The sequence below is a fragment of the Piliocolobus tephrosceles genome, chromosome 21 (assembly GCF_002776525.5).
Source record: "Piliocolobus tephrosceles isolate RC106 chromosome 21, ASM277652v3, whole genome shotgun sequence".
In the NCBI taxonomy this organism is placed as follows: domain Eukaryota; kingdom Metazoa; phylum Chordata; class Mammalia; order Primates; family Cercopithecidae; genus Piliocolobus; species Piliocolobus tephrosceles.
Window position 1 is genome coordinate 7063815 of NC_045454.1, and position 117635 is coordinate 7181449.

The 117635-nt window shown below is 49.2% G+C and overlaps 8 protein-coding genes across 26 annotated transcripts in view; all 8 read left to right on the plus strand.

The window, feature by feature from the left end:
• The first annotated feature begins 13000 nt into the window (after positions 1 to 13000).
• KLK13 (kallikrein related peptidase 13) lies at positions 13001 to 22238 on the plus strand. Of its 3 annotated transcripts, none has more exons than XM_023182707.1 (5): positions 13001 to 13084; positions 18157 to 18343; positions 18682 to 18950; positions 20092 to 20228; positions 22030 to 22230. In XM_023182707.1, the coding sequence occupies exons 1-5, from the start codon at positions 13033 to 13035 to the stop codon at positions 22216 to 22218; spliced, it is 834 nt and encodes a 277-aa protein (XP_023038475.1). In that variant the 5' UTR covers positions 13001 to 13032; the 3' UTR covers positions 22219 to 22230. The 3 variants fall into 3 exon arrangements, with proteins under 3 accessions (XP_023038475.1, XP_023038476.1, XP_023038477.1); XM_023182708.1 differs by having other exon boundaries at positions 13033 to 13084; positions 18682 to 18731; positions 22030 to 22238; XM_023182709.1 differs by lacking the exons at positions 18157 to 18343; positions 18682 to 18950 and having other exon boundaries at positions 13033 to 13084; positions 22030 to 22238.
• A 23198-nt stretch (positions 22239 to 45436) lies between these two features.
• Positions 45437 to 51100, plus strand: KLK12 (kallikrein related peptidase 12). 6 transcript variants are annotated; one of them, XM_023182233.1, is made up of 6 exons: positions 46044 to 46080; positions 46488 to 46647; positions 48064 to 48320; positions 49302 to 49435; positions 50742 to 50857; positions 50981 to 51038. In XM_023182233.1, exons 1-6 carry the CDS (start codon positions 46044 to 46046, stop codon positions 51036 to 51038), a joined length of 762 nt encoding a protein of 253 aa, XP_023038001.1. The 6 variants fall into 6 exon arrangements, with proteins under 6 accessions (XP_031790729.1, XP_031790730.1, XP_031790728.1 ...); XM_031934869.1 differs by lacking the exon at positions 48064 to 48320 and adding an exon at positions 45437 to 45858 and having other exon boundaries at positions 46025 to 46252; positions 50742 to 51100; XM_031934870.1 differs by lacking the exon at positions 48064 to 48320 and adding an exon at positions 45662 to 45869 and having other exon boundaries at positions 46025 to 46080; positions 50742 to 51100.
• Positions 51101 to 52366: 1266 nt separating this feature from the next.
• KLK11 (kallikrein related peptidase 11) lies at positions 52367 to 58079 on the plus strand. Of its 4 annotated transcripts, none has more exons than XM_023182594.1 (6): positions 52367 to 52452; positions 54654 to 54728; positions 55514 to 55670; positions 55996 to 56261; positions 57081 to 57217; positions 57612 to 58079. In XM_023182594.1, exons 2-6 carry the CDS (start codon positions 54689 to 54691, stop codon positions 57762 to 57764), a joined length of 753 nt encoding a protein of 250 aa, XP_023038362.1. In that variant the 5' UTR covers positions 52367 to 52452; positions 54654 to 54688; the 3' UTR covers positions 57765 to 58079. The 4 variants fall into 4 exon arrangements, with proteins under 4 accessions (XP_023038362.1, XP_023038360.1, XP_023038359.1 ...); XM_023182592.2 differs by having other exon boundaries at positions 52411 to 52452; positions 55514 to 55674; positions 55925 to 56261; XM_023182591.1 differs by lacking the exon at positions 52367 to 52452 and adding an exon at positions 52693 to 52939.
• Positions 58080 to 60704: 2625 nt separating this feature from the next.
• KLK10 (kallikrein related peptidase 10) lies at positions 60705 to 67179 on the plus strand. Of its 2 annotated transcripts, none has more exons than XM_023182562.1 (6): positions 60705 to 60844; positions 61336 to 61432; positions 62823 to 63003; positions 63930 to 64204; positions 64536 to 64669; positions 65054 to 67179. In XM_023182562.1, exons 2-6 carry the CDS (start codon positions 61345 to 61347, stop codon positions 65204 to 65206), a joined length of 831 nt encoding a protein of 276 aa, XP_023038330.1. In that variant the 5' UTR covers positions 60705 to 60844; positions 61336 to 61344; the 3' UTR covers positions 65207 to 67179. The 2 variants fall into 2 exon arrangements, with proteins under 2 accessions (XP_023038330.1, XP_023038331.1); XM_023182563.2 differs by having other exon boundaries at positions 60773 to 60844; positions 61333 to 61432.
• Positions 67180 to 70335: 3156 nt separating this feature from the next.
• Positions 70336 to 77151, plus strand: KLK9 (kallikrein related peptidase 9). Its single transcript, XM_023182288.2, has 5 exons — positions 70336 to 70417; positions 70582 to 70738; positions 73181 to 73446; positions 75827 to 75963; positions 76403 to 77151. Exons 1-5 carry the CDS (start codon positions 70375 to 70377, stop codon positions 76550 to 76552), a joined length of 753 nt encoding a protein of 250 aa, XP_023038056.1. The 5' UTR covers positions 70336 to 70374; the 3' UTR covers positions 76553 to 77151.
• Positions 77152 to 77989: 838 nt separating this feature from the next.
• KLK8 (kallikrein related peptidase 8) lies at positions 77990 to 83989 on the plus strand. Of its 4 annotated transcripts, XM_023182640.2 has the most exons (6): positions 77990 to 78162; positions 78523 to 78600; positions 79090 to 79249; positions 79416 to 79678; positions 81805 to 81938; positions 83781 to 83986. In XM_023182640.2, exons 2-6 carry the CDS (start codon positions 78531 to 78533, stop codon positions 83934 to 83936), a joined length of 783 nt encoding a protein of 260 aa, XP_023038408.1. In that variant the 5' UTR covers positions 77990 to 78162; positions 78523 to 78530; the 3' UTR covers positions 83937 to 83986. The 4 variants fall into 4 exon arrangements, with proteins under 4 accessions (XP_023038408.1, XP_023038409.1, XP_023038412.1 ...); XM_023182641.1 differs by lacking the exon at positions 79090 to 79249 and having other exon boundaries at positions 83781 to 83989; XM_023182642.2 differs by lacking the exons at positions 79090 to 79249; positions 79416 to 79678 and having other exon boundaries at positions 78106 to 78162; positions 83781 to 83989.
• A 12162-nt stretch (positions 83990 to 96151) lies between these two features.
• On the plus strand, positions 96152 to 101737 carry KLK7 (kallikrein related peptidase 7). Of its 3 annotated transcripts, XM_023182550.2 has the most exons (6): positions 96173 to 96360; positions 96877 to 97007; positions 97419 to 97566; positions 97810 to 98057; positions 98353 to 98489; positions 100513 to 101737. In XM_023182550.2, exons 2-6 carry the CDS (start codon positions 96935 to 96937, stop codon positions 100666 to 100668), a joined length of 762 nt encoding a protein of 253 aa, XP_023038318.1. In that variant the 5' UTR covers positions 96173 to 96360; positions 96877 to 96934; the 3' UTR covers positions 100669 to 101737. The 3 variants fall into 3 exon arrangements, with proteins under 3 accessions (XP_023038320.1, XP_023038318.1, XP_023038319.1); XM_023182552.1 differs by lacking the exon at positions 97419 to 97566 and having other exon boundaries at positions 96152 to 96360; XM_023182551.2 differs by lacking the exon at positions 96877 to 97007 and having other exon boundaries at positions 96179 to 96360; positions 100513 to 101149.
• Positions 101738 to 107990: 6253 nt separating this feature from the next.
• Positions 107991 to 117635, plus strand: part of KLK6 (kallikrein related peptidase 6) — a 15678-nt gene continuing 6033 nt past the window's right edge. Inside the window, exons 1-6 of one of the 3 annotated variants that reach the window (XM_026448379.1) lie at positions 107991 to 108162; positions 109130 to 109181; positions 109607 to 109654; positions 110410 to 110566; positions 114482 to 114729; positions 116068 to 116204. In XM_026448379.1, the coding sequence (XP_026304164.1) occupies positions 109615 to 109654; positions 110410 to 110566; positions 114482 to 114729; positions 116068 to 116204 (582 nt within the window). In that variant the 5' untranslated portion in view covers positions 107991 to 108162; positions 109130 to 109181; positions 109607 to 109614. Of the gene's footprint in view, positions 108163 to 109129; positions 109182 to 109606; positions 109655 to 110409; positions 110567 to 114481; positions 114730 to 116067; positions 116205 to 117635 lie in introns of those variants that run through there. The other 2 variants (XM_026448380.1, XM_026448381.1) reach the window with 2 other exon arrangements.

Consider the following 117635-nt stretch of genomic DNA (forward strand, 5'->3'; position numbering starts at 1 on the left):
CCTCCTCCCTCAGACCCAGGAGTCCAGGCCACAGCTCCTCCTCCCTCAGACCCAGGAGTCCAGGCCACAGCTCCTCCTTCCTCAGATCCAGCAGCCCACGCCCCAGCCCCTCCTCCCTCAAACCCAGGAGCCCCAGTCCCCAGTCCCTCCTCCCTCAGACCCAGGAGGACAGGCCCAGCTACTCCTGCCTCAGACCCAGAAGCCCCAGTCCCCAGCATCCTGATCTTTACTCCGGCTCTGATCTCTCCTTTCCCAGATCAATTGCTTCAAGCGTTTTCTCCCCACCATGCCCCCACCCTTGCTGTGTCACCATCACTACTCAAGACCAGAGGCACACAGGGCAGGAGCACAGACACCTTAAACCGGCATTGCATTCCAAAGAAGACAATTTTTAACACGCTTAGTGTCTCTAAAAACCGAATAAATAATGACAATACAAATGGAATCATCCGAAGTTGTATTAATTCATCCATTTATTTATTTTTTATATTTTGAGACAAGGTCTTGCTCAGTCTCCGGCTGGAATGCCGTGACACAATCATGGCTCGCTGTAACCTCGACCTCCTGGGCTGCAGTGATTGTCTTACCTCAGCCTCCCGAGTAGCTGGGACCACAGGTGCCCGTCACCATACCCGGATACTTTTTAAATTTTTTGTAGAGACGAGGTTTCCCTGTGTTGCTCAGGTTGGTCTCGAACACCTGACCTCAAGCGATCCACCTCCCTCAGTTTCCCAAAGTGCCGGGATTGCAGGTGTGAGCTGTCGCGCCCAGCCTCATCAATGAAAAGTAATTTCATTTAATTACTTCAAGAAACAGGTACACAGTGGCCCCACCATGCCCAGCCGGGAGCTGTGTACTGACAAGTGGCTGCCTCCGTCTTTGCGTGTTTTTCCTTGGGAGTCCCCCGTCCACCCCACTGTATCAGGTTTCTAGACGGAAACACCTCAGCCCCTGCAGAGTGACCTTGAGCATGACTGCCTTCTACCAGCCTCCTCCCTGGAGCCCCTGTGGTCCAGGGCAGGGAACTAACTGCCTTGTTTCCTGGAAAATTCTATGCAAATGAAGATGTCCTCTTTTTCCTAATCAGATCTCAGGTGAGGAGAGTTGAGTTAATCACAGGCTTCAGTTCCTGTCCAGGCAAAGCCTTTCTCTCGTTTTATTAATTTATTTCCACTCTTCATCTCTGGCTGTGCTCCCCTCCCTTCCCACAGGCACAGACACAAATGACTTTGAATGCCCTGCATCCTTGGAAAACAACGCAGTGTCACAGTGTTGTTTCTAATTTACATGAAACCATTGTGTTAGGAATCTCATTCTCTTTCTTACTTTCACTCATCAACAGCTATTGAGTACCTACTACGTGCCAGGCATTGGTCTATTTATTGGGCACCTGCTATGCACCTGGTATTGTTCTGGGTGCTGGAGGAAGTGCTGTGAGCAAGCCAGTTAGAATCCCTGCCCTCACAGAGCTTATATTCTAGCAGGAGATGACAGACAAGAAGCCATAAACATAATTTTAAAATAAAGCAGAGTCCCTATGAGTAACGAGGTCAATAAACGTGGGCTGGGCGGCAGGCCCAGTGTGTGCCAGGGCCAGCTCATACATGCTCGCAGGAGTCTACCGGCAAATTTTCAGGAATTTCGAGAGCTGGTTGCTAAATGCAGCCATTATTAAAAATTAAATTACATAAGCTTATAATTATATAATTGATTTAAAAAATTGTCAGTAAATACTCAAAACTCAACTGTTGCTAATTATTTCAATGAATACCTATGCTTGGGAGTGAGGTATGTCTCTTGTACTACGTCTGTAACAATGAGCTTCTGTACATCTCTTTCTAGCTCCCCAACTCTGTATGCACCAGTAGCTTGACAATAGCCAAAGTAGAAGTATTTACTGCACTGAAATTGAAAAACACTAGAGATAGGGCTTTGCCGGACAGTCATTGCTAAACCTTTACCAGGCACCCTTGGATGGGTCTGCCTGGGAATGACCTAATGATCTCAGTGTCTGTCTTCTCAAAGTTCTGTGCTTGGACACTACAGAGTACAGATAAAATAGAATGTTGTACTCACCTTATGTTCTACGGGGACAGCACAGTATTGGGGAACCCGAAGGTGGCAGGTTTGGGACATGCACGAAAGATTGGTGGGAAGTAGAGGCTGCCTCCTTTTTCCTCATCCCCCCACCCCTTCCTCCAGCTTCTGGTAACCACCATTCTACTCTCTTCTTCTAAGAGTTTGAGTTTTTTAGATTTCACATATAATTGTGAAATTATATGTGATTTCACATATAAGTGAAAATATAATTATATATGATTTCACATATAAGTGACATCATGCAGTATTTGTCGTTCTGTGTCTGACCTATTTCACTTAACACAGTGTCCTTCTGGTCCATCCATGTTGTCACAAATGACAGGATTTCTTTCTTTTATAAGGTAGAATAATATTAAATTATACTGATATTAATATACTACATTTCCTTTATCCATTCATCCATCAACAGACATGTAGGTTGTTTTCATATCCTGATCATTATGAATAATGCCACCACGAACATGGGTGTGCAGATATTACTTTGAGATACCAATTTCATTTCCTTGCACCAACTTTTACATTCCTACCAACAGGGTACAAGGATTCACTTTTTTTCCCCCACATCCTTGCCAAGGTTGTTATTGTTTGCCTTTTCTATACTAGTCATTCCAAAATGTGGGAGGCGATATCTTACTGTGATTTTAATTTGTGTTTCCCTGATGATTAGTGATAGTGAGCACCTTTTCATATACTTGGTCCCTTATATGTCTTCTTTGGAGAAATGTCTATTCAGGTCCTTTGCCCCCCCCTTTTTTTTTTTTTGTGGAAACAGAGTCTCTCCCTTTTGCCTAGGCTGGAGTGCAGTGGTGCGATCTCAGTTCACTGCAACATCCACCTCCTGGGTTCAAGCGATTCTCCTGCCTCAGCCTCCCAAGCAGCTGGGATTACAGGCATCTGCCACCACGCCCAGCTAACTTTTGTATTTTTAGTAGAGACAGGGTATCATCATGTTGGCCAGGCTGGTCTTAAATTCCTGACCTCAGGTGATCCAGCCACCTCAGCCTGCCAAAGTGCTGGGATTTCAGGCATGAGCCACTGCACCCAGCCCTTTGTCCATTTTTTAATTGAGTTATTTGTTTTCTTGCTGTTGAGTTTTTGCATTCCTTATATATCTTGGATATTGACCCTTTATCAGATACATCATTTGCAAATATTTCCTCCCATTCGGTAGGTTGTCTTTTCACTCTGTTGATCATTATCTGTTGGCTGTTTCCTTTGGTGCACAGAAACTTTTACATTTGATACAATCCCATTTGTTTATTTTTACTTTTGTTGTCTGTGCTTTGATATATTTTATTATTTAGATATTTTAAATATTAGATATTTAGATATTTTATATCTAAAATATCATTGCCCAGACAAATGTCAAGAAGTTTTTTCTCCAGGTCTTCTTCTTGTCATTTTACAGTTTCAGGTCTTATGTTTAAATCCTTAACCCATTTTGAGTTGATTTTTATACACGGCATGAGATAGGAGTCGAATTTGGTTCTTCTCTTTGTAGGTATCCAGTTTTTCCAACAGCTTTTGTTAAAGAGAATATCCTTTTCCTTTGGGTTAAAGATCAGTTGGTGGTAAATGTGTGGATTTATTTCTGAGCTCTCTGTTCTGTTCCATTGATTAGATGCCTGTTTTTGTGCCAGTACCATGCTGTTTTGGTTACCATAGCTTTGTAGTATGTTTTGAAATCAGACAGTATGATGTCTCCGGCTTTGTTCTTTTTGCTCAAGATTGCAGAGTCTTTCATGGTTCCATATTTATGATTATTTTTTCTACTTCTGTGGGAAAAAATGCCATTGGAATTTTGATAGGGATTGCAATGAAACTGTAGATACCTTTGGTTAGTATTGACATTTTAACAATATTAATTCTTCCAATTCACAAATATGGGATATCTTTCCATTTCTTTATGTTGTCTTCAATTTTTTTCATCAATGTTTTATAGTTTTCAGTGTACAGATTATTTACTTCCTTGGTTAAGTTTATTTTTAAGCATTTTATTGTTTCTGATGCCATTGTAAATTGAGTTGCTTTCTCAATTTTTTTCTGATAATTCATTGTTAGGATGTAGAAACACAACCACATTTTGTATCTTGCAACTTTACTGAATTCATTTATTAGTTCTAACAGATTTTGGTGGACTCTTCAGGGTTTTCTACATTTAAGATGTGTCATCTGCAAACAGAGATAATTTTACTCTTTCCTTCTGATCTGAATACCTTTTATTCTTTTTCATGCCTAATTACTATGGCTAGAACTTCTAGTGCTAATGTTAAATACAAATGGCTAGAGTGGGCATCCTTGTCTTGTTCCTGATCTTAGAGGAAAAGCTTTCAAATTTTCACCCTTGGGTATGATGTTAGCTATGGACTTGTCATATATGGCCTCTATTGTGTGAGGTACATTCTCTCTATACCTAATTTGTTGACTGTCTTTATCATGAAATGATGTGGTATTTTGCCAAATGATTTTTCTGTGCCTATTAAGATGATCATATAATTTTTATCCTTCATTCTGTTGAGGTATATCACACTTAGTGATTTGTGCATGTTGAACCATCCTTATATCTATCCCAGGGATAAATCCCACTTGATCATGGTGTATGATGTTTTTAATATGCTACTGAATTTAGTTTGCTAGTGTTTTGTTGAGGATTTTTGCATCTATATTCATCAGAGATACTGGCCTATAGTTTTCTTTTCTTATAGTGTCCTTGTCTGAGTTTGTGGAGGTTGCACCTTCTGTGTCAAGGCGATAAACACACACTGTGGGTTTAATACATAGCAGTCATACAAGCCCTATAGGAAAAAGGAGACAAAAGAAGCTGTGTACTTGAGTAGATTTGGGCCCCCAGTGACATGATATAACTCACACTGTAATTCTCACCCTGCATCCTTCTATAAAGCTAAGTAAAAATAGTTGAAAGATTACTTTAATCTTATTTGCAACTCAAAGTTCCAGTTGTGATGGTGGAGCACCATATTTCATTGATTTAAAGACACATTCTTTTCATATTTTTAACATCTCTGAAATTAGGAGGCATCTTACATCTTAATTCAGTGTGATGTCTTACATGTCATAATTTAATTGACAACTTCTTTTTCTTTCTGAGTGGTCCACAAAATAACAGTGCAAATATAATCAACAGTATTTTACATTCAATTAAATAGTGTGTGAAGGAAGGCAAGTGTAGGTGAGGAGTCAGGTTGTATTATTAAATAGGTCATCTGATTTTGTCAAATAATCTTGTAACCATCTATCTGCGTCATTGTTTGCTCATCTAGTTCATTGCTTCTAACTGCCCCAGAGTCTTCTAGACATAGGTTGTCCAATATGGTTGCCATTAGCCACAAATGGTGTGGCCATTTAATTTTTGATTAAAATTAATTAAAATTAGATACACCTTAAAATTCCATTCCTTAGTCATACTCACAACATTTCAATAACTATATGTGGCTAGTGGCTGCCATATCAGACAGCATAGATATATTATAGATAGAATTATTTCCATCATCACTGAAAGTCCCATTGAACAGCACTCCTCTAGTTTTCACCCTTGTTTCACCTAGCGTGGTGCAGAAAATAGCAGCTTCTGAATCACCTGGAGCTTATTAGCACAGGAGTCTTAGATCTCACCCAGACCAACTGAATCAGAATCTGCATTATATATAACAAGATTGCCAGGGCATTCAGTGCATGTTAGGATATGAGAAGCGCCACTGCATAGTATACATCCACCATGTTTAGTAGCACAGTCCCCTGATGATGAACACCTAGGTTCCCTTCACTTTGAATGTGCCACTTATACATCTATATAAGACTCCTCTTGACCATTCACACAGGAGTGGGACCAAGGGGCCTAAAGGCCTATTATTAATCAATTTCACCGAATACTGGCAAGTTTTTGTCTAAAAATGAAGTGTTCGACCAGGTGCGGTGGCTCATGCTTGTAATCCCAGCACTTTGGGAGGCCAAGGCGGGCGGATCACGAGGTCAGGAGATCGAGACCATCCTGGCTAACACAGTGAAACCCCATCTGCACTAAAAATACAAAAAATTACCGGGCGTGGTGGCGGGCGCCTGTAGTCCCAGTTACTCAGGAGGCTGAGGCAGGAGAATTGCTTGAACCCGAGAGGCTAAGGTTACAGTGAGCCGAGATTGGGCCACTGCACTCCAGCCTGGGCAACAGAGAGAGACCCCATCTCAAAGCAAAACAAAACAGAGCAAAACAAAACAAAAATTAGGGTTCTTCCCTCTCCATGCCTTCAACAATATCCACATTTATTCATTCAGTAAAGAAGGGTTTTTTCCCTTTCCACACCTTCAACAATATCCATATTTGCCATTGACGGTTCCTACGGAAGTGAACAAAGCGGGACGAACGCAGAAATAAAGACAAAGACAAGATATCTGTTTTGAAAGAAGGGGTCAGAGGGCTCCTTGCTTCTGGTGAGCAAAGGCAGCCTTGAGCTTCTATAGCCCTTCATTTATATTAGGTAGAAAGAGCAGGGAGGGAGCGGTAACGGTTGGTCAGCTGCTTGATTTATCACAGGTACATATAATTGCTTTCTTTGTACAACAGGCTTCAGATGTTCCTTCGGATAATCACGAGGAACAGTGTGCTTGAGACATGACTGCCCTCAGCACCTTTTCTGGTGGCAGATGCAGTTGTCAGTTTTCCAACATCCTGCTTTCATGAGAACAGTTTTCTGTTTGCTCATATAGCCTCCAGTGGTAAACTGAGTTGGTCACGACCCCCATTTTCTCTGCCTGTACCACATATTTATTCATCCAGTAAATATTTAATTCCTATAGTTCATTTATTTATTCAGCAAATATTCATTAAATCTGATTGTGTACCAGGTATTGTTCTAGGAGCAAAATATTTAAACATTTCTTCACTCAGGGAGTTCGCATTCTAGAGGGGAGGCAGACAGAAACAAATGAATAAGTAAAACATAACGTCTGATGGATGGGAGTAAATGCCATAGAGGAAAATAAAGCAGAGTAACAGGATAAAGAATATCAGAGGAGAGTTGCAATTTTATGTTGGGTGGTTGTTCAACCCAGCAGGCTTGGACTGTCCAAATCCTGCACACTACAACGAATCCTGCACACTCCACAAACTCAGACAAGGACACTATAAGAAAAGAAATGAAACTTTTGTCCCTTGCCTGGCTTCTGGGAGATAGCTTCTATGGTCTTGCAATATCCTGCCGAGTAACAGAATCTTTGTCTATCTGGGGCCTGAGCCATGCCAGATAATCTATGATAACAATGTGACTTATGGTAGGGACCTAGGGACATGTTGTGTCAATTTGACCTCTAGAGGATCTGGAGCTAAGGTCAGCCACACAAGTGGGCAGTCATGTTGATATGACTAACCCCCAATATAAACCCTGGATACCAAGGCTTGGGTGAGCTTCCCTGGCTGGTGATGCTCCAGCATGTTGTCATACATTATTGCTGGGGGAATTATGCACAGTCCACAAACTCCACTGGGAGAAGACAGGTGGAGGTTAATGCCTGGTCTCTCCTGGACTCTGCCCGATGCACCTTTTTTCTTTGCTCATTTTAATCTGTATCTTTTCACTGTAAGAAACCAAAACTATAACAACTTTTCTGAGTTTTATGAGTCCTTCTAGTGAATCACTGAACCTGTCCTGCAGACTCCCAAGTACAGTGTTCAAGAAGGCCTTCATGAAGAAGACGACGAGAATACAGGGGACCATGCAGACATCTGGGGGAAGAGGGTTTCAGGTACAAAAGCCGTGAGATGGAAGCATGCCTGGCATTAGAGGGACAAGAGAAGAGAAGATGGTAGAAGATGACATCAGAGGTGGATCAGAGGCCAATTGGTCTTGGGTCTTGTATGCCAACCATAAGGAAATGCTACTTTCACTTGGAGTGCAGTGGACGCTACTGCAGGGTTTTGAGAAAAGTGACCTGCTCTGACTTACATTCTAAAAGGTCATTCTGGTAGCTGCATTAAAATTAGAGTGTAGGAGGACAGGGACAGAAGCAAAGAGATCAGATAGGAAACTTGCAGTAATCCAGGTGAGAGATGATGCAGGCTGGGTGGGACCAGGGTAGCAAGGATGGAAGGTGGTAAGAAACGGTCAGATTCTGGATCCACCCTGAAGGTAGAACTGATGGAATTTGGTAACAAAATGTATGTATGGTGTGAGAAAAGGGATTCAAGGGCGAGACTGAAGTATTGACCAGGTAATGAAAAGGATGGTGTGAACATCCACTGAGAAACCCAAGACCACAAGAGAAGTATGTTTGGAACATGGGAAGGGCAGAGAACAGGAGTTGGTTTTGAACATGGCAGCTGGATGTTAAGTGGAGAGTTTGAGAGTCAGACCTGGCTGGAGACATCAATTTGGGAGTCGTCAGCATGTAGATGGTATTTAAAGCCACGAGACCAGATGAGATCACCAAGGGAGTGAATATAGACAGAGGAGAGAAGAAGGCCAAGGACCGAAGCCTGAGGTGCTCCACCATGTAGAGATTGGGGAGACAGGAAGAAACCATCTCCAGACACAGATGAGAATCAACCAGTGAGTGATGAGGAAAACCAGGAGAGCATAGTGTCCCAGAAGCCAAGAAAAGAAACAGGGGGTAGTCCACTTGTTAAATGCTGCTGATAACTCAAGTAAGATAAACCCTGAAGAGATGGCCCTTGGATTCAGCACCATGGAGGTCACTGTTGTCCTAAAAAGGGGCATGGTTGGTGCAGCAACGGGAGAGAAAGCCTTCATAGTGTGGGCTCCAGGGAGGATGGGAGGACAAGAATTGCAGGCAGTGAGCTTAGCCAGATTTTTAGGGAAGGACTGCAGTTGTACGGAGCAGAAAACGGACCAGGAGCTGAAGGAGAACATGAGAGTAGGGAGAAAGTTTTTGTTGGTTGGTTTTCAAATTTTAATGAGAGATGGGAGAAACTGTAGTATATTTGCATGCTAGTGGGGCTGCTCCTTGGAGAAGAAGAAAAACATGTTGCAGGAAAGAGAACAGAGAACTGCTAGCTGAAGCAATGCCCTCCAGAAGGCAAGAAGGGAACAGGATACCAGTACCAGTGGAGGCGTCTATCTTAGTTGCAGGTGCAGACTGTTCACCTAGAGAAATGGGAGAGGAGACAGAGGATGTGGGCACTCAGGTAGGTGGCAAGACTGACCTTTCTAATTTTTGCTATTCTGATGGATGAAAGTGATGTGTTGTTGATGCATGGGATGCATGATGACTGGAGCCACATCCTGAATAACACAGATCCAGCTCTAAAGAAGAATCCATGTTTCTCAACTCTCTATGCCTCTTTCTCACCAAGATTCTGCTTCTCACTGGGCATCTCTCTCTTTCTACCTCTGTGCCTCTGTCCTTCTCTGCATTTTCTCTCTGTTCTCTCCCACCTGCCCCATCTTTCTGTCTCTGTATTTAGCCCTTTGTGTCTCTCAGTCTTCCCCTCCCTTCATGTTTGCGTTGGGGCCCCTCCTCTGGGCCTGGGTGTGGGGCCTACTTTCTCATCCCAGCTAGCACTTCCAACCAGAAGTTCCAGTTCCTGCTTGACAAAGAATCCCATTTTGAAGCCAAGTTAGGGAGGGGCCTCCCGGAACCGTGGGATGCCTCCATCTTAAGCTTTACTTATTTAACAAGAGCATTGTGGCCCTTGGTCCATGCCACACTCTCTTCGAAGCATTTTCATGTATTAATCCATTTAACCCCTCTCCATAAGGCAGGTGCTATTGATTGTGTCATTTTACAATTGGGGATGCTGAGGCACAGAGCGGTCACATCACCTGAACTCACGAAGTCTAGCTCCAGAGTCTGAGGTCAGAACCACTAGGAACACCATATCTTTTTCAGATCCTTTCTTCATTCTCCAGCCCAACTCTCTGTGGTGGAGGAAAGACCTGCACCTGTGACAGAAGTGCACTTGGATTTGGTCCAGTTTGTGTGTGACTTTCAGCCGTGGGTTTGTTCATCAAGTGAGGGGGTGGAAGGTGCCCAGCCCTTGGTGGGCCCATGACCTCACTTCAACCAGAGCTACCCATCCCATGTTCAGCCAGTCATAACCCCTAACATCAATTTGACCTGGCACTCACCCCTCAGCAAATGACAAGGCCAACCACCCTCACTCCAGGCTCCAGCCCTTCTCAAGTGAGAGAGGCTTCCCTGGAAGCATGGACCCAGGTCACAAGAGGGCACAGGTACCCCGATTTCCCACACAAGCTGGTTGCCTCATTTAACCTGGCCTCCTCCCTCCAGCCACACCACCTGAACACAACTCCACTCAAAAAGTGAACTCAGACTCCACCCTGTGAGGTGGGAGAAGTCCAGGGTGGAGAAAGACGATGACTTTTCTTTCACCTTGAGAGGTGGGGTATGACCAGCTCACCCCCCAAAACTTACTGCATCATAGACACTCAACCTCATGGCTAGTCCTCAACACCAATGTCAACCCACAACCCCAGCTCAACCACATCTCAACATTTCCCCATCCAAAACCTCAATCTTGGTTCCATCTTCAGCCCCAACCCAACAGTACCCCATCACCAAATTATCCCTAGATACCTCCCATCTTACAATCTAATCCTATCCCAAAACCAACACAACTACCACATCCAACTCTATACCCATCCTCATCCAATGTTCATTCACCTCCCCAAACTCATGGCATTCCCAATGCTGTCATCAGGCCCATCCTTAAGCTAACCACAAACTCTACTCATTTCCTATATTAAGCCATATTTTTCTTCTCAGCAAAAGACTTTGAAATGGACCCAACATTGGACATTGAGGTGTCCCCAATGCAAAGTTAAATGGGTTATCTGATTTTATGAGGTCTCTGTACCCTTTACTGTCTTTAAACTACTTTATGGCTCTAAATTGTAGATATCTGAGAGCAGTGCAAATAATTCTTGTCCGTAACTGTTTAAATGAATTTTGCCAGGTGGAAGTACAATGGAGTTCCCTCCTCCTCCCACTGTGAAATAGCCAGTTTTGCATCTATTTGTAAATGCATTTCAGCATTCCTTGTTGTCTGTGTGCATACGGCTCTCTTACTGGCTCTGCCATTTATTAATGAGTCAAGATACAATCTTTGACATATGCTTATTTCATATATGTCAGAGAGTCATGGTAAGACCATGTTTTAAAAGTTACCCTTTGACACTAGATTTGATCTCCACATCCAAACCTGAACTCCATCAATAAGGACTGTATGAGTTTCCATGTGAGCCCTTGCCCCAGCCATCTCTATTCCTTATCCTCATTGTGACACCTCCACTCTCTCACTCTTTGTAGACTTCATCTGGTCCACATCCCTGGCTTTCTTCCAAACTCTGACCCCACCTCAGTCCTTCTTAATCCCTAATCCTGTGCCCTCCACCCCCTAGGCTTAACTCAGGGCTCCACCCAGTCATAGTTCCTGGAGACACCTACTCATTCCCAAAACACCACCGCTTCCTCCTTCCTCTCCCCCACCCCCAATCTACATCTTCAGAGTTTTCCCACTCCTGCTTTTTCTTCTCCACCTACATCCTGACTCCTGCTTTTTCCTCTCCACGTACATCCCGTGACTCCCTCACCCCTTCCGGCCCTGTTCCTAAAAGGCCATTTCTGGAAAATGTTGTTTTCTCAGGTCCTATCTCTGCCCCCATCTAAATCCAAGGGCAGTTGACTTTCTATCCACCCAGCTGATGATTTTCTTCTTGTGTCCGATGGTTGGCAGGAGCAGGGAGGAAAGGATGATGGGATAATTGTGGGTGTCCTGTGTCTTTCAAAAGAGAAAGGGTTGAGATGAGACTGGGAATTGGAACCTAGATGTGTTGAGAGCTAAACCTGAGATGAAGTCGGAGATGGGACTGGGGTTGAGGAACAGGCTGGAGTACCGGGTATGGTTAGGGATGTATAGAGAAGTGGGAATCCGGTAGAACATGGCCATCTGGGGGCTGACTGCGTGTTAAGAATTATGAATGGGGTTGGAGAAGAGGTTAGAAAACCGGGTGCAGAATGGGTTGAAGTTAGGGATGGGCATGGAACTCGGTGGGGCAGGGGGAAGGAAATGGGCTTTCCCCTTACCCTTGTTGGGTCCTGATGCCTGAAAGTTCACAGTGGGTTCAACTCCGGCTTGGGCGGGGTCAGATCTAGGTCCCAGCACGTCCTGGAAGCTCCGCCCCAAGCAGAGGGCCAAGCCCAGGCTGGGGGGTGCCTGGAGACAGCCCGCTGAGCCACTGGGGGTGGAGAGGGGGAGGCCAGGGACCAGGAAATGCTGAGTGAGCTGGGGGAGGGAGTTCAGGGGTTAAAAGCCATGGGTCGGGGCTGAAGTTCTAGGCAGCTGACGGCTGACACTCTGGCGGGCCCCTCACTCAGGTAGGGTCTGCCTGGGGCGGGGCGGGGAGCGGAGGAGGGCGGGAAGGGGAGAGAGGAGGGGATAGAAGGGATGGGGAAAGCAGAAGGGCAGCTGAGTCAGGGAGAGGGAGAGTGAAGCTAGAATCTCGGATCTAGAGAGAAACCTGCAGAGACGGAGAGAGGCGAAGGGAGAGGACAGATAAGAACTTGGGCTAATACCAAGCGTGGGGACAGACCTAGAGGGGTAGAGTGGAAGGCTGACTCTGGAGGAAAAGGGCGAGAGTGCACCGACCACCCAGCTCGCCAGAGGGCAGGGGGGAAGGGACGGCTTCTCGGGGTGAGGGGCTGCACGCCGGAGCCCCAGGGGGTTGCACACTGCTCCTCCCACCTCCCTACTGCACCCCTTCCAAGGATGGAATTGGGGGTGGGGGGCAGATTCCAGGGTCAGAGCTGTCAAGAATGAATGAGGGGAGGAGAGATTTAGGAGCCGAAAGGTTTCAGACGCGGAGGTTCCGGGCACGCCCTCAACACCCCCTGCACCTTCTCCTCAGGCCCTGCCCACCCTGCCCTCCCGATCCCGGAGCCATGTGGCCCCTGGCCCTAGTGATCGCCTCCCTGACCGTGGCTTTGTCAGGAGGTAAGAATGCGCGGGGGCGGAGGCGCGGCGGCCACTCGGGACAATGGTAGGAGGGGTCAGGCCGAAGGGAGAGGGGGCGTGGAAGCCGCAAGCTCCGCCCCCCACCCACCCGGACTCGGGTCCCGTGGGGACAGCCCAGAGCTCTTCCTGCCTGTCCCTGGGTGACCTGGTTTCCCGGCTGAGGTCGGCCCTCTGACCCCAGACCCCTCACCTCCCAAAATACCCTCTCAGCAGCCTCTTCCCCTGTTCAAGGCTTCCTGTCCTCTCTGGAAAGCTGAAGGACACAGGTTCGTGTCCTGACGCTGCCGCTTTGAGCCAGTATAGCAGCTGCTTTGTGCCTAAATTATCTTCATCTGGAAAATGGGCTCAATCTATAAGTGCTTACCACAGAAGGTCACTGTGAATATTGAAACGAGGTAATGTGTTGAACATGCAATATGTCACAGATAGAAGGGACTTGAAAGTTAGCCACTTAGCCGTTATTACCTTAGTAGTAGTAGTCTCTTTTTTTTTTCTTTTCTTTCTTTCTTTTTTTTTTTTTTTTTTTTTTTTTTTTTTTTTTTTTGAGCCTTTTCCTTGCTCTATCGCCCAGGCTGGAATGCAGTAGCACGATCTCGGCTTACTGAAACCTCCACCTCCCGGGTTGAAGCGATTCTCCTGCCTCAGCTTCCTGAGTAGCTGGATTACAGGCGCCCGCCACCATGCCCAACTAATTTTTGTATTTTCAGCCGAGACGGGGTTTCGCCCTGTTGGTTAGGCTGGTCTCGCACTTCTGACCTCAAGTGGCCCGCCTCAGCCTCCCAAAGTGCTGGGATGACAGGCATGAGCCACCGAGCCCGGCCTCTAGTATTCTGTCTTCATACTCAGTCCCTTCCAGAACCTTCCAGATTGTTCTTCTTTTCATCCTTGGATTGACCCCAAACCTATGTGACTTCGCCCTAAATTGGTAGTCCTTAAGATCCCTATGCATCTTTCCCATCTTTCCCTGCCATTGTACGCAGTTTCTCTGGAAACCCCATTCATGCATAATTTAGTCATTCGACAAACAGCTGTTAAACACCGGCCACTGTGCTGGGTGCTGTACAAGCAGAAACACAGTCCCTGCTCTCAGCACCTGGAGTCTAGCGGGGACAGACGCAGATGTTATTCAAACAATTATCCAAATAATTAGTTAATAATTATCTTGACATGAGGTGAAGACTTCAAGGAGCCAAGCCAGGGGCCTAGAGATGTAATGGCGGCTCCCCGACCAGAGGCCTTCCCAAAGGGCTTGACCGTTGAGCCAAGACCTGAAAAAGGAGGGGTCTGTGGGTGCCTGGCACCTGGCACCATCCTTGGCCTGAAGGTGGGGTGGCTTTTCTCCTCTGGCGACACTCCCTGGATTCATGCCCGTGCCTCTCCTGAGTGCCACACCCTAGGCTAGGAGATCCACATGCTACGCCTTGTGGAGTCCTCAACAACCTGGCGAGGTAGGTGCACTGTAATTACTCCAATTTCACGGTAGAGAAACCTAGGACTCAAAGACAGAAGGCTCCTGCTCCAATGACACCAGCAATGCCTGAGTCAGAATCCTAATCAAGGTTGTCCGCCCTGTCCTCCATATCCTGGACTTGAGGCTCTGAAAACCATTTGTATAACTTTTGACCTAATAATTTGCTTAAAGTTAGCTTTTTTCTTTTTTCTTTTTTTTTTTTTTACTCACACAAAAGCGTGTTCAAGTTTATACTACTGTCCTGAATAGAGAACAGAATTCTTTGTCATAAATAAAAGGTGAGGAAGGAAATAAATCCTGCACAATGAAAAGAAAATAATGTGTTTATTGGGTTGGACCACCTGAAATTGCTGATACTTGATCATTTTTGATCTTCCTAAAACAGCTTTTGCAGATGTTTCAACATGATAAATGTTAGGTGGCCTGATGAGGCTTCTGTGTCCTCCTGGCTTTAAAAAGTGAGCTCAGTGAGGATTAGGGAGGTGTGAAAACTGTATTAGCACCATCCTGAGACTTTATCCTTGACAAAATCAGGATTAAAAGAGAACTGGATGCTGACTCAGCATCTGAGTGTGCGATTTAATGTTACTTATATCTCATCTCTCTACCACCTAAAATGATCCTGTGCTCACCAATAACTTCTGTCCCGAACTGAAAACCACTGGGCTAATCCGACTGCTTGCACTGTAGTTGGGGAAACTAGCTAGGGAGGCGTAGGGACCTCCTGCTGTAGCTAATAATGAATAATAACATTGCCCACCGACTGAGTGCTCTCTGTGCTACCTGCCGTGCTGTATGGTTTGAAATGCAGGATCCTCTTGAATTCTTCAACTGTGCAATCAGAGATGAACTGTTACTTTTTCTACTTGACATCTGGGGAAACTGAGGCGGGTAATTTGTACAAGGTCACACAGTCACAAAATGGCATGCATGTTCAGGATTGGATTCTCCCTGTCCCACGGACCCCTGCTGTGCTTCCAATACCAGACGCAGTACCTGGTACACACAGCATTTATTTATTGAGCTCCCACTGTGTGCCAGGCACTGTGTTAGGTCCTGGGAATATGGTACTGAATAAAGCAGTTAAGGTGCCTGTTGTCAATGGAGCTTACAGTCAAAGTGGAGAGATTTTAAAAAACGAATGTATACAAATGTGAAGAGAAACGAATAGCAATCATTGTTCTGATGAAAACCAACCAGAAGAATGTAATGGGGAATGAGTGGGGACCAGGAGAGTCAACATTAGACCAGGTGGGCAGGGAAGGCCTCTCTGAAAAGAAGACATTTACCTGACTTCTCAGAATTAAGAAGGACCCAGACATACAATCTCTAGATTCTGAGGGTCATCCAGTAGAATATTCCATATATATGAAATATCCTATATCTGTGCTGTCCAATTATCCACTAGCCACTTTAGGCTATTGAACGTTTGAAATATGGCTGGTGTGACTTAAGAACTGAATTTTTAATTGACTTTTACTTCATTTTAATTAGTTTAAATTTGAATAGCCACATGTAGGTAGTGGCTACCATATTAAACAACACAGATCTGGAGAAAGGACTGTCCAGAGCGAGGAAATAGTAAGTATAAAATGTCTAGTATGGGGGCATCCAAGATGATTTAAATTCTTTTTTTTTTTAAATGCCTGGTGTGTTTGAAGAACAGGTCCATGAGGCTGGACCAGAGGAAGTCAGAAGAAAGAGGTTGGAGATGGGGTCAAAGATGCTGGCAAGGGCCAGACGGCAAAGAGTCCTGCACCCCTTGGGAAGGCTTTATGGATTTATTTTCTTTTTTTGTTTTTTTTTTTGAGACGGAGTCTCGCTCTGTCGCCCAGGCTGGAGTGCAGTGGCCGGATCTCAGCTCACTGCAAGCTCCGCCTCCCGGGGTTACGCCATTCTCCTGCCTCAGCCTCCCGAGTAGCTGGGACTACAGGCGCCTGCCATCTTGCCCGGCTAGTTTTTTGTATTTTTTAGTAGAGACGGGGTTTCACCATGTTAGCCAGGATGGTCTCGATCTCCTGACCTTGTGATCCGCCCATCTCGGCCTCCCAAAGTGCTGGGATTACAGGCTTGAGCCACTGCGCCCGGCCTATGGATTTATTTTAAAGGAAGTCAAGCCTGGGAACAACATCTGACTTTCTTTGTTTGAAGAGTCCTCAGCCTGCTTTGAGAAGACTGGATTGGAGGACGTAAAAGTGGAAGGATTTAGGATGATGTAGTCATTTGGGCTAGAGAAGATGGGGCATGGACCAAGATGGTGGCATAAGTGTGGAGATAACTGGGTATTTGGGAGATAAAACCAATAGGAATTGGTTGTGAGTGATGAAGGAAAGAGGAGAAGCAAGGATGACTCCCAGTTTTGGAGCTGAGCACTGAGGTGGGAAACACTGGAAGGAACAGTTTTGATTGAGAAGGATCAAACTGGGAATACAAAGCTTAAGATGCCTGTAAAGCATTCAAATCAACAGTGTTAGAGATTTGAGCTTAAAGAAGAGTTCAGGGCTGGAGATGGTTAGCCTGTAGCTGGTATTTAAAGCCATGGAGGCAACCAGTATATATGCAGTGAAAGCATAGAGAGGTGGGTGGAAAGATAGTTGGATGGATACATGGATGGATATATGGATGGATGGATGGATGGATGGATGAATGGATAGATGGTTGGATTGGATGGATGAATGGATAGATGGATGAGTGGATAGATGGATGAATGGATGGATGGATGGATGAATAAATGGACCAGTGGATGGAGGGACAGATGAGTGGATGGATGGATAAATGGATGAGTGGGTGGATGGATGCATGGATAAATGGATGAGTGGATGGAGATGAATGAGGAGATTGATGGATGGATGGATGGATGGATGAATGGATGGATGGATGAGTGGATAAATGGATGAATGGATGGATGGATGAGTGGATAGATGGATGAGTGGATGGATAGATGGATGAGTGGATGGATAGATGAGTGGATGGATGGATGGATGGATGGATAGATGGATGGATGGATGAATTGGTGGATAAATGGATGAGTGGATGGATGGACGGACGGACGGATGGATGGATGGATGGATGGATGGATGGATGGATGGTTGGTTAGATGACTACCTAAATGGATGAATGGATAGATGGATGAGTAGATGGATGGACAAATCAATAGGATGAATTGGGGATGGATGATTGGATAGATTGATGGATGGATATTGCCTAGGTGGATGTGTAGGTCAGTCTCACTTCTACCTCCTGAAATCCATCCTCTGGTAGAATGATATAAAAAGTGCATGTGGAGAGGAAGTCAATCTCCTGCTTACATATCAGTAACATCCTCATTTTGTGAACTCTTCTGTTAACCCCCAGTGGGGTTAACAGATTTGGTACTTCTTTGGAAAAGAATGTCACCTCCTTGCCTTAACTCATCTCCACTTGGTCAAGAATAGCAACTGCCAGAGGTCGGCAAATTCGTCTTCAGTTCCTGGTCACCCAGGGCAATAGTCTGACCCTTTCCCTAAGCCCAGGAACCACAACTCCAGGGCTCCTCTGCCCCCTGGATCCCAGTTTTCAAACAATCTCTCTTCTTTACCAGGTATCTCCCAGGAATCTTCCAAGGTTCTCAACACCAATGGGACCAGTGGGTTTCTCCCAGGTGGCTACACCTGCTTTCCCCACTCTCAGCCCTGGCAGGCAGCCCTACTAGTGCAAGGGCGGCTACTCTGTGGGGGAGTCCTGGTCCACCCCAAATGGGTCCTCACTGCCGCACACTGTCTGAAGGAGTATGTAGGGGCCAGGGGAACATGGGGTAGGGATGAGAATGGGACTGGGATTATGGATGGGATGGAGTTGGATTTGAGGATGGAGTTGGAGTTAGGGTTGGGGATGGATATGGGGATGAGAATGAGGTTTGGGGTTGAGATATGGGGATTGGGTATGGGAATAGAATCAAAGTAGGGGATTTGGATGGGATTGAAGTTGAGATGGGGGAGATATGTTTGGAGATGAGGAAGGTAGGATGGAGAAGAGGTCAGGTTGGGGATGGGAAGAGGTTGGGGCTGGGATGGGGATGGAAATGGGCTCCTCTTCTTTTCTAACCACCCTCTTCCTGCACCCACAGGGGGCTCAAAGTTTACCTAGGCAAGCATGCCCTAGGGCGTGTGGAAGCTGGTGAGCAGGTGAGGGAAGTTGTCTACTCTATCCCCCACCCTGAATACCGGAGAAGCCCCACCCACCTGAACCACGACCATGACATCATGCTTCTGGAGCTGCAGTCCCCGGTCCAGCTCACAGGCTACATCCAAACCCTGTCCCTTTCCCACAACAACCGCCTAACCCCTGGCACCACCTGTCGGGTGTCTGGCTGGGGCACCACCACCAGCCCCCAGGGTATGCACCCACACAGGTGGCCTGAGGCCCCACAGGAGTGGCTGGGGAAACAGGGGCAAAGATGGGAGGGAACGTCTGAGGTAGATTCTTTTATATATAAAAATATAAATTAGTAAATAAGCATATTTACTATTTATATAATAATTTATATACAGTTAGCTGTATCCTTTATATAAATGTATATAAATTCATGAATATATAAAAATATAAATAGATCTAATATATATGAATATATTATATGATGTATATTATGTATTATATAGTAATATATTTATATATTATACAAAAATTATGCAAATTGAATGTATTTTATAAATTATAAAATTTATCAACTATGTACTTTAAATATGTATTTCTCCATAGTGTATATATTATAAATATATCATCTATATTTAAATTATATATTATGAATGTATTTTATAAATGTATACATTTATATATTTATATACTATAAATGAATTTTATCATTTATAATATATAAATCATACATATAAAATTTTTATATTTCTATAATTTATAAAATGTTTAATATGTTAAATATGCTTATTAATGAAATTTCTAATAATTCAATTTAATAATTATATATCATTACTTATTAAGTATAATACATTGTGTATGTGAATATAAAGTTGATGTATATACCAACAAGAGCCCTTTGCATCTCCTTAGCAATCCCTGACTCTCTCCCAGACTCATGTTTGTATCTTTCTCCTCAACATGCCTCGTCTGTCTTTCTACCATTCTATCCAACTCTTCCATAACTCTTCCCATCCCTGTTCCTGCCTTTCCCATCTTTAGTTCTCTATCTGACCATCTCCCTGCTCCAACTCCCTCTCTCCAACTTTCTGTCCCCACCACTGGCTCCACCACTCTCCTTATCAACCTCCCATTCTCTTGTCCCTTCTCTCCCTGTCCTTCCTTCCACTTTTCTCCTCATCTCTCCCTTCGCCTCTCTCCCATGTCCCTCCATATTTCTGTCACTTCCGTTGCTTTACCCAGATAGATGCTCATCTCTTCTCCCATCTTTCTCTTCCCATCTCAATTTTCTACCTACTCTTTACCCATTCAACTCGCCTATTTAACCTTCATCCCATATCCTATCCAGGTCGGATACCTTAGACCTTCTCTTTCTTCTCCCCAGTGAATTACCCCAAAACTCTACAATGTGCCAACATCCAGCTTCGCTCAGATGAGGAGTGTCGTCAAGTCTACCCAGGAAAGATCACTGACAACATGTTGTGTGCCGGCACCAAAGAGGGTGGCAAAGACTCCTGTGAGGTGAGGCCAGGAGGCTGGTGGGTGCCTAGGACAGGATAGAAAGCCAGAATGGAAGTGACAGATGCTGGGGAAAAAGCTTTGTTTCCAGCATTAGGGGGAACCAGTCTTTATAAGGTACAATGTCCCCTCACATAGGAGGTCAAGACAAAAAGAGGCACCCAGGGATGGCAGGAATAATTCATCATAAGCCCCAGCTTTGACTGAGTGGCTGCCCAGATCCCTGTGTTGAGATGCATAAAAGTTGGTATTCTTTCAATTGTGAGTGACAGACAACCAACTCAAACTGGCTTAAACAAAATGCTGGCTTTTGTAACTGAAAATCCAGGGTGTCTGACTTTAGGCACAGATGGATCCAGGTATGCAAATTGTGTGTTTGGAATTCCGTCTTTCTTTTAACTCTCAGCTCTTCTTTATTCTCTTTTGGCTTCATTCTCAGTTAGGTTCTTCCCATGACAAGATGGCCCCAGCAGCTTTGAGCTTACATCCTACCCCCTAGGCAACCCTATTAGAAAGAGAATCTCTCTTTTCCAATAGTTCACATAAAAGTTTTGAGCATGATTCTCACTAGGCTGACCTAAGTCATGTATCCTGAGCCATAAGTCCATCACAGCTGTGGGATTCTCTGACGGGCCAAGCCTGAGTCACATAGTTAACTGTGGGTGCTGGAGAGGGGCAGGGACAAATAGCATGGACTGGGAGTGGAGAAGGGCAGCTCCCCACATGAAAAAATCAGGAGTGGCTGTTACCAAAATAAGGGGAAGTGGCCAAGTACAGTAGTTCATGCCTGTAATCCCAGCACTTTGGGAGGCTGAGGTGGGAGGATTACTTGAGCCCAGGAGTTTGAGACCAGCCTGGGCAACATAGTGAGACTCTGTCTCTACAAAAAGAAAAAAAAAAAATTTTAATTAGCCGGGTGTGGTGGTATATACCTGTAGTCCTAGCTACTTGGGAGGCTGAGGCAGAAGGACTACTTGAACCCAGTAGCTCAAGGCTGCAGTGAGGTAAGATCATGCCACTGCACTCCAGCCTGGGTGATCAAGCAAGCCTCTGTCTCAAAAACAAAAAGAAATAAATAGAGCAAGACACTGCCTCAAATAAATAAATAAATAAATAAATAAATAGTTAAAAATGAATGTTTAATTTTTTTTAAATAAGAGGAAATGGATATTACATGAGCAAAAAAAAAAAAAAAAAAACCTGCATCCAGTAAAGAAGTTGAGATTTGATTCAGTGAGAAAGAGTATGATATTATATTAATGATATGTGCCTTGATCCGCTAGTGATATCTGCCTTGGGCTCAGGAAGAGAAATAAATGTACACGTGTATTGCATACCCTGCCCAGATGTGGATGGGTTCCCTCAATAGTGAGAGGCACAAAGGAGTCTTAAAGTAGGAACAGGGTCAGCAGGTGTGGGGCAGGGGATGCAAGGTGGGATTTAGTACCAGGGAAACAAAAATGGGTATGAAGTAAGTTGTTACCATTTTAATGAAACTGTGGAACAGAGAAAGACACAGAAATTTCTCTGTGTCTCTCTTTCTCTGGGCCTATCTCTGTCTTTCTGTCCCTATTTCTGTCTCTTGCTGTCTGTCCCTCTGTGTTTGTCTTCTTGTCTGTTTCTCACTGTCTTCATTGCTTTCTCTCACACTGTGTGTGTCTGACTCTGCCTCTCTGAGTCTCCTTCTCTGTGTGTGTCTCTCTCCGTCTTTCACTCTCTCCCCACATCTCCCTGTCCCTGCTTTGTTTAGCCCCAGCAAGGACCCAGCAAGGACTCTCTCTCTCTCTTTCTTTCCCCAACTCAGGGTGACTCTGGGGGCCCCCTGGTCTGTAACAGAACACTGTATGGCATCATCTCCTGGGGAGACTTCCCATGTGGGCAGCCTGACCGGCCTGGTGTCTACACCCGTGTCTCAAGATACGTCCTGTGGATCCGTGAAACAATCCGAAAATATGAAACCCAGCAGCAAAAATGGTTGAAGGGCCCACAATAAAAGTTGTGAAATATACCGGCTTCTATCCTTTCACCATGACTTCCTCATATTGTCTGCTTAGCCCTTCTCTGCTCCTTATTCCCAGTGTTCCATTTGAACCAGTGATCCATGTCCTGAAAAATGCTCAATCCCAGTTGACATTCCATGTTTCAGAAGCATTCAGGCACTGCCAGGCTTGCAGTCTTCCAGATGTTGCATCCCAGAAACATCTCAACGACCTGAATGTCCCAACCCAGACAATGGCCCAGGTCTCTCAACTGCATCAGCATGGCTTCTATGAGCCCACATCACCACCTGAATGTTCTGTCTGTGGCACATTCTTAAATATGTCCGTCAGCCCATCTCAACAATATATGTCCTATAAATGGACCATCCTTGACAACATCCTCTAACTCTTCAAGTATTTATTCAATGCCAGTATCCTAGACCTTCTATTTTTTGCACTCCAGAAGGCTCTCAACTCCCACGATAGTTCATCCTGAAAATATTATCTTATGCCCACAATCTTCTGCCCTGACAACATTCTATGTACCTCTGTGACTCACCACAGCTAACACTGGATCCTCAGAATGGTTCATTCTCACACTGTTATGGTTGTCTCAGATGTCCCAACCCAACCTACATCCCACATTCTTCCAATACCCCACCTCTGCCCACATTCTCTCTCTCTGAATCAATGGCACCCTAAGTCTCTAGAGTTATAGGGTTCAATATACCAAAGGGTCTCCTTGCCTGAGCTATATTGCCTACCAAATATTCTGTCCTGTATCCCCGCCACGAACATCCTTGTTCAGTGTCCCCTGCTGTTACATCTTTGTCCATGACCCTAAAATGTAGTGCAAATCCTTGCTTTGGACAAGTTATTTATTTATTTATTTATTTTTGAGACGGAGTCTCGCTCTGTCACCCAGGCTGGAGTGCTGTGGCCGGATCTCAGCTCACTGCAAGCTCCGCCTCCCGGGTTCACGCCATTCTCCTGCCTCAGCCTCCCGGGTAGCTGGGACTACAGGCGCCGCCACCTCGCCCGGCTAGTTTTTTGTAGTTTTTAGTTGAGACGGGGTTTCACCGTGTTAGCCAGAGTGGTCTCGATCTCCTGACCTCGTGATCCGCCCGTCTCGGCCTCCCAAAGTGCTGGGATTACAGGCTTGAGCCACCGCGCCCGGCCTGGACAAGTTATAAAACTCACAGTCTCTGTGCTTTCTCATCTATAAAATGGGTTCATGATTTTTTGTAATTGTAGCATTATTACAAGGATAAATGTCAAGCATTTATCATTATTATTATTTGCATGATTCCCATAAAATACTACCTTAGAATGTTAATAACAGCCCTTCGAATTTGCAAAATGTCCAAAAACGGTGTCACACTCATTTATTTTCCTCAGGAGACATTTATTTAGTATTGACTATGTGCAAGCATTCTCCTGGGTGTTGGTATATATAGTTTATTTATTCAACAAACATTTGTACCTATCATGAGCCAGACACTGTTGCAGACACAAGTGATAACCAATGAGTTAAACAGATAAAAATTTCTGCCCTTGTAGAACTTACATTCTTTTCAGGAAGTCTCCATAACAAAAATGTATACAGAAATAGGCTGTCAGGTGGTGCCACAAGCCATGGCAAGAAATGAAACAAGGGCCATGTGTGGTGGCTCATGGCTGTAATGCCAACACTGGGAGGCCAAGGTGGGAGGATCGCTTGACACCAGGAGTTCAAGACCAGCCTGGACAACACAGCAAGATCCCATCTCTACAAGAAAGTTTAAAAAATTAGCTGGACATGGTGGCACGAGTCTGTAGTCCCAGCTATTCAGAAGGCTGAGGCGGGAGAATTGCATGAGCCCAGGAGTTTGAGGTTGCAGTGAGCTGTGATTGTGCCACTACACTCAAGCCTGGATGACAGAGCAAGACCCTGTCAAGAAGGAGAAGGAGAGAAACAGGAAGAGGAGGAGGAGGAGGAGGAGGAGGAAGGAGGAGGAGGAGGAGGAGGAGGAAGAAGAAGAGGAAGAGGAAGAAGAAGAGGAAGAAGAGGAAAAAGAACAAGAACAAGAAGAAGAGGAGAAGAAGAAAGGATTAAGAACTGGGAATGTAGGGTTGTATATGTGGAAGGGATGGCATTACAATTTAAACAGCATGGCCAGGGAAGAGGACCTAATTGAGATGGTAACATTTAAAGAAAGACCAAAAGGAAGAAGGGAAGAAGCAAAGCGCATATCTGAGGAGCAGCCGCTGGAGCAGGGGATACAGCTGTGCAAAGGCCCCGAGGCAGGAGCCTGTTTGGTGTGTCTGAAGATCAGTGAAGAGGTTGGTGTGGCTGGAGCTGAGTGAGTGAGGAGGAGAGGGTGGGAGGTGAGGGCAGAGAATGAACGGAGCAGCCTGCATTGGGTCCTGTGGGACACAATGAAGATTTTGTTTTCCTCTGAGGGAGCCAGGAGGTATGAGAGGGCTCCGAGCAGAGGAGGCACTTTATTTGATTTGAATGTGCACAGGATTCTTCTGGCTACTCCATGGGGAACAGACTCAGGGAGGCCAGAGAGAAAGGGACTACATTAGCCCAGGCAAAAGGTGATGGTTCCTGGAGCAAGGTGATGGCCTTAGAGAAGGCGAGAGGTCAGATTCTGGATCTGTTTGATGGGACTGTTGGACCATATCTGCCGACATCAGATGGGGAAGTGTGAGAAAAAGAGAAGTCGAAGATGACTCCAGAGATTTGGCCTGAGCAACAGGAAGGATGGAGCTTTCATTTACAAAAATGTAGCAAACTGAGAGGAGCATGTTTTAGGGCAGAGATTCGGAAATATTGTCTTGAACTGTTTATTAGACACTCAAGTGGAAATAAACTGTTCTCTGAGGATTTATAGAAAATAAACAACTACGGCCAGGCACGGAGGCTCACACCTGTAATCCCAGCATTTTGGGAAGCTGAGGCAGGCAGATCACTTGAGGTCAGGAGTTCAAGACCAGCCTGGCCAACATGGTGAAGCCCCGTCTCTACCAAAAATACAAAAATTAGCTGGTGGTGGCAGGCGCCTGTAATCCCAGTGGCTCAGAAGCTGAAGCAGGAGAATCGCTTGAACCCGGGAGGTGGAGGCTGCAGTGAGCCAAGATTGTGCCACTGCATTCTAGCCTGGGCAACAAAGTGAAACCCTGTCTCAAAAAGAAAAAAACACCTACACAAACTAAATAACTGCAGATTGTGATGATTTCTGTGTGATGATAGTAACAAATGCAAACATTTCCATGAAGGATACAAGCAAGGATTTGTGTTAGAGAATCAAGAAGGAGGCTGTTTTGAACAGGGTGATCAAGAAGGGCTTCTTAGAGGAGGTGGCATGTGGCCAAAAGGTAAAAGGGAGCCAGTTTAGCAAAGAATGGGGGAAATACCTCTGAAAAAAGGAGCCACTGGGCCAAAGTCCTTGAGTTTAGCCTATTCCAGGATCTGAGGGAAAGCCAGCATGACTGTACAGTAATGATGAAGGGGTAATTGGGTAGGGAATGAGATTGGAGGATTCTGCTGGAGCCAAATATGTGGAATCTTTTCTGCTGTAGTCAGGGAGGTGGTCTTTCTCCCATTGCAGTGGGGGAGCTCCTGGAGAGTGTCAACAGGGGAGGAATCATATCTGAAATCAGATTATCACTCTGGTTGCTGGGTTACTGGTGGAGACAAGGTGCCAGGAGGGAATATTGGAAGCCAGGAGATGAACCTGAAGCCTCCTGCAGTAATCAGTGGGTAAGATCATGGCTCAGCCAACAGAGATGAAGATGGATTAGAATGAGAGTTTTGCAGTCACATTGAGGAAACTTAGCATACAATCAATCCTATTTCTCATAGTAGTTACGTTCTATAAAGTCACCTCTAACACTGAATTAGCAACTACTAAAGCATTGCTTCTGGGGGAAACATAGGGTTTAAGTTCCTTCAAGTCTCTGGTCACAATGCTTTTGTCACCTGATCAATATATAACCTTGTTTTAGGTGTGTTTCTCTTTAAAGACAACTTAATATATATGCATTGAACTCACAGCTGATGGTGATGTAACTCATGCCTGAATGAAGCTTCTCTAACATGTATTTTCTTTTTAAATTTTTCAAAATTTATTTTATTCATTGTATTTTTTTGAGATAGGATCTTGCTTATTGCCCAGGCTGGAGTACAGTGTGCAATCGTAGCTCAGTGCAGCTTTGAACTCCTAGGCTCAAGTGATCCTCCCACCTCAGCCTCCTGAGTTGCTGGGACTACAGGCATGCACCACCATGCCCAGCTAATTTTTTTTTTTTGAGACGGAGTCTCGTCCTGTTGCCCAGGCTGGAGTGCAGTGGCCCGATCTCAGCTCACTGCAAGCTCCGCCTCCCAGGTTCACGCCATTCTCCTGCCTCAGCCTCCCAAGTAACTGGGACTACCGGTGCCCGCCACCACACCTGGCTAGTTTTTTGTATTTTTTTAGTGGAGACAGGGTTTCACCATGTTAGCCAGGATGGTCTCGATCTCCTGACCTCGTGATCCACTCGTCTCGGCCTCCCAAAGTGCTGGGATTACAGGCTTGAGCCACTGGGCCCGGCCAGCTAATTTTTTTTTTTTTTTAATTTTTGTAGAGATGGGGTCTCACTCTCCTGCCCAGGCTGGTCTCAAACTCCTGGACTCAAGTGATCCCCCGACCTTGGCCTCTCAGTGTATTGGGATTGCAGGCATGAGCCACCACACCTAAACTTGTGTGTTTTCCTATAAGGCACACCACAGCCTTCTTGCACTTAGGACGCTAGATGGGACATTTTAAACAGCGAAATCAACGAAAACGTGCAAAACATGGCACTAAGTAGACCACAAAAGGACGCTTCTTTACAGAATGAGAGCTGAAATAAGGGACAGCATCGCCTTAATCGACCTCACCTGGGAGCGCGCACCTCAAGCAACTCAAATTGTTCACCGCTCTGTGCATATTTGCAAACAGCTGCAAAAGTCCCAAGAGTATTGATTTGGGGTTACCCACAGATTTCATCAAGCAGGTAAATTTGAAAATACAAATTCCATGAATAATGAGGATCCACTGCGTCCGTAGGGGTGAGGGTGAGTGTTGAGGATAATTCCTGCATGATTCCTGTTTTTTTCAGGGGAGACTATAGTTTAGTGTTCAAAAACACAAAGGGTGGAGTCTGAAAGATCTGGTTTTGCCACTTTATCTCTTGGGAACCTCAGTTCCTTAATCTGGTAATAACAGGCCCTACTGCTCAGGGCTGTTGGGAGGACAGAGTGAAAGATAGGTATTTAAAGGCTCTGCATACAGCAACTTCTGAATCACCGATCCTCGTCAATGGAGAACCAGCATGACATAGTAGCTATGGAACACAGTTTCGGGGGCCACGCTGCCTGGGTTTGAATGCTAGTTCTGTCACTTGTTGAACTGTATACTCTTCAAGTTATTCACCTTCTGTGTGCCTCAGTTTTCCTATTACTCAAGTACGTGTAACAATGGCGCTTAACACCAAATGGCTTTAAGACCTCAAAGCAAAAGGTCAAACTACAAAGTTAATAGAAGATAATGGCAGAGGCCAGGTGCCGTGGCTCATGCCTGTCATCCCAGCACTTTGGGAGGCCGAGGCGGGCAGATCACGAGGTCAGGAGATTGAGACCATCCTGGCTAACATGGTGAAACCCTGTCTCTACTAAAAATACAAAAAATTAGCGCGGCACGGTGGCTGGCGCCTGTAGTCCTAGCTACTCTGGAAGCTGAGGCAGGAGAACGGTGTGAACCTGGGAGGCAGGGCTTGCAATGAGCGAAGATTGCGCCACTGCACTCCATCCTGGGGTACAGAGCGAGACTCCGTCAAAAAAAAAAAAAGATAATGGCAGATAACATTTTTGTGATTTGGGAATGAGGAAGGACTTTCCTTCCTCCTCCTCCTCCTCCTGTTCCTCCTCCTCCTCTTCTTTGTCTTCTTCTTCTTTTTTTCTTTTTTTTTTTTTTTGAGACAGGGTCTCACTCTATCGCCCAGGCTGGAGTACAGTGATGCAATCACAGCTTACTGCAGCCTCAACTTCCTGGGCTCAAGCAATCCTCTCATCTCTCAGCCTGCCAAGTAGCTGGGACTACAGGTGCATGCCACCACGCCCGCCTAATTTTTGTATTTTTTGTAGAGACAGAGTCTTGCCATGTTGCCCAGTCTGGTCTCAAACTCCTGGGCTCAAGCGATCTGCCCACCTCAGCCTCCCAAAGTGCTGAGACTGCAGATGTGAGCCACTGTGCCTGGCCTGAGGAAGGATGTTTTTAAAACTTCAGAAAGACAAATCTAAAGGCAAAATAATGTTTAATTTCATTACATCAAAGTTAAAGATTTCTGTTCATCAAAAGACACAACGGACAAGGTAAATCAACATGTAACAGCTTGAGAAGGTGACATTTGCAGTCTGTACTATTGACTTAAGATTGGCATATTGACCCAAATATGCAAGGAAGTCCTGCAAAAATAAATGAGAATAATAAGCAAAGGGTATGAACGGATTTATAAAGAAGGAAACCCAAAACACTCATACAAAATATGCTCAGACTCATTAGGTATCCAAGAAACACAAATACAAATAACAAATTGCTTTACATTTGTTAGATGGATTTAAGAAAATTTCAAAGTTAAGTAATCCCAAGTATTAGCAGAGATGTGAAAGCACAGGAACCCTTGTGGACAGCAGGTGTGAATGTACATTGGTGTGGTTATTTCAGAAACTAATACGGCATTGCTTGGTTGAATTAAGTATATGTACATCCTAAGACCCAGTAGTTCCACTTCTGGGTGTCTACACAAAGGTAATAATTATGCACATCACCAAGGGGCAGATATAAGCTCTCTGTCACAGAGTTTTTTGCTGTGGTGGAAATTAGAAGAAACCCGGTTACCTATTAACGGGGGAGTGGATGATAGAATGTGGTGGATCCCTCATGGAGGACTTTGCAGCAGTTAAAAGCAACAAACTAGAGACAGCAATAGGAATCAAATCTTAAAGGTTATAGTGCTACCAACTACAATGGTGAAAATTTAAAAGACGGACAATACTAAGTGTTGACAAAGATATGGGCCAACTTGAACTGGAACCACACTACTGGTGGCAACACACAATTTGTACGGACTTATATTAATAAAAAGATCTATAACGTTGTGATTATACTAAACACCACTGAACTGTCCACTTTAAATGGCCAATTTTATGATTTGTGAATTTCAACTTAATAAAAGGCTATGCAATAATAAATGCAACAGCAAAAGACACAGGATAATAAGGATACACAATAATAAAAACAACAGCAAAGGATACACATTAACAAAGATAATGGCAAAAGGTACAGAATGATAAAGACAATAGCAGAAGTGAAAGGAAATAAAAGGGAAAAAAATAAATAAGGAAAACAAAAGAGCGATCCTCTCTAAATCACGAATGAAAATGTGTCACCAACTAATTCAACTCTTTCCACCCATATGTATCCATAAACTTTTTAAAATAAAACAGAACAGCACTGACTGTAGAATGCTTTTGGGAGGATTAACTGAGCTCCTGTGAAAAGCTCAGAAGAACACCACGAACAGAGTGAGAACTCAATAAGTGGTAGCTGTCATTATTTTCATTATTGTTGTTGCTCTTATTATTAGTGTAATTACGAGGCTGTCTCCAAGGTCCCAGTGCCAGGGGAGCTACCTTGAGTGACAGCTGTGGATTTTGGAGAGTAGGAGGCAGCCACCCAAATCCTTCCTATGGAACAGAAAATAATGACATAGCTGGGCTGGAGATTCTGACTATCAACAACACCTCGACTCAGGAAGGCTGGCCAGGTGGTGAGCTACTCAGCGTTCCCTCCCTCCTCCCTCTTCTGGGATTTCTCAGCCACCTGCCCTCCTCTTCCTGTTTTTTTGCCCAGGGGAATTTTAATAACAATGGAAGCCTGCACTGGAAAGAATTTGGAGAGAACTGGTGGAGCCAGGAAATGGAGAAGGCTTGAAAAAGGGGGAGAAGCCCAGAACGGTGGCTCACGCCTGTAATCCCAGCACTTTGGGAGGCCAAGGCCGTTGGACTGCCTGAGCTCAGGAGTTCGAGACCACCTAGGGCAACACGGTAAAACCCTGTCTCTACTAAAAATACAAAAAATTAACCGAGTGTGGTGGCATATGCCTCTAGTCCCAGCTACTTGGGAGGTGAGACAGGAGAATTGCTTGAGCCCCAGGAGCGAAGCTTGCAGTGAGCCGAGATTGCGCCACCGCACTCCAGATGAGGCTACAGAGTGAGACCCCGTCTCAAAAAAAAAAAAAAGGAAGAGAGAGGGGTGGGGGGTGGGGGCCGGGGGGCGGAGAGAGAGAGAAAGAAAGAAAAAGAAAGAGGAAAGAAAGGAGGAGAAAAGCAAAGTGGGGAATCAAGGGGGATTTTGTCAAAAGACGAACCAGGCTTTCTGGCGTTTGTCCAGGTTGGCACAGCACTGGAAGTCCTTTTATTCCATTCTCCCAAGGCCTCAGCTGGGTGGAGTATCATCTTCTCCATCTTACAGAAGAATGGACCTACATTAAGGAAAATCGCTGGTGATTTAACCCTATCCTGGTTAATGGAACCCCATCTTCGATGGCCCCACGGACTTCACCTTGTTAGCCTAGAAGGTCAGGCCAAGCTCAGCCATTGCCCCAGGGTGAGGCTTTGTACATGGGTCCCCGTGGAACTTTCCAGGCTATTGAGGGCAGTGGGGAATATAAGCCTGTGGTAAAAGAAAAACTTCTGCCGAATTAAATGTAAAGGAGTTTAATTGAGCAACGCACATTTCCCGAATCGAGCAGGCCCCAGAATCACAGCAGATTCACAGAGACTCCAGCTTTGCCACGTGGTGGAAGATATGTAGACCAAAAAAAAAAAAAAAAGAGAGAGAGAGAAATGATGTACAGAAATTGGTAGTGAGGTACAGAATGGCTGGATTGGTTACAGCTCAGCGTATGTCTTATTTGTTTTTATTATTATTATTGTTGTTGTTGTTGTTATTATTATTATTATTTGAGATGGAGTTTCGCTCTTAGTGCCCAGGCTGAAGTACAATGGCGCGCTCTCAGCTCACGGCAACCTCCGCCTCCCGGGTTCAAGCAATTCTCCTGCCTCAGCCTCCCAAGCAGCTGGGATTACAGGCATGTGCCACCACGCCCAGCTAATTTTGTATTTTTAGTAGAGGCGGGGTTCGGGGTTTCTCCATGTTGATCAGACTCCTCTCTTACTCCCGACCTCAGATGATCCACTCACCTGGGCCTTCCCAAGTGCTGGGATTACAGGCCTGAGCCACCGCGCCCGTCCTCGACATATGTCTTACTTGAACACAGTTTGAATGCTCAGCCGTGTATGAATGGTTGAAGTACGGCCGCTAGGTTGGCCAAGACTTAGCCGATGTAACAGGTGCATACTACTAAGTTAGGTTTTCGTTTCTGCCTGCCTATTAAGCTAGGTTACAGTTCATCCACAAGGACTTAAATATAGAAGTACAGAGTCCTTCTCAGGCCATATTTAGTTTGTGTTAACAACTGTAAACTAAAAATCAAAACCTAGGCCAGACATGGTGTCTCACCCCTGTAATCCCAGCACTGTGTTTGGGAGGCTGAGACAGGGAGAATCACTTGAGCTCAGGAGTCTGGGACCACCCTGGGCAATAATTTCCAAAGGGAAAGTGGAGGCCTCATGCTGGAGCAGGTTGAAAGCCACTGAGTTGAGCTCAGTCATTCCCCTTCCGCGGAGGAGAATCATGCAGCCTGAGCTCAAGTTCCAGCTCTTCCCTGGCTGGTTAGAGGATCTTGAGGGCGGTCCCTTGTGATTTGAGAGGCTTTGGTTTCCTCATTCTGGAGTAGAGAGTATGAAACTTATTTAGCAGGATTGTGAAGACAACTAAATGAGATAATGGGCCAGGCACGGTTGCTCACACCTGTAATCACAGCACTTTGGGAGGCTTAGGTGAGTGGATCACTTGAGCCCAGGTGTTTGAGACCAGCCTGGGCAACATAGGAAGACCTTGTCTCTACAAAAAATAAAAAATATTTTCCGGGCATGATGGCGAGTGTTTTTAGTCCCAGTGACTCGGGAGGCTGAGGCAGGAGTATCGCTCGAGCCTAGGAAGTTGAGGCTGCAGTAAGCTGTGTTCACGCCGTTGCACTGCAGTCTGGGAGACAGAGCAAGACCTTGTCTCAATCAATCAATCAATCAATCAGTCAATATTCTAAGCCCCTCCCCAACTGAAAGGACCCCCTCTTGGCCAACGGGACCCCAGAAAAAACTTTAAGACTTAATTCCCGGCCATGATGGAAAGGGAGGTCAGACAAGCCTCATTGTACCCTCTGCCTTTTGGGGTTTAGGCACAACTGACCAGCATTATTGTTAAAATTGAGATTACGGCTGAGGAAATAAACTCTTTGTGACCTCAGGATACCAAGTTATACACAGGACCTGACGTCATGCACTGTGCAGGTCGCTCTGACCTGGTGGTTTAGTTAACAGATTTCCTTATGTCCTGGTGGTTTAGTTAACAGATTTCCTTATGTTAACTAAAAACACTCCTTTCTGCTGCCTCCGAATTTTTAGACACAACTTTACTCCCTTAACCAACTGCAAATTAAAGAATGTCTGAGGCCGGGCGCGGTGGCTCACGCCTGTAATCCCAGCACTTTGGGAGGCCGAGGCGGGTGGATCACAAGCTCAGGAGATCGAGACCAGCCTGGCCAACATGGTAAAACCCTGTCTCTACTAAAAATACAAAAATTAGTGGGGGCCTGTAGTCTCAGCTACTCGGAGGCTGAGGCAGGAGAATCACTTGAACCCAGGAGGCCGAGGTTGCAGTGAGCCAAGATTGCGCCCCTGCACTCCAGCCTGGGCAACAGAGTGAGACTCCATCTAAAAAAAGAAAGAAAAAAAAGAATCTCTGAACCCACCTATAACCTGTAAGTCCATGTTTCAAGATCTCCTGCCTTTTCAGGACAAACCAATCTATGCCTTCCATGTATTGATCTATGACTTTGCCAGTAACTCCTGCCTCTAAAATGCATAAAACCAAACTGTAATCCAACTCCTCAGTGTGCACTTGCTCGGGACCTTTTGAGACTGTGTTCCTCAGGCCGTGACCACTCCTATTAGCTCAGAATAAACCTCTCTAAAATATTTTACAGTCTGGCTTTTCCACGAGCAAGCCCAAATTTCCATTCTAAGAAGTTAAGTGATAAAAAGAGAGAAGCAGACAGGTTGTAGGAGCAATGAGGAGGCAAGAAACCCAGGTCAGGCTTTCTGGAGGAGGGGATTTTGGAGTTGAATCTTGAAGGCTGATGCTGTGGCCATCTGCAAAAATGGGATGGGTCTCCCCATCCGAAATTTGGTTCGGATGTCAAGACCGATGATGCCACACACTCACCGAAGGGTCCTGTTCTGCCTCTGTGGGGCGGCGGCATCGTCGGTGCTGTGAGCAGGGATCTAGGTGATGACCACCACCAGCGCCAGCACCAGCACCAGGGTCTTTCTCCTCTTGCCTTGCTGCTCACTGCACTGCTGCCAGCTGGGAGGCATGCTCTTTGAGCTGGCTGCTGCATTTGCTGAGACCTACTGAACCCTCTGCTATAATTTAACCGGCCTGACTCAGAAGTTTCAAAAGCTGGTGTTTAGGAACTGGAGTAAGAAGCTGCAACCCTGTTTCCAGAGGCCCTGGTTCATGCATCTGGGCCCAGACCTCTCTCTGCGTCTTGAATTGAATTGAGTCTTGAAATCAGCTCTCAGAGGAAGGATCTCATCCTCTGACTGTTGCTTGGTCTCAAGCAGGCATTAGCTCCCTGTTCCAGGGAGCACTCTGGGACCAGCAGGATTTTTAGTTTGGGGGTAGTTTTTTGATACAGGATCTCCCTCTAAGCTGGAGTGCAATGGCTCAGTCACGTCTCACTGCAGCCTCAATCTCCTGGGCTCAAGTGATCCTCCTACCTCAGCTTCCCGAGTAGCTGGGACTACAGGTGCACACCACCATGACTGGCTGATTTTTCAAATTTTTTGTGGAGATGGGGTCTCACTATGCTGCCCAGAGTGGTCTCACACTCCTGGGCTCAAGCGATCCTCCCACCTTGGCCTCCTAAAGTGCCAGGATGATAGATGTGAGAGCCACTGTGCCCAGCCAGCACTTCTTATCAAGTTAAACGTATGCTTATCATACAATCCAGCAATCCCACTCCAAGGTGGCTTCCTAAGAGAAAGAAAAACATGTCCACACGATGATTTGTACGTGAATGTTCATAGCAGCCTTATTTGCAATTGCCAGAACTGGAAGCGGCCCACATCTACAACCAGTGAATGCATAGACAAGTTGTGGTATTCCGTACTATGCTGAAATCTTTTTATCTTTCTTTTTTGAGGTTTACTGAATATATTTTGGGGTGGGAGTGGGTCCTCTCTACCCTGTTTATATTTATACTCTATTTTTTTTCTCCTCCAGAGAGCCTCAAATCAGTATTATCAACTTCTTATAAAGTTAAACATATGCTTATCGTACAATCCAGCAATCCCACTCTCAGCTGTCTTCCCAAGAGAAAGGAAAGCATGTCCACATGATGATTTGTACATGAATGTTCATAGCAGCCTTATTTATAATTGCCAGGAACTGGAAGCAATCTAAATCTACAACAACCGGTGAATGGATAGACAAGCTGTGGTATACCCATACAATGCTGAAATTTTTTTAATCTTTTTTTTTTTAATACTTACTGGATATATTTTGGAGTGAGATTGGGTCCTCTTTGCCCTGTTTATATTTATACTTGATTTTTTTTTCCTCCAGAGAGAGCCTCAAATCAGTATTGTCATGGTTAGGGGCCTTCCCCATGGCAATGGTGGCTTTATTGGGTTTAAAGACTCCAGGCGTTAAGTCAGGTTTAGATTAACTGCTTGGCAGCCTGGACAACATCATGAGACCTCCATCTCTACGAAAAGTTTATGTTCATTCCTTCCTTTTCTTTCTTTTTCTTTTTCTTTTCTTTTTGTCTTTTCGTTTCTTTCTTTTTTTTTTTTTTTTTTGAGATGGTCTTTTGCTCTTATTGCCCAGGCTGGAGTGCAAAGGTGCAAAATCGGCTCACCACAACCTCCACCTCCTGGATTCAAGCGGTTCTCCTGCCTCAGCCTCCTGAGTAGCTGGGACTACAGGCATGCACCATCATGCCCGTCTAATTTTGTATTTGTAGTAGAGACGGGGTTTCTCCATGTTGGTCAGGCTGGTCTCGAACTCCCGACCTTAGGTGATCCGCCCACCTCGGCCTCCCAAAGTGCTGGGATTATAGGTGTGAGCCATTGCACCCAGTCCTAAGTTCATTCCCTTCTATTGCCGAGGAGTATTCCATAGTATGGAATACCACAACTTGTTTGTCCATTCACCAGTTGTATATTTGGGTTGCTTTCAGTTTCCAGCAATTACAAATAAGGCTACTATGAATATTCATGTACAAATCATTGTGTGGGCATATGTTTTCCTTTCTCTTGGGAAGATACCTTGAAGCAGAATTTCTGAATTGTAAGATAAGCATATGGTTAACTTTTTTTTCTTTTTTTTGAGACAGAGTTTTGCTCCTGTTGCCCAGGCTGGAGTGAAGTGGTGTGATCTAAGCTCACTGCAACCTCTGCCTCCCAGGTTCAAGCGATTCTCCTGCCTCAGCTTCCTGAGTAGCTGGGATTACAGACACATGCCACTATGCCCAGATAATTTTTTGTATTTTTAGTAGAGACAGGATTTCACCATGTTGCCGAGGCTAGTCTTGAACTCCTGACCTCAGGTGATCCACCTGCCTTGGCCTCCCAAAGTGCTGGGATGACAGGCATGAGCCACCATGCCTGGCCAGCATACGTTTAACTTTATAAGAAGTTGATGGCCAGGCGCAGTGGCTCACACCTATCATCCCAGCACTTTAGGAGGCCAAAGTGGGAGGATTGGTTAAGCCCAGGAGTTTGAGACCAGTCTGGGTAACATAGGGAGACCCTCATCTCCACTAAAAATTTGAAAAATTAGCCGGACATGGTGGTGTGCACCTGTAGTGCAGGAGGAATAAGTTTAAGAGATTTACTGTATTAATACAACATGGTAACTCTAGTTAATAACAATGTACCATAGACAGCAGTCCCTCCTTATTTGAGGTTTCCCTTTCTGCAGTGCAGGTACCTGTGGTCAACCGCAGTCCCACAATAGGTGGGTACAATACAGTACAATAAGATATTTTGAGAGAGGGAGACCACATACGTATAATTTTATTACAGTGCATGGTTGTAATTGTTTTATTGTATTATTATTCATTATTGTGGTTCGTCTCTTACTACGCCTAATTTATGAATTAAGTTTTATGATAGGTACTCTCCATGATCTTGGAACATATTTTCCCTGGATAAGCGGGGACTACAGGACTCAAAAATTGCTGAGAGAGTAGATTTTAAGTGTTCTCACCACATGCACACAAAATAAGAATGTGAGGCCGGGCGCGGTGGCTCAAGCATGTAATCCCAGCACTTTGGGAGGCCGAGACGGGCGGATCATGAGGTCAGGAAATCGAGACCATCCTGGCTAACACGGTGAAACCCCGTCTCTACTAAAAAATACAAAAAACTAGCCAGGCGAGGTGGCGGGCACTTGTAGTCCCAGCTACTCGGGAGGCTGAGGCAGGAGAATGGCGGGAACCCAGGAGGCGGAGCTTGCAGTGAGCTGAGATCTGGCCACTGCACTCCAGCCTGGGCGACAGAGCGAGACTCCGTCTCAAAAAAAAAAAAAAAAAAAAACAAAATAAGAATGTGAGGGACGCATATGTTAATTAGCTAGCTCAACTTAGTCATTCCACAATGTATATGTATTTCAGAACATCATGTACCAGCCCTGTGAGGTGGCTCACATATGTAATCCTAGCACTCTAGGAGGCTAAGTGGGAGGATCAAGGATCGCTTGAGCTCAAGAGCTGAAGACCAGCCTGGACAACATAGTGAGACCTCCTCTCTACTAAAAATAAAAATAGAAATAATTAGCTGGGCATAGTAGTGTGCATCTGTGGTCCTGACTACTGGAGAGGCTGAGGCAAGAGGATTGCTTGAGCTCAGATCAAAGCTGCAGTGAGCTATAATTGAACCACTGCACTCCAACCTGAGCAACAAAGCAAGACCCTGCGTCAAAAACAAAACAAAACATCACGTACCCATTAAGGCCCCCACGCCCAGGATGACTTTCCATAGAATCAGCCACTGGCAAATATGTTCCCGTCACTGAATTTGGCTAATATGCTCTGTTCCAAGGCTATTTCCACAGCCTCTCAGCTGCAGCTAGCCTTCACCGTGGAAAGGATACAATACATCTGACCCAGCTGCCCCTGGGGAACCTTGAAGCCTGGCCACTACTGCAGGTGCAGTAGTGAAAAGGTGTTAATACCTTTTTTTTTTCTTTTTTGAGATGGAGTCTTGCTCTGTTGCCCAGGCTGGAGTGCAGTGGTGCAATCTCTACTCACTGCATCATCCACTTCCTGGGTACAAGCAATTCCCCTCCCTCAGCCTCCTGAGTAGCTGGGATTACAGGCATGCGCCACCACGCCCGGCTGATTTTTGTATTCTTAGTAGAGATGGGGTTTCACCATGTTGGCCAGGCTGGTCTCAAACTCCTGACCTCAGGTGATCTGCCTGCCTCAGCCTCCAGAAGTGCTGGGATTACAGACATGAGTCACTGTGCTTGGCCTGCAATACCTTTTTCTTACTCATTTCAAAGTCCATGGCCAGCACCCCTATAACAAAAGACAGGTTAATGAGATTTCTCTCATTAACAAGTAGATTTAAGAGTTTTATGTGACATGAAAGCCTTCAGAAATGAAGACCCAAAAACTCAGGGAAAACTGTGTGATTTTGAGGTTCCATGAAGAAGGCGTTGGCATGTAGACATGTGATATGAAAAAACAGATATGATCTTGGGAGGCCGAGGAGGGCAGATCACAAGGTCAGGAGTTCGAGACCAGCCTGGCCAATATGGTGCAACCCCATCTCTACTAAAAATATAGAAAATTAGTTGGGCATGGTGGCAGGTGCCTGTAATTCCAGCTACTCAGTAGGCTGAGGTAGAAGAATTGCTTGAACCCAGGAGGCAGAGGTTGCGGTGAGCCGAGATCGTGCCACAGCACTCCAACCTGGGCAACAGAGCGAGACTGCCTCAAAATAAATAAATAAAAATAAATAAATAAAAAACAAGCATAAAACAGGTATGATCTCTTGGTCATAAATTGAGAGGGGAACCTACCAGGGCCCGTTCTCGTCATCCCTGTACTGCATTCCTTTCTCTGGGTACAGGCAGGACACCTGTCACATGAGGGTCTTCAAGGGAAAAGGAATTTTAGTGTCTGTGACTGCTTCAAAGGAGAAGTAAGGGGAGGGGAGAGGAAGGCAGGAGGAGGTTGGAGAGAACCTGTTGTTCCTGAGGCCTTTCAATCTCCTTCACCTCAAAGCGCTCAGCATGCCGAAGTTCCGGACTCAGGGATATCACGTTCTGAGATGCAACACAGGCAAGACCCCAGCTCCATCCACGTTTCTCCAAAAGCACAGGCATGATGTCATATGGTGACAAACACCCTTGTCCAAAGGAAGCCATAGGATACGCAGGATATGCTCATTCTAGATTCACAAATACTCTAGAGGAACTCACACAACGGGATGGACCAGTGCCCCACACAGAGTACAAGGCCTCCCACCTCGGTTGAATTTCTTTTTTTTTTTTTTTTTTGAGAGGGAGTCTCGCTCTGTCGCCCAGGCTGGAGTGCAGTGGCTTGATCTCGGCTCACTGCAACCTCCGCCTCCCAGGTTCAAGGGATTCTCCTGCCTCGGCCTCTTGAGTAGCTGGAATTACAGGTTTCCGCCACCACAACTGGCTAATTTTTGCATTTTTAGTAGAGACGGGGTTTCACCTTGTTGACCAGGCTGGTCTCGAACCCCTGGTCTCAAGTGATCTGCCCACCTTGGCCTAGTGCTGGGATTACAGACATAAGCCACCAAGCCTGGCCCCACCTTGGCTAAATTTCTAAACATTATTTGGTAAAGTGAGGACCCCTCCAGCTGAGACACCGCCAGGAAACAGCTGTGAGTTTCTAGGTACCCACAGCCCTCAAACAAACACAAAACATTTTGGGCCTTGTTGAGTTCTGGAGGCAACATATTCCTCATCTACAATTTATTTTATTTTATTTTTTAATAAAAGTTATTATTATTTTTTTAATAGAGAGACAGGGTCTTGCTCTGTGACCCAGGCTAGAGTGCAGTGGTGTGATCATGGTTCACTGCAGCCTCGACCTCCTGGGCTCAAGCGATCCTCCCACCTCAGCCTCCCAAATAGCTGGGACCACAGGTATGCCATTCTGCCAGGCTAACTTTTTTTTTACTTTTTGTAGAGATGGGGTCTCACTATGTTGCCCACGTTGGTCTTTTTTTTTTTTTTTTTTTGGAGACAGAGTGCAGGCTGGAGTGCCCAGGCTGGAGTGCAGTGGTGCGATCTTGGCTCACTGCAAGCTCCGCCTTCTGGATTCACACCATTCTCCTGCCTCAGCCTCCCGAGTAGATGGGACTATAGGCACCCGCCACCATGCCCAGCTAATTTTTTTTTTTTTTTTGTATTTTTAGTAGAGCCAAGATTTCACCATGTTAGCCAGGATGGTCTGTATCTCCTGACCTCATGATCCACCCGACTCGGCCTCCCAGTGGTATGAGCCACCGCACCCAGCCTATGCTGGTCTTAATATCCTGGGCTCAAACGATCCTCCAGCCTCAGCCTCCCAGTGTTGAGAGTACAGGTGTGAGCCACCATGCTTGGCCAGCAAATTTTCCTTAAGCCCATTTATGTTGCTACTTTCAAATCAACCCAGTTTGAATGGGCCCCTCTTCACCCAAAAGCTCTAGAATCTGCCCAAATTGCAACACAACAGGCACCCCCATCTGGGCTTCACCTCCCAACCTCCTATGGACTCCTTTACTGTAGAGGCTTTGGCAACCCCTCTCATGCTTCCTGGAGTCTCTGGATTACCCACAACCATCATAGATTTCCATGAGTTTCCTTTTTCTTTTTTTTTCTGAGACAGAGTCTCACTCTGTCTCCCAGGCTGGAGTGCAGTGGTGTGACCTTGGCTCATGCAAACTCTGCCCCCGGGTTCAAGCAATTCTCCTGCCTCAGCCTCCCTAGTACCTGGGACTACAGGTACACACCACCGTGCCCAGCTAATTTTTGTATTTTTAGTAGAGTCAGGGTTTTGCCATATTGGCCAGGCTGGTCTCGAACTCCTGACCTCAGGTGATCCACCCACCTCGGCTTCCCAAAGTGCTGGGATTACAGGTGTGAACCACTGTGTAATCTGTGCCCAGTGTCCATGAGTTTCTGATGCAAGAGACTGCCCCTCTTGAACCCACACTATATGTCATTAGAAAGGCAATTGCTGGTCCCATATTGGGTTTTCCTGGAAACATAGGAGAGCCCGAGCCTGTGTCCCTGTGTACCCAGCTGCCCGTTACGTCTTGGGTCCTGGAAGCAGCACCCCACATGATCAACATGGCTGTGAGGCCTTCTTAACACAGGAGGCAGCCAGCCTGAGCCTCCCAGTATATCCTGCCTGCAGCAGAGGGCAGTCTCCCCATCCCCAGTTTCTTGCCAGATTCCATGGTGCTGGAGGAGATCACCTCTTTCCTGGCCCTCTTAGCTACCTAGGGAGCCCTGTGGAAGTAACTGAGTGAATAGCAAGGGGAGTTCATACACTTTATGGGTGACGGTGCCCCCATCACACTGGAGGGAGCTTTCTGGAGAGTAGCTGCCTCTCATCCCTTACTTAGGGTGTCCCTGATCAAGAACGGGTCAGCAAAATTAGCTGAGCTTCAGGCAGTCATCTTAGCACTGGATGCCCAGGTCAACAATCGGCCACCTGTACACGTTTCTAAAGATTCTTGAGCCGGCCGGGCACGGTGGCTCAAGCCTGTAATCCCAGCACTTTGGGAGGCCGAGACGGGCGGATCACGAGGTCAGGAGATCGAGACCATCCTGGCTAACACGGTGAAACCCCATCTCTACTAACAATACAAAAAACTAGCCGGGCGAGGTGGCGGGCGCCTGTAGTCCCAGCTACTCGGGAGGCTGAGGCAGGAGAATGACGGGAACCCGGGAGGCGGAGCTTGCAGTGAGCTGAGATCTGGCCACTGCACTCCAGCCTGGGCGACAGAGCGAGACTCCGTCTCAAAAAAAAAAAAAGATTCTTGAGCCATTGCCAATGATCTAGCCATGTGGTTCTGCCAAATGGCAGCACTAATATTTCCTCATTTACGGTAGCCCCCTTTGGGGTAAAGAACTCTGGGAATCTCCTGCCTCACATATACTCCAAATATTAATCAAGTTCACACATGTCTCTGCACATACGAAACACATAATGCAAGGCCTCCTTTTTCCCTGTGGAGTTCCTTACATTACTGATAGTGACCAAGGCACTCATTTCACCTCTTAGGAAGCTCAATGCTGAGCTCTTGAACAAGGCATTCGATGGAATTTTCACCTCCTTCACTGGATCCAGGCTCCAGGCCTCACAGAGCATCTTAATGGCTTGTTGCACATGTCCACAGGCCGGGCATGGTGGCTCACGCCTGTAACCTCAACACTTTGGGAGATCAAGGCAAGAGGATGACTTGAGACCAGGAGTTCAGGGTTGCAATAAGCTGTGATTGCATACTGCAGGTTGCAAAGTCCAACCTATGCAACATCGTGAGACCCCATCTCAGGAGTCAGTAAGGTGAGGGCAGGGGGTGACCGCTAGATTGGAAAACAAGGAGATCTCTGGGCATCCAAACAAGAATGAGTAAATGAATGAATACATGAGACAGAGACACACAGAGAGAGAGAGAGAGAGAGAGAGAAAGGTAGAAAGATGAAGACAGAACAAAGGACAAGGTGTCACTGTTATTCCTTCACACCACAGTGACTCACTCCTGTAATTTCAGCACTTTGGGAGGCTGAGGCAGGAGGATCACTTGAGCCCAGGAGTTTGAGACCAGCCTGGGAAACATGGTGAGACCTCGTCTCTACACATTAAAAAATTAACCAGGCATGGTAGTGCATGCCTGTAGTCCCAGCTACTCAGGAGGCTGAGGCGGGAGGATCACTTGAGCCCAGGAGGTGGAGGCTGCAGTGAGCTGTGATTGCGCCACTGCACTCCAGCCTGAGGGACAGCATGAGACCTTGTCTCTACAAAAAAAGATTCTATCATCTACGTCAGCTTTGCAAATTCCTTCTTTATACAGAAATAAACTGCTAAGAGCCATTTTGGTGATGTCGATATTTGTCTACTTAATATTCCTATCCATCTTTGATTGCCTTGTTTAATGCTCCCAAGAGGAAGCAATGTGCATTTTGCCTCCTCCTGGCCCCATTTTCCAGATGAGTAAAAAACTGAGGTTAGGAAAAGAGAGGGACCCATATCTTCCAGAGAATCATGGGAAGTAAGTTCGGATTTCAACTTAGGTCTGTATGATTCCAAAAGCTATTCTCTTTCTTTTAAACCCGTAGAAACATTGACCCAATGAGAAAATGCGTATATGAATCCATGTGATTTAGCCACTCCATCGTGTTAGAGATTTCAAAATTTTGTGATGTGCATCCTAAATATATACAGTTTTGATGTGTTAATTTAAAAATAAACATATAATTTAAATTTAAATATATGATTCATCTGCTTGTGTCTATACTTACTAATCCAGTTAGTCATTTATTTGTTCATTGATATATTTGGATAATGATAAAGAATACAGGTTCTGGAGTGGTTCAGCCTCCAGTTCTGACACTTTGGGTGACTGACTTCATCTTTTGAGACTCAACTGAACCTGAAGGGTGAAATTTTTCAGGTAAAAATGACGTGTTTGTTTTTAAATCGACACTAAAATTGTATATACTTATGGTGTACAACACAAACATTTGAAATATAGAACATGATGGAATGGTTAAATCAAGCTCATTCACATATGCATTGTCTCATATGCTTACATTTAATCTTTTTTTTTTTGAGACAGAGTCCCACTCTCTTACCCAGGCTGGAGTGGAATGCTGCAATCGTAGCTACTACAGCCTCAAACTCCTGGGCTCAAGTGATCCTGCCACCTCAGCCTCCCACATAGCTGGGACTACAGGCATGTGTCACCATGCCTGGTTCATTTTTTCAGTTTTTGTTTGTAGAAACAAGGTCTCACTGTGTTACCCAGGCTGGTGTCTAACTCCCGGCCTCAAGCCATCCTCCCATCTACACCTCCCAAAGTGCTAGCATTATAGCCATGAGCCACCATGCCTGGTCCCATACTAATATTTACTTGTAGTGAGAACACTTAAACCCTACTCTGTCAGTAATTTTCAAGTACACAGTACGTTGTTACTAACCATATACATGGTAATTTTTAATTTGCATGAATGCTCCTTAAAATCAGGGACCTTGCCTTATTTTTTGTATTCAATTTTATTGGAGATAAATTCCACGTCAGTAAACGTGATTCTCTTAAAAATCCATACACACAAAAAAGAGAGAGGTTGAGTTAGGTCGTTGGTATTTTTGCTTTTGTTTCTTTACTTATTTAGTTGAGGTTTATTGTAAAACTTGATACCAGAAAAAGGAAGAAGTGGCGTTTTGGTGCTGTAAGTGTGTGTGAAGTGTGACGTTTCCAGAGAAAGGACAGTCATGGTGCTTTTTTATCCTCTCTGCCCAAAGAAGGAAAGCTCTTAACAACCAGCAGGAGGCTTTGTGGGGACCAGGGTTATCAACTCCAACCACGCTGACCAATGATGTGTTAAAGCAGTTAGGTTGTTTCTAAGAGCGAATCAAAAGCTCAGGTTCTGTGATTCTGAAAATAAGACATGGACAGAGACTGGAGACCCAGAGAGAAAGTGAAGGACTAAAAGACAGTCGTAGGGTAGGGGTTTGCTCTGCTCTGTTTTGTCCTGGGTTTTTTTTTTTTGTTTGTTTGTGCACTCTGTCTGTCTGACTGCTTTTCTTTTTCTTTTTTTTTTTTTTTTGAGATGGAGTCTCTCTCTGCTGCCCAGGCTGGAGTGCAGTGGCACAATCTCGGCTCACTGCAACCTCTGCCTCCCGGGTTCAAGGGATTCTCCTGCCTCAGCCTCCTGAGCAGCTGGGACCACAGGCGTGTGCCACCACACCCAGCTAGTTTTCGTATTTTTAGTACAGACAGGGTTTCACAATATTGGCCAGGCTGGTCTTGAACTTCTGGCCTCAAGTGACCTGCCCGTCTCGGCCTCCCAAAGTGCGGGGATTACAAGCATGAGCCACTGCGCCTGGCCCTGACAGATTTTCTCTTGGTTTGTTTCTTAATCCCCCTTCCTCTGAGTCTAATTCCCTTTTTGTTCTCATTTTCTCTCTCTGTCCCCTCTCTCTCTCCTTCTTTCTCTCCTCCATTCCTCCTAGATGAAGCAAAAACTCAGATAAACCAGCACAGAGCCCAGGTGTGGTGGCTCACACCTGTAATCCCAGCACTTTGGGAGGCCGAGGCAGGGAGGTTGCTTGAGGCCAAGAATTCAAGAAGAGCCTGGCCCACATGGTGAAACCCTGTCTCTACTAAAAATACAAAAATTAGCTGGACATGGTGGCATGTGCCTGTAATCCCAGGTACTCAGGAGGCTAAGGCACAAGAATAGCTTGAACCCAGGAGGTGGAGGTTGCAGTGAGCAGAGATCGCACCCCTGCACTCCAGCCTGGGTGACAGAGCGAGACTCCATCTCAAAACAAAAAACAAAACACAGCACAAAGTTCCCTTGTCCTATGATTCATTCTCTCTCTCTCTCTCTCTTTCTACCATTTCTCCTTCCCTGTGTCTTTTTTTTTTCTCTGTGGATTTTATTTAAGCAATAGAAGTTCTTATGCAAAGAAAAACTTTATGGAATTAGATTGATCAACTTCATATGTATATATATGAACTCCGTTCAGAAACTCTCTTCTGCACCTGCCTGATCACCTATTCAGAAGTCTGTTCCTTCATCTCTTCTTCTCTTTCTGGGACTCTTTCTAGCTCAGGCTTCCTGCCCCTCCCGTCCACTCTCCTGCTTTCACAGCCTCTCCTTCCCCCTGCCCCTCCCCTGTGTCCAAGGTCTCCCCACCCTCCTGTGTCACTGGAGTCAGGATTAGAATCCAGCTCCATCGTCACCTTGAGTCATCAGTCCCGGGGCTGCTGGCTGACTTGCAGAGGAGAGAGCGAGTGGGGCTGGGTCTTCCCACTCTGGGTCCTTTCCTCCTTCCCCACTCCATTTAGCTGTAAAGCTCAATTAAGTGTGATTAGCTGAGAAGAGTTTCTGCAGAATTAGAGGACGCCCCACCCCTGTCTTCCTGGTCCCCTTCCCTCAACCCGGAAATTGGATGGGCCAAGACAAAGAGAGTTAAGAGCTTTGTCCGTGGTCTGTCTGGAGCGACAGATAGAAGGAAAGGGACCGGTTGAGCAACATGACAGGTGGCTGAGGAGCCAGGTGCAGAGTGGTAGAGTTGGCTGGCGGAGGGGCCAGCAGATGAGATGATAGGCAGGTAGGTCGACGGAGAGATAGCAGCGACGTGGACAGGCCGAACAGTGACAGCCACGTAGAGGATCTGGCAGACGAAGAGACAAGGTGAGAAGGAGGTAGACGACTGCCAATGAGGGAGTGACACGCAGGAGGACAGGTAGAGAGAGGACAAGCAGGTCATCCCCTTGGTGACCTTCAAAGAGAAGCAAAGAGGGCAGAGGTGGAGGGCACGGGGAAAGGGTGACCTCTGAGATTCCCCTTTTCCCCCCAGACTTTGGAGGTGACCCGCCATGGGACCCAGCATCTTTTTGCTCCTGTGTGTTCTTGGTGAGTTCTCCTGGAGCAGGGAGAGGGCAGGACTGGGACTGGGTCCCTCCATCCCCCATGAGGAGGCCCCACCCCCTCCCCCTCCCCCTCCCCATCTCAGCTCTGGCCCCCAGCCTGGTGGTGAGGAGGACAACGGCTTTCTCTCTGCCTCCATTTAGCTGCGGCTCTCAGGGCACTGCTCACCTTGGTCTCCCCTATCCTTCGATCCCTCTTCCCTTCCGTCCCTCTCTGAATCTCTGCCTCTCCGTTTCCCTCCTATGTGTAAGCATCTTTCTCCCTGGGTCTCTTTGGTGTTTCATGGTCTTTTTCTATCACTGGGTCTCTCTCTCTGTCTCTCTCTCTCTCTCTGTGTCTCCATCTCTGTATCTTTATTCCTCTCTCTGACCCAGGCCCCTGTCTGTCCCCAGGGCTCAGCCAGGCAGCCACACCAAAGATTTTCAATGGCACCGAGTGTAGACGTAACTCACAGCCGTGGCAGGTGGGGTTGTTTGAGGGCACCAGCCTGCGCTGCGGGGGCGTCCTTATTGACAGCAGGTGGGTCCTCACAGCGGCTCACTGCAGCGGCAGGTAAGCCCCAGGCTGAGTCCCTTCCTGGGGTGGGCGAAGAGAGGACTACGGGAAGGCAAGTGCTGGGGGTAGGATCACAAGGGAGGGAGGTGCCCACTGGGAAGAAGCTGGTCCTGCAACAAGAGAATCTGAGGTTAGACCAGGAGTGGAACTTCCTTAGCAGTGGGCCTGGGGTGGTGCTGGGCAGGGTGAGGTGTGGTATGTGTGGAGGGCCGGGGAGGGTCCTGGAACCTGCCCTCTTGCCTCTCCATTCCTGCATGTACCCTTTCTTTCCTATATGACATCTGCCACTCCCCCCAGCCATTCCCTGACCCAGTCTGGGCCCAGGGCCCAGGTCTGACCCAAACTCTTTTTTTTTTTTTGAGACAGAGTCTCACTCTGTCACCCAGGCTGCTGTGCAATGGCGCGATCACAGCTCACTGCTGTCTCTGCCTCCCGGGTTCAAGTGATTCTCCTGCCTCAGCCTCCTGAGTAGCTGGGATTATAGGCACCCGCCACCATGCCCAGCTAATTTTTGTATTTTTTGTAGAGACAGAGTTTTGTCATGTTGACCGGGCTGGTCTTGAACTCCTGGCCTCAAACGACCTGCCCACCTTGGCCTCCGAAAGTGCTGGGATTACAGGTGTGAGCCACTGCTCCTGGCCTGGAACTTTTCTGTGAAAGGGGAGCTCAGATGCAAAGAAACAGAGACTCAGGAGAGAGAGAGGGCCAGCAGCAGGATGCAGAGAGGCCATTCATCAACCCACTCGTTCATTCAGTCAGCAGCGTGGACGGCACATACTCCGTGCCAGGCGGTGGGAATAAGGCAGTGAACAAGGCCCACTGATGTCCCCGTCTTCGTGGGCTTCACTGGCTGAGATAATCAGACAGAGAGGCCCGGCGCAGTGGCTCACACCTATAATCCCAGCACTTTGGGAGGCTGAGGTGGGCAGATCACTTGAGGTCAGGAGTTTGAGACCAGCCTGACCCACATGGTGACCCACACACTAAAAATACAAAAATTAGCCGGGCGTGGTGGCGGGCACCTATAATCCCAGCTACTCAGGAGGCTGAGGCAGGGAAATTGTTTGAACCCGGGAGGCGGAGGTTGCAGTGAGCCAAGATGGTGCCACTGCACTCCAGCCTGGGTGACAGAGCAAGACTCCGTCTTGAAAAATAAAAGGGGGAGAGAGAGAGACACAGATGCAGGAACATGGGAGGAGAAACAGTGAACACCCAAGATGGAAGGAGAGTGATGGAGGTCGGGAATAAGAGCCTGCAAGAGAGACTTGGAGAATGAGAGGCGCAGGGGAGAAGACAGACGGTGAGAGGCAGAGCAGCTGGGGAGTGGCAGCAGGGCCTGGGAGTGTCCGTGGAGGGGTGTAAGGTGGGGGACTGCCTGCCTGCCACCCGCTCAGCTGTCGCCACCGGCAACAGGTACTGGGTGCGCCTGGGGGAACACAGCCTGAGCCAGCTTGACTGGACAGAGCAGATCCGGCACAGCGGCTTCTCCGCGACCCACCCCGGCTATCTGGGAGCCTCCACGAGCCATGAGCACGACCTCCGGCTTCTGCGGCTGCGCCTGCCCGTCCGCATAACCAGCAGCGTTCGACCCCTGCCCCTGCCCAGTGACTGTGCAACTGCTGGCACCGAGTGCCACGTCTCAGGCTGGGGCATCACCAACCACCCATGGAGTAAGGGGCCCGGGGCCAGGGGTCAGGGGTCAGGGGTCAGGATGGGTACAAGTCTGGGATGCAGGGCGAGAGGTCACATCATGACACCTTAGAGGAAGGATGGGGAAAGGGTCCGGATGTGGGATGGGACATCAGGATCATAGTTTGGGGTCAGAGATTATGGTGGATTGGGGTCTTGGGAGTCAAAGGGGTTAAGGGACTGGGTATGAAGTCAGGGATCAGAGGTCAGAGACATGGTCAGAGGTCAGTGTGTCAGGGGTCATCACACTGAAGCAAAAGGCATTATATATATATATATATATATATATATATGTAAATAGGATATGGGCCTTGTGGGTCATGGGTCTGGGGTTAGAGGTCACTGTAGAATTAAGGTCATGGGATCCAGAGTTGTACAATCTGGTTAGAATCTGAGGATGGACATTGGGATTCTATCCAAAATCACGTATCTGAGATTGGAGGTCGTAGCGTTTGGGGTGTGAGGTCCAAGGTTTGAGGTCGTGGAGGCTGGGGCCAAATAAACTAGGATCAGGGGTCACTGGCATTGGAAGCAGTGAGGTTTGGAAGATGCGGAGCTGAGGTTGGAGGTTAAGGTAAAGACAGGGACATGGGGTCAGGAGACAAGATATGAGATCAAGCTGGGATCATAAGGTAATAAGATAGAAGGTCAAAGATCACAGTAGCAGGCACTGAAGAGCGTCAGGTCTGGACTTGTTGTCTCTGAGGCTGGAGAGACAAGAAAGGTCTTGAGTTATGCCACTCAAAGTCAAATGTCAAAGACCAAAGAGACTGTCAATCATCTGGGGTCATGATTCATATGAAATTAAGTCATAAATATGTAACTTGGAGGTTTCAGGATTGTAGTACAGGTCGGTGAGGGGCTGGGATATTGACTCAGATGGGCAACATCGAGGGAAGATGGATGTGACCTCAAAGTGGGGAGATTTAGGGGACCCTGCAGCACGCATGTTCCCTCTCCAGACCCATTCCCGGATCTGCTCCAGTGCCTCAACCTCTCCATCGTCTCCCATGCCACCTGCCGTGAGGTGTATCCCGGGAGAATCACGAGCAACATGGTGTGTGCAGGCGGCGTCCCGGGGCAGGATGCCTGCCAGGTGAGCGTGCATGGTCACCAGGACAGAAAGGGAAGGGGAGGGGCTGGAAGCAGGAGAGGAACTGATGGAGGATGAATCAGGGAAAGGGGATGCTGGAGAGAGATGGGGTCAAAAAGGAAGGGAGAGGCTGGGCGCCCTGGCTCACACCTGTAATCTCAGCACTTTGGGAGGCCAAGGCGGGCAGATCACTTGAGGTCAGGAGTTCAAGACAAGTCTGGCCAACATGGTGAAACCCTGAATCTACTAAAAATACCAAACTTAGCTGGGGGTGGTGGTGCAAGTCTGTGGTCCCAGCTACTTGGAAGGCTGAGGCAGAAGAATCGCTTGATGCCGGGAGGCGGAGGTTGCAGTGAACTGAGATCGTGCCACTGCACTCCAGCCTGGGTGACAGAGCCAGACTCTGTCTCTAAACAAAATAATAATAGTAATAATAAGAATAATGGCGGAGAGGCCCAGGATAAGGGAGGGAGAGAGACAGGGAGTATGAGGGAGGACCAGGGAATGGAGGAGGGGGAGGGGCAGGGAGAGAAGAGGGAGGAAGGGAACAGAGAAGGAAAGATGGGGTAGGGGGCAGAGAGAGAGGCAGCAAAACAGACAAGAGAGAACTGGGAGCCCAGACAGGGAATCAGCTGTTTCTGGGGCTCTAAGTCTTTCCCACACCATCCTCCAGTTGGTGCTGTCCCAGACCGAGAGAGATTTGAGGATGGTGGCCTCTCCCCTCATTGGTCAGGGCCCCAGCCATTGTCCTTGAGAGAACTCTGTGCTCCTGATGGAGCCCTGCCCACCTTCCCTGGGATTGGTCATTGGTGATGGCACTCTCTCCCCTCATTGGTCAGAACCCCAGCCATTGTCCTTGAGAGAATCTCTACCCTTTATGGAGTCCCACCCTCCTCCCCTGGGATTGGTCATTGGTAATAGTGTTCTCTCTCCTCATTGGTCAGGGCCCCAGCCATTGTCCTTGAGAGAATGCTCTACTCTTTATGTTGTCTTGACAGCCTTCCCTGGGATTGGTCATTGATGATTGTGCTCTCTCTCCTCGTTGTTCAGGGCCCCAGCCATTGTCCTTGAGAGAACCTCTGTCCTTTATGGAGTTCCACCCTTCTTCCCTGGGATTGGCCCCTAGAGACAGTGGCTCTTCTCTTTTGGTTAGCCATTGCCATTGTCCTCTGGGAAAGTGATTATACTCTTTCATCTTTTGACCAGACTTGGAGCCCTCCCCAAGGCCCAGGACTGGGTTGGAGGGTTGGAGAGGAAAACAGAAATAAGATGTCTCCCTGGTTCAGACAGCACTTCTCTTCCTTTCCAGGGTGATTCCGGGGGCCCCCTGGTGTGTGGGGGAGTCCTTCAAGGTCTGGTGTCCTGGGGGTCTGTGGGGCCTTGTGGACAAGATGGTATCCCTGGAGTCTACACCTATGTTTGCAAGTATGTGGACTGGATCCGGATGATCATGAGGAACAACTAACCTGTTTCCTCCACCTCCACCCCTTAGCTTGGGTACCACTCTGACCCTCAGAGCACCAATACCTCCTCCATCACTTTTCCTGGCTCCACTCTCGTTGGCCTGGGAACTTTTCGGAACTTTAACTCCTGCCAGCCCTTCTAAGACCCATGAGCAGGATGGAGAGAAGTGTGCAATGGTCTGGAATAAATATAAATGAAGGAGGGGCCATGTCTGTTCATTTGAAGTCCCCATGCTGGTTGAGACTGGAAGAAGGACTCAACAGTTTCCCTAGCTCATACAAGTAGAAACAGAGCTCAAATAAGGCCAGGCGCAGTGGCTCACACCTGTAATCCCAGCACTTTGGGAGGCTGAGGCGGGTGGATGACTTGAGGTCAGGAGTTCGAGACCAGCCTGGCCAACATGGTGAAACCCCGTCTCTTCAAAAATACCCCCCCAAAAAAAAATTTAGCTGGGCATGGTGGCACATGCCTGTAATCCCAGCACTTTGGGAGGCCGAGGCGGGTGGATCACCTGAGGTCAAGAGTTCAAGACCAGCCTGGTCAACATGGTGAAACCCCATCTCTACTAAAAATACAAAAATTAGCTGGGCATGGTGGCGCACGCCTATAATCCCAGCTACTCTGGAGGCTGAGACAGGAGAATTGCATGAACCCATGAGGCAGAGGCTGCAGTGAGCCGAGATCAAACCATTGCACTCCAGCCTGGGTGACAGAATGAGACTTCATCTCAAAAAAAAAAAAAGCAAGAAAGCAAGCAAGCAAGCAAGAAAGAAAAACAAACAAACAAAACCCAAAAAACAAGGCTCAAATAGGATGAGGGTCTTCCCTGAGTAGTTGCTCAGAAATGGAATAGAAAAAATTACCTATAATAATACAGGCTGGGTACAGTGGCCCACGCCTGTAATCCCAGCATTTAGGGAGGCTGAGATGGGAGGATGGCTTGAGCTGAGGAGTTCGAGATCAGCCTGGCAACATGGTGAAACCTCGTCACTACAAAAATACAAAAAATTAGCTGGGTGTGGTAGCGCGAACCTGTAGTCCTGGCTACTTGGGAAGCTGAGGTGGGAGGATCACCTGAGCCGGAGAGGTGGAAGCTGCAATGAGCCGAGATCACACCACTGCACTCCAGGCTGGGCAATAAAGTGAGACCTTGTCTCAAAAGCAAAAATCCAACAATATAAATAAGAGCCATGTTTCTTCATCCAGCACAAGAGAAACAGTGCCCAGAGCTTATAAGCTTTTCAAGAGTCCACAAAAGACCCGAGAAGGAAAAAGAAAATTGTTAGCTCCAAAATACCAGACGAAAGCTGCAAAGTCATCATTTATGACCATTTAATCCAATGTCCATAAAGCATAACATTCTTTCCACTACTCAACTGCAGTTTACTTTCTTGTAATCAGCACACATTGTTTCTTTAATGTGGGACGTGGCTTTGTTCTAATATGTATGCAGTGATGCAGGGTGGAGTACAGCCTTGGAAAGCAGGAGGGCTCGGCCTATGTCTTAAAATTCTCCTGCCCACCCCTTGGATTCTGTCTCCACTGGGACTCAGGAGGTGAGGGGAGAACATCTCTCCAAATGCACCGAAGGGGAATTGGAGGAGGGAGGGAGTGTGGGGTGATCATAACAGCGGAGGCATATTTGCTGAGCCCCTCTGCAGTCTGCTCTTTCCAAATGGACCCTCCTGGAGGCCTGATCCCAACCTTCCCTGCAAGCAGGTCTGTCACCCCCATCTCTCAGATGAAGAAACTGAGCCTCGCAGGGGTGGAGTCCCTTGTCCCCACGTCATAAGGGTAGTCATAGTGCTAGGAGGAGGAAGCACCTAGGTTTGAGGCCAGGGCTGGCTGTTGTCAGAACCTAGGCCCTCCCCTGCCTTGCTCCACATCTGGTTAGGGGAGAAAGGGGAGGCAAGCCAAGGGAAGGCACCTAGCTGAAAACAAACAAGCTGGGCGAAGCAGGAATCCGCGCTCGGGTTCTGCAGATGCAGAGGTTGAGGTGGCTGCAGGACTGGAAGTCATCGGGCAGAGGTCTCGCAGCAGCCAGTAAGTGAACCGCTGGAGTCGGGCTGCCTGGGAGGCAGGGAGAAGCGGGCAGGTCCCCTTTCCTGGACTCAGCTTCCACAGGCCCTGACCTGCCTCCCCCACCCTCCGGTCCTGCCCCACCTCTGTGACACCCCAGCACCCCCCTCCTTGCAAAGGAGAAGGGAGCGGCCTAGGGGAGGCCAGGGGCCCACCTGGGCTGGGGCTGTGGAAAGGGAGTGACTGGGACAGGAGGAAAAAGAGAGACGGAGATTAGATGGAAGGAGAGGGATTTCGAGACAAATTGCCAGAGATGCAGTCAGAGAGACTGACTGAGATAGAAAGATAGACTGAGACACAAAGATAGAAGGAATTAGAGAAAGGGCCACACAGAGCCAGATGGAGAGAGAAGACTGGAGATGGAGACGGGGATGAGGACAGAGAAAGGCAGAGAGACACGTAGGGACAGAAAGAGAAAAATCACACAAAGTCAGAATTATTGAATGACAGGGAATGACACAGAGAGCAAGACACAGATTCAGAGACTCGGTAGGGAAAGGAAGGCTGCAGACAGACAGACAGAGGGAGGCTGAGACACAGGGAGAAGAGGCCTCTTGGAGAGGTGGCACAGGCAGGCAGCCAGTGCCTCGGAGGTCTACGGGGAGGGCCCCCCCACACCCCACACCCCACCCTGGGGCATTAAGGCAGGGCTTGGAGGCCAGTCATCCTGGGCCCGCCCGGGGCCGTCCCCCTGCCTGCCCGCCTGCCTGGTGCCTGGCACCTGGCGCTCCAACCCAGCCTACCTGCTGTAGCCGCCGCTGCCGCCTCCGCCGCCACTGGGCCCCCAGAGCCCCAGCCCCGGAGCCCGTGAGTCCAGGAGAAAAGGGAAGCCATCCCTCCCCATCCAGGTCCAGGTGTCAGCCCTCCCCAAGGACACCTGTCCCGCTCGGGCACCCATTTCTCCCTCTGCTCTGTCCTTCTCTGCTTGGGTGGGGGTTCCTGGCCTCTCTCTGCACCTGTCACCTCCAATGGCTGTTCGCCAGCCTCAGTTACCTCTGATTTCCATGGCTTCAGCTGCTGAGCCGGCCCTCTCCTCCCACCCCCGCTGGCCAGGGCAGCTGAGGGCACTGGCCCTCCCCTTGACCAGCCCTGCCCAACTCTGCTTGGCTGTCCTTCAAAAGGGCAGGGGTTTGGCAGGCAGGGGTTCAGCAAGCTGGGTGACGGGGGAGCCCAGATATTTTCTGGGGCTGAGCCCTCACTCCCCCCCAGCAGACCTCAAAGGCTCCATATCGTTCTGCTGTGAAGACAATGAAAAAGGGGTGGCTACGGAACGGGGTCTGGTTCCCCTTGTCCTTCCACTCCAAGCGGCTGGGGCCTGGCCAGCTCTCAAGGCAAGAAGGACAACATCCTCTGACATGTGCCAAGGAGGTCCCATGGCTGACTTGAACGGGGCCGGCCCGTGACTTGCCGGTCAAAGCCCCCTCCCAACAACTTCCACATGGTTCTTGGTATCTCGGAAGCTTCTAGCTGTGACCAGGCCCTCTCCAAGGCCACCCTCGACACCTAAGATATATTTTAAGTGTTTGGAGATCCAAGTGCTGTAAGAAACAGGGGATTTCCCCAACCGTGTTTCTCTCAAGTGGGGAGCAGGAGCAGGTGAGGGAGAGAGGAGAGGGCATGAGCCAGCCCCCGACTTCCCTGTAAAGTGATGCGGCCCCATGTCCCTCCTTGTTCCCAGAGGAACCTGGGGCCCGCCCCTCCCCCCTCCAGGCCATGAGGATTCTGCAGTTAATCATGCTTGCTCTGGCGACAGGTACGGCAGGGGATGGGGGCAGGGCAGGAGCCTCCCTCTCGCATCTCTGGGATCCCCTAACCCTCTGTGTCCCGACAGTGACAGGGCTGATTCCAAATTACGGAACAACCCATAAGGCACCTGACCTGGGAGCAGCCGTCATGAGGGCCTGGATGCCCTTCCCTTTAAATGCCAAAGGAGGAGAGGTCAAGGGGGTCCTAAAGGGTCCCGGAAAGGGGCCAGGGAAGCTGGAGTTGGGGGAGCGGTCACTCAAAGCGCACAGGACAGGGGCTACCAACCAACCAGTATGGAAGTATTTCCTTTTATTTCCCCCAGAGGCAAGGTCTCGCTCTATTGTCCAGGCTGGAGTGCAGTGGTGCCATCATGGCTCACCGCAGTCTTAACTTCCCGGGCTTAAGTGATCCTTAAGCCATCTCAGCCTCCCCGGTAGCTGGGACCACAGGCACCTGCCACCAAGCAAGGCTAATTGTTTGATTTTTTGTAGAGATGGAGGCACGGGGGGTCTCACTATGTTTGCCTAGGTTGGTCTTGAACTCCTGGGCTCAAGCAATCCTCCCACCTTAGCCTCCCAAAGTGCTGGGATTACAGGCGTTTGCACCCTACCCTATGGAAGTATTTTCATCCTTTAATACCCGGCCCCAGCATCCAGTGCAACCCAGAGGGACACCAGACCAGGGCCCAGACCACCCACCCTCTTTCTCTCCTCCCCACCCCCATTTCTGGGAGCCCTCCTGGTCTACCACCTCTCCTTCCTGAGCCCCTCCTTTTGCTCTCACTCCCTCCAGGGCTCGTAGGGGGAGAGACCAGGATCATCAAGGGGTTCGAGTGCAAGCCTCACTCCCAGCCTTGGCAGGCAGCCCTGTTCGAGAAGACGCGGTTGCTCTGTGGGGCGACCCTCATTGCCCCCAGCTGGCTCCTGACAGCAGCCCACTGCCGCAAGCCGTGGGTGCGGGGGCTGGGGCGGGGCCGGGAGGGGGCTGGGAATGGGGAGATGGATGGACAGAAGCTCGGAGATAGGGATGCAGGAAAGGGGATTAGAAATGGGGACGGGTAGTGTCAGCAAGGTTGATGGGCTTGAGTTGGGATTGAAGGTGGGGGGATGAATGGGGTTGCGATGGGGCTATGGCTGGGAAGGGGGCTTCGGTGGGAGACGTGGAAGAGGTTGGAAGCGGAGTGATGTTTCTTCACCCTCAAAGGTGTCACTCACCTCTCCCAACCATGTCTCCCCCGACCTTTCCTCCTCCAACTACTGTCTCTCCCACCTCAGCCGCTACATAGTTCACCTGGGGGAGCACAACCTCCAGAAGCAGGATGGCTGTGAGCAGACCCGGACAGCCACTGAGTCCTTCCCCCACCCCGGCTTCAACAACAGCCTCCCGAACAAAGACCACCGCAATGACATCATGCTGGTGAAGATGGCGTCGCCAGCCTTCATCACCTGGGCTGTGCGACCCCTCACCCTCTCCTCACGCTGTGTCACCGCGGGCACCAGCTGCCTCATTTCCGGCTGGGGCAGCACGTCCAGCCCCCAGTGTAGGAGCTCCAGAGGGGAACCTGGCAAGGGGTGGTGGGGAGGGTGTGGTCATGATTGTGGAAGGGTTCGGGGGATCAGAGATGCGGTTCGCAGTGACGATGGTGGCATAAGTTGAGAGGATGAGTGGAAAACGTCAGGACAGGGGAGGGTGGGTACCGAAGTTGGGGCCTTGGAATCAGATACACGGGATATGCAATCATACATCCGTAATCTCCTGGTTGCAGGACCTTAGGCAAGCGGCTTCACCTCTCTGAATCTTGATTTTCTTCTCTATAAAATGAGAATAATTATACCCACCTGTCAGAATTGGATTAGAGATAATGTATATCAAGCAACTGGCATAAATCATTTATTGGATAGCAGGCTGGGCACAGTGGCTGACGCCTGTAATCCCAGCACTTTGGGAGGCCCAGGTGGGCAGATCACCTGAGGTCGGGACTTTGATACCAGCCTGGCCAACATGGTGAAATCCCGTCTCTACTAAAAATACGAAAATTAGCTGGGTGTGGTTGTGTAACCCCAGCTAATCAGGAGGCTGAGGCAGGAGAATCGCTTAAACCCAGGAGATGGAGGTTGCAGTGAGCCAAGATCACGCCACTGCACTCCAGCCTGGGCGACAGAGCAAGACTCTGTCTCAAAAAAAAAAAAAAAAAAAAAAAAATGCTGGATAGCATTGCTGTTGCTATTGTTACAAGAAGAGAGGTGAGTTGGCTGAGTCTAAGGACAGGGATTCACCCAGGGGCTGGGTCACGGCAAGCACTGCATTAGGGGTAGTGGCAGGGGGCTCATTCCCACAGCCCCTCCCGCTGTTTCCACAGTACGCCTGCCTCACAGCTTGCGATGCGCCAACATCACCATCATTGAGCACCAAAAGTGTGAGAACGCCTACCCCAACAACATCACAGACACCATGGTGTGCGCCAGCGTTCAGGAAGGGGGCAAGGACTCCTGCCAGGTCAGCGGGCAGGGCCTGGGTTTCCAACCACACCCCCATCCCATCCCCAGCTTCGATGACATCTCTACCGACATCCACAATTTCATCCCCAACCTCAACCCGCCTCCCCCTGCAACTCCCAATCCATCTCTTCCCCTGTTCCCATTTCTGACCTCAGCACAAACTTCAGCTCCATCCCTGTTTCCAGCTCCAACTTTCCCCAAACTCATTTTTGAGACTAACCCCATCCTTTATCCCACCCATAATCCCAGCCTTATCGCCAAACCTATCACCATTCCCGGTGCCTCCCCATCCTCAGTCTCGGCCCCACTCCTAAGCACCGTCCCCACCTCCTCCCTGGCGAACACCGTGCTCAACGCCTTCTCTCACCGATGTTCTCTCTCCCCGTGCCCAGGGTGACTCCGGGGGCCCTCTGGTCTGTAACCACTCTCTTCAAGGCATTATTTCCTGGGGCCAGGATCCCTGTGCGATCACCCGAAAGCCTGGTGTCTACACGAAAGTCTGCAAATACGTGGACTGGATCCAGGAGACGATGAAGAACAATTAGACTGGACCCACCCACCACAGCCCAACACCCTCCATTTCCACTTGGTGATTGGTTCCTGTTCACTCTGTTAATAAGAAACCCTAAGCCAAGACCCTCTGTGAACATTCTTTGGGCCTCCTGGACTATAGGAGATACTGTCACTTAATAATCAACCTGGGGTTTGAAATCAGTGAGACCTGGATTCAAATTCTGCCTTGAACTATTGTGACTCTGGGAATGATAACAATCTGGTTTGTTCTCTGTTGTATCCCCAACCCCAAAGACAGCTCCTGGCCATATATCAAGGTTTCAATAAACACTTGCTAAATGAGTGAATCTGCTGAGTGCTTACTATGTGCTAGACCTTGATCCACTGGCTTTTATTTTATTTTATTTTATTTTATCTTAAGACAGAGTCTTGCTCTGTCGCCCAGGTTGGAGTATGGTGGTGCTATCTCTGCTCACTGCAGCCTCCACCTCCTGGGTTCAAGCAATTCTCCTGCCTCAGCCTTCTGAGTAGCTGGGATTACAGGTGCCTACCACCACATCCGTCTAAGTTTTGCATTTTTAAGTAGAGATGGGGCTTTGCCATGTTGGCCAGGCTGGTCTCGAACTCCTGACCTCAGGTGATCTGCCCGCCTTGGCCTCCCAAACTCCTGGGATTACAGACGTGAGCCACCGCGCCCGCCCAGCTTTTATTAATTAAATTAAATTAATTAATCTATTTATAAGACAGTCTTGCTCTGTTGCCCAGGCTGGAGTGCAGTAACAATCACAGCTCATGGCAATCTCAGTTTCCTGGGCTGAAGTGATTGTCCAGCCTCAGTCTCCGGAGTAGCTGGGACTACAAGCACATGCCATGAAGTCCAGCTAATATTTTTATTTTTCGTAGACAGAGGTCTCAGTATGCTGCCCCGGCTAGTCTCAAACTCCCGGGCTCAAGGAATCTGATCTCCTCAGCCTCCGAAAGTGCTGGGATTACAGGCATGAGTCGCTGTGCCTGGCCTCCAAGCACTTTTAAATGTATCAACTAACTTAATCCTCACAAAACCCTATGAGATCGGTACTGTTTTCATACCTATTTTATAGATAAAGAAAGCAAGGTGATCTCTTTTCTTTTCTTTTTTTTTTTTTGAGATGGAGTCTCGCTCTGTCGCCGCTCAGGCTGGAGTGTAGTGGTGCCATCTCGACTTACTGCAAGCTCCGCCTCCCGGGTTCACGCCATTCTCCTGCCTCAGCCTCCTGAGTAGCTGGGACTACAGGCGCCTGCCACTACGCCCGGCTAAGTTTTTGTATTTTTAGTAGAAACGGGGTTTCACCGTGTTAGCCAGGATGGTCTCGATCTCCTGACCTGGTGATCCGCCCGCCTCGGCCTCCCAAAGTGCTGGGACTACAGGCATGAGCCACCACACCCAACCTGAGGTGATCTCTTAACTACCAAGTGATGTGCCTGGAGTAAGGCTCTGTTTGTTTCCTTTCCTGTATAACTGTGCACGCAAAAGTATAACACGGTAAGTAAAGAAGTCAGTCAGCTTGCACATATTAAGACCTAACCAAAGGAGTTTATCATTGTTTTTCTCCAACTTCCGTGATAGGTAATTAGGTAGTGGAGACCTCTGCTGGCCAATATGGTAGCCACTAACCGCACATGGCTCTTCCAATTAAAATTACATAAAGCCAGAAATGTAACTCCTCTGTCTCACTTGTGATATTTCCAAGGCTGATATTTCCACACGTGGCTGGTGGTGTCTGGATTAGCTAGTGCATATAAAACATCACTGCAGAAAGTTCAGCTGGGCAACACTGAGTTAGATGGCCTCTGAAGAGGATGTCCCACAGAGAGAATCCAGAACTCACGATCTTTTCTTTTTCTTTGAGACGGAGTCTTGCTGTGTCATGCAGGCTGGAGTGCAGTGGCGCGATCTCGGCTCACTACAACTTCGCCTTTCAGGTTCAAGCGATTCTCCTGCCTCAGCCTCCCTAGTAGCTGGGACTGCAGGCCTGCGCCAACATCCCCAGCTCGAGCCCGCCTCAGCCTCTCAAAGCACTGGGATTATAGGCGTGAGCCACCGCGCCTGGCCAACTCAGGATCTTTTGGGACGGTCGGCTCACCTCGCAGGAGAGGTGGCTGGCATGAGCAGTAGGAGCCCAGAGTGGAACCAGGGCCTTCTGGTTGTTAAGTGGATTTGCTGTGTGACCTCGTGTGAGTCTCTGCCCTCTCTGAGCCTCTCACTCCTCACCTGAGATGAGAGAGTTGGCTGAGGTGATCCTGATGCCCCTCGCAGCTTTGACGTCCTGTGATTCAGGGGCCTATGTGGCACCTGGTGGCACACAGATGGCAGGGAGGATGTGAGATGGCCACACACGGGTATGAGGCAAAGCCACAGCCCCCCAACACACACACACGGGCTAGTCACGGGGACACACACAGAGCTCACGGCCACAGGGCGGGCGTGGGTTTCCCTCTTTCCTTGTTTCTGTTTTTCTCAGCCTGGGCGCCTCCCTCCTTCTCTCTCTCTCTCTGGCTCCTTTAGCCTTGGTTTGTTACAATCTCCCTTTCCAAGCCAACCTCTGTCCCTCCTACTCAACCTGCTTTATCTCTGGGCCTTCCTCCTTCCTCGTCCACAGTCTGGCTTCTCACATTGTCACTCTAGGTATGCACTTCCCGTTGATTTCCTCTTTCTCAGTGGCCTCTCATCCCGCCACCCCCAGCCTTCCTGGGGACATGAACCCTCTCCCCGCACCTGGGAAGCCTTCTTGGAACGCGGATCCGGGGAATCCCCACGGAAGCCAGTTCCAAAAGGGATGAAAAGGGGCTGTTTCGGGCACTGGGAAAAGCCTGTATTCCAGGGCCCCTCCCAGAGCAGGAATCTGGGACCCAGGAGTGCCAGCCTCACCCACGGTATAATTAGACAGAGGGAAAGGGAGGGAGGGAGCCCGGGGGTGGGGGTAGGGGAGGGCGGAGAAGCTTCCGGACTCCCCAGGGTTAAAAGGGAAGGTCCGGCCAGGGGTCCCCGGGCAGAGGATACCAGCGGCGGACCACAGGCAGGGCAGAGAGGCACGTCTGGGTCCCCTCCCTCCTTCCTATCGGCGACTCCCAGGTAAAGCTAGTTGCACCTCACCCGGGTTGGGGTGGATTGCGAGAGGATGGGTGGGGACCCCCGGGCCACAGGCAGCAGCCTGCTTGGAGCCTCGGTTTCTCCACCTGCGGGACGCGGAAGTCCCCCCGCTGTAAGGTTGAGAAAGAGGCTCCCACTGGCTCCGAGCCTTGGATACCCACCCCTCGCGTGCAGGAGGGGGAAACCCCGGGCGCGGCGTGGCTGCAGCTGGGGCAGCTCGGGCGCGGAGAGCGCTCCCCTCCGGCACAGGGAGGACGGGGAGATGCTGCGAGGGGCGTCATTAGGGTAACTGCGCTCATTACCGCTGTTCCAGCCCGAATCTCCCATCTGTCCGCCCCTGGGGTTATCGGCTGCAGGTCAAAAGGGTGCTCGCGGGCTGGGGTGGCCCAGGCTGGGCGAATGAGCACGGCGAGGTGGGGGTCTCTAACGGAGCATCTATTATAACCCGTCTCCCCCCACACACACCCTAGCAGATCCTGGCCATGAGACCCCCGCACCTCCACCTCTCCGCCGCCTCTGGCGCCCGGGCTCTGGCGAAGCTGCTGCCGCTGCTGATGGCGCAACTCTGGGGTGAGGCGGGGGACAGAGGGCCGCGAGAGGCGCGGGTGGGAGGCGCGGGCGGGAGGAGAGTGTGCTCCTGTCATCAAGCCCCGCGCACCTCTCCTCCCCCGGGACCGCAGCACCCACCCAGCGCTCCGGAACAGGGCCCGCCCCCAAGTCAGCTGGGCCCTTCTGGCTTGGCCACTGGCTGTCCCGCCCCACTCAGGCCCCGTCCGATTTCTGCCACCCGGATCCTCGCTCTTCCGTGGACTCTTCGCCGAGTTCTTTCTCCTCCTCTTACACCGCCCCATTCCGGCCCCGCCCCATTTTGCACCACTGTGTTTTATCCTGAGTCTTGCCTTACCGCTTTTTTGCCCTCTCTCCTCACTTTTTTCCTTGTTTCTTTTTTCTTTTCTTTCTTCCTTTTTTCTCTTCCGTTCGTTCGTTCTTCCCTTCCTTTTCTTTCTTCTTTCTTGTTTTACTTTCTCTTCTTTCTTTCTCTTTCTTTCTTTCTCTCTCTTTTTTTTTTTTTTTTTTTTTTTTTGAGACAGGCGTGCTATGTTTCCACGGCTGCAGTACAGTGGCCCAACCAGAGTTCACTGCAGCCTCGACCTCCTGGGCTCAAGCATACTCAGCCTCCCAAGCAGATGGTACCACAGGCATGCACCACCACACCTGGGGGTGTTTTTGTTTGTTTTTGTTTTTTGAGACGGGGTCTCACTCTGTCGCCCAGATTGGAGTGCAGTGGCCCAATCTCGGCTCATTGCAACCTCCACCTCCTGGGCTCAAGCGATTCTCCCACCTCAGCCTCCCAGGTAGCTGTGACTACAGGCGCATGCGTCCGCGACTGACTTGTGTGTGTGTGTGTGTGTGTGTGTGTGTGTGTGTGTAGAGACTGGGTCTCACTGTGTTGCCCAGGCTGGTCTTGAACTCCCGGGCTCAAGCGGTCCAACTGCCTCGATTTCCCAAAGTGCTGGTGTTATAGGTGTAAACCACTGCGCCCCACCCCTCTCCCGGTTTTCAATCCCATTTTGTTATTCCCACCCCTTCTCCTCCCCGCTCCCCGAGTTCTGTCCCCTCTCCCTTACCTCCCCGCCGCGTTCAATCCCCGCCCCTCTATCTAGAACCTGCGGCGTTCTAGCCAGCTCTCTAGCACGCTGCGTTCATTCCCTGCCCTCCAGACCCACCCTATTCTGTCTCATTACTCCACGCTACCCCATCCCGGCTTCCTTCCGCTTTCACGCACTTCTTCTCCTCCCATTCCCTTCGGTGCACGCGAAATCCCCAGTATTTCCCTACCACCCTCCCGTTCTGGCTGCGTCCCCCGTCCCCGAATGCAGTCCAGTCCCACAGCGCAGCTCCGACCCCAAATCCAGCCCTTGCCCTCCGTGCTCTGATCCCATCTCTTTTCTTTCTCCAGCCGCGGAGGCGGTGCTGCTTCCCGAAAACGACACGCGCTCGGACCCCGCAGCCTACGGCGCCCCGTGCGCGCGAGGCTCGCAGCCCTGGCAGGTCTCGCTCTTCAACGGCCTCTCTTTCCACTGCGCGGGTGTCCTGGTGGACCAGAGTTGGGTGCTGACGGCCGCGCACTGCGGGAACAAGTAGGAAGAGATCCATCCCCGAGGACGCCACGGGGGGCTGTGGAGGCGGCCTCCAGGGAGGAGCGGGCAGGGCCGGGGCACTTGGAACTCCCACAGCTGGAGGTGCGGTCCCTGGTGTCCTTCCAGCAGGAGGAGAGACAGGGCTTGCGCTGTGGCCGCCAGGAGGCGCTGTGGTCCTCCGCATTTCTGGGCCCGGCACTCCTGTCCCGCTGATTCTCCTTGAGCTTTAGGAGGAGGCGATTGCCTGCAACACATTGAAGCCAGGGTCCGGTGTGGTCAGGTATTTAGAACTAAAGGAAAAGGTTCACTTCGTGAGTCCCCGATGAAGGAGGAAGGGTTGGGTATTATCACAGAGAAAATATGGAGTAGGTCCGAACTCCGTGGCTCACGCCTGTAATCCCAGCATTTTGGGAAGCCGAGGCGGGTGGATCACCTGAGGTCAGGAGTTCAAGACCAGCCTGGCCAACATGGTGAAACCCCGTCTCAACTAAAAATACAGAAAACAACACCACCAAAAAAATAGCTGGGCGTGGTGGCGGGCGCCTGTAATCCCAGATATTCAGGAGGCTGAGGCAGGAGAATCGCTTGAACCTGAGAGGCGGAGGTTGCAGTGAGCTGAGATCAAGCCATTGCATTCTAGCCTGGGTGACAAGAGCAAAACTCTGTCTCAACAAATAAAAGAAAATGTGGAAGGCTTACCTAGGTGTCCAGGCCCCCAGCCCTCCTCAATTCCTGCAGATCCTCGGAGCTCAAATACCTGATTTCTCCTCCCCATGTCCACTGAGGTCCGATTCTCCCCCAAGACCCTCTTCCCTCAGACCCCTCCTATCTCCGGGCCCTGGTATCTGCCCTCACCCCACTGCCCGCGCCCGCTTTCCCAGTCCCTATGAAAGGTTTGCCTTCACATGCCTCTTCCTCCCCTCCAGGCCACTGTGGGCTCGAGTCGGGGATGACCACCTGCTGCTTCTTCAGGGCGAGCAGCTCCGCCGGACCACTCGCTCTGTTGTCCATCCCAAGTACCACCAGGGCTCAGGCCCCATCCTGCCAAGGCGAACGGATGAGCACGACCTCATGTTGCTGAAGCTGGCCAGGCCCGTAGTGCTGGGGCCCCGCGTCCGGGCCCTGCAGCTTCCCTACCACTGTGCCCAGCCTGGAGACCAGTGCCAGGTCGCTGGCTGGGGCACCACGGCCGCCCGGAGAGGCAAGAGCTGGAGCCCTGAGGCTGGAATCTCAGGAGGAGGGGGCTGGGGGCCTGAACCCCTGGGTCTGAGGAGGGACGGGCTGGGGACTAGACTCCTGGGTCTGAGGGAGGAGGGACTGGGGTCCTGGATGCCTGGGTCTGTGGGTCTGAGGGAAGGAGGGGCTGGGGACCTGGACTCCTGGGTCTAGGTGGGGAGGGGCTGGGGCCAGGATTCTTGAGTCTGAAGGAGGAGGAGCTGGGGCCTGGAATAGACACAGTCTTGTATCTGGATTCCTGGCTCCCCAAGGATCGGGGGCTGGACCCAGGGATTACTGGCATATTCTCCCTTTAGTGAAGTACAACAAAGGCCTGACCTGCTCCAGCGTCACTATCCTGAGCCCTAAAGAGTGTGAGTTCTTCTACCCTGGCGTGGTCACCAACAATATGATATGTGCCGGCCTGGACCGGGGCCAGGACCCTTGCCAGGTAGGGTCTGAACAAGGAGCGTCTCTGACTCCTGGGAGGGGAGGACAGGGAGGTTATGGGAAAAGAGCAGATCCTGTCCCCGCTCCCCAACTCCATTCCCAAACCCATCCTTGACCCCAACTCTTTCCCAGTCCTAACCCCCTCCTCATCCCTATCCTCAATCCTATTTCCATCCTAACCCCACCCCATCCCCATTTCCAAGCCCGTCTCCATCCCCTCACCTTCCATGAACTACAACTCCAGCCTCATACCTAATTCCAACCCCATCCCAACCTCGTCTTTATCCCAACCCAACCCCTTCCTTCCCCACCACTGCCCCAGATCCCAAAGTGACAGTTCTCACGTTGGCACATTTATTTGATCTCTCCTTCCTGCCACCCCCAGAGTGACTCAGGAGGCCCCCTGGTCTGTGACGAGACCCTCCAAGGTATCCTGTCATGGGGTGTTTACCCGTGTGGCTCTGCCCAGCATCCAGCTGTCTATACCCAGATCTGCAAATATATGTCCTGGATCAATAAAGTCATACGCTCCAACTGATCCAGACGCCCAGAGGCTCCATCGTCCATCCTCTTCCTCCCCAGTCGGCTGAACTCTCCCCTCGTCTGCGCTGCTCAAACCTCTGCCACCCTCCACACCTCTAAACATCTCTCCTCTCGCCTCATTCCCCCACCCATCCCCATTCCCTGACTGCACTGAAGCTGAAATGCAGACAAGCATTATTCCAGAGAAGCAAGGAAGCCGGTCATCGTCCAGTCTCTGAGAGCAGTTATTGGGGTCACCCAACCTGACTTCCTCTGCCACTCCCTGCTGTGTGACCTTGGGCAAGCCAAGTGCCCTTTCTGAACCTCGATTTCGTCTGCAAAATGGGAACAATGACGTGCCTACCTCTTAGCCATGTTGTGAGGAGACTATGATATAACATGTGTATGTAAATCTTCATGGTGATTGTCATGTAAGGCTTAACACAGTGGATGGGGAGCTCTGACTAAAGGTTACCTGTGTTAATGATCTGACCACATCCCAGTGACAGCATGTCCAGGGAAGAAGTGCACGGGGTGGCCCCCAGTCCCAACTCTGCATCGCCATCCCTTAGGGATGATGGAAGAATCATTTTCCCCACCCTAGTTCCGAGTCCCAGGAACCACCTTTTAACCACTTCCTTCTCATCTCCCGCTGTTTCCCACTTCCGGTTCCACCCAACACCAGTTCCTCCTGACTTGGTAGGACTAGGCTGGCCGTGAGTCATATAGCACCTTCTCTGCCTTCATGGGGCTGCTGGAACTCAAGGGACCTCACCTTGCTTCCATCCTAGCCTCTAAGACCAGAGGACCGAGGGGATAGTGAAGATTGGGGAACTCTTGCCACCTCAACTGCCAAGTTTGTGCCAAGAAACCTCCCTCTGACATTTAGGGGAAAAATCTTTGGTTTGTCTGTTATTAATTGGCTGTGAGATTTTCGTCCTGAAAACTTGGGAGGAGGAATTTTTTGACTCTCCCTGAAATTGGAGGAGGGGAGGGGAGTTAATACACAGAGTCCAGGTAAAGCTAATAGAAGTTGGAGTGTCTACCGGGTGCGGTGGCTCATGCCTGTAATTCTAGCACTTTGGGAGGCCGAGGAAAGTGGATCATCTGAGGTCAGGAGTTCAAGACCAGCCTAGCCAAAATGGCGAAATCCCATCTGTACAGAAAATATAAAAATTAGCCGGGCATATAATCCCATCTACTTGAGAGGCTGAGGCAGGAGAATCACTTGAACCCGGGTGGCAGAGGTTGCAGGGGGCCTAGATTGCGCCATTGCACTCCAGCCTGGACAAAAGAGCGAAACTCCATCTCAACAAAAGAAGTTTGAGTGTCTCAGCTTATCCTGAACTTTGAAGCAGTAACATAAGCTAGCTGAATATAGGCACAATAGAAATTTCCCATTAAGCACTGGTTTGTCCTTTCAGTCACCAATTTATGGAGCATCTAGTATGTGCCAGGCCCAGTGCTGGATGCCGTGGACATACATAGGGGTGATCACAAGGTCCCTCCCGCCGCAAAGCCCACAGGAGGCTGATGTACAAGGTCTGAGCACAGAGTCTGGTACATAGCTCCCTTCCGTGGCCTCTTTCCCATTCTGCCCCCATTAGCACACCCAGGAAATGTCAGTCAGTCATATCAGCTGGGTTTGTCATCCAAGGACCAGAAGCGAGGTCAGTGCAAACCTGAAAACTCGATTCATTTTTAAAGGCAACTCACCCGTCCCTTTAGTCACTCCACAATGTTCATCGAGCCACGTCTTATGCCAGGCCTCAAAGATGAATCAGACCAGGCACTACCCTCAAAGAGTTGCTAGTTAGGTCGGGGAGACAGGCCAGCCTTACATTCCTGTCATTCGGGTGTCCACTCAAAAGTCACCTCCTCCAGGAGGCCTTCCTGAATTGCCCAAGCTAGAGGAGTCCACTTTTGGTCACCCAGTCCTGATGCTCTGTTTATTTTTTTATAGCACCTATTATACCTGAAATTATCTCATTTATGTTTACTTGATAATGGTCTATGTCACCCTTCCCCACAAATTCTGTGAGGGCAGTGATGCAGATATTTGTTCACTGTGATTTTCTAAGCACCTGTGTTGTGCCCGGCACACAGAAGTCACCCCCGTTGCTATGTGAACACAGCACAAACAGATCAGTGCTGTAACAGAAGGGGGTATGGGGTACACCACATCAAGTCCACAGGCTGTGCCTGAAGGAGTCAGGAAAGGCTTCTCAATGAGGGGACATTTGTGTAGGGATTTAAAGGATAAGTAGGAGTTCACCAGGTAGAGAAGGAAATGCATTTCAATCACTTTGCTGTATGACTTTGAGCAAATTACTTGACTGCTCTGTCTTCCTCAGTTTTCACTCTGTGAAATGGAGACACCTGCTTAATTAGACGCTCGTGAGAGTTAAACGAGATAGGCTGGGCGCAGTGGCTCACACCTGTAATCCCAGAACATTAGGAAGCTGAGGCAGGTGGAATGCTTGAGCTCATGAGTTTAAGATCAGCCTGAGCAACATAGTGAAACCTCGTCTCTACTAAAAAAACAAAAAAAGGAAGAAAAATAGCCCTGCATGGTGGTGCACACCTTGTAGTCCTAGCTACTCAGGAGGCTGAGGCAGGAGGATTACTTGAGTCCAGGAGATTGAGGCTGCAGTGAACTATGATCATGCCGCTGCACTCCAGCCTTGGCAACAGAGACCCTGTGTCAAAAAAATAATAATAATAAAAATTAAATGAGATAATATACATGCAAAGTTTACCTAACACCAGACACTGATAACACGGTTGATAAAGGTAGCTATTAAAATGTTCCTTGTTTTTTTCTTTCCTTTTCTTTTTTTTTTTTTTTTTTTTTTTTTTGAGAGTCTTGCTCTGTTGCCCAGGCTGGAGTGCAGTGGCACAATCTAGGCTCACTACAATCTCCGCCTCCCGAGTTCAAGCAATTCTCCTGCCTCAGTCTCCCGAGTAGCTGGGATTACAGGCACCTGCCACCATACCTGGTTAATTTTTGTGTTTTTAATGGAGACAGGGTTTCACCATACTGGCCAGGCTGATCTTGAACTCCCGACTTCAAGTGATCCACCCGCCTCGGCCCCCCCAAAGTGCTGAGATTACAGGCATGAGCCACCGCGCCCCGCATGAGCCACCGCACCTGGTCTAAAATGCTCTTAATAGTAGTTAAGGTGGCACTTAGCACATAGTGGATGCCTGGTCCCCAAGCTCAAGGGCTTCCCCATCTGTAAAGGGAGTGGGACAACTGCAGGCAAGGGTGAAATGCGCTATGATAAAGGCACCGCAGATTTCTGCAGGGGATGGACAGACATTGAAGTCTTACCATGTGTCAGACACCGTTGTGCTCCATGTGTGTAAATTTGCTTAATCCCCCCAACAACCCTCGTTATTACTGCTACTTAACAGATGGAGCAGGCCAGGCGCGGTGGCTCACTCCTGTAATCCCAGCACTTTGGGAGGCTGAGGCGGGCGGATCACGAAGTCAAGAGTTCGAGACCAGCCTGGCCAACATGGTGACACCCTATCTCTACTAAAAATACAGAAGTTAGCTGGGCATCGTGGCACACTCCTGTAGTCCCAGCTGCTTGGGAGGTTGAGGCAGGAGAATTGCTTGAACCCAGGAGGCGGAGGTTGCAATGAGCCGAGATCGTGCCACTGTACTCCAGCCGGGGTGACAGAGTAATACCCCATTTTGGAAAACAAAAAACAAAAAAAACAAAAGCAAAACAAAACAAACAGATGGAGCAACTGAGAGAGGTCTGGTGACTTGCCCAAAGTCACACACCTCATCACTAATCACACCTAATCATTGAGATATAGACACACGTGGTTCAGTTCCAGAGTCCGTGCTCCACACCATGACAACATAGTGAGAGAACATTCAAGGGGAGCCCAGACTCAGCTTCATAACCAGGCCTGTGGGCAGGAGAAAGTGGAAGGGATTGTAAGTGCCCAGGGGAGGCAAAGATGGACTCTGCCTGAGGAAACCAGAGATTTCCTGGAGGAGGGAGCATTGAGGTTGGGTATTGAAGGGTGAGTAGGAGTTCACTAGGAAAAGAAGGATATGGAGAAAGACATTCACTCATTCAATGAACATCTCCTGAGGACTTCTGCAAGTCCTGTTCCGCCTGGAACTGGGTGATGCTGGGACACAGAGATGACTCAGACCTGAGCCCAGCCCTCCAGAAGCTGTCCACCTGGTGAGATGGAATGATGAGGAGAGAGGCAGGGAGGATGAGGTGATGGAAAGGACAATGGGGTGGGAGGCAGGGAGATGGATGAAAAAACTATATAGCAAATGTTCTCAGAATTTGGCAAAGATCAGGATGTACTAAGAGAGAGCACAAGGCACTTGCTTCCTGGAGGGTTGGGCAGCTGGGTCCTTGGGTGGTGGAGCTGTGGGGAAGGGGGCAGGTTATGACAAGAGTGGGTTAATCCAGACGGAACCAGATTTCTCAACATTCTAGGAGAGGGCCTTGTCCTTGTGGGAAGAGGCCCAAATCCCCAGGGCAGGGAAGGTTCTGCGAGGTATGTAAACCTGTGCAGCTGCCTGTGGTCTCTGCCTCTCTCCACCTGGGTTTCCCTCAATTTTTCTCATGTTCTCTCTCCTCCTCCCGCTCCTCCTCTCACCTGGCGTCCTTCTGTGCCTGTACCTCCCTCTCTTTGTATCTTTTGCTCTTGTGTCTGAGTCCTGACTCTGTCTCCCACCCCAGCCTGCTTTCTGGTGGTCCTCCTGCACATCCCTCCAGCCTGCCCTATCCAAAATGAACCTGCTGCACCCCAGGACCTTAGGCCTCAAGGATCTTCCTACTTTTCCAGCACACAAAAGACTTTGTATCTTGTAGCCCAAGGTGATGAGGAATGAGGGTCCCCACTCTGAAGACCCCAGAGGAGGTGCTCACAACCTCTCCACACCGCCAGCACTCCTCCTCCATTCAGTCACGCTCTGGCCCAGCAAGCCGCCAGTTCATCCCGAAAGGGGGTCCCCCTGCACTTACCTCCTCTCCCAAGGCCCCTGTCACAGCCCCAGGGCTTCCCCCTCCCCCAAGGACATTTCCCAATGCCGATTAATCACAGGGGCGGCCCCATGAAGGAGGAAGGAGATGGCATGGCTTACCATAAAGAAGCACTGGGCGCCGGGTGCACGTTCTAGGATCCAGGTGCCCAGGGGTCATGAAGCTGGGACTCCTCTGTGCTCTGCTCTCTCTGCTGGCAGGTGAGGCTCCGGGCTGGCTGCCCCTTCACGGCTGTACTAAGGTCAACTTGCTCTTCCCTCCCGTCCCAGGCTTCTGCCTCCTGCCCCCTAGGCTTCTCAGCATCCTCTCCCTGTCCTCCCAGCCTGCTCCTCGCTGACCCCTTTGTCCGTCGTCCCCACCCCAGGGCATGGCTGGGCAGACACCCGCGCCATCGGGGCCGAGGAATGTCGCCCCAACTCCCAGCCTTGGCAGGCTGGCCTCTTCCACCTCACCCGGCTCTTCTGTGGGGCGACCCTCATCAGTGACCGCTGGCTGCTCACAGCTGCCCACTGCCGCAAGCCGTGAGTGACCCGGGCTGGCCATGCTGGGGAGGGAGCTTGGGGTCAGGAGAGAGTGTGGGGTGCTATAGGCTGGAAGTGTAGAGCCTCCACTTCTGATACCAAGAGTTCAACTCTTAGAATTAGGAAGGGTAGCCTCCCAAATCCTAAAATTCTAGAGTCCGACAATATCTCGTTTGAGGAGTGTAAGATTCGAAATTTAGGCTTTTCGAATCCTAGACTGACCCAGAGAAATCCAGAATCATAGAATCCTAAAATCTTGAATTTATGAAATTCTGCAATAGCCTCCACAAATTCTAGAATCATAGATTCGCAGACTATTAGAATCTTAGCAGTCTGGGTCAGCACTGCCCCGAGGAATTATGGTGCCAGTCACGTGCGTAAGTTTAAATTTCTGGTGGACACATTTAAAAAATAAGGAATGAGTAAAATTAATTCTAACAGATTTAAATTGACACACTCAAAAACTTATTTTGACATGTAATCAATGTTTAAATAAGTATGAATGATACAGTTTACTTTTGTTGTGGTACTAAGCCTTTGAAATCTGTTCTGTATTTTACACATATAGCCTGTTACAAAATGGACTAGCCACATTTCAAGTGTTCAATAGCCATAATGGCTAGTGTGATCCTACAATCTTAAATTCAGAGCTTTCTAGATTCACTGAATATTGAAACTCACAGTACTAGAATCTTTGATACACAGTATCCTAGAATATTGAGTTTCAGAGAATTCTGGAGTCTTAAACTATTTGAATCCCAGACTCTTAAATTTCTAAGGTTATAGATTTACAGAATTATGAAATTCTAGTCATTGTTTTTCTTTTTTTTTTTTTTGAGCCGGAGTCTTCCTCTGTTGCCCAGGCTGCAGTACAGTGGCACGATCTTGGCTCACCGCAACCTCCGCCTCCTAGGTTCAAGCAATTCTCCTGCCTCAGCCTCCTGAGTAGCTGGGATTACAGGCGTGCGCCACCACGCCAGGCTAATTTTGTGTGTGTGTGTGTGTGTTTTTAGTAGAGACGGGGGTTTCACCATATTGGCCAGGCTGGTCTCGAACTCCTCACCTTGTGATCTGCCCAACTTGGCCTCCCAAAGTGCTGGGATTACAGGCATGAGCCACTGCACCCGGCCAAAATTCTAGTCTTTTTGTCCCAGAATATTAAAATTCTAGGTTCAAGTCTTAGATTTAATTCAGATAATGTTAGAATCCTGGAGTTTTTTGATCCAGGGGAATCTGGAATATTAGGATCTTAGATTCATAAAACTCTAAACCTTGAGCCTCAAGATTGTAGAATCATGAATAATAGGGTGTCAGAATCTGAGAATTCGAGAATCTTAGATTCTGGGCATTCTAATAGAATCCTGGAAGCTACCTGATGCAGGAATCCTCTCTCCATTGCCTCTGAAAAGTGACCATCCATACTGTTCCCATTTTCTTCCCTCCAGGAATAAAGCACTGATGCTGGTAAGAGATGCTGTGTGGGAATTTCCCATCATGCATTGCTCCATGATGGTCCCTCTTTTAACTTAGTCCTGTACATCAGGCTGGGACAACAATGTTCAGGTTTCAGCCGAAAGCCAAACAGGAGAAATGCAGAGATATGAAGGTGGAAGAGAGTCAGAGGCAGGGGAAGGGTAGGGGGATGAGGGGATATAGGGTTGAGGACTATTTTCCCAGATCCAGAGCCAAGACAGCAAGAATGACAGAGAGACAGAGACAGATGTCTCTGGTTCCCCAACCATGAATTTACAGTCATTAGCCTGCTGCCTAATGTCAGAGGTCAGAGACTGGGGAATAGACTTGTCGACCCCAAAAGGATCCCAGCTGTCTAGGGCATGGGCCAGAAGGGGAACAAGTGGGCTGGAACTGTGGTAAGGGCTTAAGGTTAGACACCAGGAAGACATGCATTGAAGGGTGAAGGATATGATAGACAGGAAAAGCTAAGGCCAGAGATGACCCCCAAGTTGGGGATTTTCCATATCCCATCCCCTTTCACACATATACACACACACCACTCAGACATACAGAGCCACTCCCACAGAAGCCACCAGACCTGTGGGGGCAGGGGTGGGGCTGTTGTTATGTGGTAGGTGGGGCCCCCCGTGCCCACACCGTTCCTGGGGACCCAAGTCACCACCAAGGCTCCAGGTGAGTAGGGAGGAAGGTGGCTCACTCAGCCTGGGACTAGGAGGGGGTGCTTTGTGGGGACAGCTACAAAGGTGGGGGCACACAAAACATCAGAGTGAGGACGAGGGACACAAGAGGAGGTGTGTGCCTTGCTTAAAATAACAGTACCCTGGGCTAGACATAGATGATGAGGGCCCAGAGAGGGTGCGTGGCTTCCAGAGGGTCACACAGCACCCTGATGGACAGGAAAAGAGGGCTGGGACTGAAAGGACCTTTACCTTCACCCGGCTTGACCTCTGAGGCCTGTCCCAGCAGGTATCTGTGGGTCCGCCTTGGAGAGCACCACCTCTGGAAATGGGAGGGTCCAGAGCAGCTGTTCCGGGTCACAGACTTCTTCCCCCATCCTGGCTTCAACAAGGACCTCAGTGCCAATGACCACAATGATGACATCATGCTGATCCGCCTGCCCAGGCAGGCACGTCTGAGTCCTGCTGTGCAGCCCCTCAACCTCAGCCAGACCTGTGTCTCCCCAGGCACACAATGTCTCATATCAGGCTGGGGGGCCGTGTCCAGCCCCAAGGGTATGACCTGGCCCAGACCTCTCTCTGAAACCTCTTGCCCGGGATCTGGCTCCCTCACCTCTCTGTCTCTGCCTTTTCATCTCTATCTTCTTCCTTTCTCTCTCCTCTCTCTCTCTGTCAGTCTATCTATCTGCCAATCGATATATTTAATCAAATCTAAGATGCTATAATTTTTTTTTTTTTGAGACGGAGTCTCGCTCTGTCGCCCAGGCTGGAGTGCAGTGGTGCGATCTCAGCTCACTGCAAGCTCCGCCTCCCGGGTTTACGCCATTCTCCTGCCTCAGCCTCCTGAGTAGCTGGGATTACAAGCGCCCACCACCACGCCCGCTAATTTTTTGTATCTTTAGTAGAGACAGGGTTTCACTGTGTTAGCCAGGATGGTCTCGATCTCCTGACCTCATGATCCACCCGCCTCTGCCTCCCAAAGTGCTGGGATTACAGGCATGAGCCACCGCGCCTCGCCGATGCTAGAACTTTTAAGTTGTGCCATTATTTTATGAACTGCAAAGAAGGAGAAAAGGGAGAAGGAGGAGGAGGAGAAGAGGAGGAGGAGGAGGAGAAAAACAGGAGGAGGAGGAGGAGGAAAGATCCCATTGATTATATAACATCATTTTCTGGAAGACACATTCTAATTTCAGAGGCTTTTTTTGTTTGTTCGCTTGTTTGTTTGTTTTTGAGACAGGGTGTCGCTTTGTTGCTCAGGCTGGAATGCAGTGGTGTGATCACGGCTCACTGCAGCTTTGAACTCCTTGGCTCAAGCGATCCTCTCTCTTCAACCTCCCAAGTAGCTGGCATTACAGACATATGCCACCACATCCCACACCTGGGTCATTTTTTTATTTTTAGCAAAGATGAGGTCTTGCTGTGTTGTCCAGGCTGGTCTCAAACTCCTGGCCTCCCAAAGTGCTGGGATTACAGGTGTGAGCCATTGTGCCTGTCCCAGAGATGTTTAAATGTGAAAATACATTCATCTTAGAATGGGAATAAAGCCATGTCTCTCAGAGTCACGGATCACTGACCCGTTAGCCAAATTGGGTCAGTGGATTGCAAAAACAGTCTGAATTCGTTGCTGCCAATATCTAAAACTTGGAAGGTTTTATACAAAAGCCAGGTTTCTGGATTCACTTGAAAAAGTTTGAAGAACTCACATTCCCAAAATAGCAAGCACTGGGCTGAGTCAATGGAGGCTGCCCCCTTCAGTCAAGATAATTTCTCTGATCCACCCCAATGGACCCCAATGTGTCCCTGCACAGCCCCCATCCCCAACTTCTGTTTACCAATTCTGTTTATCATGTCCCTTGATGCATCTGAGACTGCACTGTCTTATATAGATGCACATACGTATTATATATCCATATCCACATCTATACTGACTACACTGTATCTGGTATTTCTGTCTAAGTCTCTGTCTCCATCAGTGACCATCTTCCTGTGAATCTCTTTCCCTTTATCTCACTGCCTTCCTTCCACCCCTTGAGATCTCTGGGTCTTTCTCTATTTCTTCCTCTTTTTTTTTTTTTTTAAGAGATGGAGTCTCACTCTTGTTGCCCAGGCTGGAGTGCAGTGGTGTGACCTCGGCTCACTGCAACCTCCACCTCCTGGGTTTTAGGCAATCCTCCTACCTCAGCAATCCTGGGACTACAGGTGCGCAATAGCATGCCCAGCTAATTTTTTGTATTTTTAGTAGAGATGGGGTTTCACCATGTTGGCCAGGATGGTCTCAATCTCTTGACCTTGCGATCTGCCCACCTCAGCCTCCCAAAGTGCTGGGGAGTTATATATGCATCTCCTCTTGTATCTTGGCTCTCTGCATGCATCTTTCTGTTTCTCTTCCTTTCTTCTTCTTTTTCTTTCTTTTTTTTTTTTTTTTTTTTGAGATGGAGTCTCGCTCTGTGTCCCAGGCTGGAGTGCAGTGATCAGGTGATCAGTCTCGGCTCACTGCAACCTCCACCTCCCAGGTTCAAGTGATTCTCATGCCTCAGCCTCCCGAGTAGCTGGGATTACAGGCGCCTGCCATCATGCCAGGCTAATTTTTGTATATTTAGTAGAGACAGGGTTTTACTATGTTGGCTGGGCTGGTCCCAAACTCCTGACCTCAAGCAATCTGCTGGCCTTGGCCTCCAAAATGTTGGGATTACAGGTGTGAACCACTGTGCCCGGCCAGCCTCTCTCTCTTCTTGGCCCTCTTCCTCCTTGTCTCCATTTGTTTCTCTTGCATGCTATGACTGTCTCTTTGTCACCGTCTCTGGTCTCTATCTTTGAGAGTCCTCAATGTGGCTCCATGGGTCCTTTGGAAAAGCTGCAGGGAGGACTCAGGGTGGTGGGGTGCTCAGTGTGTTGGAGACAGTTGCGGATCCTTGACAGTTCTCTTCCCTGACAGCGCTGTTTCCAGTCACACTGCAGTGTGCCAACATCAGCATCCTGGAGAACAAACTCTGTCACTGGGCATACCCCGGCCACATCTCGGACAGCATGCTCTGTGCCGGCCTGTGGGAGGGGGGCCGAGGGTCCTGCCAGGTGAGACCTTATTCTGGGGGAAATGAGGCTGTCCTGCCAAGCTTTCTAGGATTTAGGGGAGCAGAGGGGTTGGCCCCCAGCCTTCCTGGGCCAAAATGAGAAGGAGACTGGGACACCTGGTTCCTGGGAGAGGACGGGACCAGGGCCTGGACTCCTTAGTGTAAAAGAGAAGAGGTCTGGAGGTCCAGACTTCTGGATCTACAGGAATGGGCTGGGCGTCCAGAGTCTGAGTCCTGGGGCAGGAGGAGGTTAGGTCCTGCGGGCAGGTGGGGGCTCTGAGCTTTTACTCCCGGGTCTGAGGGAGGAGAGGCTGGAGATGGGGGACTCTCGGATGTTGGAGGAAGAAGGGCTGGGGCCTTTCTGGGAAGGAGGAAGTGGCCTGTGTAATTGTCATGAGCAGAGTGGCCTAACAGTTCCTCTGCCCTTCTCTCGCGTACAGGGTGACTCTGGGGGCCCCCTGGTTTGCAATGGAACCTTGGCAGGTGTGGTGTCTGGGGGTGCTGAGCCCTGCTCCAGACCCCGGCGCCCAGCAGTCTACACCAGCGTATGCCACTACCTTGACTGGATCCAAGAAATCATGGAGAACTGAGCCTGCGAGCCACAGGGGCACCTTGGAAAACCAAGAGAGGCCGAAGGGCACGGGGTAGGGGGTTCCCGCAGGGTTCCAGCCTCAATGGTTCCCGCCGTTGACCGCCAGCTGCCCTGAGACTCCCCTCTGGACACTGAGACCCTGCCCCTGAGGCTCCGCCCCCTCACGAGGTCAAGCAAGACACAGTCGCGCCCCCTCGGAACGGAGCAGGGACACGCCCTTCAGAGCCCGTCTCTATGACGTCACCGACAGCCATCACCTCCCTCTTGGAACAGCGCAGCCTGTGGCTCCGCCCCAAGGAACCACTTACACAGAATAGCTCCGCCCTTCGGAACTTTGCCCAATGGGACTTCCCCTCGGGACTCCACCCCTTGTGGCCCCGCCTCCTTCACCAGAGATCACTCCTTCGTGATGTCAGGGGCGCAGTAGCTCCGCCCACGTGGAGCTCGGGCAGTGTCGAGCTCAGCCCCTTGTGGCCCCGTCCTGGGCGTGTCCTGGGTTTGAATCCTGGCGGGGACTTGGGGGGAAATTGAGGAAGGGTCTGGATACCTTTACAGCCAATGGATGATTTTACAGTAAACGCGGGAAACCGCACCTTCTTTCTGCCTGAGCTGTGAGACGAGTGGAGGGCAAATGGGTGGGCGATGAAGGGCAGATGAGGGCACCGGTAGCGCCTTGCAACTCCTCCTTAAACCCCTAGTAAGTCCTGCCTAAAGTCTCTCTCCATCAGCCCTATTGCAGCAAGACTCCTGGGTTCTGCTTGGGTTGGTCTTGCCGCCTCCAGGGGAAGGGGAAACCAGGTCACAGTGCCTCCCAAACCTGCCCTCCCAGATCCCGGACCTCTCAGGGGGCAGCGGGCGGGGCCTGATCCACCCTCTGGTTTCCGACCCAGGAAGACCTTCGGTTCCGGGTTACTGGCAGCAGCCCCTCCTCCCACAAAAGATCAGGCTCCAAGCTGCTCCTTTTAAAAGTACTTAGAATTTAGCGCCCAGCTTCCTCCTCCCTCACACCCAGGAATCCAGGCCCCCAGCCCCTCCTCCCTCAGATCCAGGAGTCCTGGCCCCTAGCAGCCCCCTCCTCCCTCAGACCCAGGGGTCTCAGCCCCTAGCAGCCCCCTCCTCCCTCAGACCCAGGAGTCTGGGCCTCCAGCCCCTCCTCGCTCAGACCTAAAAGCCCAGGTCCCAGCCCCTCCTCCCTTAGATTTAGGAGTCCAGGTCCCCAGCCTCTCCTCCCTCAGACCCAGGAATCCAGGTCCCCAGCGTCCTCCCCTCTCAGAACTAAAGTCTTGGCCCCCAGCCCTTTACGTTTCAGATCCTAGAGTCTCAGCCCCGAGTCCTTCCTCTCCCTGGCCTCAGAAGTCTGAGATTCCAGCCCCTCCTCCCTCAAGATTTCACATTCAGCCCCCTCCGCCCCTTCTCACTCACACCCAGTGTTCCAGTTCCCAGAAGCTCCCCAGGCTCTAGTGCAGGAGGAGGAGGAGCAGGAGGCGGAGATTCCCAGTTAAAACTCTCCAAAATCGAGCTAAAAGCCTCCAGAATCGTGTACCAGGCAGCGAGAACTGAAGTACTGGGTCCGAATCAGTAGGTGACCCCGCCCCTGGATTCTGGAAGGTGAGGTGCAGAGAGAGGTGCTCAGACACAGACATCAGGCCCCGGACCCTCCTTCTCCAGATTCCAGGACCCCAGCCTCAGTTGCCTTTCTCTCTGGAGACCCAGCAGTCTGGACCCCGGCTTCCTCCTCTCCCAAATTTAGGAGTCCCAGCTCCCAGCTCCCTGTCCCCTCAGACCCAGACATCCAGGACTCCCTCCTCCCTTGGAATGTGGGAATCCAGTCCCCCAGCCTCCCCCTTCCTCCAGAGAAGCCCAGAACAGCCCCAGATATTCTCGGCTCCCTCCCTCGTCCCCAAATCCAGAACTGGGATTTCAGGCTCCTCCTTCCTGTCTACCGGCCCCGCCCTCTCCATTTACCAGACCTCACCATGGGACGCCTCCGACCTCGTGCGGCCAAGACGTGGATGTTCCTGCTCTTGCTAGGGGAAGCCTGGGCAGGTGAGGAGGGTTGCGGAGGCCTCCGGAGGGCAGGGGTCTGACGGCAGCAGTGGTGCTGGGGAGTCTGTGGGAATGCCGCGGTGGTTATGTGGGTGCGTGTGCACGAATGTGAAGAGTGTGATATGATGCAGGAGCCTCTGTGGGCTTTCCTCAGGGTGGATAGAGGCAAGAAACAGGTAGCAGCTGGTAGAAGGAGGTTCGGTGATGCTGTAAATTGTCTGAATACCTACAGCCTGTAGGGGGCTGCTTGCTTGGGGGCATGTAGACTCAAGTGGAAGCATGTGGGGGCATGCTGGGGTGTGTGACTCTTGTATGATGACACACGGACTGAAATGAGTGTGCCCGTGTGGCAGCGTGCGGATGCCTGGACCTCCCTCACTAAGTTGTACGCGGAGAACTTGCCGTGTGTCCATTTGAACACACAGTGGCCTTCCCAGCCCTGGCACTGCCCCAGAGGGTGGTGATCCAACCCTCTCCCTCCTGCTGCAGGACACTCCAGGGCACAGGAGGACAAGGTGCTGGGGGGTCAGGAGTGCCGACCCCATTCGCAGCCTTGGCAGGCAGCCTTGTTCCAGGACAAGCAACTACTCTGTGGCGGTGTCCTTATAGGTGGCAACTGGATCCTTACGGCTGCCCACTGTAAAAAACCGTGAGTGGATGACGGGGCCTGAGGTCGGCTGGGGCTAAAAGGAAAGAGGGGGCTGGGATTTCGACTCAGGAAGAAGAGAGCTGAGGACTGGACTCCTGGGTCTGAAGGAGGAGGGGGCCGGGTTCAATACCACTGCCTGGGTCCCAAACTATACCCGCCATTACAGGAAATACACAGTACGCCTGGGAGACCACAGCCTACAGAATAAAGATGGCCCAGAGCAAGAAATACCTGTGGTTCAGTCCATCCCACACCCCTGCTACAACAGCAGCGATGTGGACGACCATAACCATGACCTGATGCTTCTTCAGCTGCGTGAACAGGCCTCCCTGGGGCCCAAAGTGAAGCCCATCAACCTGGCAGATCATTGCACCCAGCCTGGCCAGACGTGCATCATCTCGGGCTGGGGCACTGTCACCAGTCCCCGAGGTAGTGGGCTTGTCCACTAATCGGAGGGAGAGGAGGATCTGGTTGGCTCAGTGGACCCCAAGCTATTGGCAAAGCTTGGTCCCCCAGAGGGAGACAAGGAAGGGAAAGTGATCATGATGTTGAGATTCACAAGCGGGAGTCATACTAGAAGTCTCGAAGACCAGACTACTAAGAGTGGTGAGAGAAAGAGAACCAACTAGCAGATTGTTAAGCAGGGCCAGAAAAACCCCTCCTTTATAGTGGAGAGCACTATCCTATGAGACCTTTGGTTGTATAGGATTTTATATAATCTTAACACAGTTGGGATATTTGGACTTCTCAGAGGCCCAGGAAAACAGGCTCCTAAGCACCTTCCCCCCGACCTCCCTCCTTTTTTTTTTTTTTTTTTTTTTTTTTTTGCTGGGGGAGACAGTTTCACTCAATTGCCCAGGCTGGAGTGCAGTGGCATGATCTCAGCTCACTACAATCTCTGCCTCCCGGGTTCAAGTGATTCTCGTGCCTCAGCCTCCCAAGTAGCTGGGATTACAGGCACCTGCCACCAAGCCCAGCTAATTTTTGTATTTGCTATAGAGACGGGGTTTCGCCATGTTGGCCAGGTTGGTCTCAAACTCCTGACCTCAAGTGATCCGTCTGCCTCGGCCTACCAAAGTGCTGGGATTACAAGCATGAGCCACTGCCCCCGGCCTTTTTCTCCTTCTTGAACCCAGGAAACCTGGGCCCTGGTCCCCTCTTCCCTCAGAACCGGGAGTCTAGGCCCTTCTTCTCCTAGGATCCAGCAGTCCTAGCTCCCTCTTGACTCTGGACCCCGGAGTCTGGACCTCCAATGAAGCTGTCCCTTTGGGACTCCAGAATCCAGACAGCCCCTCGTCTTCCTTCACAGTGAAAACATAGGATTCAGCTCAGAGAGTCAAGGAGCTTCTCCAGGAAGTGGCAAGATCAGCATTTAGGTCCCTGCCTGCCTCGCTCCTGCTCTCCCTGCCTGCCTCGCTCCGGCTCTGAATGCTTTGGATGAGACAGTTTGCTGCTGTAGAAACACACATGCTCACAAATCAAGTAGATCAGTGCAAACCATGGCTCTGCCCCTTCTCCCTGGTCACATTCCTTTCCATCTCTGAGCCTCACTTTCCTCATCGGCAAAATGGGACTCACTAACCAATAGATTTTTTTAGCTACGTGAGGGTTCAGGTTCCATCAGTTTTCTTCATTGTGTTCTAGTGCTCAGAATGGTGCCTGCTGCATGGTAGATGCTCAATAAATATTTGTGGAATGGATGGCTGGATCAATAAATAATGAAATGAATGAATGCATCCCTCCTTCAAAGCGCTGTTGGGAGGACTAAATGAGATTATGAGCATATTGCTTTTGGCACGTAGAGATGCCAGATGGAAGTTTTTCCCCCTCAGAGAGGCTTTGAAGAAGTCTATTCCTCAAAAGAGGTTAGGAAAAAAGATCAATTCCACTTTCAATCATTAATTCAACTCTTGTTTATTGAGCACCTATTATGCCCCAGGTGCTGTTGCAAGCACTGGATATACAGCCATGAGCAAACTGTACAAAGTTCTTGTAGTTATGGAGTTGCAAGCTAGGTAGGAGAAACAGACAATAAACAAATACACATAAAATAAAATATTAGGTAGAGTTAAGTGCTGTAAGGAAATATTGTGGAGCGTAAAAGGATAGGGAGTAATGCAGGGATGGTATGTTTTAATCTGAGTGATCAGGGAAGGCTTCCAGGAGGAGGTGACATTTGGAAGGAGCAGAATTTAGCACAGATTGAGGACCTGGCTGTCTGATGGCAGGAAGACTGGAAAGAGAGGCTCAGAGGTATCATAAAGGGGCACCTCCAAGTAACGCCCCTGCCCCTTGATTTGAAATTGGCTCAGGGCAAGAAAAAACATGTGAGATCCGAGGGCTCCTCTCTAGATGGAGAAATCCTAATAGCAGCGAGTACAGCTTTGTTTAATGTGGTGAGAAATGATGTCCCCTGTGCAGAGTGTCAGAAAATTCCCCCATGCAGCTGGAAAACTTCCCCCATTACATCCTGGAAAGAAAGGGGGTTAGATTCAGTCAGGGACGAAGGCAAATGGCTGCTCTCTCAGGGAATCTTGCAACCTCTTCCCCCTCAGAGAATTTTCCTGACACTCTCAACTGTGCAGAAGTAAAAATCTTTCCCCAGAAGAAGTGTGAGGATGCCTACCCAGGGCAGATTACAGACGGCATGGTCTGTGCAGGCGGCAGCAAAGGGGCTGACACGTGCCAGGTGAGCGATTTCTGAGATCCTTCTCCTCACTCATCCCTCATTGCCCTCTAGAGGTTTAAGGCTTGGATGGGGGTGGGGGTGGTAAGGGGAGTGACCCCAAAGACTTAACACCTGGAGTGGTCGCCCCTATCTCTACGGAGTGGGAGCCAGGTTCGGAGAAGGCCAAACTTTCTCTGAAAGTCACACGGCGTAGGGGTTAGGAGCATTTAATTGCTACTGTTTTCTTTCGAACCCTTACCTACAGGACAGGGTGCAGAGTTGGGGGCTAGAGAGGGTGGGGTAGATGTCCAGGAAGGAGAGAGTCTGAGGCTAGAGGTTAGGCGAGTTCCCTGCTATCGTTCCCAGCATTACATCATGGAATTTGTGCCGACTTTACCACTGGCCAGGTGATCAGCCACTCTTCTTTGAGACCGGGCTAGAATCCCAAGGCTGGTTCCCTTCTGTGATTGGTTCCTTGGGAGACAATGGTGTCTTCCCAGTTGGCTGGGGGAAATGGTGCCACTGACTTCAGTGCCTCCTCAATGAGCTCCCATCCCTTTCTCTTGGGATTGATTATAGCTATAACTCTCTTCTAACTGCAGCTTCGTTGTTCCTAGCACTTACCCCTGGCTTTGTCCCCTTCCTGGAAGCCCCACCGCCTTTGCCAATGATTGGTCCCTAAAGACAATGCTTTCTTTTTTTTTTTTTTTTTGAGACGGAGTCTCGCTCTGTCGCCCAGGCTGGAGTGCAGTGGCTGGGTCTCAGTTCACTGCAAGCTCCGCCTCCTGGGTTCACGCCATTCTCCTGCCTCAGCCTCCCGAGTAGCTGGGACTACAGGCGCCCGCCACCTCGCCCGGCTAGTTTTCTGTATTTTTTAGTAGAGACGGGGTTTCACCGTGTTAGCCAGGATGGTCTCGATCTCCTGACCTTGTGATCCGCCCGTCTCGGCCTCCCAAAGTGCTGGGATTACAGGCTTGAGCCACCGCACCCGGCCAAAGACAATGCTTTCTTCCCCATTGGCCAAGAATGGAGTCATTTCCATCAGTGATACTGCCATGAAAGCCAGTCTCTCTGGATTTTTCTATAGAGACAGTGTTCTCTTCCACAAAGATTTCAGCCATTGTCCCTTGGGGATATGGGGTGTGTGTGTGTGTGTGTGTGTGTGTGTGTGTGTGTGTGTGTGTGTTCACAAGAATCTTGATCCTTTCTCCTGTGTTTGGCAACTGCAATCAACGATGCCTTCACTATTGACCAGGAACGGAGGAAACTTAAGCTCAGTCCTCTACGTGTAATCCCTACTGTCTTCTCCCTGGATTGGACCCTCGAGAACTTTTTTTTTTTTTGAAACAGTGTCTCGCTCTGTCCTCCCAAGCTGGAGTGCAGTGGCACAATCTTGGCTTACTGCAGCCTCTGCCTCCTGGGTTCAAGCAATTCTCCCACCTCAGCCTCCCGAGTAGCTGTGATTACAGGCGTGCACCACCATGCTCAGCTAATTTTTGTATTTTTAGTAGAGACAGGGTTTCACCATGTTGGCCAGGCTGGTCTGGAACTCCTGATTTCAAGTGATCCGCCTGCCTCGGCCTCCCAAAATGCTGGGATTGCAAGCGTGAGCCACCAAGCCTGGTTGGGATTTCATTCTTTCCCCTCTTCTGTCCGTGTTTTGACCACTACCCTTAGACACCATGTCTGTGTGTACATGGAAGCCCCAAGCCCTGTCCTGACTGGTCTCAGGGGACAATGCTTTTACCCCCATTGTCTACAGGGGACCAGTCATGCTAAAGAACTGGTAAAACGCTGGCACAGCAGGAAAAGGGACATTGTGGACATCTCAGATGCAACCCTGTTCTCATTCTCCCTGTCTAGGGCGATTCTGGAGGCCCCCTGGTGTGTAATGGTGCACTCCAGGGCATCACATCCTGGGGCTCAGACCCCTGTGGGAGGTCCGACAGACCAGGTGTCTATACCAACATCTGCCGCTACCTGGACTGGATCAAGAAGACCATAGGCAGCAAGGGTTGATTCTAGGATAAGCACTAGATCTCCCTTAATAAACTCACAGCCATCTCTGGTTCCTCGCCTGTCTGTGTTTTGGCCCTGCAAGGAGGGCTGGATGGGGATCTGGGGTTGTTCCTGCTGGCAGGCTAGGTGGGGATCTGCAGAGACCAAGTTCTCATGGTCACTTTGGCCATCACCACTGCCTAAAGTGATCCCTTATTTTCCTGGAAGAACTTGGGTAAGAGCTTTATTTCACGGGAGAAAACACACAGGTTTTCAAACATTCAGTGGGTTGGTATGTGAAAGACAGTTTTGAAAGAGTTTGTGTTTCGTTTTCCTGAGCAAAGTGTTCACAAGCTTTGGAGGTAAAATTTTCCACGTTTAAAAAAATAATTGGCCAGGTGCGGTGGCTCAAGTCTGTAATTCCAACACTTTGGGAGGCCAAGGCGGGTGGATCACCTGAGGTTAGGAGATCGAGACCAGCCTGGCCAACATGGCGAAACCCCGTCTCTACTAAAAATACAAAAATTAGCCAGGTTTGGTGGTGGGCGTCTGTAAACCCAGCTAACTCAGGAGGCTGAGGCAGAAGAATCGCTTGAACCCAGGAGGCAGAGGTTGCAGTGGGCCGGGGATTGCGCCATTGTACCCCAGACTGGGTGACAAGAGCGAGACTCGGTCTCAAAATAAAAATAAAAATAAAAATAATAATAATAATAGTGCCAGCTATGGTGGCTCATGCTTGTAATCCCAGTACTTTCACAGGCTGAGGTGGGAGGATCTCTTGAGCCCAGGAGTTCAAGACCAGCCTAGGCAACAATGTAAGACCTCACCTCTATTTTATTTAAAAAATAATAACAACAACAAAAGAAAGAGAAAAAATTGTGAGATATGCATAGAAAAGAGTGCAGAAAATATATGAAGAGCTTAAATATTCACAAATGAACAACCATAAAACCACCACTCGGGTCAAAAATCTTGAGAGCTCCCAAAAGTCCAGATAGAACTCTTTCTCACACCCTGGAGCCATCTGGTGGTGTCTGCTGTGGTAGAAGGAAATGAGTGGTATGTGCAAATTGAAAGGGCATTTTGGGAAGTTTTCATTAAAGCAAAGGCTTAACATAACTTGTTTTAGGGAAAGATAAGTGTGGAGGAAGTAGTTATTACAAGGATATAAATAGTCACTCTCCTAGTGGTGCAGGTCAGGTGAGCCCAAAACTGGAGCTCAGCCAGGGAGGGTTCCTGGCTTTGCCCAGGAAATAATTCAAGGGCAACCCAGTGATGTTAGCGACTTTTCTTGAAATAGTACTGCACAGTAGCAGAGGCACTGCTCCTTGCAGAGCAGGGCTACCACATAGGCATTGAGCACAAAGTAGCAGCTCAGGGCCAGTTCTGTAGTCATATTTAGTCCCATTTTCAATTACATGCAATTTAAGGGTTGGGTTATTCAGAAATTTCTAGAAAAGGGCTGGTAAATTCTGGGTGTTGTCATGGCAATGGTAAACTGTCATGGTGCTGGTGGGCATATCTTATGTAGAGGTGCTTTTGGTGCCTTTTCCCTGTTCCAGCAGTCTTCAATCTAGTCCAGAGTCAAAGCCCGCCTCAGTCAAAGCCCGCCTCCTCTTTCACTAGGATCTCTCAGATAATAGTCTCATGAAAGAGAATCTGATCCGTCTAGCTCACCTTTTCTTCAGCCATATCATTGGTCACTGAATGGCCAATCATTTGATTGCATCCCAGTCAGGTGACCAAATCTTAGCCAATCAGTGGCTACTTGGAGTCATGTGATATGAAACATGGCCACTTAGTGCTATGGGAAGGCAGTGCCCCACAAGGGGCGTGAGTGTGTGAGATACCTTGCATTCATCAATCTCCGTGATGTTTTATGACAGTTCCCCCACACCAGAAATTCTGAGGAAGTCTTTCAAGCATGGCATTAAACTTCTGATGCCAGGGATGCATTTCTGGGTGGACATCTCAACTCAAAGAATTGTTTTATAATTTTTATTATGGAAAATTTCAAACATATGCAAAATAGAATAACATAATGTGTCTTCATATACCACCATCCAGCTTCGATAATGAATGCAAGGTCTAGTGCAGTGGCTCATACCTGCAACCCCAGCACTTTGAAAGGCTGAGGCACGAGGATTGCTTGAGTCCAGGAGTTCAAGACCAGCCTGGGCAACATAGGGAGACTCTGGTCTCTACAAAAGATTAAAAAATTAGCCGTGCATGGTGGCATGCATCTGTGGTCCCAGCTACTCAGGAGGCTGAGGTGGGAGGATCACTTGAGCCTGAGAGGTTGAGACTACAATGAGCTATGATTGTACCACTACACTCCAGCTTGGGTAATGGAGTGAGACCCTGTCTCAAAAAAAAAAAAGAAAAAAGAAAAAAAAGAGTTAATGCAAAACCAATTCTTGTTTCACCTATACTCCCACCACACACTTACCTAATGCCAGAATATTTTGAAGCAAATCTCAGTCATCACATCATCTCATTCTTAAATATTTTAGTATGCATTTTTAACACAGGGGATGGCAAATTACAGCTGTTGGACCAATTCCCCTGATCTAAACATATTTTTTTATTTTTTGAGACGGAGTTTCACTCTCGTTGCCCAGGCTAGAGTGCAATGGCATGATCTCAGCTCATCTCAACCTCTGCCTCCTGGACTCAAGCAATTCTCCTGCCTCAACCTCCTGAGTAGCTGGGATTACAAGCATGCACCATCATGCCCAGCTAAAATTTTTTGTATTTTTAGTAGAGACAGGGTTTCTCTAGTTGGTCAGGCTGCTCTTGAACTCCCGACCTCAGGTGATCCATCCACCTCAGCCTCCCAAAGTGCTGGGATTACAGGCATGAGCTTGATAAGGAATAGTAATAAAAAAATTTGTACTAAATTATCATTGCTACATTTTGAATTTCATCAATTAAAAATTGTAAATTTTTTTCTCTCTTACTATTAAATATCTACATAATAGCTTCCATTTTTCTGTCTTAGTCCACATAGGCTAAAGTATTCAGTGTCTGGCCCTTTATTTTAAAAATTTGCCAATCTTTGTCCCAAAAGAGACTCGTTTTAAATATAACCAACTTACATTATCACACCTTACACAGTTGATAGTTTCTTAGTATCATCCAATGCCCAGGAGATTTTTTTCTATTTTGAGACAAGGTCTTACTCTTGCCCAGGTTAGAGTACAGTGAGCATTGCACAAACAATGCCTAAGGCAGTTTCTACCTCCTGGGTTTCAGCCATCCTCCCACCTCAGCCTCCTAAGTAGCTGGGACCACAGGCATGTGCCACCACGCCCAGCTATTGTTGTTTGTTGTTGGTTTTTTTTTTTTTTTTTTTCGGTAGAGCTAGGACTCTACCATGTTGCCCAGGCTGGTCGAGGAGAACTTTAATGTCTCCAGTGGAATATAAGCCTGAAAAGACTTGGTGATTGATTTATTCAATCTTAGGTACTAAGGAGGGGCATGGAGGGAACATAGCAGCTACTAACAGAAACAAAAATCTCCTTTCTCTTGGCATCTTGATATTAATCCCAGGGAGGAACTCTAATTGGTCCAATTTGAACTGGGCCAACCCCTTGAATCTGTCATTGTTGCCGGAGAGAAAACACTAATCTTGTTGACTTGGCCTGGGTCATTTTTCCACCTCAGTGGGTGGGTGGAGTTGGAGAACTATGATTGACAGTTTCACTGCGACTATAAGAAATAAGGCAGCATCTCTCCCAAAAGAAATGGGGTTCTTCCGGGAGGCGGAGGTTGCAGTGAGCCGAGGTCGCACCACTGCACTCCAGCCTGGGTGACAGAGTGAGACTCTGTCTCAAAAAAAAAAAAAAAAAAAAAAGAAAGAAAGAAAGAAAGAAAGAAAAGATAAAAGGAGGAAGAGAATCCGCGAGGTATGAAACAATGGGCCATCAGAACCCATGGGCTGAGTCAGGAGGCACGAGGGTCACAGTGTTCAGAATCCCTCAGGGAAGGGCACAGCTGGCAAGATTGGCAGATGCCAGTTCTCAGGTGTGATCATGAGCTGGAAGATGAGTCATTTAACAAAGGCTCAGGACATAGGTCTGAGGGCGACGGAGATATGGGGCTGGGTGTCTGGGTGAGACTTAGCAATAGGTGCTGGGACTAAATGCAAAGGGCACAGGGGGCCTGGATTTGGGCCTCTCTCTGACGTGGGGATATGCATCCTTAATAGACCAAGGGTGATCTAAGTCTGTTTTGAACCAAATGAGACTCAGAGGGTACATGTGGATGTAACAGGGAAATTTCCTTCTCAGAGTATGGATTTGTGCAGCAGTGATACCATGGGCCTTTGAATCCCAATGTTCAAATTCTGACTTTTCTCTTTTTTTTTTTTTTTCTGAGATGGAGTCTTGCCCTGTCACCCAGGCTGGAGAGCAGTGGTGCAATCTTGGCTAACTGTAACCTCTGATTCCTGGGCTCAAGTGATTCTCCTGTCTCAGCCTCCTGAGTAGCTGGGAGTATAGGCACATGTCACCACATCTGGCTAATTTTTTGTATTTTTACTAGAGATGGGATTTCACCATGTTGGCCAGGCTGGTCTCGAACTCCTGACCTCAAGTGATCCACCCACCTCGGCCTTCCAAAGTGTTGGCATTACAGGCTTGAGCCACCGCGCCCGGCTGAATTCTGACACTTCTGACTCCTTAGCTCTGTGACTTTGCTCAAGTGATCTAGCCTTTTTTAAAATCTCCATTTTCTCATCTATAAAATGGGGATGATGGGGCAAGGGGCAAAAAATAAAAGTGAAATGGAGATGACAATCCTCACCTGGACCGATGTGAGGAGAACAGACGAGGTCTGCGAAGCACCTGACACACCACACTAAATGTAGGGGGAAAATAAAAATGGGAGCTGCTTCTTCATTCTGTGGGTGATGGGCCGAGGGAACTCTTGTTAATTCAGTACCTGTTGCGTGCCCATCAATTTTCCATTCATCATTTTATTTAATCCTCCCATTTGCTTCGATAAATAGGTTTTGCTCTCTTCCACTTTGGAGAGGGGCAAAGTCAGACTCAGAAAAATGAAGTCACTTACCCGAAGTCACAGGGTGGGCAACCAGGATTCAAATTTGGGTTGAAGGTCCAAGTTCTTTCTAGTTCTTTCTGTCACACCGCATGGTGGAATGGCTCAGGGATCAAGGCGGGACTGAATCTAAGGCCTGTGGACCTGTAGATAGATGCCAGAGGTTTGCAGACTAGTATTTATTTAAGTACCTCCTATGTTCTCCGGTCAGGGCGGGGTGCTGGGAAAAAAAAAAAAAAGAACCCCACACATATTTCCTCTGCTTGTGATGACCAGTGTTTGGCAACAAAATCAGGTTAAATAATTAGGAATATAATTTACAGAATGATAGATGATGAAAAGCAGAGGATAGACGTTTTGGTGACTTAGGAGTGAATAGCAGGGCTCTAGAGTAGCCCGGCTCCTTCCTCTTTCTAACAGGTGCTGAGGAGGCAGAGGACTGAGGGAGTAGAGAATCTAAGGATGAAGATGCAGGCGGTAGATAATACACCAGAAGTCTTGCTACCATTTCTCTCTCTGAGAAGCCGGGAAGGAAAGATACAGATTGCTGAGTCATGGAGCTGTGAGGCCAACTGGGCTGGAGTCTGCTTCTCCTTGATTTGGGAGCCCAGGTCAGGAATGTTGACACCCTTCACGATCAGAGTCCTGCTGTGGAATGGGCAGGGCTAGATGTCCAAGTTCTGGGATCCAATTTTGTATTTGATGAGAGTAAATGTCTCAGAAGATTTTGGGACTCAGCTTGAGTTGGGTATTATAGCATCAATGTTAGCAAGGTATTCGTTGGCAGACTTTATTTTAGAGTGTTTGCAAAATGAAGGATCAAGGTTGTGTGGGGAGCTGGAGAAATAAAAACAGAATTGGGAAAAGAATTGGGGATGGAAATGAGAATGGGATGTTAGGTAGCAATTGGGTTGAGGATGAGAATAGGGGTAGGACCGGGGTGAGAGTGTTAGAACTGGTGTTGGATGTGAGGGGATGGGTTCATGGGGGAGGATATGAATGTGGGCTTCCTAGAATATGATGGGAATGGAGACTAGTGTCTGAATTATCCTGGGGCAGGTTTGATGCTCAGGCTATGGCGACATTCACTGCTCAGGTCAAGGTTGAATTTGGCTTATGGCTAAAGGTTCAGGATTCAGGTCAGGAGGGTTAAGGTTGGTTGAGGTCTGGATCCTAGCCTGAGTTGATATTTGCAGTCAAGAACTCAGTCAAGGTTTAGGTTATTGGTTGAGATACAAATTGGGGTTGATCAAGGATAAAGCAGAATTTGAGGTTCAGGATTGGGTACCAATTAAGGTTTGGGGTTAAGACTGGAGCATACTAAAAAGTCAAAAAAAAATAGATGTTGGCATGGATGTGACGAAAAGGGAATGCTCCTACACCGCTGGCAGGAATGTAAAGTAGTACAACCTCTATGGAAAACAGTATGGCTATTTCTCAAAGAACTAAAAGTAGATCTACAATTCAATCCAGAAATCCCACTACTGGGTATCTACCCAAAGGAAAAGAAGTCACTATATAAAAAAAAAACATACACACATATGTTTATTGCAGCACAATTCACAATTGCAAAGATATGGAACTAAACTAAGTGCCCATCAACTGATGAGTGGATAAAGAAAATGTGATGTGTATGCACCATGGAATACTACTCAACCATAAAAAGAATCAAATAATGTCTTTTGAAGCAACTTGGATGGAGTTGGAGGCCATTATTCTAAGTGAAGTAACTCAGGAATGGAAAACCAAATGCCTTACGTTCTCACGTATAAGTGGGAGCTAAGCAGTGGGTACACAAAAGCATACCAGGTGGTATAATGGACATTGGAGACTCAGAAGGGGGAGGGTATGAAGAGAATAAGGGATAAAACACTATAAACATTGGGTACAATGTATACTACTTGGGTGACGGGTGCACTAAAATCTCAGACTTCACCACTATACAATACCTCCATGTAACTAAAAGCCACTCATACCCCAAAAGCTACTGAAACAAACAAAAAGACTGGGGTTTATGTCAAAATACGCGTTCGGAGTTGTGTCAAAGTAAAGGTTGGAGTTAGAGTTCTGCTTGAAGTCAGGGTCTGAGGTCTATTCTTGCCATATCAGAACCATTTGACCATATCTCCCATGCCTTCTCAATGAATGGCGTCACTGTCCATCCAGCAAGAGACTTTGAAATCTTAACATCTCCCACTACCTCAACACAACCTTCATTCTTTCTATCACCAAGGCCTGTTGGTTCTCTCTCCTAAGTGCATTTTGAATCCGTGTACTTAACATTGTCTCCACCTTTCAACCACCTGTATCCAAGTCACCATCTTCCCTCATCTAGACAACAACAATGACTTCCCCTTATGGTTGCCCAGTATCTTCACATCCCACCCAAAGCCAGCTTTCACACAGCCGCCAGGTTGATGTTTTGAAAATGCAAATCTTGTTATGTTATTTCCCTGACTAAGGTTCAAATGGTTCTTCATTTTCTATAGGATAAAGCAAGACTCAGAATGACATGCAGAGCTTGTCATTATGTGGTCCCAGTTAACCTCTGGCCTCTGAGCTCCAGCCATAATGCCTTCTATCTTGGGCCTTTGCACATGCTGTTTTCTCTACACAACACACTCCCCATTCTCCTTCCATTTTCTTCTAGTTACCAGAAGAAATTTTCTTCTAGTTTACTATTTCTAGTTACTAGAAAATTTATTCTAGTCTACTTCTAGTTACTAGAAGATTTCTTCTAGTTTACTATTCTTTCAAATCTCAGCTCATAGTCAATTCCTGGGTCAAAACCCTCTGGAAGTGCCTTAATAATACCTTGCACCTTTCTTTCAGAGCATGCCTTGTTGTTGTAATTTTACACTCGTTTATTAATTATTTGACTCTCTTTCTTTTATATGAGATTATCAGCTCCTTGAGGGAAGAGACCCTATCTAGATTTGTACACCATTATATCCTCATTGGTAGATAGCTACCACCCAATACATATTTGTTAAATATATAAAGGATTGGTGTTAAAATATTGCATAAACAATCAACAACTTTTAATTAAAAAAACAAGAAATGCACAGTATAGAAGAAAAACTAAGAAAAAAATAAATTTAGATGAGAGGTAGTCAGGTATATGATCAAAATTACTATTTTTTTTAAAAAAACTATTAATCTAAAAATTAAATTGGCCATCTTCACATTAACAATGGCCAAGATGGGATATGGGCTAAAATGGGATACGGGGATGAGGGCTGGGAAGAGAGGTAAGACTGGAGGCATGGTTGAGTGTGTTGATTTATGTGACTTCAAGATATGGAATCAAGTTAGAATTGGATTTGGATTTATGGCTTGGAATCAGATTTGGGATCTGAGTCAAGATTCTGATTCAACATTGAGGTTTTATAAAGATGATTTTGGCTACAAGGACCAAGCAACTCTAACCAAGAAAGGGAATCTGAAAAAGTTTTGACATGAAGAGGCTCCGTCGTTGGTTAATTCACCAGCTCAGTGACTTCATCAAAGACCCAGCTGATCCTCACCTCTCTGGTGGGCTACCTGCGGTGTTTTGACTTGGTCCTCTGGTCACTTCCCTCTGTGGTCCCTGGAGTGCTGGCACAGTCCAGAATTTGCATCCAGAAAAGACACTATCTAGCAGGAGAAAAAAGACCCCTTTCAGTGCCTCTTTTAAAAAATGAGAAAGTCTTTCCTAGAAGTGCCCCAGTGGTCTTCCCCTCCTCCTCATTGGCCAGAAGAGCAGCACATGTCTATTTTCAAACCAATCAAGCAAACAAAATATGGCTCTGATGCTTGGTTCATTGAGGCTTATAGTCCTGATGAGGATAAAGTATTATCCAAACAAAATGGAGCCTCTGATAGAAAGACAGAAGGAGTGAATGCTTGGGTACACAACAAAAATATCTACTATTATGGGTCAAATGTAGAATTGAGTTGGAGTGCCAGGCGCGGTGGCTCACACCTATAATCCCAGCCTTTGGGAGGCCGAGGTGGGCGGATCACCTGAGGTCGGGAGTTCTAGACCAGCCTGACCAACATGGAGAAACTCCATCTCTACTAAAAGAAAAAAAAAAAAATTAACCGAGTGTGGTAGTACATGCCTGTAATCCCAGCTACTCGGGAGGCTGAGTCAGGAGAATTGCTTGAACCTGGGAGGCGGAGGTTGCAGTAAGCCGAGATCACGCCATTGCACTCCAGCCTGGGCAATAAGACCAAAACTCCATCTCAAAAGAAAAAAAAAAAAAAAAAGATTTGAGTTAGGGGTCAGCATTGAGATAAGGTTTAGGTCCAGGGTAGAGAAAGAAAATCCCATTTTAGGGATCTAATTTAGAGGTTGAGGTCAAATCTAACTTTAGGAGTGTGTCCAACAATGGTTCCTGTCTTACTCAAAACAAAAGCCAAAGACCTTTCAGACCCCATGTCATCAGAGTCCTGTTATATTTCTGGCCTCATCCCCTGCCCCTATCTCCTTTGGTCACTCTGTTCTGGTCGCAGTGGTTTGTCTGCTAGTTCACTTCAGACATGCTCCCTGGCTAACACACTGGCCTGCTCGCTTTGCCTGGAACTCACTACCTTCAAGCAGCCACCTGGATCCCTCCACCATCTCCTTCAAGATTTTGCTCAAATACCACCTTCACATGGGGTCTTTCCAACCAACCTTTCCTGATATTATAAGCTCAGGAATCCTTGAGGGTAGAGGGAATCAGTAACTCCCCAACGCTCTTCCTCTCTTGGATTTTCCCTCATAGCACTTACAACCACCTAACAAACTCTACATTTTATATGCTTATTTTTGTACTGACCTGACAGTACAAAACAAGAGCCTCTATGAAAACAGGAATATTTTTTATCTGTTTTATCACTGCTGTGTCTCCGAGAGCCTGAATAGTTTCTGGCACAGAGTAGATGCTCAGTGGATGTTGTTTGAATGAATACAATGAACAAAGATGAATGTACAAAGAAGTTCATCTCGGCATTATTATAATTAAAACTATCCAAGTGTATTTCAGTTTGAGGCAGATGACATACACCATGATACAAGCATAGTATGGAATATTACACAACCATTATAAAGGAAGAAAAAGTAATCTAAATGTACTAAGAGGGAAAAGTTTTTCTCTTTTTAAAAAATAAATGTTATTGTGTATATTTAAAGTGTACAATATGATTGAATGTGATGTATATACATAGTACAAGGATTACTATAGCTGAACAAATTAACATATCCATCATCTCACATAGTTACCCATTTTCCTCCCCTGTGGCAAGAGCAGCTATAATCTACTCATTTAGCAAAAATCCTCGGCTGGGCGCGGTGGCTCAGGCCTGTAATCCCAGCACTTTGGGAGGCTGAGGCCGGTGGATCACCTGAGGTTAGGAGTTGGAGAGCAGCCTGACCAACATGGTGAAATTCCATCTCTACTAAAAATACAAAAATTAGTTGGGCATGGTGGTGCACACCTGTAATCCCAGCTACTCAGGACACTGAGGCAGGAGAATCACTTGAACCCGGGAAGCAGAGGTCGCAGTGAGCCAAGATCATGCCATTGCACTCCAGCCTGGGTGACAGAGTCATACTCCATCTTAAAAAAAAAAAAAAAAAAAAGGTTCTTCTCCTCTATGTGTCCATGTAGTCTCATCATTTAGCTCCCACTTGTAAGTAGCAAGTTACCATATTTGGTTTTCTGTTCCTGCATTGGTTTGTAAGGGTAATGGCCTCCAGCTCCATCCATGTCCCTGCAAAGGACATGATCTTGTTCTTTTTTATGGCTACATAGTATTCCATGGTGTATATGTACCACATTTTCTTAATCCAGTTTATTACTGATGAACATTTAGGTTGATTCCATGTCTTTGCTATTGTGAATAGTGCTACAATGAACATACGTGTGCATGTGTTTTTAAACAGGATGATTTATACTCCTTTGGGTACACACACTGGGGCCTATGAGAGGGTGGAGGGTGGGAGGATCAGAAAAAAATAACTAATGGGTACTAGGCTTAATACCTGGGTGATTAAATAATCTGTATAACCAACCTCCATGGTGCATGTTTACCTAGGCAACAAATCTGCACATCGTGCCCATGTACCCCCGAACTTAAAAGTTAAAAAAAAGAAACATAAATATTTGCTTAATAAATTCATAAATGAAGCCCAAAAAAAAGGTTCTATTAGATAATGTTTAGTACAGACATTTGTATTATAAATAAATAATATACAAAGAAATCTATGTATAACATGATTAAAATGACCATGAGAACATAGATCCTAAAGAGGGCAAATATTAGTGGGGTGGAGTTAGGGAAAGCATTGTTTTTAACTTACACCTCTCTATTAAGTTGGGAATGGGTTCAGGCTTACAGTCACGACTGGGATCAGCTTGGACAAGTTCCCACAGGCGGGCCAGAATTAGGATGCAGGATCTAGGCCACTCCTGAGAGGGGGTGAGGGCAAGAAAACAACCCCAGAAGCCGGGCACGGTGGCTCACACCTGTAATCCCAGCCCTTTGGGGGGCCGAGGTGGGCGGATCACGAGGTCGGGAGATCGAGACCATCCTGGCCAACATGGTGAAACCCTATCTCTACTAAAAATACAAAAGACCTGGGAGTAGTGGTGCATGCCTGTAATCCCAGCTACTCGGGAGGCTGAGGCAGAAGAATCAATTGAACCCAGGAGACAGAGGTTGCCGAAATCATGTCACAGCACTGCAGCCTGGCGATAGAGACTCCGTCCAAAAAAAAGAAAGAGAAGGAAGGGAGGGAGGGAAGGAAAGAGAGAGAGAGAGAAAGAAAGAAAGAAAAAGAAAGAAAGAAAGAAAGAGAGAAAGAAAGAGAAAGAAAGAAAGAAAGAAAGAAAGAAAGAAAGAAAGAAAGAAAGAAAGAAAGAAAGAAAGAAAGAAAGAAAGAAAGAAAGAAAAAGAAAAGGAAGAGAATCCAATCACTCGGGACGCTGAGACAGGAGAGGCCCCAAAGAAGGACCCAGCCAGAGCCTATTCCCTGAGCTCAGCCCGTCCTTGAATCCCGCCCCTGCCCCTCAGACCCAGCGCACCGGGTCCCTCCCCTGAGAGCAGCCAGGAGGGACTGTGGGACCGGAACATGCGGGGGCGCAGGAGCTGGGCACCGCCTGTCCTTCGGAGGGAGGGTGGAGAGAGAGTGCAGTGGTGCCAACTGCTCTCGCTGCGTCAGGGGTTCCAGAGAGCCAGAACCGCGAAAGCAGGCGGGGGCGTCCCAGAGTCAGCTCTGCCCGCACCCCAGGGCACTGGGGCCGGGCGTGGGGCAGGGGGTGGTATAAGAGGACCGCCCAGCAGAGGGCTGGAGATCTTGGAGCCCAGCTGTGTGCCAGCTCAAGTCCGAACCTGGATCACATCAGATCCTCTCCAGGTGAGAAGAGGCTTCATCAAGGGTGTACCTGTAGGGGAGGGGGCGATGCTGGCTCCGAGCCTGACTCTGCTCCTGAGAGTCAGGGCCTGCAGCCTGGACTCCCGATCCTGAGCAGTGAGAGCCTGGAAGTCTGCAATTTGGGGCCTTTTAGGGAAAAAGGAACTAGGGACTCAGAAGTTTGGGTTCCATAGGGAGGGGCAAGATCGGAGCCTAGATTCCTGGCTCTCTAGGGATCTGAAGAACAGGACTTTTGGGTCTGAGGGAGGAGGGGCTGGGGGCCTGGACTCCTGGGTCTGAGGGAAGAGAGGCTGAGAGTCTGGACTCCTGGTTCTGAGAGGAGGGACTGGGACCTGGACTCCTAGGTCTGAGGGAGGAGGGCGATGAGGGTCTGGCCTCCTGGGTCTGAGGGAGGAGGAGGTTAGGGGTCCGGACTTCTGAGTGTGAGGAAGGAGAGGCCAGAGAAATTTCTGGGTCTGAGGGAGGAGGGGCTGGGCCTGAATGCCTTCTCCTTCTCAGCTCCAGCAGGAGAGGCCCTTCCTGGCCTTGCAGCTCCTGAGCGGCTCAGCAGGGCACCATGGCAGGATCTCTTCTCCTGCCCCTGCAGATCCTACTGCTATCGTTAGCCCTGGGAACTGCCGGAGAAGAAGGTGAAAGCTGGACTGGGAAGCCTGACCTCACCTCGGGGCCCCCACTGACCCTCTCCAGGGAGTCCCTGAGTCAGAACCCCTCCCTCCTCAAACAGCTTCCGTCCTGGGAGGACCAGACTGTCGGCTGAAGCCCCCGCTCTTCCTGCTTCTGCTGCCTCAGGGGTCTCTGTCCCCTCCAGGCCCTGCTTTCTGTGCTCAGTGTCTCTCTGTGGTTCCCCCAATGAGATGCACCTCCTGGGTTTCTGAGCGGGCTCCTTCTGTCTGTCTCTATCCCTGTCTCTTGCTTTCTCTGTATTTCTCCACGCGTTTCCGTCTGTCTCTCTCCATCTCTGACTCCGGGAATCCCTGAGGTGCAGCTTCAGCCTTCCCCTGAGGCTGGCTACCCACATGCTCCTCCGTGTCTCCATCCAGCCCAGGGTGACAAGATTATCGATGGTGCCCCATGTGCAAGAGGCTCCCACCCATGGCAGGTGGCCCTGCTCAGTGGCAATCAGCTGCACTGCGGAGGCGTCCTGGTCGATGAGCGCTGGGTGCTGACTGCCGCCCACTGCAAGATGAAGTAGGTGCCGCCCAAGGCTCTGCTGGAGGTGCGCCAGCATCTCCGACTCCCTATGGAGAGGTGGGGGGGGCGGCTGTCTTTCTGTGCTTACGGCTCTATCCTCCTCTCCCTGGATCTCTGTCCCCCTCTCTCTGAGTCTCTGTCCCTCTCTCTCTGGGTCTCTGTCCCCCCACCCCTGGGTCTTTGCACACCCTCTCTGTCACAGTGTCTCTTCTGAATCACTGAATGTCACTCTCCTCCCAGTGAGTACACCGTGCACCTGGGCAGTGATACGCTGGGCGACAGGAAAGCTCAGAGGATCAAGGCTTCGAGGTCATTCCGCCACCCTGGCTACTCCACACAGACCCATGTTAATGACCTCATGCTCGTGAAGCTCAATAGCCGGGCCAGGCTGTCATCCACGGTGAAGAAAGTCAGGCTGCCCTCCCGCTGCGAACCCCCTGGAACCACCTGTACTGTCTCTGGCTGGGGCACTACCACAAGCCCAGATGGTAGGTGGCCTCAGTGACCCAGGAGTCCAGGCCCCAGCCCCTCCTCCCTCAGACCCAGGAGTCCAGACCCCAGCCCTTCCTCCCTCAGACCCAGGAGTCCAGGCCCCCAGCCCCTCCTCCCTCAGACCCAGGAGTCCAGACCGCAGCCCCTCCTCCCTCAGACCCAGGAGTCCAGGCCCCCAGCCCCTCCTCCCTCAGACCCAGGAGCCTGGGCCACAGCCTTTCTGGCCCTCACCCCATCCTCTCTGACTGACAGCTCCCCCTGCCCCCTGCAGTGACCTTTCCCTCCCCGCAGTGACCTTTCCCTCTGACCTCATGTGCGTGGACGTCAAGCTCATCTCCTCCCAGGACTGCACGAAGGTTTATAAGGACATGCTGGGAAACTCCATGCTGTGCGCTGGCATCCCCAACTCCAAGAAAAACGCCTGCAATGTGAGACTCTCCCCCTCAATCCCTCCCCAGTCCTGGGTACCCTGTCTGCATGCCCCAGGGGCAGAGCTTGACCCAAGTGACTGGGCACCAAGCCTGGCCTTGCCCTCCCCCGAGGCCTGGCCTCCTCAGCCTTTTTCACCTCATTCTCTGCCTAGGTCAGGGGTGGAAGCTTACTTAGGGGCTGATGTGGCCCTGGGGATGGGACAGAGAGTTTAATAGGGGTGAGAAAGTGGGGGTGGGACCAGGGAAGGGGAGTGAGGTGCTGGTCCCAGGCCCAAACCTTAAGGGGGCACTGAAAACTTCAGTGATTGAGATAAATCATAATGCAATATTTAAAAATAAAAAATAAAATTAACACAGCAGTCCACGATGGATAAAATGTTTCCATTTTAAATAAAGAGCAGGTAAATCTTACTGAATTTTCCCTCGCCGTAGGTGCCAGCGTGGCTCAGCACAGTGCTGTACTGGCGACTGGCGCTGTCTTCATTTCAAATGTGGATACGATGTCCATCATGCAGTTTTATGTATAAGATTTGATTTTGTTAAATACTGCATTGAAGTATTATGTGTTACAGTTACTGAGATTTTGTGCCTGAAGCTGATAACTCACTCGACTGACCCTGGCCCTGGTCCCAGGGAAAACACTCTTTCCCTCCACCTCCTCCCCATTCCCTCTTCCTGGCCTTTTGTCATCCCGTCTGTTTCTGAACAGTCTTCCCACATCTCTCTTTGTGACATAATTTCATTTCATCCTTTTCCTCTTTGTTCTTTCTCTGTGTTGAGCTAGCTTGCTCTCTCTCCCTTGCTGTCTCTCTATGCACTCCTCTCTGCTCTCTCTCTTCTCCCTCTTTCTCTCGCTTCTCTCTCTTTCGCTTCTCTCTCTCCCCTCCCCTCCCTCTCTCTCCTTGCCTTGCCCCCCTCCTCTCTCTTTTTTCCTGTCTCTCTGTCTCCTCTCTGGCCCTCTCCTCTCTCTCTCTCCCCCGCTTCTCTGTCTCTCTTCATCTCTCTCCCTTTTCTTCCCTTGCCCTCTCCTTTCTACTCTGTCCCTCTCTCTCTTCTACCTCTCCTCTCCCCACCTGCTCCCTCATCTGTCTTTCTTTCTCTCTCTTGATTCTCCTCCTCTCTTCCAGTCTGTCTCTTCTCTCCCCATCCCGACCCCGTCTCTCTCCCACCTTCTCCCTTCCCCCTTCTCTGTCTCTCTCTTCTCCCTCTTTCTTCTCCACCCCCATCTGTCTGTCTCTCTCTCTCCCCACACCCTTTCCCTCTTCCCCATCTCTCTTTGTCTCTCTCTCTTTTCCCTCTTCCTTCTCCACCTCCAACTCTCTCTGTCTCTCCACACCCATCCTCCTTGCTCATATCTGCACCTTCAGCTCTCAGGGGATGTGGGATGGTGAGTTTTAGGGATAGAGGTGATGGGAAAGAGATGACTGTCCTAGAGAACAGGGTGTTCCCCTTCTCCCCTGGTAAGGGCCAGTTCCATGAATGTGCAAGCTCTGCACTGACACAGAGCCCCACACTCAGAAGGGTCTCAAACTTAGTCTAATGCATTCTTGTTGTTGTCTTGAAATTCTTAATAATTTTTGAACAAAGAGCCCTGCGTTTTCATTTTGCACCAAGCCCTGTAAATTATGTAATTGGTCTTGACCCTGGTCTCCAAGACCATCGTGTCCCCCTTTCTTGTGCAAGACGGCATGCATCCACCCTTTGGAGATGATGTTTCTTCTCCCACTAGCTTGGAGCAGGGTCCTTAACATTGGAAAATAAAGAGTGCTCTGATCCGGAAGTCCCACCCCTTCTCTGCAATTGATCTCATTGGCCAAGGGTCAAACCAGTGTCTTCAAAGGACCTAGTGTGTTCCTAGCACTAGCTCTCCCATTGGTCCCCAGAGACAATGAGTCTCTTCTCATTGGCTGTGTTGGAAGTCCATAATCTGCAAGACAAAGACCGATAACTGAGGAATGTATGATAATGAGTTGGGTTTTCATCTGAAGCCAAAGTTAATCTCCGGCTGTATTCCCTCTAGGGTGACTCGGGGGGACCGTTGGTGTGCAGAGGTACCCTGCAAGGTCTGGTGTCCTGGGGAACTTTCCCTTGCGGCCAACCCAACGACCCAGGAGTCTACACTCAAGTCTGCAAGTTCACCAAGTGGATAAATGACACCATGAAAAAGCATCGCTAACACCCCACCAAGAGTTAAATAACTGTGTGCTTCGAACAGAAAATGCACAGGAGTAAGGACGCTGGTGACCCGTAAAGGCATATTTGACTTTACCTTTCCTCAGAGATATATTTAAACCTCATGCCCTGTTTGCAAACCAATCAAATTGGTAAAGACCTAAAACCAAAACAAATAAGGAAACAAAACCCTCAGTGCTGGAGAAGACTCAGTGAGACGGGCGCTCTCAAACACTGGAAGTGGACATTCTACAATCTTTATGGAAGACAGTTGGTCAACGTACACCGAGACCCTTATTCACCACCTTTGATCCAGTAATGCTAGTCTTAGGAAGAACCTACTAAAAACAACAACAACAACAAAAAAAAAATCCAAAATGTCGAACAAGACTTGAATTTATCATAATATTATTTATCACAGAAATAAAGTGAAAACATCAAACATGTTCCAAAAGTACTGGATGGCTTAAATAATAGTCTGGCTTAGGCACAATGATTTTTTTTTCTTTGAGACAGAGTCTCGCTCTGTTGCCCGGGCTGCAGTGCAGTGATGCAATCTTGGCTCACTGCAACCTCTGCCTCCTGGATTCAAGTGATTCTCATGCCTCAGCCTCCCAAGTACCTGGGACTACAGGTGTGCACCACCACACCAGGCTAATTTTTTTGTGCATTTTTACCAGAGACAGGGTTTCACCATGTTGGTCAGCGTGGTCTCGGATGCCTGACCTCAGATGACCCACTCACCTTGACCTCCCAAAGTGCGGGGATTACAGGCGTGAGCCACCGTGTCCAGCCCATGATGATATTATAAACCTATTAAAAATGATTCTTAGAATTGTTAGTACTATGCAAGAATGTTTAGGCTATATGATGCTAAATGACAAAAGGAAGAGACAAAAATATATACGTATGTGAACTTAACCATAAAAAATAAAATATTCACAGAATCAAATCTGAACACACATGTCCCAGACTGCATACTGGGGTCATCATGAGGTGTCTCCTTCCTTCTGTGTACTTTTCCGTGAATGTGCGCTCTTATAACATGAGAAATAAAGGCGGGAAAAAACGTCTGAAGATCTGTGGTTGGAGAGAGGAGACTTTTCAGGAAGGGAGCCTAGAAAGAAAAATGTGACTGGTTTTGAGCCCTGGTCCTGCCCGCCCTGTTCCAGGGTATAGTTCCGTTTCTCAGATCTCAGTTTTTCCTTCCTGTAAAATGGGAGAGAGAAGAAAGGATGGAGAGAGGAAGAAGGAGGGGAGGAGGGAGGAGAGAACAGGCGGACTTCATCAGTGTGGGAAGGGGTGTGAAATTTGTTTCTGAATATCTCACGAGTGACGAGTGAGGAGGGAGCCAGGCAGTTTTCACCGGGATTGAGATGGCGGTAGACAGGACACAGGGCTCCCACAGGGGTCTGCCAGCAGTGAGCAAACAGTGCTGGAGGAAGACGGTGGCACCTGCTCCCCAAGAAGGGAGGGAAAGGAACCTCGGGAAGGGGGTAGGATGAGGGAGGAGTCCTCTGTGACTCAGAGCCTGGCCACACCTCCAGCCTTCTAACATCAAAGATCCTCTGTGTGGTCACACCTCAGACACTGCTGACTGAGGAGCCACTCTAGCCCAGGACGTGCCCCTCCTACCTGTTCTTCCTGTTTCTCTCCCAGAATTCTGTCCCCACCAACATCCTCCAGATCCTTCCTCTCCTTATCTCATCTTCCTCTGAGTCTCTCCTAACCCAGGCACCCCAGCCCTGTCATATTGCAGAAATTCTGCAGCCACTAATTCTGATTCTCCCATATAGGAGGCTAACACACAAAACACAGGAGTCCAGGATCCCAGCCCCTCCTCCCTCAGACCCAGGAGTCCAGGTCCCCTCTCAGCCCCTCCTCCCTCAGTCCCAGGAGTCCAGGCCCCCTCTCAGCCCCTCCTCCCTCAGACCCAGGAGTCCAGACCTCCTCCCCAGCCCCTCCTCCCTCAGACCTAGGAGTCCAGGGCCCCAAACCCTTCTGTTTCTGGGCCTGTCAAGTTTAAAGAATGTCAAAATTTTTCAACCACTCATTCCCCTGAAGTTTTATCAACATTTTCTCTCTCTTCTACAAACCACTCCAATATTCAATCTAGAATTTTTAAAAGTAACAAAACATTGCATTTGCACTAAGTCAGCCCGGAGACCCCAGCCCTGGCCCTCTGCTCTCCTATATGCAAGGTAGATTGGTTTGCAATGATTGAGATGGTACTAATGTTGATTTTTTTTTTTTTAAGTAATTCATTTTTCTTTGGGTAAGGAGTAGAGTGTGGTAGTTAAGGGATTAACTCCCAATCCTGGCTTCCTAGGTTCGAATCCCAGTTCTAGCCCCTACAAGCTATTTTCCTTTAAGCTCATTAGTTCTCCCGTCCCCTGTTCCTTCATCCTTGAAGTGGGAGAAAAAGCACCTATTTCTAGGGTTATTACAGAGATTCAAGAAGTCAATATACAGAAAGCGCTCAAACATTTTATGGCACAGTGTAAGCCTTCATTGGACATTGGTTTTAGTTTTTTGTTTGTTTGTTTTGTTTTTGAGACAAAGTCTTGCTCTTGTTATCCAGGCTGGAGTGCAATGGCGCGATCTCAGCTCACTGCAACCTCCGCCTCCCAGGTTCAAGTGATTCTCCTGCCTCAGCCTCCCAAGTAGCTGGTATTACAGGCGACTGCCATCATGCCCAGCTAATTTTTGTATTTTTAGTAGAGATGGGGTTTCACCGTGTTGGTCAGACTGGTCTCAAACTCCTGACCTCAGGCGATCCACCCGCCTCGACCTCCCGAAGTGCTGGGATGACAGGCGTGAGCCACCGCGCCTGGCCTAGGCATTGGTTTTTATTGTTTATGATTTCTGGCACTTTTTTCTGCTTACAGTCTCATGAAGTTTCCTTATACATTTTTCTTTTTTTGATATAAGGTCTTGCTGTATCATCCAGAGGCTGGAGTGTGGTGGCATGACCATAGCTCACTGCAGCCTCAATCTCCTGGGCTCAAACAATCCTTTTGCCTCAGCCTTTTGAGTAGCTAGGACCACGCCTGGCTGATTTTTTTTTTTTTTTTAAGTAGAGATGGGGTCTCACTATGTTGTCCAGGCTGGTCTCTAATTCCTAAGCTCAAGTAATCCTCCCACTTCAGCCATCCAAAGTGCTGGGATTACAGGTGTGAACCACTGCACCCAGACAAAAGAATTTATGTATTGAAGATTTTTGCAGAGCAAGTCAATCTGGAGCAAAATATCCAGTAAATAAGCATTCAAAGTGTGCAGAGATGGCAAACCATGAAGGTCACCAGAGAAGTGATAGAGTTAGGAATTTCTTTCTCTTCAAAGTCCCTCCACTCCCCACAGCCTAACACCTCCCTTCTTTCCCCACCCAGCTCTCAACAATTCCTCCCAAGTTCACTCACCTCATACTGTCATAAGATAGACCCAGCCAGGCCACCGAGGGATGGGCCACATCCACTGCCGTGTCGGAAGTTGAGTTCCCATTCAGGCTCCACCATTTCCTGGATGTTTGACGTTGAGCAATGAACTTCCTGTTCTGAGCCTCAGTTTTCTTATCTGTAAAATGAGAGTGGGTGTGATAAAGTCATTTAGTCATTTGATCACTCTTTCCTAAGGCTGATTCTGGGCCAGGTCCTGTGTGGTTGCTTGGGACACAGGGATGAGTCAGTCCCGTACCTGCCCTCAAAGAGCTCATGGTCCAGTGGAAGAGACGACGAATGTCAATCCAGGTGGCCCCCGTCCAGGGTGAGTTGAGGGAGACACCTGCTGTGGGAACCTACGTGAGAGGATGAGTAGGTGGAGGTTGGGTGGTGTTCACGGAAGTTTTCCTGGAGGAAGTAATGTCCAAGCAAAGACTTGAAGGACAGGTTATTGCCAGGAAAAGGTGGGAAAAACATGCTAAGAAGAGAGAATAGGCCGGGTGCAGTGGCTCATGCCCATAATCCCAACACTTTGGGAGACCGAGGTGGGCAGATCACCTGAGGTCAGGAGTTCACGACCAGCCTGGCCAACATGGTGAAATCTCATCTCTACTAAAAATACAGGCACGGTGGCATGTGCCTGTAATCCCAGCTGCTTGGGAGGCTGAGGCAGGAGAATCGTCTGAACCCAGGAGGCAAAGGTTGCAGTGAGTAGAGATCATGCCACTTCACTCCAGCCTAGGCGACAGAATGAGACTCCGTCTCAAGAAGAAGAGGGAATAGCATTCGGTGAAGGGCCAGAAGCCAGAGGGCATGGCACAGGTCAGGGAAGCTTGATGTGTTCTAGAAAGCTGGAGCCACACGGAGATGTAGGCATAGCTGTGTCATGCAGTGTGAGGGCCACTCACCACTCAGGACTGGTTTTAAAAATTTTTTGACAGGGTTTGACTCTGTCACACTGGAGTGTAGTGGCGTGATTATGACTTACTGCAACCTGGGCCTCCAGGCTCAAGGAACTATCCCACGTCAGCCTCCTGTATGGCTGGTACCACAGATGTGTGCCACCTAGGCAATTTATTTATTTATTTATTTATTTTAGAGAGATAGGGTCTCGCTGTAATGCCCAGGCTGGTCTTGAACTCCTAGGCTCAAGTGATCTTCCCACCTCTGCTTCCCAAAGTGCTTGGATTACAGGTATGAGCCACCTTGTCCAGCCACGTCCAGGGCTCTTGATAGCTTAAAATGAGCTCTGACTGAGACATCTGTAAATATATATGACACAACAGATTCCAAACACTCAGGGTGCCAAAAAGGAAGAAGGGCAAATAATCCCTTTACTAATTTTCTTATTTTTATTTAATATGATAATATTTTGGATATATTGAATTCCACGAACTATTAGAATTAGCTGCTCCTGTTTCTTCCTAATTTTTACTTTCTTTTAAATTTATCTATTATTATTATTGAGTTGGGGTCTCGCTCTGTTGCCCAGGCTGGGGCGCAGTGGCACAGTCACAGCTCACTGTAGCCTCGACCTCCCAGGCTCAACAATTCTCCCACCTCAGCCTCCTGAGTAGCTGGGACTACAAGTGTGCACCACCACATCTGGCTAATTTTTTTGCTTTTTGCAGAGATGGTTTCTCACTATGTTACCCAGGCTGGTCATGAACTCCTGGACTCAAGCTATCTACCCACCTTGGCCTCTCAAAGTGCTGGGATTACAGACATAAGCCACCATGCTTGGCCTTAAATTTATTTTTTAATCGACAAGTAAAAATTGTATCTATTTCTGGTGTATAACATCATGTTTGATATATGTATGTATACATTGCGGAATGGCTAAACCAAGTTATTTAACATATGCATTATTTTACACCCTTAGTTTTTGTGGTAAGGACACTTAAAAAATCTTCTGACTTAAAAAAAAAGTGTGGTGATCGGAAAACATAAATGTGCATGCGTGCTTGGCATCACATTTCAACGGCCAGGGCTTCTCTGGATGCTAAAGGTCCTCAAACGCCAGGCTGGGGGGATGGGACTTGGTCCCAAGAGAGATGGGGGCCCAGGACAGGGCTGTGAGAGGAGGGGGAAGGTCAGCACAAGGCACAGGAAGGCCTCTCTGGGGTCAGGCGAGGGATACAGAGTTCAGAGGGATCCTGGTCCAGGTGGAAGAGGGTGCAGCTCTGAGTTGGGGTTGGGGGTGTGGGGGCAGAGAGGAAGGGATGCCCCAGAGAGAGGAGGCAGAGGGATAGGGCCTGGCCACTGGGCTGTGCAACATCAGACCTGCTGTCTGTGAGGATGGCAGGTCCTGAGAAGAAGATGCTGAGGTCAGTGGGGACCAAGTGTGAGAGGGAGCACCCAGAGAGGATACTGAACACCAAAGTAGTCTTCTTCCCTGGAGTGATGGGGGCTGGGCAATGCAAGATGACAATTAGATTCAATGCAAGAGAAATAGAAGGGTGGCTGGGAGCAGGGGCTCATGCCTGTGGTCCCAGCTCTTGGGGAGACTGAGGTGGGAGAGTCGCTTGAGCCCAGGAGGGTTGAGGCTGCCACGAGCAAGGATCGTGCCACTGCACTCCAGCCTGGGCAACAGAACAAGACCTTGTCTCAAAAGAAAAAAGAATTTTTAAAAAAGTGACCTGTAATGCCCAGGCCAAGCAAATGCTGAGCCAGACTTCATTCCTATCATTGTCCTTATTACCCAGTGACATCCCCCTCCTCATTTCCCTCCACTCTGCCACACACACACCCTCACCCTCCAGCCCATACCAACCACCCCAACCACTGCCTGAGGTTTCCCATGTGCACCCAGGCCAGCATTTTCACAGCCTCTCCTCCTGACCTACGCCTGGCTCAGCTTTCTAGGCCCAAGTTCAAAGGCACCTCCCTAAGTCTTCCCGGATTCCTCTGCCACTGCCCGGCGGCACCATCTCATCACAGCTCCGCTCCCAAGTGCTCTCCGATTTCCGCTAAGCTCCATGCTCCTCACTGTGTGTCTGCATCTCATCAATAAGTCCTCAAGTCCTCCTGCATCCTGCTAGCTTCCTCATCGCTCGGGAATCACCCCCGCTAGTTCCTGGGGAACCTGACTCCCTTCTGGGCACACACAGTGCTTCCCCAGGGGAAATCTAAGAAGAGACCCAGGGGAAGATAAACATGGAGAGTCAGAGAATCAAGGGGAAAGAAAGGGAGAGAGGCCAGGCACAGTGGCTCCCACCTGTAATCCAGCACTTTGGGAGGCCAAGGGGGGTGGATCACCTGAGGTCAGGAGTTTGAGACCAGCCTGGCCAATATGGCGAAGCCTCTTCTCTACTAAAAATACAAAAAACATTTAGCCAGGCATGGTGGTGGGTGCCTGTAATCCCAGCTACTCGGGAGGCTGAGGCAGAAGAATTGCTTGAACTCAGGAGGCAGAGGCTGCAGTGAGCTGAGATCACACCACTGCACTCCAGCCTGGGCAACAGAGCAAGACTCCATCAAAAAAAAAAAAAAAAGAAGAAGGAAGGAAGGAAAGAGAGATGAAGGGAGAGAAAAAAGAGAGAGAGAGACAGGGACAAAATAAAGTGGAGAAAAAAAGTAGAGAGACACAAATACTGAGACTGAGATGGGAGAGAGAGAGAGAGATGGAAGCCCCCTCCCCACCATGGCCAGCGAGACAGATGGAGCGAGAGACCTCAGGGGTGGGCAGGCTTGGAGGAGCAGGACCAGGAGGATGCAGAGTGCTGAAATCTCCAGTCAGGGCCAGGTGGGCAGTCAGAGACTGCAAAGGAGGACTGTCAGACAGGGACAAAAGGAAGCCATTGATGTAACCGTCCTCCCGCCTGCCCGCCGGAAGAGAGGTTGAGGCGCGGAGCTGCTGGGAGCATGGCACTGGGGTGCTGGGGGCGGACAAAGCCCAATTGTTCCTGGGCCCTTTCCCCATAGCGCCTTGGCCTGCTCCCCAGCCCGGGGCAGGGGCGGGGCCCAGTGTGGTGACACATGCTGTCTCCCTGCCGGGCTGGCTCGCTCTCTCCTGGGGACACGGAGGTCGGCAGGCAGCACACACAGGGACCTACGGGCAGGTGTGTGAGTCACCCCAACCCCACTGAACCTGGGCAAGCTGGTTCCCAGTGCCCGAGGGCTCTGGAGCCCGGAGTGAGGGCCTGCGGGTCCCTGGGTGGCACAGAGAGTGCTGGGGGCGCAGGGAGGCCTGGGGCACCATCTGCTTGCCCCAGAGGCCGGAATTTGTCTTCAGACACTTGCTTTCTCCAAGACCTGGAGGTCTAAGGACTGAGCCGACTAGAACTTCCTCTGCCTCAGATTCAGGCCCCAGCCCCTCCTCCCTCAGACCCAGGAGTTTAGGTCCCAGCCCCTCCTCCCTCAGACCCAGGAGTCCAGGCATCAGCCCCTTAGACCCAGGATTCCAGGCCCCCAGCCCCTTCTCCCTCAAACCCCACAGGCCCAGGAGTCTAGGCCCCCAGCTCCTCCTCCCTCAGACCCAGGAGTCCAAGTCCCCACCTCCTCCCTCAGACCCAGGAGTCCAGGCCCCAAGCCACTCCTCCATCAGACCCAGGAGTTCAGTCCTCAGCCCCTCAGACACAGGAGTCCAGGCTCCCAGCTCCTCCTCCTTCAGTCCCAAGGGTCCAGGCCCCCAGCCCCTTCTCCCTGAGACCCAGGAGCCCAGGCCCTCACTACACTCAGGGACCAGTGCTCCCCTCCCTGGAGGCCTGGTCAGGGGTCACCAGGAGCAGAGCATGGGGGCGGGAGGAATGTGTGTGGGAGGCCTGGGTAAGGAGGAAAAGGGTGTAGCCAGTCTCCCGGCTCAGGGACCTGAGAGACAGGGGTTAAAAGGACGTTCCAGAAGCATCTGGGGACAGAACCAGCCTCTTCCAGGGAGGCCTGGGAGCTGGGGGGGTGTGTCTGGCAGTCCCTGCAGCTCTGGGCTCCTCGGCCCCTGCGTCCTCCGCTTAGCTGTGCCACTGCATCTGAATGTCTTCTCTCCCCACGGCTCCCCGCGTTTCTAACTCTTTCTGCCTCCTCATCTCGAAGCTGTTCCTTCCCCGCACTCAAGAATCCCCAGAGGCCCGGAGGCCTGCAGCAGGTAAGATCACAGGCATCACAGAACCTGCCGGGTGGGCGGGGTGGGTGACCGCTGAGCACAGAGCCGGGCTCAGAGGAAAACTCCTATACAGAAGAAGAACGCTAGGGCCCCCTAGGGTAACCCTCTCCTGTCTACAGGAAGGCAAATCAACAGGCAAAAAAGTAGAAAGATGTAATGAGAATTTCCCCATGAGTCACTGGACCAGTGGATGGAGTTCTGAATTCTCTTTGGCACTGTTTTCGTGGGCTCCTCTGATGGAAGACATGGGCTGGGGAAGAAATCAGCAGGCTAGACGGGAAGGACAGAGGTCAAGGCAGGAGAGCGTAGCAGGCCAGGGAGGAAGGAGAGGATGCGGAGGGCGCAGACGGAGGGATGTGGGGAGGGTCGAGGTAGTGACTGATGGACCATGCGGCTTCCCCTCCCAGGAGCAGCCATGAAGAAACTGATGGTGGTGCTGAGCCTGATCGCTGCAGGTGGGGAAAGGGCATTTGGATGGGGGAGGTTTACAGACATGGTGGGGCTTGTTGATGGAGAAGAGGCTGGTATTGGGGATGGGGATAGGCACAGGGTTGGGGTTGGGGGGCTTTGAAATGAGGAAGACGTTGGGGATCAGGCTAAGGGTGGGGAAGACAGATGGGGAGGGTGGTGGAGGTGGGCTTGAAGGTATGAGGGTTTGGGGCGGGGTTGGCTTGAGGGATGGGGATCTAAATGGAGAAGAGGTAGGAGGTACGTTGGAAAGTTGGAGAAAGCCCGGGGATAGGGGAGACAGTTGGGTTTGCAATGGGAATGGGGTAAGTTTGGGAATGGAAATACAGAGAAACTTTTTTTTTGTTTTTCTTTTTTTGGAGGCAGGGTCTCGCTCTGTCACCCAGGCTGGAGTGTAGAGGCACGATCATCCATAGTTCACTGCTGACTTGAACTCTTGGGTTTCAAGCGACCCTCCCACCTCAGCCTCCCAAGTAGCTGGGACTACAGGTGTATGCCACCATACCCTGCTAATTTATTTTTATTTTTATTTTTATTTTTATTTTATTTGTGGAGACGAGGTCTCAATGTGTTACGCAGGCTGGTCTCAAACTCCTGGGCTCAAGCGATTCTCCTGCCTCAGCTGGGATTACAGGCAGGCATAAGCCACTGCACCTGACCAGTCTTGACTGGAGTTCATCTTGAGGGGGATGCGCGTGGTTTCTCCAGAACTCCTCTCTGACTCAGATCCTCTCTCCCTCAGTCTGGGCAGAGGAGCAGAATAAGTTGGTGCATGGCGGACCCTGCGACAAGACATCTCACCCCTACCAAGCTGCCCTCTACGCCTCGGGTCACTTGCTCTGTGGCGGGGTCCTTATCCATCCTCTGTGGGTCCTAACAGCTGCCCACTGCAAAAAACCGTGAGTCTACGCCATAAATGAACAGCAGATGCGACTGAACCCCGAGGGTGTCTTGTATCTTGTAGATGTCAGGCAGGAGGTGATACAGGCATCCCCCCATCCCAGCACGAGGCCATCTGATAGCCAGGTGCATTCGATCATTGCTTAATTGAGTACTTAATGTGTGCCAGGCCCTGCGGGCATAGCAGTGGGAAAAAAAAACAAGCAAAATTGCTGTCTTCATGAACTTACCTTCTAATGGGGGAATCGGATCATTTGGGAACCTGCAGGGCATGATGGGCATTTGGATTTAATTCTGAGCACAGTAGGCAGCCACTGGGCAGTTTTGTTTTTGTTGTTTGTTTTTTGAGACACAGTGTTGCTCTGTCACCTAGGCTGGAGTGTAGTGGCATGATCTCAGTTCACTGCAACCTCCGCCTCCCGGGTTCCAGCGATCCTCCTGCCTCAAGTAGCTGCGATTACAGGCGCGCACCACCTTGCCTGGCTAATTTTTGTGTTTTTGGTAGAGACGGGGTTTCACCATGTTGGCCGGGCTGGTCTCAAACTCCCGACCTCAGGTGATCTGCCCACCTCAGCCTCCCAAAGTGCTGGGATTACAGGCATGAGCCACCACACCTGGCCTGATTTATATTTTTACAAGCTACCACGTGGAAGGTGGACTGGGCAAGAGAAGAGGGAGGGAGGCCCACGTGGGGGCTGTTGCTTTCATCCGGCGACATAAGAGGGTGGCTTGAACCCAGGCGGTGGCAATGGGGATGGAGGGGTGTTGAATATTTTGGGATGTGGAATTTTGTGACTGAGCCAGCAGAATTTGTCCACAAGAAACAGGAGGGAGAGGAAAGAAGCAGGGCTGGATCTGGGTATTTGTCCTGAACAACTGGGTGTTTTGCCATGTCTTTCTCTGAGCTGGGGGAGAGGGAAAGAGAAACAGGCTGGGTGTGGGCAGGGGAGCATCTGACATTTTGCTGTAGCCCCGGTGAGTTTGAGATGCCTGGGAGATGTCCCAGCAGGGAGGCCGGGGAGGCCTCTGGAGCTCAGAGGAGAGGTCAGGGCTGGAGGTTAAAATGAAGGCATCGTCAGCAAACGGGTATATTTAAAGCCATGGGACTAGATGAGATCATCCAAAAAGCTGGCATAGTTGGAGGAGCTGGAGGGCCCAGGACGAAAACCCCCGGCGCTGATTCTCACAAGTTGGATTCACAAAAGCTGCCACTTGTTTAATGCTAACTACCAATCAGGTGCTGAGTGAAGCCATTTACACATCTTTCCCAGAATGCCCACCACAAGGGACTCTTGGCACCATTTTGCAAATGAGGAAACTGAGGTGCAGCAAAATGGCAATCCCTGGGATGGTTCCCCCAACCCCAAGGAGACCTGGGATGACTCTCACCACCATCATTCATTCCTTCAATGCACATTGACTAAGGGCCCCGCTAAGTCCCACGTTCGAGTTGGGCAGTGGAGATTCAGCAATGGATGAGACATCATCATCCCTGCCCTCAGGAGCACAAGGACAGAAAGGGGCAGACAAGCAGATATTTAAGAAGCAAAGTGGGGGCCAGGCATGGTGGCTCACGCCTGTAATCCCAGCCCTTTGGGAGGCCGAGGTGGGTGGATTACCTGAGGTCAGGAGTTTGAGACCAACCCGGCCAACATGGCGAAACCCTGTCTGTACTGAAAATACAAAAAAATTAGCCAGGCGTGGTGGTGGGCTCCTGTAATCCCAGCCACTTGGGAGGCTAAGGCAGGAAAATCGCTTGAACCTGGGAGGCGGAGGGTGCAGTGAGCTGAGATGGCGCCATTGCACTCCAGCCTGAATGACAGAGCAAGATTCTGTCTGAAAAAAAAAAAAAAAAAAAAAGGAAAGAAAGAAGAAGCAAATTGGGCTGGCCGTGGTGGCTCACGCCTGTAATCCCAGCACTTTGGGAGGCCGAGGCGGGTGGATCACTTGAGCCCAGGAGTTCAAAGCTGCAGTGAGCTGTGATCTACAGAGCACCACTGCAGATCCAGCCTGGGTGACAGGGCGAGACCCTGTGTCAAAAAAACAAACAAACAAAAGAAGCAAACCCTTCAAAGCCCCATACAAGGACAAATTATGAAGGAAAAGAATAAGGGTATCTACTTTAGATGGAGGAGGGTCAGGAAGGACTTTCTGATGAGATAAAATCCAAGTGGAGGCATGAAGATGGGAAAAGAGTGTTCAGGGCAGAGGAAAGGCAGTGATAACAGCCCTGAGGTGAGAACCGTCTTGAGTATTCTCAGAAAAGAAAGTTCTCCGTTCACTAGGGGGCAGAAGGTGCTGGGAGATAAGGTTGGAAAGTGACTACAGCCAGATCCACACAGGGTCTCCAGTGCCAAGTGGAGGAGCCCAGGCTTTACTCTTAGGACAATGGGGAGCCATGGGAGACGTTTGAGCAAGGGAGTGACTCTCTTTGTTTCAGGAATATGTATCAAACACCTATCATGTGCCAGGTGCTGATCAAGGCACTGGAGATACTATATCTGAATAGAACAAAAATCCCCATCTTGACATCCTAGAGCTGCACTGTCTAATGTGGTAGCCATCAGTCACATATAGCAAATTATATTGAAATGAATGAAATGGAAAATCCACAAGCCACATTTCAAATACTCAGCAGTCACCTGCAGCTTGTGGCTCCCCCAGCCACCTCTGGACAGTGCAGATAGAGAACATGGCATTGTAGCATTTCGTGGACACCATTGCTCTGCAAGGAGGAGAAACAATACAATGAGTAAATATTTCACGATAAATATATAGCATGTCAGATGATTGTGATAGGTTCTCTGGTGGAACAGAAAGCAGGGGAGGGAGATAGGAATTGTCTACTGGAATAGATATTGGTATTTTAATTGGGCCACTAAGGAAGGCTTCCCTGAGAGGCGACATTTTTTTTTTTTTTTTTGAGGCGGAGTCTCGCTCTGTCGCCCGGACTGGAGTGCAGTGGCCAGATCTCAGCTCACTGCAAGCTCCGCCTCCTGGGTTTACGCCATTCTCCTGCCTCAGCCTCCCGAGTAGCTGGAACTACAGGCGCCCGCCACCTCGCCCGGCTAGTTTTTGTATTTTTAGTAGAGACGGGGTTTCACCGTGATAGCCAGGATGGTCTCGATCTCCTGACCTCGTGATCCACCCGTCTCGGCCTCCCAAAGTGCTGGGATTACAGGCTTGAGCCACCGCGCCCGGCCGAGAGGCGACATTTAAAGGCAGTGAGGGAGTGAGGTATGCAAACACTTGGAGGACAGACTTGCTGGCAGATGGAACAGCAGTGCTAAGGCCCTGGGGTGGTAAGACCACTATTGTGTTCAAGGCAAGACGGGGAAGCTGGTGTTTGGCTGGAGCAGAGGGAGAGAAGGGGAGAGTGGAAGGAGAAGATGTCTGAGAGGTGATGGGACAGTGCTTGCAAGGCCTGGTGCACCACGTTGAGAACTTTGGCTTTGATTCTAAGTGAGATGGGAGGCATAGGAGGGGCTGAGCAGGGGAGGCACGGGACCAACTTATGTTGTTAAAATAGTTCTGGTTGCTTTGTGGAGGATGGACTGTGGGGGGCCAGAGACAGAGCAGGGAGCCCAGCGAGGAGGCTACTGCTCTAGTTCAGGTCAGAAGTGAAAAGGCAGCTCAAACCAAAATGGTAGCCATGGGAAAGGTGAGATGTGGTCTGATTCTGGATATGCTTCAGAGGGGCATAAGCATTTCTGGACAGCTTGGATGTAGGGCATGAAATAAAGAGAGTGAAGAATAGCCCCCAAGATTATTCTGAAAGGATGGAATTGCCATTTACTCAGCTGGGGAAGACTGTGGGAGGATCAGGCCAGCTGATTCCTGACTTCTCAGCCCTCTCTGAAGCCTCAGCTGTAGCCCAAGGGCTCCAGGTGAGACCCAGCCCTCTTCCTTCCCAGAAATCTTCAGGTCTTCCTGGGGAAGCATAACCTTCGGCAAAGGGAGAGTTCCCAGGAGCAGAGTTCTGTTGTCCGGGCTGTGATCCACCCTGGCTACGATGCTGCCACCCATGACCAGGACATCATGCTGTTGCGCCTGGCACGCCCAGCCAAGCTCTCTGAACTCATCCAGCCCCTTCCTCTGGAGAGGGACTGCTCAGCCAACACCACCAGCTGCCACATCCTGGGCTGGGGCAAGACAGCAGATGGTCAGTAGTGGGAGGCTGGTGGGGAGCAGGCTACTGGCTACTGGGGGAAGTGGGCCAAAGGATGGAGGGTGGGACAGCTGGTGAGGGGCCCTGGGAAGATGGGCTAATGGTAAGGACCAATGGGACAAGGTTTCAATAGGCGAAAGGTCAAGGGAGAGGGAGGGTGAATTTGGGAGTGGGGCCAATCAGTGAACAGCCAATGGAAAATGTCGACCAATGGGTGAATAGCATGGGAGAGTTGGAACACAAGATGAAGGTTCAATGAATAGGAAAGGTCAGTGGGGAAACTCTAATCAGGAAGGAGGCCAGAGGTCAAAGAGGACTGATTAGGATTCACTGAAGAGCAGGAAGGAATAGTGGAGAAGAAACTGATGGAAGAAGAGAAACCAATAAAGCACAAGAGCAGACTGAAGGATGTGAATTGAGACAGTAAATGGGGGTAGAGCTGATGGAAGAGGGACTAAGAGGAAAGGATTAATCGTCCAGAGGAGTCACTAGAGGAAAAAACAGGTGCAATAGATCAGTAGGAACCATGAAGGTGGGCCTGTGTGTGAAGGGCCAATAAGAAAGGTGAACCACTCGATGAAGGGCCAATGGGAAGGGAGAGCCAGTGGAGGATGGTAAGGCCAGTTAGAAAAGGACCAAGGAGGGAGGCAGACCAATAGGAAGAGAGACCCAATGAGGGAGGGCAGGGCTAGTTAGGAAAGGACTAATGAGGAAGGTAGACCATTGGATGAAGGGCCAATAGAAAGGGAGGACCCATGAGGGAGGGTGGAGACAGTTAGAAAAGGACCAATGAAGGAGGTGGACCATTGGATGAAGAACCAGTAGAAAGGAAGAACCAGTGGGAGAGGGCGTGGCTACTTAGGAAAAGACCAATGGTTATAGAGTGACCCATCAAGATGAATCAATGAGCAAGAAGTGTCCAATGAAGAATGGACTACTGAGCAGGAGGGGTACAGTAGAGGAGGGCCTAATAGAGGCAGAGACCTCCAGGTCAACTGAAACTACTGAAGAAGGTGGGACCATTGGAAGAGAGAAAAGTGGAGGAGGGACCTAAGAGAAAAGGAAAACCAATAGGAAATGAGGACTCCTGGAGACGAGACTATTAATGAGGAAGACAGCCAATGGGAGGGAAGAATGATAGAAAGAGGGACCAATTAGGAGGCAGGTATGATGGAAATGGGCTGTAAGAATGAGAGACAAACAGGAAGAGGGGAACCAATGGAAAAGAGGGACCAGTAGGGGATGGAGGACTTATAGGGGTTGGGGGATGGCTGGGGAGGATGTGAGGAGTGCAAGGCCTGGGCTGAGTCTGGCCCATCTCTCTCCTTACAGGTGATTTCCCTGACACCATCCAGTGTGCATACATCCACCTGGTGCCCCGTGAGGAGTGTGAGCATGCCTACCCCGGCCAGATCACCCAGAACATGTTGTGTGCCGGGGATGAGAAGTATGGGAAGGATTCCTGTCAGGTGAGGTGACCAGGACCTGCCGGCTACACAGCCAGAGACAGGACAAAGACACAAAAACATGGCCAGACACAGGAAGAGAAAGATACAGGCTAAAAGAGAGCTTTTCAGAGACAGATAGAGACAGGCTGAGGGAGAACCCAAGCCCTGAAAAGGAGAGACTTAGTAAAGATGGGGTGTCACCACGTTGGCCAGGCTGGTCTCAAACTCCTGACCTCATGATATGCCCACCTCGGCCTCCCAAAGACACACAGAGACACAGTCAGGGACATGCAGAGATATAAAGACACAACCGGCAGAGACAGGAAGTGCAGAGACAAGGATGGAGGTAGAGGGGTCAAGAATCAGAGAGACCAAGGCGCGGTGGCTCACATCTGTAATCCTAGCACTTTGGGAGGCCGAGGTGGGAGGATCACCTGGGGTCAGGAGTTTGAGACCAGCCTGACCAACATGGTGAAACCCTATCTCTACTAAAAATACAAAAATTAGGCCGGGCACAGTGGCTCATGCCTGTAATCCCAGCACCTTGGGAGGCCGAGGTGGGTGAATCACCAGTCAACAGATTGAGACCATCCTGGCCAATATGGTGAAATTTCATGTCTACTAAACATACAAAAATTAGCTGGGTGTAGTGGTGGGTGCCTGTAGTCCCAGCTACTCAGGAGGCTGTGGCAGGAGAATCACTTGAAACCAGAGGCGGAGGTTGTTGCAGTGAGCCGAGATCGTGCCACTGCACTCCTGCCTGGGTGACAGAGCAAGACTCTGCCTCAAAAAAAAAAAAAAAACAGCAAGCAAACAAACAAAAATTATCCAAGCATGGTGGCACACACCTGTAATCCCAGCTACTCGGGAGGCTGAGGCTGGAGAATCGCTTAAACCCGGGAGGCGGAGGCTGCAATGAGCTGAGATAGCGCCACTGCACTCCAGCCTGGGGACAGAGCCAGACTCTAACTAAAAACAAAAAGAACCAAAGAGAGGCAGTAAGGAGGCAGATGGTGTGAGCGGACTGTCCTTCCTCAAACGCAGCCCCCACGAGTTCTGCTCAGAAACAACCAGGCTCTGGAGGAGGGAGACGCTAGTTGGGGAAAGGGGACTCCCTCCTGAATACTTTAACTTGGGTTTCCTCCATTGTCATCCATCCAGGCTCTCCTCTTTGTGCCAGAATGACTAATGCATTGAGGGATGTGCAGAGACCAACCAAGAGGGAGACTGAGGCAGAAACAGAGACAGAGACAGGGAAAGCGATACATAGCAACTTGGACACAAAGAAAGGGCAGGCGGGCAAGACTGTCCTCAAGACACGAGGTGGAGAGGTGTCCCGGGACTGAATAGTGCCAGGCGTATCTCTCCCTGGGCCTTCCTTACCTCTCCCACCTGGGTCTTACCGTCTCTTCCCCCTCCCTCTCCTCCTGCCCTTCTTCCTCCTTCTCTTCC

Bases quoted from the DNA above. Each gene is read 5' to 3' on its own strand.
- KLK13 (XM_023182707.1), top strand. From the start codon at position 13,033: ATGTGGCCCCTGGCCCTAGTGATCGCCTCCCTGACCGTGGCTTTGTCA. The intron at 13,085-18,156 runs GTAAGAATGCGC...CTTCTTTACCAG, and splicing joins GACCGTGGCTTTGTCAGGAG to GTATCTCCCAGGAATCTTCC. The intron at 18,951-20,091 runs GTATGCACCCAC...TCTTCTCCCCAG, and splicing joins CACCACCACCAGCCCCCAGG to TGAATTACCCCAAAACTCTA.
- KLK12 (XM_023182233.1), top strand. From the start codon at position 46,044: ATGGGACCCAGCATCTTTTTGCTCCTGTGTGTTCTTG. The intron at 46,648-48,063 runs GTAAGCCCCAGG...CACCGGCAACAG, and splicing joins GCGGCTCACTGCAGCGGCAG to GTACTGGGTGCGCCTGGGGG. The intron at 48,321-49,301 runs GTAAGGGGCCCG...TTCCCTCTCCAG, and splicing joins CATCACCAACCACCCATGGA to ACCCATTCCCGGATCTGCTC.
- KLK11 (XM_023182591.1), top strand. From the start codon at position 52,879: ATGCAGAGGTTGAGGTGGCTGCAGGACTGGAAGTCATCGGGCAGAGGT. The intron at 54,729-55,513 runs GTACGGCAGGGG...CACTCCCTCCAG, and splicing joins CATGCTTGCTCTGGCGACAG to GGCTCGTAGGGGGAGAGACC. The intron at 56,262-57,080 runs GTAGGAGCTCCA...CTGTTTCCACAG, and splicing joins CAGCACGTCCAGCCCCCAGT to TACGCCTGCCTCACAGCTTG.
- KLK10 (XM_023182562.1), top strand. From the start codon at position 61,345: ATGAGACCCCCGCACCTCCACCTCTCCGCCGCCTCTGGCGCCCGGGCT. The intron at 61,433-62,822 runs GTGAGGCGGGGG...TTCTTTCTCCAG, and splicing joins GCTGATGGCGCAACTCTGGG to CCGCGGAGGCGGTGCTGCTT. The intron at 64,670-65,053 runs GTAGGGTCTGAA...TGCCACCCCCAG, and splicing joins GGGGCCAGGACCCTTGCCAG to AGTGACTCAGGAGGCCCCCT.
- KLK9 (XM_023182288.2), top strand. From the start codon at position 70,375: ATGAAGCTGGGACTCCTCTGTGCTCTGCTCTCTCTGCTGGCAG. The intron at 70,418-70,581 runs GTGAGGCTCCGG...TCCCCACCCCAG, and splicing joins TCTGCTCTCTCTGCTGGCAG to GGCATGGCTGGGCAGACACC. The intron at 75,964-76,402 runs GTGAGACCTTAT...TCTCGCGTACAG, and splicing joins GGGGCCGAGGGTCCTGCCAG to GGTGACTCTGGGGGCCCCCT.
- KLK8 (XM_023182640.2), top strand. From the start codon at position 78,531: ATGGGACGCCTCCGACCTCGTGCGGCCAAGACGTGGATGTTCCTGCTC. The intron at 78,601-79,089 runs GTGAGGAGGGTT...CTCCTGCTGCAG, and splicing joins GCTAGGGGAAGCCTGGGCAG to GACACTCCAGGGCACAGGAG. The intron at 79,679-81,804 runs GTAGTGGGCTTG...CTTCCCCCTCAG, and splicing joins CACTGTCACCAGTCCCCGAG to AGAATTTTCCTGACACTCTC.
- KLK7 (XM_023182550.2), top strand. From the start codon at position 96,935: ATGGCAGGATCTCTTCTCCTGCCCCTGCAGATCCTACTGCTATCGTTA. The intron at 97,008-97,418 runs GTGAAAGCTGGA...GTCTCCATCCAG, and splicing joins GGGAACTGCCGGAGAAGAAG to CCCAGGGTGACAAGATTATC. The intron at 97,567-97,809 runs GTAGGTGCCGCC...CTCTCCTCCCAG, and splicing joins GCCGCCCACTGCAAGATGAA to TGAGTACACCGTGCACCTGG.